General features: G+C 35.8%; 1 pseudogene; it reads right to left on the bottom strand.

The window, feature by feature from the left end:
* Positions 1-66,701: 66,701 nt before the first annotated feature.
* LOC138378946 (serine/arginine-rich splicing factor 10 pseudogene) lies at positions 66,702-116,298 on the bottom strand (annotated as a pseudogene).
* Positions 116,299-121,896: the final 5,598 nt, after the last annotated feature.

Here is a 121,896-nt window from a genome sequence, read left to right on the forward strand (position 1 = left end):
TCAGGATACAAAATCAATACACACAAATCAGAGGCATTCATATATGTCAATAACAGTCAAACGGAGAACCAAATTAAGGACTCTATACCTTTCACAACAGAAACAACGAAAATAAAGTACCTAGGAATACATTTAACTAAGAAGGTAAAAGACCTCTTCAGGGAGAACTATGAAACACTGAGGAAGGAAATTGCAGAGCCTGTAAAAAGGTGGAAAACAATACCATGTTCGTGGATCAGAAGAATAAACAATATTAAAATGTCTATTCTACCCAAAGTGATCTACAGATTCAATGCAATCTCTATGAAATTACCAATATCATTTTTCACAGATATGGAAAAAATAATTTTATGTTTTGTATGGAACCAGAGAAGACCCCATTTAGCAAAAGCAATTTTAGGCAATAAGCACAAAATGGGAGGTATTAATCTACTATACTTCAAACTATACTACCAGGCTATTGTTATTAAAACAGCTTGTTACTGGCACAAGAACAGGGACACAGACCAGTGGACCAGAACTCGGAATACAGATATAAAACCATCCTCATATCTCCATATAATATTTGACAAATCAGACAAAAACATACACTGGGGAAAAGAAACCTCATTCAATAAATGGTGCTGGGAAAACAGGATAGTCATATGTAGAAGACTGAAACAGGACCCACATCTTTCACCTCTCACAAAAAATCAAATTACAGTGAATTACAGACTTAAACCTAAGGTGTGAAACTATTAGAATTCTAGAAGAAAATGTGGGAAAAACTCTTATACACATTGGCCAAGCAAAGAATTTATGAAAAAGACCCCAAAGGCAATCACAGCAACAACAAATTGAGTAAATGGGACCTGATTAAATTAAAAAGCTTCTACATAGCCAAAGAAACAGTCACAAGAGCAAACAGACAACCTACAGAATGGGAAAAAATTTTCAAAAGCTACACATTCGATAAGGCACTGATAAATAGAATCTATTTCAAACTCAGTAGAATCAGCAAGAAAAAATCAAATAGCCCTCCCAATAAGTGAACAAAGGACATGAATAGAAATTTTTCAAAAGAAGACAGAAGAATGGCCAACAAACATACAAAAAAATGCTCAACATCTCTAATCATCAGGGAAATGCAAATCCAAACCACAATGAGATATCACTGAACTTTAGTGAGAATGGCCTTTATCAAAAAGTTCCAAAACAATACATGTTGGCATGGATGCAGAGAGACAGGAGCACTCATACACTGCTGGTGGGACTGAAAACTAGTGCAACCTCTGTGAAAAGCAATATGGAGGTACCTTAAACAGATACAAGTAGACCTACCATTTGATCGAGCAATCCCATTATTGGACATCTACCCAAAAGAACAAAAGACATTCTATAACAAAGACATCTTCACTTGAATCTTTATAGCAGCAGAGTTCACAATTGCAAAGATGCATAAAGAACCCAGGTGCCCATCAATACATGAGTGGATTAATAAAGTGTGGTATATATATACCATGGAGTTTTACTCAGGAATAAGAAACAGTGGTGATATAGCACCTCTTGTATTTTCCTGGATAGATCTGGAACCCATTCTACTAAGTGAAGTATCCTAAGAATGGAAAAATAAGCACTGCATGTACTGACCATCAAATTGGTTTCACTGATCATCACCTAAGAGCACATTTATGAATAGCATTAATCTCGTGTCTGGTAGATGTGGAGCTGGGGGCGGGTATGGGTGTATACATACATAATGAGGGCACTGTGCACTGTCTAGGTGATGGACATGCTTGAAGCTCTGATTCAGGGGAGCGGCAAGGGAAATATACGTAACCTAAATTTTTGTACCCCCATAATACGCTGAAAGAAAAAAAATTAATGCAATTATGTAATTTCAATATAAATGACCTGGGATTCTGACTGTGATAAATTAAATGTATAGCTCTTTCAGAAATTTTTTACTTTTTAATGTTTATTGAAATGTTTCAAAATTTCCCTTGCTATAGAAAATTATGGGTCTTGTATATATTTAGAAGTCTGAGGAATTTTGGATTATCAAATATAAATGTATAATCATGAATTGCAATAAATAATGCACAAGATTTACTGGGAAATGCTTGCACAAGGTTGTTTGAGAGGGGAATTCCCTCATAGCTTGAGACAATCTACAGGCTTATGGGAGGAGAATCATATCTAGAAGGAGAGGAAAGCAAGGGAGCTTCCAGGGGAGAAGGGGACACCAAAGAAGGAATTTAAAGGTCTAGGTCATGTCACTCAGCAACACAGTGAGGAGCTTGTGAGTCAGAGAATGGTGAAGGGCTATAGCAATTAGGAGTGTTATAACTATTAGACTCTCTCTTATTAATGGTCAGCAGATATGAAATGAAGTTGTGGAGAGTGTCCAAAGCAGGCAGGCACTGAATGGCTAAAAACATACTTGTCTGGGTTATTTCTCATTAAAAAAAAAAAACCTCAATACCAAGCTGATTTAATAACCACAGCCTTGTAGTATAGTTTGAAGTCTGGTAAGTTAATACCCCCATTTTCTTCTTATTGCCTAAGATTGCCTTTGCTAAACAGGGTCTTCTCTGCTTCAATACAAAGCATAAAATTATCTTTTCTATATCTGTGAAAAATGATGTTGGTAATTTAATAGGGATTGCATTGAATCTGTAGATCACTTTGGTAGTACAGACATTGAAACAATGTTGATTGTTCTGATTCACGAGCATGGTATGGTTTTCCACCTGTTTACGTGCTCTGCAATTTCCTTCCTCAGTGTTTCATAGTTCTCCCTGTAGAGGACTTTTACCTCCTTAGTTAAATATATTCCTAGGTACTTTATTTTCTTTGTTGCTATTGTGAAGGGTATTGAGTCTTTGATTTGGTTCTCAGTTTGACTGTTATTGGCATATATGAATGCCTCTGATTTGTGTGTATTGATTTTGTATCCTGAGGCTTTACTGAATTCATTTATCAACTCCAGGAGTCTCTTGGTTGAATCCTTGTGGTTTTCTAGATATAATCTCATAGCATCAGCAATGAGTGAGTGTTTTATCTCTTCTGTTCCCATTTGGACACCCTTAATTCTGCACTCTTGCCTGATTGCTCTCGCAAGGACTTCCAGCACTATGTTGAATAGCTGTGGGGACAGTGGGCAACCTTGTCTGGTTCCAGTTCTAAGTGGGAATGCTTTCACTTTTTCCCCATTCAGTATGATGTTGACTGTGGGTTGGTCATATATGGCTTGTATCATTTTTGGCCCTGTCTATGCCTATTTTGTGAAGGATTCTTATCATAAAAGGGTGTTGAATTGTGTCAAATGCTTTTTCTGCATCTATTGAGAAGATCATATGGTCTTTGTTTTTGCTTCTATTTATGTCTTGGATTACATTTATAGATTTGTGCATGTTGAACCATCCCTGCATCTCTGGGATGAAGCCCACTTGGTCATGATGGATTAACTTTTTGATATGTACCTGGATTTGATTTGCTACAAATTTATTGATAAATTTTGCAACTATATTCATAAGGGATATTGGTCTGTAGTTTTCTTTTTTTGTTGCATCCTTTTTTGGTTTTGGTATCACAGCAGAGACACAGACCAGTGGAAGAGAATCGAGAATCCAGATATAAAATCATCTCCACATAGCCATCTAATCTTTGACAAAGAAGTCAAAAACATACACTGGGGAAAAGATTCCTTATTCAGTAAATGGTGCTGGGAAAACTGGATAGCCACATGTAGAAGACTGAAACAAGACACACCCCTTTCACCTCTCACAAAAACCCAATCATGGTGGATAGCAGACTTAAACCTTAGGTGTGAAACTATTAGAATTCTAGAAGAAAATGTGGGAAACACTCTTATAGACATTGGCCTAGGCGAAGAATTTATGAAGAAGACCCCTAAGGCAATCACAGCAACAACAAAAATAAATAAATGGGACCTGATCAAATTAAAAAGCTTCTGCACAGCCAAAGAAACTGTCACAAGAGCAAACAGACAACCTACAGCAATGGGAAGGTTGGGAAAAAAATTTTTTTTTATTCTACTAATCCAATAAAGGGCTGATAACTAGACTCTATTTAGAAGTCAGGAGAATTAGCAAGAAAAAAATCAAACAACCCTATCAAAAAGTGGGCAAAGGACATGAATAGAAATTTTTCAAAAGAAGATAGAAGAATGCCAACAAACATGAAAAAATGCTCAACATCTCTAATCCTCAGGGAAATACAAATCAAAACCACAATGAGATATCACTTAACTCCAGTGAGAATGGGCTTTATCAAAAAGTACCAAAACAATAAATGTTGACATGGATGCGGAGAGACAGGAACACTCATACACTGCTGGTGGTACTGCAAACTAGTGCAACCTCTGTGGAAAGCAATATGGAGATAGTTTAAAGAGATACAAGTAGACCTACCATTTGATCCAGCAATCCCATTATTGGACATCTACCCAAAAGAACAAAAGACATCTATAAAAGACATTTGCACTCGAATGTTTACAGCAGCAGAATTCACAATTGCAAAGATGTGGAAATAACCAAATTGCCCATCAATACATGAGTGGATTAATAAAATGTGGTGTGTGTATGTATATAATATTGTGTATATATTATGTATATACACACACACACAATGGAGTACTACGCAGCTATAAGAAACAATGGTGATATAGCACCTCTTGTTTTTTCCTGAATGTAGCTGGAACCCATTGTACTAAGTGAAGTATCCCAATAATGAAAAAATAAGCACCACATGTACTCACCATCAAATTAGTTTGACTGATCATCACCTAAGAGTCCATTTAGGAATAACATTATTCACGTGTTGGGCAGATGGGGGGTGGAGGGGATAGGTATATACATACATAATGAGTGTGATGCGCACTGTCTAGGAGATGAACACACTTGAATCTCTGATTCAGGGGCAGGGGAGAGGAGGCAAGAGCAATATAAGTAACCTAAATTTTTTACCCCCATTATATGTGGAAATAAATTTAAAAAAGAAAAACTCAATGTGAAAAAAAATTGAGTTTGGCACCAGGAGAATTTAATAGGTCTGAAACTGCAGTGAAGAAGTAAACAACCTAGGGGCTAATACAAAGAGGATTTTTTGGCTTATTTATATAACATCTTTTGTTAAATATATTCAGAAGTATTTGTTTTAATGCCATTGTAAGTGGCATAATCATTCAAATGACATTTTCTAAATGTTTCTTCCTAGTGTAGAAAAAGATAACCTATTTGTTGTATTGAATTTTTACCCAGTAATCTTTCTAAATTTGCTTTTCAACTCTCATTATTCATATGTAGACAATTTAAATTTTCCTATGTACATAATTCTATCGTCAATGAAGTATACTTTTTGTGTCTTAATCCGTATGTATATTTTTCATTGTCTTGCCTCATTTCGCTGACATGGATCTCTGCTAAAATGGTGAATACAATTTTAAAGGGCACTAAAAGTTGCCTTATTCTCAATTCCATAGTGAAATCTAGGTATAATCATCAAAATTACATCGTAATTAGAAATACTTTATCTCTTTAGAGATCTTAAAGCCTTTGCTGGTACGTTCTTATGCATTTATTGTTTCATTTTTATGTTTAAATCTTAGACCCATTTGATATTTACTCTGATGCTTGATATAAACATTAATTCAAAATTTTCTTTTCCAGGTGGCTATACTGATTATCAAATAATATATATTTAAAATTACATAGTCACATCATTAATTGAGAAGCTACTTTTATCGTCTACTAAATTTCTAAGTGTATATAGGTCAATTTCTGGACTTTCTATTTTGTTCCATGTCTCTATAATGGCTTTGTATAATTTTGAGACTAATCAGGAGACACAAACCATTCAGTTACCTAAACTGTGCAAGCTTAATATAAACACTTATTAAACTATGACAAAATAGTTAGTATAAGATGTAAGAGAAAACTACTAAGTACTCTACAGCTAAGGAAGAATGACCAAAGAAGGACAAACTCGGAAGTTGGGCTTCTTTCCCAAGACTGAGGATCAGACCTTGCTGAGAAATTATAGTTACAGTCTACTGGATGACAAGGAAGTTCACCAGATTATCTAGATGAGAGATTTTCTGTGTTTCTGTGAAAGCAGGGAGCAACTCTCCAGGATGCAAGCAAGCTGCAATCAGTAGCCATCATGACAACACACAGAGGGAGTGGAGCTGTCCGAGTGGGAAAGAGGCCTTTATCATATGGTGTCTATATCAAGAGGACCATAGCATCAAGAAGGCCATGAAAGACAAATCTCCAGGGAAGAAGGTGATCAAAGAGATTTGAGACCCTGGTGTCTGAAACTTGAAGTATTATTATTGAGAGACCCACAGGAAGGATATCCTCAGACCAAGCCAGGGGATACAAGATTAACAAAGGACTGCCACCTTTTGAGTTAATGACAGGGAAAAAACACCACTAAATACCCTCATATCCACACTATTGACTGTTAGCCTTCAGAAGCAGGTGGAGGAACATTTTCAGTGTTCCTCAGCAGTGTTTACTGAGAAAGCTCAACATTAGGTTTACTGTAAAGGAGAAATACTTAAAGGAATCGTACCCATTATTACAGAGAAGATATTGAAAGGTAAATTGGAACTGAGATGCGATAAATTGAAAAGTGGCACATTCCACATATTTGTCTACTCAGTTTCCATATGCACCCTTTACATATATTGAACTTCATTAAAATAGCAAAACAATCTTACATTTCTATCTGACAAGACACAACTACCCTTCTTACAGTGAGGAAGTTCCCACTCTTGTCCCAAATAAGATGCAAAATCTTAAGAGTTATTGAATCCATCACTAGCTACATCAAATGTTCCACAAATTCTATATCATTCCCATTTAATATTCTGTTAGCTAAAGAATAGTTTTAAAATTTAATTTCAGGAACTTTTATATAAAATAAAAATGTGAAGGAGAGAGAAGAGAAATGTTAATATATTCAAATATACCGAAGAATATAATAAGCAGATAAAATATGGAAAACATTTTTGTGGCTGAATGGTGTTCCCTCAAAATTTATATGTTGAAGCCCTAACCCACAGTGCCATACAATGTGACTATATTTGGAGCTATGATTTTTAAAGCAGTAACTAAGATTAACTTTAGGGCACACCATAATCCAATCTGGCTGGTGCACTCATAAGTAGAAGTTTGTATTCACAGAGATGTCGGGGATGTGGTGCACAAAGGAAAGGGCATGTGAGGATATTGAGAAGGTGGCCATCTACAAGCCAAGAAGTGACACCTCAAGAGAAACCAAATCTTGATCTTGGACTTGTAGTCTCTGGAACTGTGAGAAAATACAGTTTTCTTGTTTAAGCCAATTTGTGGCATTTTGTTATGGCAGCCCTAGCAGACTAAGACAACATGGAAATCAAAGGACAGTGGAATGATAGCCTTAAAGAGCTGAAAGAAAATAATTGTCAGTCTATAAATACATATGTATTAAAATAGTATTGAAAACTGAAGGCACACTAAAGTTATTTTCACACAAATAAAACCAGATATTTTGTTGTCAGAAGACTCACACCAAAAGAAATATTAATTGGAATTCCTCAAACAAAATGAAAATTATTACAGACAGAAATAGAAATACACAAATGAATGAAAATCAAAGGAAATAATAAATATGAGTCCAAAACAAAATGATCATTTCAATGATAATAATGTCTTGCCTTGTGATGTTTAATATATTTTTAAAATTAAGACTCACTCATTAACACATTAACAAAAGGCAGGGTAGGCTAAGTGTTGTTAAATGTTCTAAATTATTATCATTGTCTGGGAAATGGCAAAAATACTAATTTATATCCCATTTTAACCAATCAAGGTTACACATTTTATCCCCAGATTAACTATTAAAATATAGTAAAAGAATGCGTATCCCCTAACCTAATTTAAGAAAGAAATACAATAGTACAAAATACTTGATTATACATAAAGAAAACAAGAAAAGGTAGAAAAAAACATGGGATAAAGGCAAAAAATGACAATATAGATTAAAAATAAAATATATAATTATATTAAATATTGAAGAACTAAATAATCTAACTGAAAGTCAAAAACTGGCTAAAATAAAATACAGTCAAATGATTCCGTTTGCAACAAGACACCTTAAATATAGGAACACAGAAAAGGTGACAGTAAAGTTATTGAAAACGTTATTATGCAAATATTAACCAAAAGAAAACTAGTATAGCTTTCCCAGTTTTGAAGAAAGAAGACAAAATTACCTATATGATTGGCCATGGACTAAGTTTCAACAATTTCAAACAACAGAAATTTTTCACATATTTAACATTTCTTTGTGTTATGAACAGTCCAATTCTACTCTTCTAGATATTTTAAAGTATATTCTACCTTATTGCTGATTATAATCACTTTGTTGTGCTATCAAATATTGTTCATCCTATCAAACTATCTAACTATATATTTGCAACTATTAACCATCCCCTCTTTATCCCTCCAACCCCAATACGCTTCCTAGCTTCTTGTAATCATCACTCTACTCTCTGTCTACATGACATTAATGATTTTAATATTTAGCTCTCACATACGAGTGAAAATATGGGAGATTTATCTTTCCATGTTTGGTTTATTTCACTTAACAAGATGTTCTCCAGTTCCATCCGTGTTGTTGCAAATGGCAGAACTTCATTCTTTTTTGAGGCTTTAAAATATTCCACTGTGTATGTGTACCACAATTTTTTATACATGAATTGATGGACACTTGGGTTGATTCTATGTTGGCTCTTGTAAATAGCTCTGCAATAAACATGGGAATGCAGATATCTTTTTGATATACTGAATACCCATGCTTTGGGTATATACCCAGCAGTAGTATTGCTGGGTCATATGGTAGTTCTATTTTTAGCTTTTTGAGAACCCTCCAAACTGTTTTCCATAGTGGTTGCCCTAATATACATTCCTACCAATGGTGTGTGGTGGTTTCCCTTTCTCCATACCCTTGCCAGCATTAGTTATTGCCTGTCTTTTTGATCAAAGCCATTTTGACTGGGGTGATATGATATCTCACTGTAGTTTTATTTGCATTTCTCTGATGACTAATGAGGGTGAACACTTTGTCATATGTCTCTTGGCCATTTGTTAGTTGTCTTTTGAGAAATACTGATTCAGATCTTTTGCCCATTTTTTAATCAGATTATTTTATTTTTTTTCCTGTTGAGTTTTTGGAGCTCCTTATGTGTTGAGGGTTAGGGTGGAGACATGAGAACCCCAGGAGTGGGACAGGACTTTGCCAAAGAGCAAACTGTGAACATGTCAGTTCACTGAGAAAAATCTGCTCAACCTTGAGCGGGACATTCCACCAATAAGGGATGTCTGCAAATGGATCCCACTTTGAAGCCTGAGGGCTACAGCCTGGATGTCTGCAAATGGCCCAGGCTTGTAATCCGAAGTTGGAGAGAATGATCAAAGGATGTCAGCCCAGCAGATAAGAGCAGTTTGCTATTCTAAGCCTGAGGTAATGTCCCTATCTCTCTCCTGAGTTCATATCTAGGTAAATGAGGAACTAAAGTAGAAAGAAGTACGTGGTCTCTTTGTTCACGTTCACATTATACATTTTACTGCTAACTCATGAGCTTTCCACGTGAAGTCATTGTATTCTATAACATAAAAAAGAGAATAAAAACTGGTGCTAGACTTCAGTTAGTACCACCTGGCTCATAGGAATGCTGGTGGTCCCCTGATGTCCCCACACCGTTTCACCTTACATCTGTGTCCGTGTCTTTGTCTCTCCTATCTCTTGCTATGAACACTGCCCAGGGACCCAGTTATATCGTGGGTGTCATGAACCCCCAATATTTATGTATTGTAGTTATTAATCCCTTGTCAGATGGGTACTTTGAAAATATTTTCTCCCACTCTGTTGATTGTCTCTTCACTTTGTTGATTATTTCCTTTGTTGTGTAGAAGCTTTCTAGCTTGATGTGATCCCATTTGTGCAATTTTGCTTTAGTTGTCTGTACTTTGGGGGCATTACTCAAGAAGTTCTTGCCCAGATTTATGTCCTGAAGTATTTCCCCAATGTTTTCTTTTAGATATGTCATATTTTCAGGTCTTAGATTTAAGTCTTTAATCCATTTTGATTAGATTTTTGTATATGATCAGAGATAAGGGTCTAGTTTCATTCTTCTGCACATGGATATTCAGTTTTCCCAGAACCGTTTATTGAAGAGACTGTCCTTTCTTCACTGTATGTCCTGGGCACCTTTTTTGAAGATAAGTTCACTATAGATGTGTGGATTTATTTCTGGGTCCACCATTCTGTTCTAATGATATATGTGTCTGTTTTTATGCCAGCGCCATGCTGTTTTGGTTACTACAGATTCATAGTATAATTTGAAGTCAGGTAATGTGATTCCTCCAGTTTTGTTCTTTTTTTCAGGATCACCTTGACTATTCTGGGTCTTTTGTGGTTCCATATAAATTTTATAATTATTTTTTTCCTATTTCTATGAGTAATGTCGTTGGCATTTTGATGGGGACTGCATTAAATATGTAGATTGCTCTGGGTTGTGTGGACATTTTAACAATATTGATTCTTCCAATCAATGATGAACATGGAATATCTTTCCATTTTTTGTGTCCTCTTCAACTTATTTCATCACTGTTTTATAGTTTTCATTATAGTGAACTTTCATGTGTTTGATTAGTCTATTCCTAGGTATTTTATATTATTTGTAGCTATTTTAAATTGGTTTATTTTCTTAGTTTCATTTTCAGATTGTTTGTTGTTGGCATATAGATTTGCTACTAATTTTTTATGTTTATTTTGTATCCTGCAACTTTACTGAATTTGTCTACCAGTTATAATAGTTTTGGGGTTTTTGTTTGTTTGTTTGTTTTTTTGTGGAGTCTTTATGTTTTTCTAAATATAAGGTCATATCATCTGCAAACAGGATAATTTGACTTATTTCTTTCCAATTTGGATGTCCTTTATTTCTTTCTCTTGCTTCATTGCTCTAGCTAGAGCTCCCAGTCCTATATTGAATAACAGTGGTGATAGTGGGCATCCTTGACATGTTCCAGATTGTAAATAATTTCTCTTTTTCCCCATTCAGTATGATATTAGTTATTAGTTCATCATATATGGCTTTTGTCATGTTGAATTAAGTTCCTCTATACCACTATTTTTTAGAGTTTTTATCATGATTGGATATTGAATTTTACTGAATGCTTTTTCAGCATCAATTGAAACAATTATATGTTTTTTCCCCTTCTTTCTTGTTTATATGATGTATCAAATTCATTGATTTATGTATGTTGAACCACTTTTTCTCCCTATGATGAATCCCACTTGATCATGATGAATACTCTTTTTAATGTGTTGTTGAATTCAATTTTTTGACATTTTGTTGAGAATGTTTTGTTGTCTGGTTTTGGTATCAGGGTGATACAGGCCCCATAGAATGAGTTTGGGAGTATCCTTTACCTGTTTCTTTTCTTTTCTTTTCTTTTCTTTTCTTTTTTTTCTTTCTTTCTTTCTTTTTTTTTTTTTTTTTTTTTTTTGACTAGTTTAAGTAGGATTGGTATTAGTTCTTCTCTGAATGCTTGTTAGAATTCAGCAGCAAAGCCATCAGGTCCTGGGCTTTTCTTTGATAGGAGAATTTTTGTAACTGGTTCTAGCTTATTGCTTGCTATTGTTTTATTCAGGTTTTGGATTTCTTCCTGGTTCAATTTTGGTAGGTTATAGGTGTCTAGGTATTTATCCATGTCTTCTAGTTTTTCCAATTTATTGGCATGTACTTGCTCATAGTAGTCTCGAATGATCCTTTGTATTTCTGCTGTATTAGCAGCAATGTCTCTTTTTTCATGTCTGATTTTATTTATTTGTGTCTTCTCTCTTCTTTTTTTAGTGAGTCTGGCTAAAAGTGTGTCTATTTTATTTATCTTTCTAAAAAACAACTTTTTCTTTCATTGATCATGTCTATTGTTTTTTTTTAGTTTAAATTCCATTTATTTCTGTTCTTATTTTTATAATTTCTTTTCTTCTACTGATTTTGGGTTTGGTTTGCTCTTGTTTTTCTAGTTCTTTGAGATGCATCATTAGGTTGTTTATCTGAAACTTTTCTACTTTTCTGTTGTAGACACTGTTGTAAATTTTCGTCTTATTACTGATTTGACTATATCTCATAGGTTTTGCTATGTTGTGTTTTCATTTTCATTGATTATAAGAAAATTTTTTGTTAAATTTCTTTCTTAACCTCTTTGTTGTTCCTTTGGTCATTCAGGAGCATATTGTTTAATGTCTATGTGTTTGTAAATTTTCCAATGTTTCTCTTGTTATTAATTTCTAGTTTTATTCCACTACGGTTAGAGAAAATACTTGATATGATTTTTTTATTTTTTTTGAAACTAGTTTTGTGTCCTAACATATGTTCTATCCTTGAGAATGATTCTTGACCAGAGGAGAAGTATATGAATTCTGTAGCTGTTGGATGAAATGTCCTGTACATATCTACTAGATCCATTTGGTCTACAGTGCAGATTTGGTCCAATGTGCCATTGTTGGTTTTCTGTCTGGATGATCTCTCCAGTGCCAAAAGTGGAGTGTTGAATTCTGCAACAATTATTGTATTAGGGTCTATCTCTATCTTAACCTCTGTTAATATTTGCTTTATATATCTGGGTTCTCCACTGTTGGGTGCATATATACTTAGAATTGTTATATCATGTTGCTGAATTGACCCCTTTTTCATTATATAATGACCTTCTTTGCTTCTTTTTACACTTTTTTCTTGAAATCTATTCTATTGATAGAAGTATAGTTACCCCTGCTCTTTTTTGGTTTCCATCTGCATAGAATATCTTTTTCCACCCCTTTATTTGCAGTCTATGTGTGTCTTTATAGCTGAAGTATGTTTCTTACAGACAACATATAGTTGGTTCTTGTTTTTTTAGCCATTCAGTCACTTTATGTCTTTTGATTGGAAAGTTTAGTCCATTGTCCATTCCCATTCAATGTTATTACTGATAAGTAAAGACTTACCACTGTCATGTTGTTATTTGATTTCTGGTTGTTTTGTGTCTCTCTATTTCTTCCTTCCTTCCTGTCTTTCTTTCTTAAAAGTGATTTTCTCTGGTAGTGTGTGTTAATTTCTTGTTGTTCATTTTTTGTGTATCTGTAGTAGGTTTTTTGATTTGAGATTACAGAAAGCTTTTTATAAGCAGTAATTTTAAATATATGACAACTCAACTTACAACCAAATAACCAAGCAAAGAAAATTCTAACAGAGATTCTACCTTTTAGCGCCATCCTCTACCCACTTTTTAACTTTCTGTTACTTCCATCCATATCTTTTTATACTACCTACTTCTCATAAAGTTGTTCTTATTTTTTATAGGTTTGTCTTTTAGTCGTCCTACTTAAGATATATGTGGTTTATGCACTGTGATTACAGCATTAGAGTATTCTGTATTTCAGTCCTTACTGTTACTAGTGAGTTGTATACCTTGAGAAGATTTCTTATTATTTGTTAATGGCATTTTCTTTCACAATGAGGAATTCTGTTTAGCATTTCTTGTAGGACATGTCAGGTATTGATGAAATCCCTCAGCTATTGTTTGTCTAGGAGACTATTTACCTTTCATGTTTTAGGAGATTTTGCAGGATATAATAATCTACAACTAAGGGTTTTCTTTGTTTGTTTGTTTTTGTTTGTTTGTTTTTTCCCCTTCAGCACTTTGAATATGTCTTATCACTCTCTACTGGTTTGTAAGGTTTCCCTGAGAAGTCTACTGCCAGACATATTGGAGCTCCTGAATATATATATACATATATTTTTTTTCTTTTTTCTTGCTTCCTTTAGTACCTTTTCGTTATCTGTGATGTATGGAGGCTTGATTATTAAATGCCTTGAGCTAACCTTGTTTAGGTTACATATGCTTGGTGTTCTATGACCTTCTTGTACCTGAATATTAGTATCTTTTTCTAGGATTGGAAAGTTCTCTTTTATTATTTCCTTGAATAAAATTTCTACCCAAACTCTCCATCTACTTCCTATTTAAGGCCAATGACTCTTAGATTTGCTCTTTTGAGTCTATTTTATAGATCTTGTAGGCATGCTTCATTCTTTATTTATTTTTTCTTTTTTGTCTTTTGAGTGTGTATTTTCAAATAGCTTGTCTTTAAGTTCACTAATTCTGTCTTCTGCTTGGTCAATTCTTCTGTTGAGAGACTGATAGATTTTTTAATTTGTCAGTTGAATTCTTAAGCTCTAGAATTACTGCTTGATTTTTTATTATTATTTCAATCTCTTTGTTAAGTTTCTCTGATAGGCTTCTGAATTCCTTCTCTCTGTTGACTTGAAGTTAATTGAGCTTCTTTAAGGACAGATATTTTGAATTCTTTGTCTGAAATGTCACCTATTTCCAAAACTTTGGGATTGGTCACTGAAATTTATTTAGTTCATTTGGTGAGGTCATGTCTTCCTGGATATTCTTGATACTTGTAGATGTTCATCAATTTTTGGGCTTTGAAAGTTAGGTGTTTATTTTAATCTTCACAATCTTGGCTTGTTTGAACCCATTTTTTTTGAGAATGCTTTCCAGATAATCAAATGTAATTGTGTGTTTTGGTGTAAGTCTCTATTCACTACAGCTATATGAGCAGTAGGGGTACCCCATGTCCAGTAATGCTGTGATTTTTATAGACTCCTGGTGGTACTGCCTTAGTGATCTTGGGTAAGACATAAGATAATTACCTGGATTACCAGGCAATGTCTCTCACTCTCTTCCCTCATTCTCTCCACTGGGCTGCTGGAGTTGGGGGAGGAATGTTGTGGGCAGTCTCTTGTGGCCATAAGCATCAGGTCTCACCTGAAGCTAACCCAATCTCACCCAAAGCCAGTGATGACTATTGCCTTGCTACCTCTGATGTTTATTCAATACCCAGAGGCTCTTTATTCAGCAGGTGATGAATTCATCCAGGGCTTGGTCTTTCCCTTCAAGGTAGATTTTTTTTTCTGGCCCAGGGTGGGTGCATAAATGCTATCCAGAAACCAAGGCCTGGACTCAGGGTCTTTGGGATTCTGCTTGTTACTTTATTTTACTGTGGCTGAGCTGGTACCAAAGCTGCAAAACAAATTCTTCTGGCCACTTCCCTTTCCTTTCCTCAAGTGGAAGAATATTCTGTCTGAGCCATATTGCCTGTAGTTAGGGGAGGGATGACACAGGCTCTGGCCTGGCCACAGCTGCTGATGTCTCGTTGGGTCGTGTTCACCCCACATCCATTGGCTGTAAGGTAGCATAGCCACAGAATTACCCAGACTGCAGGCAACTGCCTTGTGGTCTGACTGACTTATGAATTAATCCAGGCCCCAGGCTGCTCTTTTTCTGCCACTGGTGGGGCTAGCAGAAACTCAGGCTTTGAGGCAAAACATTTCCCTATGGCCAGGTTGGTGAAAATGCTCCCTCTGTGGGCAGTGGCAGAATTCTGCCCTGTGCTGTCATCTGTGCCAGAGTGTCCCTGCATTTCAATTCCCAGGGAGCACACAGATTCTCTCTCCACTTAGCTCACTGGTGGAGCACTGCTGGGCAATGGGGAAGGGGTGGCATAGGCAATGCAAGACTATCTTTTGTGCCCTCTTCAGTTCCTCTTTTCTTGTTATAATGTTAAAACCAGATAGTATGATTGCTCACCTGAGTTTTGGTTCTTCTGACTGTGCTTACTTGTGTTGATAGCTCTTGAATTAGGTGTTTTTGCAGAGAGATGATTGCGGGAGGTTTCTATTAGGCCATGTTACCCTTCCTCTTCCGTCATATTACTTTTATCAGCTTTATTTTCTTTCTTTTGCACTTTTTGTTATCTAATATACTATATCATTTACTGATTTAGTATGTTAATTTCCTGTATCCCCCATTAGAATATTAGATCTATTAAGACAAGTTTATTTGTTTATCTGTTATTCACTGATAAGCAAAGCACCTTCAATAATGCCTCATATACAACTATATGTCAATAACTATTTGTTTAATAAATTAATGAATTCATGTAAACATCAAGCCTCCTCAAGCATATGATGTTCTCATATTTCCCATTGATGTCCAGTGTCCCTCACTAAAGCAACAAGCTGGGGCCTATTCTCAAACTTCATCTGCATACCTTCACTTATTCTTCATCAACTATCTATCAAACCTATCTTAAAATCCATTTATTTTTCCCTAAAGAATCTTTTAAACTAATTCTTTTTCCTATTATTCATAGAAGAGATTTTCATGTTAACAGTGATCCCCTAAAGATACTGCCTTAATTACAAAAGAGTGATTAGCAGTGGCACTGTTGGGGGATTGCAACTTGAATTCATTATTGATTGCCCCACAAATAATATAATACCTTTGGTATTTCACCTATTTTTGTCTTCCTCATCTCCTTATGTAGATTGATCTCTAATTTCCCTTCATAGAACTTATCACAGTTGTCAATAGTGTGATTAATTATAAAAATATATGCTCCCCACTGGTCTATACCTTTCTGAAGAACAAGAAGTGTGTTCTTCAGAAAGTGTGTGATCAGGAGATCACTGCTATATTTATAATATCAGATAAATACATTTTTGAATTAATTAATTAATCCATGAACTCAATTCTGAGTCCCATAATAAAAGGAGAGAAGATATTACAGAGCTGCAACATCAAACTTTATAAATCATTGAGGAACAAGCACTGATTTGCTTTAAACACATTCAGAAAACATGACACTGAAAATGGTGGAGACAGAGAAATGAAAAATACTTTGAATGGAAAAAGATGGTATTTTAGCATACTAAGGACTCAAAAGAATACAATGTTGCTTTCAGCGCTTGGAATCTCTAGCCATCAATAATGGCAGTACCCAACAGAAGCATTGGTGTGATCTCATGGGAGCACCAGTACCAGGCAAGATGTAGCAATAATAATCAGAGAAGAGATGGAATAGAAAGCATTCTTTAAAATGAAAATAAATATTATAGTATTTGAACACATGAGATAAATATCCCCCCAAAAGCTGTGGTAATTATAAGGAAAACCCCCATCTATTACCTGGTGCATCAGCCACCTGAGACCCCCACCCCTCATAGAAGACCCTCATCAACATAATACTAAACGTATTACCTGGCACATCAACTAACCTATTACCTGGAGCATTAGCCACCTGAGACCCCACCACTTGGACCACCCCAACTTAATAAAAGTGTGAAAACTTGGATAGACGGCGCTCAGAATTTGGTGGTAAGACCCCTCTGAGCCTGCCGGCGAATAAACCTTGATTCTCCAACTCTCCATGTGCCGCTTGTTTTGTCCTCGGAACCACCCATTGTAACACTTAAATGGGCGAGTTTTTAGGGGAATAGTGAAGCCCTGCTATGTAATGAGAATAAAGCAATCTGTGAAAAATGTTAAGTACCATTTTGGAGCTCCTAATATGTTCCTAGTGCTTTAGAGTCAGTTATCTCATTTAATCCTCACAACAACCCTTCAAAATAGACACGTTTCCCATTTTATATATGGCAAAAGTTGCCAAAGATAACACAACTATCAAGTGTCACAGCTGAGATTTAAACCCAGACAGACTCACACAATTTTTTTTCTGCTTAACCAATATGCCCTGCTGTGTCATATACAGAGCCAGCCCTTCTTAATTATGTGTGCTGTGTCAGGGGTGGAGAAAATATATCATTATGCCCTGCCATGTCATATACAGACCCAGCCCTTCTTAATTATGTGTGTTGTGTCAAGGGTGGAGAAAATATATATTCTTTTTTTTTTTTTGATTAAGGAAGTTATTGAAGGATGATCAAATGGAGAGATATGTGAAGAAGGAAGTATAGCAAAATTATAAAGATTCAATCTAGGAGGTGGGCTTGTGGTTTTATTTATTTATTTATTTATTTCAGCTCATTATGGGGGTACAAAAGTTCAGGTTATATATATTGCCCATGCCTCCCCATCCCCCCGAGTCTGAGCTTCAATTGTGTCCATTCCCCAGGCAGTGCACATCACACTCATCATGTAGGTGTGCACCCATCCCCTCCCCCCACCCCCATCCCCCCCAGTCAGAACTTCAAGCGTGTCCATTCCCCAGGCAGTGCACATCGCACTCATCAAGTAGGTATACACCCATCCCTTCCACTCAGCCCCGACCTCTGTCCGATACCCAATTGGTGTTATTCTTTCTTTCTTTTTCTCTGGAATGGAATAAAAACAAAGGCAACGGTAGCTGGAACTTCAGAAATAGTGCCTAGAGATGTACAGAGCTTTTTCTTGCTTTGAAATTGTTGGAATGAGCATAGGTATATGACAAGAGGGCTGAAGGCAAATAAAACTTTTCCATTTGTTTTCTGACATCCCTTATTCATTCACACTATAAATATATTTTAGTGCACCTATCAGATGCCTGTTCAGTGCCTAAGGACAAATCAGTATCATGCATAACTAGATTATGTAAGCTCATATAAGGTTTGATTTGAAAATCTAGGAAGGCTCTACTCAGGTGTCAACTGATGCTTGTAATTCCAGCATAAGTACTAATTTTATCAGAAGACTTGATTACTATTAAAATGATACCATCCCTGTATGAGATAACATTATGCAACAGACATTACTATTGTTTACTGATATCTGCTTCTCCTATGCCTCCAGAAATAAGGGAAGATGGTGCTTACCTGACACTTTTAAGTTAGGTGTAGTAAGTATAAATCTTTAAGAGCCAAAGAGCAAGTCACCGTATGTCTTCTGCTGCCTCCTCAATCATCAAAGCACATGTTGATATGAAGCTTGAAAACTGAGTCATAATATAAAGATTAGTTGTTCTAGGGAGTTGCCCGACCCACAATGGACTTTGTATGAGCTAGAAGTAAACTTTTGATCTTTTAAGTTAGTGAAATTTTGTGCTTTCTTTCATTTCATTTTTTGTTTTTTGTTTTTTACTACAATATAACCAATCCTACCCAAATGAATGAACATTTGTACTCAATACCAGCTAAAATTGATATTCAATATATTCCCAGAACATTCTATGTATACAAACATCTGTGCCTTTGCTCATACTGTTATTTCTACTTGAAGTAGTTTTCCCCAACCCCTCCCCTCCTAAAGGTAATGAACTACCTAGCCATTCACCCCTAAAAGCTTTTCCAAGTAAAATTAATAACCCTGCTCCCTTGTCACTATTAATAATCTTTGTATGTTATCATAGTATTAACTACATTTTACAATTATGTATATGACTCTCCATCCCATCAGACTAAAACTTCTAAAAAGCAGAGATTATGTCAGATTTACTCCACAGAATTTATTTCAGTGACTGGTGCATAGTAAACACTAAATAAATGTTTATTAACTTTAAATTACTAGAATTTTACAAGAGAGAAAGAGATCCCCACTTGAGGGAAGAATATAAAACCACAGTTTGGGAGTCCAAATGTAATGTTTCATAGCATTGCAATTTCAATGCAGGGCTAGTGTTGCTTTCTGATTGTAACCAGGGATTGATCCCCAATGTTATTAAATCTCAGAGACTCTACTTTGCACATGAAATTAGCCTGAGTTTGTGAGATAGCCTCCTTCTGAGATTAAAATCACACTTTTCAATATTTTGTATATTGTCTTAGTCTTAGCATCTCCTTACAAATATTTTCACATACCACTGTCAAATAATAATTAATAAGATATTTCCAACCTCAAATATATGACTAAGAAAATATGCTTAGTTTAAAAAACTCATATTGTCTCCATGTGAGCAAAGTTTTGGCAACATTTTACGTACAGTTCTGTGGGCCTCAGATAAGCTGCATATACCTGGTCAAAAGAGCTATAACTGGGAGCTGAGGGACAGGTAAAATTCATTCACATTCTTCCCTTGTGGTGGGTGAGTCACACGATAAAGTATGGCAAAAGTCTGAGCTCACTGCCTTCACCATATCATCAGGGTACTAAATCAGGATTACTCAGTGCAAAAAGGAATCTGTAAAACTAGAGAACAAATATGCAACGGCTTCTTGCTACATTAATTTTTCTTAACAATACAGATATTTATATTTAGAATAAGTGCACACATATACTATGAAGTACAAGTACAAATTGAAATGATTATTTTTAAAAGGTGAAACAAGAGATTTCAAAGAACCATAACTCTTCCCGAAGAACACAGTCCCCTCTCCAGGCTTCCAAAGAATATGCATTTATTTTCCTCTGGTATTTGGCAAACTTCAATGGAAAAATTTAAGAACCAGTAAATATAATAGCTAAAAATAATAGCTCTCATTTATTAAGGGCTTACTATCCTTTATATCCTTTATGCATCATTTCATTTATTCTAGACAACAAAACTTTGATTATTAATATTCCTGTTTATAGGTGAAGACACGGATGCTTATAATATGACCTAATTTACACAAAAATTTACAATTAATAAAGGATGAAAACAGTTCCTAAACCCAGTTCAATAAGACTCTAGAACCCGTACTCCTAATTGTTACCCTTTGGAACTCTGACCTGTTTTACCTTGGAAATGTTCAGGTGCCATTAACTGAAATTTCATAGCAATATCTCCCCCTACAAACAGGTGAAAGATGTAATAACTATATAAAGCCATGGTGCTCAGCCCTAGCTTCACATTAAAATCACCTAGGAAATTAAAAAAAAACCATCAATACTCAGGCCTTCTGGCTTCTTAAAATATTTGTTATATCGATATCTATCAACCATTTTAGAAGTATTAATGTTCTAGATTCTTTCTACTCAAAGTGTGGTCCCTGGTCCAGCAGCATCAGCATCAGCTGGAAATTTGTTGGAAATGCAGAATCCTACCCCAAACCTTTTGTATGAGAATCTTCATTTTAAGAAGATTCCCTGGTAATTTACATGTTCATTAACATTCAAGGAACACGAATATAAAACAATGCTTCACAAACTCAAATGCATGTGACAATCACCTGAATACTTTAGGGGAAAACATGGATTCCTGGGATTCACTGAAGTCCTGCTAAGTCAGGATATTCAAATTAGTATACTAAGCTGGCCCTTATTTCAAAAGAACCCCCACAAATCTTACCCATCACTGACATCACCACCATGGGTCTGTCAACTGTTTAATGGTTCCACCATTAAGGACTATTTGTTTTGTTTAAAATAGTTATTGTATTCAACTAAGAGGAAAAATAATAAAACTCCAAGAAGTACTATATAATGCATTAGGGAGCAGGCATCCAATCTCAAAATTGTTTCTGTTCCCTAGCAGAGATCAAACATCTCTGGGAATAGGACATATAAGGAAAACACCTTGTGGGGAATGTGGAAGGGAAAGGAAATAGAAGGAAATAACATGTCCTGAGAACAGAATGTTGCTTTGGACTCAATAGCCAGAGTGAGAGAGTAAAGTTTCTGACAAAAAAGAGCAATTCAAAGGAGATATGAGAAAAGCACTAATACAATTTGTCTTATATAATGATTTTGCTAAAAACTGGTGTTTTCTTTAAAACAAGGTATATGCCAGGACCATCCAACAAAGCTTTATGAAGACATGGCCTTGTCAGCCTGCCTATGGCCCATCTTCAATTCCTTAATGACATCCTAGGACTTTGGGAAAGGGCCCTTGAAGTGGGGGTGTCCAATACAGAAATGGACACTAATTTTATTTGATAAAATTGTGTATCAAGTTTAGTTCATAGCATATTACTTTCAATAAAGCCCTCAAAGATGAATGCTGTGCACTGACCTGAAGAGAAAATTGATTATTGATAATACTGAATAATAATTTTTCCTTGCTTTACTAACTGGTGATATTAACTGTGAGACATGTCTATTTGATGTGACAGGCAGTATCTCTAGATTAATAAAACATGATCTTCTTATCTGAATCATTGCATGACGGAACCTATATCACTGAGAAATGGTGTCAATTCAGTGGCTCTTTTATACAATTTCATAGGTTTTTTTACTCTTTCCTTACATATAAGTATCTGCTTCAAAGTGATGGTTTACATCTCAATGTCAGCCAAAGCATACTTCCTATGCATGGTAGATTTGATTTGTGGACTGAAAGAAGGAATAACCAGTTTTCTCAGTAATACATATCATATTATAGAAGAGAATGAATTCATTTAAGTATGCAATATTTTCCCAGGATTCATATTATATTATTTGAATATTATTACAAATCATACCTAGCCTGAAGATTAAGATGAATTGTTGCATGAAAAAGTAGTCAGAGTAAAGCAAACAAGCCTTAGAGGCTTTTGGAAGCATGTAATGGAATGTCAGTGATCTTGTCCGACTAAGGAGAATCTCTAAGAGTTAATATACTCAATGAAAGCATGAGGAACTAGATATGCCATTTGTACTGTCCCTTTATGATATAATCAAAGAAAATTAGTTAACTTCATTTCAATTTGGAATACTTAATATCTTATATTTTAACTTTCTCTGCCAGTACAATGCTTAAATTACTGCTATAACATCTCCACCAGTTACTTGGCCAACCTATACACAAACTCACTCCTTCCTGAGACAACTCAATCCTATGTAAGCTGTGTCTTTCTTCATCAATATATAGCTACAAATCTTCCTCCCTTTACCTTCTACACACTGGTCCTGATTATACCCCTTGAAAAAATAGTCCTTTCTTCTCTTTAAACTTTTCACTATAATTACCATGATCATTCTTTGGTTTATCTTTTCCAGTCCACGAATACCTAATTTTTTCCAACAATTTTTTTTCTTAAAAAATCATAAAGTTTTAAATCCTTACTCCATTTTAATAATTTCCCTATAAATGTGCTCTTACTTGTCCCTCTTAATATCAAAATACAAAGACAGTTTGTCAATTCATACTCACCTATGTCATGACAATTATAAAGCAGAAAGTATAGCTTTATTAAAACATATGAGTTATATGAATTTCTATTATCACTCTTTGTTGCCCAGTGGTGGATATCATAGTGCTACAAAGAGCTTACTACTTTTAAGTAGCCACTATGCTCAATACAGATCCTAGCTGGTGTTAAATGACTAAATGACAATTGCTCTTGAAATTAACTATAGTTTTAGTTTTTGTTTTTTCAGGTGATGAAGTCACAAAGAAAAAAATGATAGAAGCTCATCCTCAAATGAAACAGAATTTTATTTGGATACTAGTGCTTTCAAACCTCCATGTGTTTATTGATCACTTGAATGCTCAACACTGTTGGATATATAAATAACCCTTGTCCTAGCTTAAAGGTAATTATGGGCTATATGTAGGATAGATATATGTCCTAGTTTCCCCAAGACAACAGTTGTTTATGCCAATTGTTTCAGCATTATTAATATCACTCCCTTTAACAAAAACATCCTAGTATAGAGAATAAATAATATGGTAACCTTACTTACATGCTTATATGAAAGACAGTGCAGAGAAAAAAAAACACATAAAATTCTATGTAACAAGGCATGGTAATCAATATTAAAAGAGTCCTAAGGGGAGAATTTACTTCCCCCAAGGAAGTGAATAAAGTAGAATTTGAGTAGTTAACAGATGCTTTCCTTATGTACCTGGACATACAGCTGGACTATATTTCCTAGCTTCCCTTGAAATCAAGTGCAATTATTTAATTCTTTACAATAAAATGTGTATGGAAGTAATGTATACCACTTTTAGACTTGACTAATAAAACCTCTCACACGAAACCTCATGCTCTTTCTCTATCCTTATTTACCAGATGAATGGAGAGTACTCTTGGATTCTAGAAGAAAGTGGAGTCACAAGTTGGAGGGACCGTGGGTACCTACATGACTGTTAGACAGAGAACAACTGATTCACATGAGCTTTTTACATAAACATTTAATATTTACTGTGTTAAATCACTGAAATTGGTAATTGTTTGTTAAAGTATTAGTAGTTAGCCTACCATGTTGAATAAAGGCAGCATAAATTTAGCCCTTGATGAAAATCACCCTATTGTTAAATATCTTCCTACTATAACACTTTAAAGTTGCTGAAAGCAGAAAGAACATGAATTAGGAAATGAACACATTCCCAAACTAATATGTCAATTCAAGAATGTTAGGAGGGAGGTAAAGTCAAGCCTTAGGGACTTATGAACTACTAATAGGTCCAAGTGTGACTATGATAACATAATAGGCCATTTGCTTGTTCTGTCAGCTATGAAAAATATATAAAGACTGCTGAGATGACACAGTTCACATTCTTAAATCATTGTCTCTTCCTTCCCAGAGAACTTATAGGTTTCCCATCTTTGTTTTTTCTTCAACTTATTGTTCTTTATTTGCATTGTGTGGCATGGGTTATTTTATAAATAGCTTAATATTTCTTTGAAAAAATGGTAGGGACAGAAGGAAAGGGGGAAGGAACTGCTCATTTGCATTTGTTGATGTATTCCAAAATAGCATTTCTAGGTTCATCATTTGTTTGAGTCCATCACCAGCATTGGATTATTATGACTGGTTCCTCATTATGTTTTGAGATCTTTCCTTCTAAAGCCACCCATGAAATAATTGTGTCGTTTTAGTTTATTTAGAAATTGATGTCTGTAAAATATAGATATAGCCTTGGCTGCTTCTGGTCTGTCTTTCCTACAAACCAGTCAAAATAAAATAATATATATCCTAAAAGTTGAAAAGACAAAATAGAAATCATGCATATGTATTAAATGAGAGACAAATGGAAATGTCTATGTTTCAACAATATTTTGTTCTAAACTCAATTCACTTTTCTTCCTCAGTAAGTTTGATCTAGAACATATTTTATTTCTATGGTAAAGGTATCATTCATAAGGAAGCAGGGTCATTGTTCTCAACATCGAGTTTATGTATGGAGATTGAGATTATTAGGTGATTATGTCTACTATGTTCCGAATCTAGATAGCTATATTCTTGACTCAGTCACTGCTGTTAGCTCTTGTTTATAAAATTATCTTATATGAAAAATAGGTACATCTTAAATCTATATTAATTGTGGGTTTGGTTCATCTAGACTCTGGTTAAACTTTCCACTACATTCCTAATCTACATTAAAATCCCTTGAAGTACAGCAATAGTCCTGACATAAATAAACCAATAACCCTCTTATTTTATAGCTATGTTCACCTAACGATTCTGCTACTGGGGAAAATTGGGTCTGAATAAAGAACAATTTATTCCACATTTCTTAATCTAGTGTACACTATGTGTCCCAAGAGAAATAAGCACACTATAAGATTCACATTGGCACCAAACTGATTTCAACTAGGAAATACTACATTTTACTGTATATTTTTATAGAAATCTATTTCAACTAATTAGTTTCCTAAAAAACAAGTTTTAAACTATTATCAGTACTAGATCAAGTGAAGCATGAGTAAATATCTAGTGATGGCTCTTCCCCATGGTATGAATGCCTGATTAAACAAAGCATTCCACAAATACTTTGATGATGCTAGATTAACTTTTTTTAAAGAGAAAAAATAAAGAAAATAAATCAAAATGTCATTGTCCAACAGAAAATTTACTTCCAACATCAGAATTTCAGACTCTAGTCACTAATCCTTTCAGATCTTAAGAAGTCTGATAGATTTTTGGCTGCTTTTTGTTGTTTCTGGAACCTGTTTTTCTTCTGAAACTACCATTTCTACATGCTCAAGTTGTTTTATGGGCAGAATTAGAAAGAAGTGACTGTAAATCTTAACCTTTTCTACTCCTACATTATATACTATTATTCTATTTGGTCATAAGTGCTCATCTCTACATAGAATAGATAATTGAATGGCAAAAATATTACCCAAAGAGACAATTTATGGGAAAGAATTACCACTTGAAGTACCAATGAAACATAAGTATAACCCTAAAAGATGTCATTAAAAAACACTTAAAACAGGACTGAAATAAAATCTTTAAACATAAATGTATTTCAAAATGTCACAGACCTGGCTTTCAATGATTTTGAGACAGGGATCTATTGTTATTTGTACAAGGTTAGTGGGCTCCACTGAGTACAATTGGTAAACCTAAAGTGCACTTTCTGTAAAAGGATAAATGAACAGCAGTACCTGTCATTTTAAAACCCATTACCAAGAATATAATTTTTTAAAAATGTGTGTTTCAGTCCAATAATCACTGAGTTGTCACTCCTAAAAATTCTCAATGCACAAATGATCTTCACTGAAAGAAAAGTAATTCGTATGTCCATATGTCCTAACTCTTCATTCTACGTATAGCTCCATTAATTAGAGTAGCCTAATTAACCTGCCACATCTTTCTTCCAGATTTACCTCATGTCTTTTCTTTACCCTACTGTACCAGTCCCTTTTAAAAACCCATAATTGAAAGACAAAAATTCAAAATGCTTTGAAATTCCAACATGTAGTACAGCAAAAGTATGGATATTAATTTTGCCAGAAAAAAAATAGCCAGGGATAGAATCTTCAAAGTTTATTCTGTGAACTATTATAACACCAGATATCCCTGTTAAATTTCTGAACATTAAATGTCCATCAGTGAAATGCCAATAAATACAAAATGTTTATTACTAACTCCATGTAACCCCAACCATCAATGCAGATTTCCTTGCCCCAGAAAACCACACTAACCTAAAAACAACAGCAAAGATGACCTTTGTCTATAATAGGCAGAACTAAGTGATCTAGAGCCAAAACAAAGTGAGTCACCTTATTGGCCCCTTTACTTTATGTTCATAACCAAAACCTAGCACTGGAGATCTTCAATCCAATGGTCAGAAGATACACACAAAACCAATTTAAGGAAAAGACCATCAAGAGAAAGAAAGAGTGCCTCTTCCTAAGCTGAGGAGCAGAATTTGCCTATTGGCCATTCTTAAACTGTCCAAAAATTAGTGAGTGAGAGGGATATGAGGCTGACTCATTCTAAGGAAGCTCAGAGCATCTCATTGCAAACACTCAGTTTAAAATAATGAGTTAGTTCACTTGGGGATTGGAAGAAATTTTCCCATCTGTTCTTGGAGCCTGTTATATCAAATGTTTAGGTATTGGATGGAGACATCTTGGGGCACAGAAAGTTATAAATATTCCTTTAACATAATAAGATATATAAAACATGCCATCAGGACTTTAATCTTCACTGTGACAAATGCCAGAGTTTTATATATTCTACTTAAATGGTAGACCGCTCTAATAACATATTTTCTTACTACCAAATCTTGGCATCTGAGCTTTCCCTTTTCCCTAACCAGCATTAACTTGGGTGGAATAAAATAATTATAAATTAATACTGGAACTTTTACATAAAATAAGGTAAGAATTTATAACAGAAATAATAGGAATTGAAACTACCACAGGGTATAGTTTCTGGGGCTGAGGAAATGATCATATCAGGCACTACAAAATCTGAGAAATGAAACTGTGCACTCATGGATAGTATCCCTCTCTATTTAACTACCCTATGAACATTGTTACAGGTTGAAATTTATTATTTGAATCTGAATAAACAAAATAATTAAAATATTCTTCTGGATTATGTGTGGGTATATGTGTGTATTCTTTTCTTTATTATACTATCAGCAAACACTGAAGTTCCTCCAGGATGAAAGATATGGAGGGAAAGAGAGACACCTGTGTGAGAAGGAAAGAAACATGATATAATTTAAAACTTTCTCATTTTCCTTCTCCATACCCTCAATATTAGAGGCATGGTGCCAGGGATTTATACTCACAAGGTAAGAGGGGATCAATATATTTAAGAGAGGATATGCCATGCACCATTATTTCTCAATTTTACTCCTTCTTCTCACTGTGTGCCTAAGTACAAACATAGAGCACCATCTACTTCTTCTGAGACTTAAAACAGTCCCCAAGTTATGGGAAGATCAAGTGAGAAAAGTCATTTGACATGCTCTTTCAGTATTTCCTGTGTGTATTTTGTAAATACACACATGGTAGAGAGAAAAACTATTGATAATTTGGGGTCATGCTTAAGTATTTCTACCTTAAAAACATGGCAAACTCCGAGTTCTCCTTGTATGTAGCTATCCCACTTATGGGAAGTGGCTTAGCTCAAGTCATGGGCATTCCCATTCTTCCTCCATACAATCAATACATTTCAAAAAGAGCCTGCTGAACCTCTGAGAAATTAAAAAAAAAATCTTCTCAAATTGTCACAAAGCAAGCTGAAATTTAGACCTGCTATTTATTCTAGGCATGTTTAGTTACAAAAAGTTTCATTCACATGTAAACCAACTGACATTCTAAACTTCAACAGATAATAGAATTAGAGTTTCCACTTCTGATAGCCATATGTGTCTCTGCAAGTCATATACCTGCAAGATACTTAATCTCTCAGGGCCTCAGTTTTCTCATACGTATTATCAAGGGGCCATAACCAGGTGATCTCCAAGAATTCTTCATTTCAAACATATTATATTTTTAATCTATTTCTGCCTTACATGTGAAGGAGATCGTATTGTACAACAAAGATACTAACAGATTAAAAAAAACAGTATTCACAATTTAATATGCATTTTGTTAGTAAAATTTTAAAGTCTACAAATCCAATGAAATAAACAAAAAGGTATCATTTGGTACAGATTATTGGATAATTCTAAAGTTAAGTCTATAAAATTTTGCATTGCACTAAACTATATTCATGTAAATTTGATGTAATAATGATTTAACAGGTACTAATAGCCACAGCATGGGAGGACAATTAGCAATTCCTGGAGCTTTTATTGTGTGAACTAAGTATAACTAGTATCAGAAAATATTGACTAAATCAGAGTCATTGCTAACATATCCAAGTCTTATGAAATTTAAAATATCAGTGATAAATTTTCATTTATCAATGGGGAATATTCTAGTAGTTCCCACTGTGGGGTTCACATACTGACCAGAGCCTATAAGAATCCTCAAATGACCTATAAGACAGCTTTGACCTTATTAATGATTTCAAGATGAAAGCCTATATTTTATTTTAGATTCTTGTACAAATTAATAATTAACCAAGAAGATTTTTGCCCTCACCAAATTCTCATTAAATTATCCCCAGGATTTTGTAAATGTGATATTTAAATGTGATATTTAAATGTAATTCTGGTGAATTTTTAAAAATGATATTTAGAAATGGTTAAATAATAGGTATGTATGGTGATTAAATATTTAGATTAGACAATACAACAGGATCCAATTAATGAATATATTAGCCATTCTTCCTCATTACTAATATTTAACATGGTTACTCTTCAGAAAAAATGAATAAGCCAATTCACAGATATAAATGCAAACCTTCCCATCTTCCAGGACAGAACTAATCTTCTCTGGATGCATATTGTCCCCTTGCTAAGACAGGACTTTTTCAATTTAAAACTTTGAGCTTCAGTTGCATTTATTCAAATAGAGCATTCTAACTTTTTAACATTTTTATAAATCTCTTGGTAAAGTACAGATGTCTTTGTGCTGGAAGGATATACAAACTAAGTTATGAAAATATAAAATATTTTGCCTTTCAGATGTAACTGTTTTCTATTCATCCCATTAAAATGTGCATGTTTTAGCTCAATGCTCACTTTTTAAAGTCCCTTTGCTGAGAGAAATGAGGCAAAAAAAAAAATCTGTATGTCTCCTGGCACATCACAGAGCTTTAAATTGAAAACTCATAATTGCTGGCTTGATATGAATTTAGGTTTTTAAGTATGAAATGTCTGATCCCCCTCCCCACTTTTTTTTTTTTAATTTCAGCACATTATCTGAGTACAAAAGTTTAGGTTACGCATATTGCCCTTGCTTCCCTCCCTCCCCCAAATCAGGACTTCAAGCATATCCATCCGCTAGATGGTGCACATCATACTCATTATGTATGTATACACCCATCCCCCCACACATCTGCCTAACACCCAATTAATGTTATTCCTAAATGTGCTCTTAGGTGATGATCAGTGAAACCAATTTGATGGTGAGTACATGTGGTGCTTATTTTTCCATTCTTGGGATACTTCACTTAGTAGAATTGGTTCCAGCTCTATCAGGGGAACATAAGAGATTCTATAACACCATTATTTCTTATACGTGAGTAGTACTCCATGGTATACATACACCACATTTTATTAATCCACTCATATATTTATGGAATATGGGTTGTTTCCACATCTTTGCAATTGTGAATTGTGCTGCTACAACCATTCGAGTACAGAAGTCTTTGTTATAGAATGTCTTTTGGGTAGATGCTCAATAATGGGATTTCTGGATCAAATGGTAGATCTACTGGTATATGTTTAAGGTATCTCTATATTGCTTTCCACAGAGGTTGCACTAGTTTGCAGTCCCACCAGCAGTGTATGAGTGCTCCTGTCTCTCCACATCCACACCAACAATTGTTGTTTTGGTACTTTTTGATAAAGGCCATTCTCACTGGAGTTAATTGATACCTCATAGTGGCTTTGATTTGTATTTCCCTGATGATTAGAGATGTTGAGCATTTTTTCATATGTTTGTTGGCCATTTTTCTGTCTTCTTTTGAAAAATTTCTATTCATGTCCTTTGCCCACTTTTTGAAAGGGTTGTTTGATTTTTTGTTGCTGATTCTCCTGAGTTCTAAATAGATTCTAGTTATAAGTCCTTTATAGGATGTGTAGCATGTGAAAATTTTTTCCACTCTGTAGGTTGTCTGTTTGCTCTTGTGACTGTTTCTTTGGCTGTGCAGAAGCTTTATATTTTATTTTATTTTATTTTATTTTATTTTATTTTATTTTTGTAGATGACACGATCTTATATTTAAGATCTTTTTATAATTTTTTATTTCAGCTTATTATGGGGGTACAGAAGTTTAGGTTATGTATATTGCCCATGTCCCCCACCCCCCAAGTCAGAGCTTCAAGCATGTCCATCCCCCAGACAGTGCACATCACACTCATTATGTAGGTATACACCCATCACCTCCACCCGACAAGTCTGCCCGACATCCAATTGTTGTTATTCCCAAATGTGCACTTAGGTGATGATCAGGGAAACCAATTTGATGGTGAGTACATGTGGTGCTTATTTTTCCATTCTTGGGATACTTCACTTAGTAGAATCGGTTCCAGCTCTATCCAGGAGAACATAAGAGATTCTATATCACCATTATTTCTTATAGCTGAGTAATACTCCATGGTATAAATATACCACATTTTACTAATCCACTCATGTATTGATGGGCATTTGGGTTGTTTCCACATCTTTGCAATTGTGAATTGTGCTGCTATAAACATTTGGGTGCAGGTGTCTTTTTTATAGAATGACTTTTGTTCTTCTGAGTAGATGCCCAATAATGGGATTGCTGGATCGAATGGTAGGTCTACTTGAATCTGTTTAAGGTATCTCCATATTGCTTTCCACAGGGGTTGCACTAGTTTACAGTCCCACCAGCAGTGTATGAGTGTTCCTATCTCTCCACATCCAGGCCAACATGTGTTGTTTTGGGACTTTTTGATAAAGGCCATTCTCACTGGAGTTAAGTGATATCTCATTGTGGGTTTGATTTGCATTTCCCTGATGATTAGAGATGTTGAGCACTTTTTCATATGTTTATTGGCCATTCTTTTGTCTTCTTTTGAAAAATTTCTGTTCATGTTCTTTGCCCACTTTTTGATAGGGTTGTTTGATTTTTTGTTGCTGATTTTCCTGAGTTCTAAATAGATTCTATTTATCAGCCCTTTATCGGATGTGTAGCATGTGAAAATTTTTTCCCATTCTGTAGGTTGTCTGTTTGCTCTTGTAACTATACTTTTGGCTGTGCAGAAGCTTTTTAATTCAATCAGGTCCCATTTATTTATTCTTGTTGTTGCTATGATTGCCTTTGGGGTCTTCCTCATAAATTCTTTGCCTAGGCCAATGCCTATAAGAGTCTTTCCCACATTTTCTTCTAGAATTCTAATAGTTTCATACCTCAGGTTTAAGTCTGCTATCCACCATGATTTGGCTTTTGTGAGAGGTGAAGTTTGTTGGTCCTGTTTCATTCTTCTACATGTGGCTATCCAGCTTTCCAAGCACCATTTATTGAATAAGGAATCTTTTCTCCAGAGTATGTTTTTGTCTGCTTTGTCAAAGATTAGATGGCTATATGAGGATGGTTTTATATCTGGATTTTCTGTTCTGTTCCACTGGTCTGTGTCCCTGCACTTGTGCCTATACCAAGCAGTTTTTATAATCACAGCCTTGTAGTATAGTTTGAAGTCTGATAAATTAATACCTCCCATTTTGTTCTTATTGCCTAAAATTTCTTTTGCTAAACAGGGTCTTCTCTGGTTCCATACAAAGCATAAAATTATTTTTTCTATATCTGTGAAAAATGATGTTGGTAATTTAATAGGGATTGCATTGAATCTGTAGATCACTTTGGGTAGTATAGACATTTTAACAGTGTTGATTCTTCCTATCCATAAGTATGGTATGGTTTTCCACCTGTTTACGTGCTCTGCGATTTCCTTCCTCAGTGTTTTGTAGTTCTCCCTGTAGAGGTCTTTTACCTCCTTAGTTAAATTTATTCCTAGGTACATTATTTTCGTTGTTGCTACTGTGAAGTGTACTGACTCCTTAATTTTGTTCTCCATTTCACTGTTATTTTCATATATGAATGCCTGTGATTTGTGTGTATTGATTCTGCATCCTGAGACTTTACTGAATTCATTTATCAGTTCCAGGAATGTCTTGGTTGAATCCTTGAGGTTTTCTGGATATAATATCGCATCATAAGGGAAGAGTGAAAGTTTGATCTCTTTTTTCCCTATTTGGACACCCTTGATTCTGCTCTCTTGCCTGATTGCTCTCGCAAGGACTTCCAGTACTATGTTGAATAGCAGTGGGGACAGTGGGCAGCCTTATCTGGTTCCAGTTCTAAGTGGAAATGCTTTCAATTTCTCCCCATTCAGTATGATGTTGGCTGTGGCTTTTTCATATATGGCTAGTATCATTTTTAGAAAGGCCCCGTGTATGCCTATTTTTTTAAGTGTTCTTATCATAAAAGGGTGCTGAAATTTGTCAAATTCTTTTTCTGCATCTATTGAGAGGATCACATGGTCTTTGTTTTTGCTTCTATTTAGATGGTGAAATACCTTTATAGATTTGCATATGTTGAACCATCCCTGCATCTCTGGGATGAAGCCCACTTGGTCGTGATGGACTGTCTTCTTGATAAGCACCTGGATTTTACTTGCTAGGATTTTATTGAGAATTTTTGCATCTATATTCATAAGGGATGTTGGTCTGTAGTTTTCTTTTTTCTTGTTGTTGCATCCTTTCCTGGTTTGCTGTCAGAGTTAAGTTGGGTTCATAAAATGTGTTGGGAAGGATTCCGTCCTTCTCGATGTTGTGTAATAACTTTTGTAGGGTAGGCACCAGTTCTTCTTTGTTTAGGTGTGGTAAAATTTGGTTGTGAAACCATCTAGTCCGGGGCTTTTCTTTTTGGGAAGGATTTTTATTGCTGTTTCAATTTCAGTTTTGGATATTGGTCTGCTCAGGAATTCTATTTCTTCCTGGTTGAGCCTAGGGCAGCTGTGTGTTTCTAAAAATTTGTCCATTTCCTCCACATTTTGCAGTTTATGTGCTGAATAAAGGTTTTTGTAGAATTCATAGATGATATCTTGTATTACTGTGGCATCAGGTGTAATTTCTCCTTTGATGTTCCTGATTAAGATTATTAGATATTTTTCTTTTCTGCTATTAGTTAGTCTAGCCAAAGGCATGTAAATTTTGTTTATATTTTCAAAGAACTAACTTTTTGTTTTATTAATCTCCTATATAGTTATCCTGTAGTACATTTCATTTAGTTCCGATTTGATCTTATTAATTTCACTCCTTCTGCTGGGTTTGGGGTCAGTCTGTTCTTTCTCCAGCTCTTTGAGTCTATTCATTGGGTTGTCTATTTGTAAATTTTCTGTCTTTGGATATAGGCATTTATGGAAATAAACTTTCCTCTAAGGTCTGCTTTAGCTGTGTCCCACAGATTTTGATAACATGTGTCTGATTTGTCATTTATTTGAAAGAATCTTTTGATTTCCACCATGATTTCCTTGTTTATATAATAACCATTGAGGAGAAGGTTGTTTAGCTTCCATGAATTTTTGTAGAAATGAGAGTTTCTGTTAGGGTTGATTTCTACTTTTGTTCCACTGTGATCTGAGAAGATGCGTGGTATAATGTTTATTTTAAAAATTTTTTTAAGACATGCTTTGTGTCCTAGGATATGATCAATCTTAGAGAATGCCCCATGAGATGATGAGAAGAAGGTATATTTAGTGGATTTTGGATAGAATATCCTGTAAATGTCAATCAGGCCCATTTTTTCTAGTGTTCTGTTTAAGTCCATTAGTTCTTTGTTTATTTTTTGTTTGGAGAATGTGTCCTGTGCTGTCAGCGGAGTGTTGAAGCATATGGCTATTATAGTGTTGCTGTTTATCATTTGTTTTAGATCAAGTAGGGTTTGCTTTATGAATCTGGATACACGTTAGTCGGGTGCATACATATTAAGTGTAGTTAAGTCTTCTTGTTTAACTGTACACTTCACCATTAAATAGTGACCATATTTGTGTTTCATTATTTTTGTTGATTTAAGAACTAAGTTATCTTAAATTAAAACCACCACACCAGCCTTCTTTTGGCTTCCATTTGCTTGAAATATTGATTTCCACCCCTTTATTTTCAGTCTAAATGCATCCTTGCAGAATAGATAAGTTACCTGGAGACAGCAGATAGTTGGCTTGTATTGTTTTATCCACTGGACCAGCCTATGTCTCTTGAGTGGTGAGTTCAAGCCAGTCACATTTATTGAGAGAACTGATAGGTGGGGCAGATTTCTGTTCATCCTGCTGGGTAGAACTTCATTGCTATGTTTTCTCCCTTGAGCCACTGTGGTATCTGATCTTTGATCTTTAGCTTTTGATTAGTTTTACATTCATGATTGTTTCTTGTGCTGGTCCATGTGCAACTCTGTTTTGCTTATTTCTTTTAGGGCTGGTCTTGTCTTGGTGAATTCCCTCAGTCTTTGTTTATCTGAGAATGCCTTAATTTCTCCTTCGTATACAAAACTTAACTTTGGTGGGTACAAGATTCTAGGCTGGGCATTGTCCTGTTTCAGAAGAATGAGGATGAGGCCCTAGTCTCTTCTTGCTTGTAAGGTTTCAGGTGAGAAATCTGGTGTTATTTGTATAGGCTTTCCTTTGTATGTTACTTGTTTCTTTTGCCTTACTGCTTGAAGAAGGGCCTTTTTAGTGGATATTTTGGTCAGTCTGATGACTGCATGATATGGTGTCTTCCTATTTGCACTGAATCTCCCAGGGATCCTTTGGGCTTCTTGTACCAATATATCCAGACTTTTAGCAAGACCTGGGAAATTTTCCTCAATTATACCTTCAAATAGCTTATCCAACCCTTGTGTATTATCTTCTTGACCCTCAGGAATGCCCATAATTCTCATGTTAAGCTTCTTCACATAATCCCACATTTCCTAAAGACTCTAGTCTTTTCTCTTATTTCTTTGCTCTATCTCTGTGACTGACTTATTCAATTGGAAGGTGTTATCTTCGATGTCTGACAATCTCTCTTCTGTTTGATCTAGCCTGCTCTTGAGACATTCCACTGTGCTTTGCAGTTCCCTGAATAAATTTTTCATTTCCAGGATTTCGGTTTGATTTTTCTTCAATATTACAATTTCTTTAATTTATTGTTCTTTCAAGTCCTGGATTTTTTTTGTGTGTGGTTTCTTTGTGTTTGTTATTTATTTTTTCTTGCATAACATTGAGTTTTCTTACAATCCATGTTTGAAATTCTTCTGTCATTTTATTGTTCTAAATTTGGTTAATGTCCATTGTTGGAGAACTGGTGTTCCTCTTTGGTGGTGTGCTTTCCATTTGATTCTTCATACTTCCAGAGCTCTTTCTCGGATTCCTTCTTATCTGAATCAGCTTCTTGCTTCTTACCTTTAGATTTTGGTTTGTATAGTGACATTCCCTGTTTAGTCTCTGATCCAGTAGGTGGTGTTTCAGTGAGATTCTACCACACCCTTTATGATGAGTCAGTAGATGCAGTTAAAGGTTTGCAGAATGACCTCCCTGTCAGTAGGTGGCGCTTGGTGGGAGGAGCATGCTGCAGTGTTTTTTTTTTTTTTTTGGTCCTGTAACCAAGTCTTGTTCCCCTGGAGAGGCACTGTGGTGCCTCACGTGGTGGGTGGGGCCCTGGGACTTCCAGGTGTGTCCTTATTCTGCACCTCAGTGGGGGCAGGTCAGGGAGTGAGTCTGGGCAGAGCTGGGTTGTGTGAGCCTGCCCTCAAGCTCCACAAATGCTGTTAGCAGGGGTCAAATTTCTGTTCTTTGCCTCTAGGCAAAGCTGCCAGTGAGGGGCTGGAATGGCCCCACTAAGCAGGAATGTCTGTGTGGGGGATTGGGCTGTCTGAGACCTATAGAGCAGGCCTTGCTTCTTTCCACCCTCCCCTATTCTATAGTTTCTCCTGGGCCTCTGTGCACAGGCAGGACCTCAAGCCAGTGGTTCTACCCTGGCTATGATACAGGCCAGGATGTTCCCTGCCCAGGATAGCAGCCTGGGCTGGGTGCATGGCCTTCCTGTGAGAGGAAGCTTGCCCCTCAAGCATGCTCATCTTCCCTTGAGACACACACACTCAGTAGGGTCATTCACAAATATTCCTTCTGTGCCCCAGGGCAATGTGATTGAGACCTGGGTGTATGGGATCTGGTCTGCAGGCTTGTCCTCTGGGCCCTGGGGATAAATCCCTGACCCTTTCAGGAAGAGGAGTGCTGGTCTCAAGTCACCCATGGGGTGCCAGAGCTGGATTGATGTCTCTTGGCTTCGGGATTTGCACCACTCTCCTGGAGTCGTCAGGCAAGCAGCACCTGGGAGGGCTGGCGGGTAGGAAGCTCACAATCTGAGTACCCCTCAGTCTGCTTTAGGTCCCCAAAAGGAAAGGTCCAGTTCCCTGCAGATGCTTCTGGGTGGTGGCTTAATTTTCTCTTGGCAGATGCCGGTAGGGAAAGGGGAGGGGAGAATGAAACAATACGGTGCCTGCTGATTGGCTTGGGTATGCTGACTGTGAGGTGCCCCCAGGGAGCTGGGAGCCTGGTGCCCTGTCCACAAGAGGCTCATGGTTCACTGACGGCAGAGTCTCTGGGCCAGTGTGGGCAGGTCTCTCTATTCAGGAGCCCACCTGCAGTACAAAAACTAATGAATATATGTTTTTCTCATCAGCTCATAAGACATTCTATAATATTGAGCATATCCCAGGCCACAAAGCATGTCTCAAAAATTTAAAAGAATAGAAATTATACCATGCATCTTCTCAGACCACAGTGCATTAAAATTAGAAATCAACTCCTGCAGAAACTCTCATCTCTAAACAAAGTCATGGAAACTAAACAACCTTCTCCCGAATGATTATTACATTAACAAGGAAGTCAAGATAGAAATCAAAAGATTTTTTGAAATAAATGACAAAGGAGACAGAGGTAACCAATATCTGTGGGGCAGAGCTAAAGGAGTCCTGAGAGGAAAGTTTATATTCATAAATGCCTACATCTAAATGACAGAAATATCATAAGTAAATGATCTAATGAATCAACTCAAAGAACTAGAAAAGAACAAGCAAACTGACCTCAAACACAGCAGAAGAAAGAAAATAACAAAGATCAGAGCAGAACTACATGAAATTGATAATAAAAAACTATATGGAAGACTAATAAAACAAAAAGTTGATTCTTTGAAAAATTAACAAAATTGACATGCCTTTGGCTAGATTAACTTGAAGCAGAAAACAAAGAACTCTAATAAGCTCCGTCAGGAATGAAAAACTAGAAATTACAACTGATTTCATGGAAATACAAAATATCATCTATGAATACTATAAAAATCTCTATGCACATAAACTGGAAAATATGGAGGAAATGGACACATTCTTAGAAACACACAGCCTCCCTAGGCTCAACCAGGAAAAAATAGAATTCTAAAACAGACCAATATCAAGTACCAAAATTGAAACAGCAACAAAAAAACTTCCTAAAAAGAAAAGTCAAGGACCATACGGTTTCACACCTGAATTTTACCACATCTACTAAAGAGAAGTGGTGCCAATCTTGTAGAAATTATTCCAAAACAATGAGAAAGAAGGAATTCTCCCAACACATTTTATGAAGCCAACATCACCCTGATACCAAAACCAGGACAGGTCACAACAAGAAATGAAAACTACAGACCAATATCCCTTATGAATATAGATGCAAAATTCTCAACAAAATCCTGCCAAACCAAATTCAGGTGCTTATCAAAAAAATAATCCATCATGACCAAGTGGGCTTCATCCCAGAGATACAGGGATGGTTCAAAATACGCAAATTTATAACTGTATTTCACCACATAAATAGATACAAAAACAAAGACCATATGATCCTCTCAGTAGATGCAAAATAAGCATTCAACAAAATTGAACACCATTTTATGATAAGAACGCTTAACAAAATAGACATAGACGGGACTTACCTAAAAATGATACAAGCCATATATGACAAACCCACAGCCAACATCATACTGAATAGGGAAAAACTGAAAGCATTCCCACTTAAAACTGGAACCAGACAAGGTTGCCCTCTATCACTGCTTCTACTCAACATAGTGCTGAAAGTCCTAGCCAGAGCTATCAAACAAGAGAAGAAAATCAATGGCATCCAATGGTGGCAGAAGAGGTCAAACTATCTCTTTGCTGACCATATGATCTTATATCTAGAAAACCCCAAAGATTCTGCCATGAGACTACTAAAATTGATAAACAAATTCAGAAAAGTCTCAGGTTACAAAATCAGTTTACAGAAATCAGTAGCATTCCTATACGCCAACAACTGTCAAACTGGGAACCAAAACAAAGACTCAATAACCTTCACAATAGTAAAAAAGAAAATAAAGTATCTAGGAATATATTAAACTAAGGAGGTAAACGACCTCTACAGGGAGAACTATGAAACACTAAAGAAGGAAATAGCAGAGGACGTAAACAGGTGGGAAACCATACCCTGCTGATGGGTAGGCAGAATCAATATTGTTAAAATGTCTATACTACCCAAAGTGATCTACAGATGCAATGTAATCCCTATTAAAATACCAACATCATTTCTCACAGATCTAGAAAAAAAAATTCTACACTTCGTATGGAACCAGAGAAGACTCCATATAGGAAAAGCAATCTTAAGCAAAAAGAACAAATTGGGAGGCATCAATTTACCAGACGTCAAGGTATACTGCAAGGCTATAGTAACTAAAACAGTATGGTACTGGCATAAGAACAGAGACACAGACTAATGAAGCAGAACTGAGAACTCAGATATAAAACTGTCCTCATATAACCATGTAATTTTTGACAAAGCAGACAAAAACATACACTGGGGAAAAGAATCCTTATTCAATAAACGGTGCTGGGAACATTGGATAGCCATATGTATAAGACTGAAACAGGATCCACACTTTTCACCTCTCACAAAAATCAACTCATTGTGGATAACAGACTTAAAGCTATGGCGTAAAACTGTAAGAATTCAAGAAGAAAATGTTGGCAAAACTCTTATAGACATTGGCCTTGGCAAAGAATTTGTGAGGAAGGTCCCAAAGGCAATCACAGCAACAACAAAAATAAATAAATGGGACCTGATTGAATTAAAAAGCTTCTGCACAGCCAAGGGCACTATCACGAGAGCAGACAGACAACCTACAGAATGGGAAAAAAATTTTGCATACTACACATCGAATAAAGGGCTAATAACTAGAATCTATATAGAACTCAGGAAAATCAGAAAGAAAAAATCAATCTACTCTATCAGAAAGTGGGAAAAGGACATGAACGGAAATTTTTCAAAAGAAGATAGACTCATGGCTAATAAACATACAAAAAAATGCTCAACATCTCTAATCATCAGGGAAATGCAAATCAAAACCACAATGAGATATCACTTAACTCCAGTGAGAATGTCCTTTATCAAAAAGTCCCAAAACAATAAATGTTGGCATGGATGTGGAGAGACAGGAAGACTCATACACTGATGGTGGGACTGCAGACTAGTGAAACCACTGTGGAAAGCAATATGGAGATACCTTAAACAGATACAAGTATCCCTACCATTTGATCCAGAAATCCCATTACTGGGCATCTACCCAAAAGAACAAAAGACATTCCACAAGTTTTTATATATTTGTAATTTACTGTTTACACCCCTCTACCCTTAAGAGGATTAGATTATGACCTGGTGAAAGAATAAGCAAATGTGCAAAGGAAAGAGTGAGAAGAGAGAAAAAATAAGAAAGAGAGAGAATAAAAGAGAGAAAAGATGGAAAGAAACAAGGAGTGAAAGAAAAGGGAGAGTCTCCTTAGGGTAATCTTTTTGAACTGCTTACCAGAATAACACTATTAAAATATATACCTATGAAACTGTGCAATGTATAATGATAGCATGAACCTACATTTTAAACATTTTTAAAGACTAAAACTCTTCAAAAAATTTATTATCCACACTAATGCCCAAGTATTTAACAGTTTTCCACTCAGCTATAAAGTTTCAAGACCACCAACAATGGGTTCTAACAAAAACAAATGAGGAAATTGAGTTGAAATTGTTATTTGGAATTGTATTAGAGCCATAATGCAACTAGAAAATATTTCGTGAAGTTTTCAGCCTGGCTACAATACTTTGAAAAAAGAAATTGTTTCTTTTTTTATTAACCATAACTTTTAGAAGGCTAAGTTTAGCAGAAAATGAAACATTGGAAAAGTATATCCTGAAAAAAATCTGTTTTACAGATTCAACACCAGTACCTTTAAGATATTCTGAGGACACATTCAGTAAGAGTGTGTATGTCTGTGTGAGTGTGTGTGTGTGTGTGTGTGTTTGTGCATAAGTGTACAGGTAACAGTTTGTGAAAAACTATGCAATAGTTTAAAAGAAGAATGTGTAGAAAAATTTAATCAGTCCATTAATATATTCAAAATCTAAAAACTGGTATATTATACAGCATTGTGACTATAGCTAATAGCAATGTAGTGTATATTTCAAAATGCATAAAATAATTCATTTTAAATGTTCTCCCCACAAAGAAATGGTAAGCATTGAAGACGATGGATATTTTAGTCTGATTCAATCATTCCACAATGTATACATTTATTAAACTCTCACATTGCACGTCACAAATACATACAGTTCTTATTTTTCAATTAAAAATAAAATAAAACTTTAAGAAAAACCTAAAATATTGACAAAATAGTACCAAAGACCAATTTAATGCCCCACTTATTTTAGCTCATATTCAATAAAATTCTGAGAAAATCAAATAATTTGAGACATTTCTTGGAGGTCATTTTATTTAGATGTGACTTAGAATTTAAATACTGGAAGAGTTCTCATAAGTTCTACAATATACATTTTATATTAATATTATACAAATATATATATATTGTTTTGAACTTTACAATGTATTTTCATTTATTATCTGATTTTCTCTTCAAATCTTTAAGAAATAAGTAGAGGAGATTGGGAAGATGGCAGAATGGTGGTGACCTCCTGGATTCGTGCTCCCGGAGTGGAAGGCATGGGTCTCGGACTGCCACAATGCTAGCGGTTCACTCCCCCACAAGAACGGCGGTGTGAACCCACGGAGAATCAGTGTGAGACAGAGAGAGAGCGAGAAAGGACTGAGGTGATCGGGAAATATATCACGAAAATCTGGAGAGTGCGGATGGTCATTAGAGAAGGGAGCACTGGATGGCTGTACCCACCTCACCAGAGAGTGGGGTGGGTTCAGCCCCACAGGAAAGCATCTTGTTCCCCCTCTGACCTCCAGACCCACTCAATTGGGGATCTGCCCGAAGTAGGCGCAGAATCGCCATGGGAGACGTGGGCTCTGCAGAGGAGACATTGGTGGGAGGCATTTTGGACCCTGGAGTGCTGTGCACGGCTGAGGCGCCTAGCAACTGTCTCCTATAAGAGGGCGGCGGGGTTGCCTCTGTCCCGGCTCGAGCAGACGCCGATCTGTCTCGTTTAGGCGGGCGGCTGGATTCTCCCGGTCCTGGCTCCTCTGGCCTCTGCCAGTCACTGAGCGTTCAACCTCAGTGACAGTGCTGCAGACGGGCGGCTGCCATTGTCGGGTTTTGCAGCCTAAACCCTGCGGAGCGATTGGTTACCGGGCGGCTCCCTTCCCTAGTCCAGGGACCCGACTAGGAGCTAAGCCTTTGTGTGAACACTGAGTGGTTCCCCAGTCACGAGAGAGTGGAGCGTGGACCTTGCAGACATTGGGGCAGGGAGGACCATCGCCCACGGGAACTGCAGCGGCTGGGGCGCTGGGCGAACGAGGGTGCCGCTCCCCTACCCCTATCCACTGTCTTTCTCGCAGAGAGAGACGGAAACCACCTCGGGAGAGGAAGAGGAGCAGCCCCCCCCAGCGGAGGGAGCAAAATCCTGAACAACACGCGAAGGGCTCCCCCTAGCGACAGAGGAGGCAGCTTACCTGGCGCTCACGGCCTGCCCCTTTCCAGACTAAAGCTGAAAGAAGGGATCTTAAGCATTCATCCAGATGGGAAGGGCTCAGCGAAAGAACTCTGGAAGTATAAAGAATCAAGATGAAACCTCGCCCTCAAAGAGGATTACTAGTTCGCCACCAATTAACACAAACCAGATTCCAAATAGCAACATGTCACAGGAAGAATTTCAAACATGGATCATAAACACGCTGAACAGCATGCAAGTAAAAATGGATAATCAACATAAAGAAACCACAAAAAAGATCCAGGACTTGGAAGAAAAATTCACCAAAGAAATCGAAATACTGAAGAAAAATCAAACTGAACTCCTGGAAATGAAGAATTTATTCAAGGAGCAACAAAAAACAGTGGAAAGTCTCAAGAGCAGGGTAGATCAAACAGAAGAAAGAATCTCAGAGATTGAAGATAACACTTTCCAATTAAATAAGGCAGTCAAAGAGTTAGAACAAAGAAACATGAGAAATAACTATAGTCTACAAGAAATGTGGGATTATGTGAAGAAGCCTAACGTCAGAGTTATCAGCATTCCTGAGGGTGAAGACTATAAGCAAGGGTTGAATAAACTATTTGAAGATATAATTGAGGAAAATTTCCCAGGCCTAGCCAAATCTCTAGATATACAGGTTCAAGAAGCTCAAAGAACCCCTGGGAGATTCATACCAAATAGGAAGACACCATATCATGCAGTCATCAGACTGACCAAAATATCCACTAAAGAGGCCCTTCTTCGAGCTGTAAGGAGAAAGAATCAAGTAACATACAAAGGAAAGTCCATCCGAATCACGCCAGATTTCTCAACTGAAACCTTACAAGCAAGAAGAGATTGGGGCCCCATTCTCACTCTTCTGAAACAGAATAATGCCCAGCCTAGAATCCTGTACCCAGCTAAGCTCAGTTTTATATATGAAGGTGAAATTAAGACATTCTCAGATAAACAAAAACTCAGGGAATTCACCAAGACAAGACCAGCTCTCCAAGAAGTACTCAAAACAGAGTTACACATGGTCCAGCACAAGAAGGACCCTTGAATGTAACACTAATCAAGAGATAAATATAAAAACCCAGTTATCATAATGGCTCAAGAGAGAAAACAGATCAATGAAATTCAACCCAACTTGAGGAAAAGCAATCTGTCTCACTGATCAGTTCTCTCATTAAATGTGAATGGATTGAATTCCCCACTCAAGAGACATAGACTGGCCCAATGGATAAAAAAATATAAGCCAAGTATCTGCTGTCTTCAGGAAACTCATCTAACCTGCAAGGATGCATTTAGACTGAAAATAAAAGAGTGGAAATCAATATTCCAAGCAAATGGAACCCAAAAGAAAGCTGGCGTGGCGGTTCTAATCTCCGATAACGTAGTTTTTAAATCAACAAAAGTAAAGAAAGACAAAGATGGTTACTATATACTGGTGAAGGGTACAATTCAACAAGAAGACATAACTATACTTAATATATATGCACCCAACCTAGGTGCACCCAGATTCATAAAGTAAGCCCTACTTGATCTGAACCAAATGATAGATAACAACACTTTAGTAGCCGGAGATTTTAACATGCCACTGACAGTTCAGGACAGATCCTCCAAACAAAAAATAAACAAAGAAATAGTGGACTTAAATACAACACTCGATCAAATGGGCCTGACTGACATCTACAGGACATTCTACCCAAAAACTACTGAATATACTTTCTTCTCATCAGCTCATGGGACATTCTCCAAGATTGACCATATCTTAGGACATAAAGCATGTCTTAAAAAATTTAAAAATATAGAAATTATACCATGCATCTTCTCCCATGACAGTGGAATAAAAGTAACAATGAACCCTAACAGAAATCCTCACTTCTACTCAAAGTCATGGAAGCTAAATAACCTCCTCCTGAACAATCATTTTATAAATGAAGAAATCAAGTCGGAAATCAAAAGATTCTTTGAATTAAACGTCAAAGGAGATACAACGTATCAAAATCTGTGGGACACAGCTAAAGCAGTCCTGAGAGGAAAATTTATTTCCGTAAATGCTTATACCAAAAAGACAGAAAACTTACAAATAGACAATCTAATGAATAGACTCAAAGTGCTGGAGAAGGAAGAACAGACCGACCCCAAACCCAGCAGAAGGAGAGAAATGATTAAGATTAAATCAGAACTAAATGAAAAGGACAACAATCAAACCATAAGGGAGATTAATAAAACCAAAAGTTGGTTCTTTGAAAAAATAAACAAAATTGACACACCTCTGGCTAGACTAACCAAGAACAGAAAAGAAAAATGTCTTATAATCTCCATCAGGAACACGAAAGGAGTAATCACGACTGATGCCACAGAGATACATGATACCATATATGAATTCTACAAAAATCTTTATGCACACAAATTAGAAAACCTGGAGGAAATGGACAAATTCTTAGAAACACACAGCCTTCCCAGGCTCAACCAGGAAGAAATAGAATTCCTAAATAGACTGATATCTAGATCTGAAATCGAAACAGCAATAAAAAACCTTCCCAAAAAGAAAAGTCCTGGACCAGATGGGTTCACACCTGAATTCTACCATACCTACAAAGAAGAACTGGTGCCCATCCTACATAATCTATTCTCCAATATAGAGAAGTATGGGATTCTCCCCAACACTTTTTACCAAGCCAACATAATCCTGATACCAAAACCAGGAAAGGATGCAAATAAAACAGAGAACTATAGACCAATTTCTCTTATGAATATAGATGCAAAAATTCTCAATAAAATTCTAGCAAATCGAATCCAAGTGCTTATCAAAAAAATAATCCATCATGACTAAGTGGGCTTCATCCCAGAGATGCCGGGATGGTTTAACATATGCAAATCTATAAATGTAATTCATCACATAAATAGAAGCAAAAATAAAGGTCATATGATCCTCAAAATAGATTCAGAAAAATCATTCGACAAAATTCAACACCCTTTTATGATAAGAACACTCAACAAAATAGGCATAGATGGGGCCTATCTAAAAATGATACAAGCCATATATGACAAATCCATAGTCAACATCATACTGAATGGGGAAAAACTGAAAGCATTCCCACTTCGAACTGGAACCAGACAAGGCTGCCAACTGTCCCCATTACTTTTCAACATAGTATTGGAAATCCTTGCAAGAGCTATCAGGCAAGAGAGCAGAATCAAGGGAGTCCAAATAGGGACAGAAGAGATAAAACTCTCACTCTTTGCTGATGATATGAGATTATATCTAGAAAACCCCAAGATTTCAACCAAGAGACTCCTGAAATTGATCAATGAATTCAGCAAAGTCTCAGGATACAAAATCAATACACACAAATCAGAGGCATTCATATACGCCAATAACAGTCAAATGGAGAACCAAATTAAAGACTCAATACCCTTCAAAATAGCAACAAAGAAAATAAAATACCTAGGAATATATTTAACTAAGGAGGTAAAGGACCTCTATAGGGAGAACTATGAAACTCTGAGGAAGGAAATCGCAGAACATGTAAATAGGTGGAAAACCATACCATGCTCATGGATCGGTAGAATCAACATTGTTAAAATGTCTATACTGACCAAAGTTATCTACAGATTCAAAGCAATCCCTATTAAATTACCAACATCTTTTTTCACAGACATAGAAAAAATAATTTTACGCTTTGTATGGAACCAGAGAAGACCCCGTTTAGCAAAAGCAATCTTAAACAACAGAAACAAAATGGGAGGTATTAATTTGCCAGACTTCAAACTTTACTACAAGGCTGTGGTTTGAAAAAAAGCCTGGTACTGGCACAAATGCAGAGACACAGACCAGTGGAACAGAACAGAAAATCCAAATATAAAACCATCCTCATATAGCCATCTAATCTTTGACAAAGCAGACAAAAACATACTCTGGGGAAAAGATTCCTTATTTAATAAATGGTGCTGGGAAAACTGGATATCCACATGTAGAAGACTAAAACAGGACACACAGCTCTCACCCCTCACAAAAATCAAATCACGGTGGTTAACAGACTTAAACCTTAGGTCAGAAACTATTAGAATTCTATAAGAAAACGTAGGAAAGACTCTTACAGACATTGGCCTAGGCAAAGAATTTATGAGGAAGACCCCTAAGGCAATCACAGCAGCAACAAAAATAAATAAATGGGACCTGATCAAATTAAAAAGCTTCTGCACAGCCAAAGAAACAGTCACAAGAGTAAACAGACAACCTACAGAATGGGAAAAAATTTTTGCATACTACACATCAGATAAAGGACTGATAACAAGAATCTATTTAGAACTCAGGAAAATCAGTAAGAAAAAATGAAACAACCCTATCAAAAAGTGGGAAAAGGACATGAATAGAAATTTTTCAAAAGAAGATATAAGAATGGCTACCAAGCATATGAAAAAAATGTTCAACATCTCTAATCATCAGGGAAATGCAAATCAAAACCACAATGAGATATCACTTAACTCCAGTGAGAATGGCCTTTATCAAAAAGTCCCAAAACTATACATGTTGGCGTGGGTGTGGAGAGATAGGTACACTCATACACTGCTGGTGGGACTGTAAACTAGTGCAGCCCCTGTGGAAAGCAATGTGGACATACCTTAAACAGATTCAAGTAGACCTACCATTCGATCCAGCAATCCCATTCTTGGGCATCTACCCAGAAGAACAAAAGTCATTCTATAAAAAAGACACCTGCACCCGAATGTTTATAGCAGCACAATTCACAATTGCAAAGATGTGGAAACAACCCAAATGCCCATCGATTCATGAATGGATTAGCAAAATGTGGTATATGTATACCATGGAATATTACTCAGCTATTAGAAATGATGGCGATATGGCATCTCTTTGGTTCTCCTGGAGTGAGCTGGAACCCATTCTATTAAGTGAAGTATCCCAAGAATGGAAAAATAAGCACCACATGTACTCACCAGCAAACTGGTTTCCCTGAGTGCACATTTGGGATTAACACCAATTGGGTATCGGACAGAGGTCGGGGCTGGGTGGAAGGGATGGGTGTATACCTACTTGATGAGTGCAATGCGCACTGCCTGGGGAATGGACACGATTGAAGTTCTGACTTGGGGGGATGGGGTGGGGGGAGAGGAGGAGTGCACACCTACATGATGAGAGTGATGTGCACTGTCTAGGGAATGGACACAACTAAAGCTCAGACTCGGGGGGATGGGGAGGCATGGGCCATGTATATAGCCTGATCTTTTGTACCCCCTTAATGAGCTGAAAAACAAACAAAAAATAAAAAAAAAAAGAAATAAGTAGACAAAAACTGTGGCTTCAGAAGATAAAGCAACCTAGCCAATGGTAGAGAAAAGTAATTTGAAAAGCTTTAATTACATTCTATTTCTCTTGATTTCCAGTCCAATGTTCTTTTTATTATTTCTTTAATAAATGTGAGGAAACAGAACACTGATGACTCCCACCTAAAATAATTTGTTATGCAATACCTGACGTTTAAGCCAATATTATCCACTCACATGAAAACTATACACCAAATGCCATGACCAATGGTTTAAGTTGGCAGCTACCGATTTGGATATTGCAAACAGAATTAAGCAATGCACCAAAGAAACACACACACACACACACACACACACACACCCCATTTATTCCAAGCTTGCTTCCTTGCATCCCTTGAAGTTGGATCTGTTCCCGTTTCCCACCCTTGAGCCTTTGTTCAACCCCACCCCACACCTGACCCTTGTGCCAAAATATCAAATGACCTGGTATCTGCCACACTACATCCTGTCCTGTAAGGTAAAACTAGAAGTTTTTATTTCTGGAGAGATTTTTCCCTCCCAAATATGCACCAGGCTTTTCTCAGATCTCTGGTACTTTGCCCATATCACTTTTATGGCATTCATATTTTGCACTGGATTAACTATTTGCATATATTCATATATCCCAATGTGCTGTAAGTAACATGATAGTTTATTAATCATTCAGATAACTCTAAGTGATCAGTACAACCTTTGCATACACTATGTGTTCAATAAGTATTCGCTTTTTTAAAAATTCTCAGACTTATTCACTCAGAGATCACTTTAAAATAATTTTTTAACTTTTTTATCATTAGATGCATACCCTTCTTCTTGGTCTTTGAAGTCTTTTGGGAATAGAAGACATTTACCATATAGCCCCATAACATATGTATGTCATCTGTAAGAACTTGAAAAATAGTCTTGACAAGCAGAATGGCTTGCTCTGTTATTTGGGCCATGAGATGCACTGCATGAAGATGAAATTCTTGATTTTGCAATTATTTTTCATGATTTACCTGTAAATGGTATTTAAATTTACATGGCTACAGGTGTATTTTCATGTCTGTTAATTGATCTCTTTCTACTCAGTCAACCAGATCTTCTTTTTCTTCAAAACATAGCTTCAAAAGTGGAAACATTTCCAAGTGGAACTGTTAGTGTATGCGATGGGAAACAATTTATTCTAATGGGGGGGGGGAAGAATGCCTTAAAATCTGGAAAACTCAGTAAGTACCTTAAGAGAAGTGTCCTACAGATACAGAATATTTTAATTCTCAATGATCAGTATTATAAGCCAAGCACATAGAAAGAAAGAAAAAACATACTTGCCATAATAGTTCCTATTTTATCTATATTCTTAAGCTTCACAAAGCCTCCCTACTTTTGAATTCTTTCTATTACGTTAAACTTATGTGTGAATTTACTAAAACTCTGTATCTCAATTTTGCCATTCAACCTTTGACATAACAAAGGTGATATTTTTTCACTTCAAAATCTGAGGTTTAGACATCAACTAAAGAAGAAATGAGAAGAAACATACAACTTTAAACATCAGTACAAGTATTTATTTATGCTGGAGAATTACAGTAGCATTAAATGCAATCAGCTAATTTTATGTTGGAAACTGTTCACATAAAGCAGCAAGATGTGGTATCTAACATGGAAATTGACTTTAATTGGTATTATTGTAGAACTTCAGTTTACATAAAGAATAACAATTCAGAGAGTATATTAGTAATGTAGTCTGTGATCTGTTTTCCATTATATACAGTGAAACATTACATTTAAATAAAATTGAAAATGTTTACATTAGTAAGGCAGACTCCATTAAAAGGAAAACTCTTCATCATCTTTAGTGGCAAAAATGCAGTATGTATGAACTGGAATGTGGGGATCTTTTGGATTAGAAGAATATAAATATAAAGCACTGGGGGATGAATGACAGGAATTCTGACTATAATGGATAAATATAGAATCAGGATGATTACAATGCTTTGACTATTAATCAGAAGTTTCATGTCTTCCCTTGTATAAATAAGAAGGTAAATATCCTTTTTGTTATTGTCAATATAGAAGGAGATTAATTTATATAATTCCCTCTATGTAATTTTCAATTGTCATAATTAGCAAATTGAAAGTATATCTTATCTACCCATCCTTTAGAGATAGGCATAGCTTTAGGAATACTGAGGTTTGGATACATATCTTGGTCATGCTTCTATAGAGAAAGTGACAGTAATCTACCTAGTGAAGGCAAAATGGAGCTGGGAGAAATATGAAGTATTCCATGAAAACAGATTAAAGAAATGGAGAAAAGAGATAAATTTTCTGATCATGCAATTTTGTCTTCGTTTTGATGATTTTGATACTGATGTTGGACCTATTTGATATTTAAACAGAGATGGTTAAAATTTATATTAAAATACATGCAGAAGAAGAAAATGGCCAATATTCAGAAAGAAAACTTGCCATGAAGAATTCCAAGATAATATTCACCATTTTTAGAGAAAACTTTATTTTTTTGAGATATACATTTTAGGTGATTTTATTGCTGTGTTAACGTCACAGAGTGTACTTACACAAACCTGAATAGTATAACCTACTACATAGGCTATATGGTATAGCCTATTGCTCCTAGGTTATAAATCCATACAGCACATTACTGTACAGAATAATGTAAGGAAATAGTAACACAATGGTAAGTATTTTCACAATAGGAATTTTCAGGTGCATTATAATTTTATGGAAACACCATTATACATGCAGTTCATCATTGACCAAAACATCATTAGGTGGCACGCCAATGTATATACATTTTATAGGTGAAAGCCTGAGGTTACATTAGTTTACTCCCCTGGCGTCAGAGAGCACTATTCACAGGTCCACCTGAATCCAGAGCCCACACTTTCAAACAATAGAATTTTTAAATTAGATACATAAAAGGTAGAGCAAAAACAACTACAGTTGACCCTTGAATACCAAGAGTTTGAACTGTGTGGGTCCACTTACATGTGGATTTTCTTCCACCTCTGCCACCCCTAAAAAAGCAAGACCAATCTCTACTCTTCTTCCTTTTCCTCAGCCTAATCAACGTGAATACAAGGGTGGAGACCTTTATGATGATCCACTTTCTCTTATTGTAAGAATCCAATATATAATCCATATAACGTACAAAATATGTGTTAATCAACTGTTTATGTTATCATTGAGCCTTCCAGTCAACAATAGGCTGTTAGGAACAGTTAACTTGACTATCTTAAGCTATGTACAGATTCTCTGGGAAATGGTTTTCGCTACTCTGATTGTTTTAAGAGTTCTAAAATTTCTCTGAGTTTATAACTTACATTTTATTCAGTGTTTCCTTTGCTTTTATAGACAATTGAGATTAATTTGTCTCTACCTTACTGTAATATTATTTGCACAAATGAAATGATTTTTTCCTTTAAAATGTGTTCAATCCTGTTAACATATTCTCATTGGCTTCATTTTACAAACTTTTGATTAACTCTTCTGAGTTGCCACTATTGGGTCATGTTTTAACTATGAAGATTAAAAAATAGATTTGCAAGTCTAATCAAGTGTCAAACAATAGTAAACAGAATAAAAAGTCTTACCTTGGTTACTAGGCAAGATGTCTTTATATAATACTTGGTACCTTCCCAAGTTTTGTGAAAATTGTATTCAGTCTAACTTTTAAAATAATATAAAACCCATATGTAAAATATAACTTGCAGATTGTCATATTTAGTTCATCTTACAAACCCATATTCACTAATTATTATAAGTACATTACTGTTATACGCCCAACACCTAACAATGTCCTGTAATATAACAGACTAGGCAAATACTTATTGAGTGAATTATTAATCCAATAACTGGTATTTCCATGAGATAGCAACAAATCACCAGGTGTAGCTTTTATAATCTTGGATCTTGGTCTGTTTCATCTTCATTTATCCATTGTACACTGCTGTCCTTCAGAGAAGTAATATAACATTCTGACTTGGAGCGACTGTATTTCACACCAGAAGCAGCTATGGAATCACCTGCTGGAAAGTGGAGAAAAGTAAAGAATAATCAAGATAATCAAATTACTTACACTAATACTATAACTGAAAGGACATAATAGAAGAAAAGTTTTGAGTTATATTTGGTTATCCAAAAACATATTGTCCTCTAGTTTTTTCCATGTACACATAAATTGGAGTAGGGAGGTAAAGAATAGGAAAATAAATCTAGGTAAAAATTCAAATTACAAATTCAAACAAAATCCCACACCAACCCAGTATTTCACTAGAAGAAGATTTCTTCCCTTCCTCTAGAATGGTACTGATAGAGATAATGAGGAAATGTTTAGAATGTAAGTTGAGTTCCAAAGAGAATAATCACATTTTACTTGAAATTCCAAATACTTTCCAATGAATCTATTTAAATAGGCAGTAAAAATCCATAAAATTAAAAGAAAAACAATTTGGTGTATCTGGGCTTTTTAATGTGAGTGCTTTTTATAAAAACTGAAATACATTATTCTTCAGGAATTGCTGATTGCCTTTGCTGATATTCCCTGGCAACCAAGGAAAGCTGCATATAGAAAACCATCATCTACTGTACTGTAGATATTCATTGATTCTTTCTTTGACAACATAATGTGATGTGGAGAATAAGCTATTGTAGAGAGAAGGTCTTGACTGCCTGAATGAGATTATAACCCGTCCCCTTTGTAAAGACATAAAAGAGACAAAGAATACACCCTTGATCTGCCACTCATTAAATCCCCATTTATTTCTCTAGGGATTGTAAATAATTTACAGCCCAGAAATTTAAGTGGAAATCTTGTCATTCTATACATAAAACTTCCAAAAATTATCTTTCAAATGTTGGAAATGGAAGAGCTCCTGCAAAGCATTAGAACATATTACTCTGCATTTTTGGCACTGTGGGAGTCCTTTTCAATCTTAAGATAATCACAAGGAGAGACTCTCCATCAGATAATTTGTCAAGAGTCAGAAATGAAAAAATCAGCTAACAAAGAGGTAAAACTTCCTGTGTCTCATTACACAGAGGGTGAGGCGGACAAGATGATGGGTCATAATTTGCTTTTTGTTCTTTCTTATTTATTGAATGATTTGAAAAGAAAAATAATAGTGAACATCATAAAGTATTTATTTTCAAATGCTCCCATGTGTCTGAGATTTATATAGCTGTTTAAGTGACCACATGCCAAGAAAGAATACTTTAAAGACAAAAGCAATCCACAGAAACAACCATCTGACCGACCAAGCTAAAACATCTACTGACCTATGCACTTTGTCATATTTTTTCACCTTGGGAAAAAACAATATAGGTATAAACACAATCAAGAGAGGAAAGAAAGGCCCTCTAGAATGGTACACAATCTGTCACAGTATCAGAGAACACAAATCCGTCCTGTGTCTCAGATTTCCCTAAAAAAAAAAAAAAGGCAATCTCTCCACACTTTTGAATAAGTTACTAATGTCATAGGTAACAAGGAAGAATTTTAAACTTATTCCCAAATCCTTCATAATAATAAGTTTACATAATACCTAAGCCACTATTTTAACTGTATTGCCTACGTTTTGAAAAATAAACAAATTTAAAGCAAAGACCATTGATAGAAAATATAATGCTTAAAATATAACTCTTGAATGAGGCAAAATAATATATCTTGTCAGCACATTTACTATTAGGATACAAATACTAGGTAATGTAGTTTGTTCCCATTGACCCATATTAATAAAGGATGTAGATATTGTCTCCTTTATATGCAAAAGCACTCTAATGAGGCATCCTCAATAGTGTTGTTTTTGTACTGATATATTCACAGTTTCTTACCCAATTTCCCTTGTGATTAATGGCTTACAATATTCATAGGATTGAAAACTTACCAGTTCAATGTAGGCACATTTTATTAACACCTTTTCTTTTGAAGTCACTATGGGGTGAAACAGCTGAGCATACTTCAGGATGTAGTTTTCAACAACGAATGGGAATACAATTAACAGGTCCACGTGATACCAAGCCTATGATACACTGATTGAGCTAACCCAATAAGTAGACTAATCAGTTAAACATATGTATGTTTCTTGGCCAAATTAGAAAGGCTTACATACATAGGACAAAACAAATTAAGTTAAGCATAAAATAAACAGGAATAAAACCACTAATGGCAGAACAAATGCTCATTTATCACCACCAAGGCCATAGAAAGTTATTGAATTTAATTGCCTTAGTCAAATCATTTTTGGGGGAAGGCACCTTGCAGTTAACAACTTTCATTACATAAATATGATTAAGTCCTGCTAAGTATTGGTAGAATTACTGAAACAAACAAAAAACAAAAAGAACAAAAATGACTGCTTCCAACTTGCCTATAGTACTGATATGTGCATATATAAATTTACACAAGTGGCAAGGGAGAATATTGAAAATTGACTTACAGTTTTTAAATAAAGCACCTTGAAACAGTCAATTCTAAAGTAAAACTGGATGAGACTTTCACTAATTAATTTGGTAGAGTACTTGTGAGGATTGCATTGTTAACAAAATATTCAATTATTAAAGGAACTGCTAGGAAGCATAAACATGCACCTGAACATACCACACATAGTATGTGATGGAAATATACAGTCATTGTTGTCATGGTGAAAACACTGAGAGGAAACAATATCTGTAGTTATAGTATTACAAACTTACTAGTTAATGACTGGCACTGCTTAGCCTTTATTTCAGAACTATCATCTGATGAGAAATAGCATTCTAGAAAGGAAAGAGACAATGGATTATTGTACCCCAAAACCTTCTAACACAATTATTAATACTGTTTATAATTTACCAATCAAATTTATTCTTCACTGATATTTTTTATGTTTTATTTATGAATTACAAAGATGCAAAACAAAAATATTATTTCTTAAAATAAACAGAATATTACAAAGATATCCAAAAACAAGTTTGTAAAACTTTATTTCTTATTCTTTAAAAGAATCTCTGAATTCCATTGAAGTAAATTAATATATATGATCTGTGAAAAGCTCAGAATCTGGAGTGAAAAGCAATCCAACCAATGGAATAGTAATTTGGCTAAGATCCACGTATTTAGTCCTTTTAACGCCAAACAAAACAAGAAATGACAATGCACACATTAATGAATTTTTGCTTGGGAGGGTTCACTGAGTTTCACACTTCGCAATCTTTTTTTTTTTTTTTTATCACACATTTGTTTTTAGGAGTAAACTGGTTGTTGGCAACATTTGTAGCTCTAAAGGTCCAGATGCCAAAAACATTAACACAAAATGAACCACCTTGAAACACAAGCCCAGTTCCTTTACTTCATAGATATAAATAAATGCAAAAGCTTTAGATTCACTAAAGACTTTAGACCAGAATTTTGATGGCTTGGGCAATCACATCTACAAAGTATTAAGAAAGAGGAGCTCACTGCATTATATATACCATTTTAATATAAATGTTAAATGCCATTCTCCAGAGTATTTCCATAAGCAAATGTCAGTAGGTTATTGGCCCTGGCATTCTAATTACTTTTCTACAAATTATTTTAAACTGTCAAATATCAGATGCATCATCCTTTTTTTCTCATTGAAGACTATATATTAAGAAAATTGATCAGATTTACATTTCTATGTCTTGCTTTCCCTTTTCTGATAGCATATAATCCCAAAATAAAATAATAGAGTTATTGAAGAATAAAAAATGAGAAGAAATCATCTACTTTTGAACTCTTCATGAATCAAAATTTGTCCTTATTTTGTTGGAGTTAACTCTTCTCAGAAAGAGTGTTAGCAATTCTAGAAAGAATTCTAAGACTCCCTTATTTTGTCCCACAAAATGCAGAAAGAACTCAATGTAAGCATACAGCTAAACTCACCTAAAATATATTAAGAATACACAGTTTTATTTTTAAATACTATGTTTGACTAACACAACCATATTTATATGCTCTTAATTTGAAAGAGTCATGGTATTTTATATTTACATAAGGTTTACTATACCCACGTTCTCAGTAGAATAATAGATTTATTCCATTATTTCAAAGTTTGAAAGGTTCTTCTTAATCAGACCACATGTATAATAAAATACTTATATTACTTCAGGCAACTAATACATATTAAATCTATCAAGTCATAATTCCTCAGAACAATTTACCCTGGGCCATGTTAACTTGATATTGCTAGAAGTAGCCTGGGTTCCAAGTCTTTGGTGCAATTTTTCTTGGATAATGCTTTCCTAGAGAAATCAACTATACGAATTGGGCAAATGGAAAAATATTGATATAGTAGAAAAATTCTCCAAACTTTTCAAATTGAATGAATCTCAGCAACCTCTATTGTGCCTCTCTCTACCGTCTGTGTGCTAATTCATAATTACTATTTTAAAAATTATGGTAAAATACACATAAAATAAAATTTTCTATCTTAATCATTAATTGTACAGTTCAGTACTATTAACTATATTTATATCACTGTGCAACCAATCTCCAGAACTTTTTCATCTTCCAGAATTGAAACTTTCTGCTCATTTAACAAAAACTCCCCATTTCCTCCTCACCCTTGGAAACTAACATTCTACTTTCTGTTTCTATGAATTTGATCATATAGATATCTCATATAATTTGATTCATACAGTATTTGTCTTTCTGTGACTGGCTTATTTCACTTAGCATAATGTTCTCAAGGTTCATCCATGTTGTAGCATGTGTCAGAATTGCTTTCCTTTTTAAGGCAGAATTTTATCCATTATTTGTATATGCATTACATTTTCTTTATCCATTCATCCATCAATGGGCACCTAGGTTGCTTTTACTTTTGGCTATTGTGAATAATGCTGGTATAAAACATGAGAGTGCAAACATCTCTTCGAAGGTCTGATTATAATTCTTTTGGATATATATTCAGAAGTGGGATTGCTCTATTAAATGGTAATTCTATCTTTTTAATTTTTTGAGAAACCACCATACTGTTTTCCACAGTGGATGCACTATTCTACATTGTCAACAATAATGTTCAAGGGTCCAAATTTCTCCACATCCTCCCACCAATACTTTTGATATGCTTGTTGGCCATTTGTATATCTTCTTTGAAGAAATGTCTATTCAAGTCTTTATCCATTTTTAAAATTGGGTTATTTGGGTTTCTTTTGTTGCTGAGTTGTAGGAGTTCTTTATATATTCTGGATATTAACCCCCTATAAGCTATATGATTTGCAGGTATTTTCTCCCTTTTGTTAGGTCACCTTTTTACTCTGTTGGGTGTGTCCTTGGATGTAGTTCAACTTGTTTGTTTATGTTTTATTGCCTGTGCTTTTTTAGTATCATGCTGAAAAAAATCAGTGTCAAATCTAATGTTATGAAGTTTTTCCCTGATGTTTTCTTCTAAGAGTATAGCTCAGCCCTTATATATAGGTCTTTGATCTTATTTGAGTTAATTTTCTATATGGTGTAAGTTAAAGGTCCAACTTTATTCTTTCACATGTGGATATGCAGTGTACATGTCACCATTTGTTGAAGACACTGTACTTTCCTCACTGAATAGTTTAGGTTCCCTTGCAAAAAATCATTTGACCATATATATGAGGGTTGATTTCTGGGCTTGCCCTTCTATTCTTACTTTTCCTTTTTTTTCCCCCTTTTTTTTTGATTTGACAAAAAATTATATATATTTAGTTGTATAACATGATGTTTTGATATGTGTATACATTGTGGAATGGATAAATCAAGCTAATTATCATATACATTACATGACATAGTTATTTTTTGTGGTGAGAACAGTCAAAATCTAGTCTTGCAGCAATCTTCAAGTGTACAGTATATTGCTATTAACTGTTGTCATCATGATGTAAAATAGATCTCTTGAAATTATTCTTTATAACTGAAATTATATATTCTTTGACCAACATCTCCCCAATTCCCCTACCCACAGGCTCTGGTAACTGCCATTCTACTCTCCACTTTAATGAGTTTGACTTTGTTAGATTGCACACATTAGTGAGATCTTGCAGTATTTGTGTTTCTGTGCCTGGTATATTTCACTTAGCATGATGTCCTCTAGCTTCATTCATGTCATAGTAAATTACAGGATTCCCTTCTTTTTAAAGGCTGTATAGTATTCCATTGTGTATAAAAACCACATGTTCTTTTATCATTTATTGATGGACACTTAGCTTGATTATCAATGTTGGCTAATGTGAAAGTGCTGAAATGAAGATGGGAGTACAGATATTTCTTTGATATACTGATTTTATTTATTTTATTTATTTTTTTTGAGACAGAGTCTCACTCTGTTGCCCAGGCTAGAGTGAGTGCCGTGGCGTCAGCCTAGCTCACAGCAACCTCAAACTCCTGAGCTCAAGCGATCCTCCTGTCTCAGCCTCCCGAGTAGCTGGGACTACAGGCATGCACCACCATGCCCGGCTAATTTTTTCTATATATATTTTTAGCTGTCCATATAATTTCTTTCTATTTTTAGTAGAGATGGGGTCTCGCTCTTGCTCAGGCTGGTCTCGAACTCCTGAGCTCAAACGATCCGCCCACCTCGGCCTCCCAGAGTGCTAGGATTACAGGCGTGAGCCACCGCGCCCGGCCGATATACTGATTTTATTTTTAATATATATCCAATAGTGGGATTTCTGGATCATATAATAGTTCTATTTTCAATATTTTGAGGAACTTACACACTGTTTTTCATAATAATTCTACTAATTTACATCCCACTCACACTTTAAAAGTGTTTCCTTTTCTCCATATCCTCAACAATATATATCTGTTGTCTATTCTTTTTAGAGAGGGGATCTCACTACTTTTCCCTGACTGGTCTCAAATTTCTGGCCTCAACTGATCCTCCCACATTAGCCTCCCAAATAGCTGGGATTACAGGCATGATCCACCGTGCCAGATTTGTCTTTTTGATATTAGCTATTCCAATGGGTATAAGGTGATAACTCATTGTGGTTTTACTTTGAATTTCCCTGATCGTTAGTAATGTTGATCATTTTTTATACACTTGTTAGCCATTTGTATGACTTCTTTTGAAAAATATACATTTAGGTCCTTTGCCCATTTATTTTATTTTTTTTAATTTTTATTTTTTGTTTTTCAGCTCATTATGGGGGTACAAAAGTTCAGGCTATATATATTGCCCATGCCTCCCCATCCTCCCCAGTCAGAACTTCAAGCGTGTCCATTCCCCAGGCAGTGCGCATCGCACTCATCAAGTAGGTATACACCCATCCCTTCCACCCAGCCCCGACCTCTGTCTGATACCCAACTGGTGTTATTCCCAAATGTGCACTCAGGGAAACCAGTTTGCTGGTGAGTACATGTGGTGCTTATTTTTCCATTCTTGGGATACTTCACTTAATAGAATGGGTTCCAGCTCTCTCCAGGAGAACCAAAGAGATGCCATATCGCCATTATTTCTAATAGCTGAGTAATACTCCATGGTATACATATACCACATTTTGCTAATCCATTCATGAATTGATGGGCATTTGGGTTGTTTCCACATCTTTGCAATTGTGAATTGTGCTGCTATAAACATTCGGGTGCAGGTGACTTTTTTATAGAATGACTTTTGTTCTTCTGGGTAGATGCCCAAGAATGGGATTGCTGGATCGAATGGTAGGTCTACTTGTATCTGTTTAAGGTATCTCCATATTGCTTTCCACAGGGGTTGCAGTAGTTTACAGTTCCATCAGCAGTGTATGAGTGTTCCTGTCTCTCCGCATCCACACCAACATGCATCGTTTTGGGACTTTTTGATAAAGGCTATTCTCACTGGAGTTAAGTGATATCTCATTGTGGTTTTGATTTGCATTTCCCTGATGATTAGAGATGTTGAACATTTTTTTCATATGCTTGGTAGCCATTCTTATATCTTCTTTTGAAAAATTTCTATTCATGTCCTTTGCCCACTTTTTGATAGGGTTGTTTGATTTTTTTCTTACTGATTTTCCTGAGTTCTAAATAGATTCTTGCTATCAGTCCTTTATCTGATGTGTAGCATGTGAAAATTTTTTCCCATTATGTAGGTTGTCTATTTACTCTTGTGACTGTTTCTTTGGCTGTGCAGAAGCTTTTTAATTGAATTAGGTCCCATTTATTTATTTTTGTTGTTGCTGTGATTGCCTTAGGGGTCTTCCTCATAAATTCTTTGCCTAGGCCAATGTCTGTAAGAGTCTTTCCTACGTTTTCTTCTAGAATTCTAATAGTTTCACACCTAAGGTTTAAGTCTGTTATCCACCGTGATTTGATTTTTGTGAGAGGTGAGGGCTGTGGGTCCTGTTTCAGTCTTCTACATATGGCTATCTAGTTTTCCCAGCACCATTTATTGAATAAGGAATTTAAATCTACAAATTCCTACATGATCTTACCTAGGACTACATCTCCTACCTCATTTCACACCACTCTCCATATTACTATTTGAGGTGAGCTACACTGGACTTTATTTAAGTTCTTCAAGAGAATCTCTTTTTCAACTCAGGGTTTTGAATATGTTCTTTCCTGTACTGGATGCCTGTTCCCCCAAATCTTGCGTAGCTATCTCCTTCTCATCCTTCAGGTTCCAGTGTATTGCTAACTACTCAGAGAAGCCATCCCTGACCACCAGATTTAAAGTTAATCCTCAAAACCTACAGTATTATCTGTTGTTCACTATTTTCTTTCCTTCATATGGTTACCACAATTTCTAATATTGTGCTTACTTTTACTTATTTGTTTATTTTCTGCCTCTTCCACTACTCTAGTGCAGTAAATTTCAGAAATGTATGAAGCTCATCTGTACTGTTCACCAATGGGTACACAGAACCTAGAACTGACCTAATACATAATTAATACCTAATAATCATCCTGTCCAGGACAACTGCTGATCAGTTTTGTTTCACTATAAATTAATTTGCATTTTCTAGAATTTTGTGTTAATAGGTTCATAGACTAATCTTAAGTGAATTCTTCCAATAACTATAAACATTTTAATATTTATCCATATTATGCACATCAACATTTCATATCTTTTTATACCTGCATGATATTTCATTATGGATATACCACAATTTGTTTATGCATTCACCTGCTGATAGACATATGGGCTGCTTCCAGTTTTGCACTATTACAGATCAAGTTGCTATTAACATGTACATGCAAGTATGGAAATGTGTTTTCATTTTTCTTAGGTAAATAACCAGCAGTGGCATTGTTAGATCATAGGGTAAGAAGTATTTTTAACTTTTTGAGGACAAGCCAAACTGTTTTCCAAGGTGACTGTACAATTTTACATTTCCACCAACAGTGTATCAGTGTTCCAGTTGTTTTGCATCCTTTTCAGAATTTGGCATGTTTTATTTTTTTTTAATTTTAGACAATATAATGGATATATATTGGTATCTTATTGTGATTTTTTAAATTTTTTATTGATACATAATAATTGTACATATTCATGGGTTACATGTTACATCTTGATACATTTGCATTTCCCTAATGACTAATGATGTTAAGCACCTTTTCATGTGTTTATTGGCCATTTATATATTTTCTTTCATGTACAGTCATGAGTCACTTAACAATGGGATACATTCTGAGAAATGCATCATTAGGCAATTTTTTCATTGTGCAAACATCATAGAGTGTACTTGCACAAAACTAGATGGAATATCCTACTACCCATCTAGGCTATATGGTATATATAGCCTATTGCTCTTAGACTACAAACCTCTACAGCATGTTTCTGTACTGAGTAGTGTAGTCAACTGTAACACAATGGTAAGTATTCATGTCTCTAAACAAATCTAAACATTGAAAAGGTACAGTAATAATATGATTTAAAAGATAAAAAAAAAAGTACACCTGTATAGAGCACTTATCATGAATGGAACATGTAGGACTGGAAGTTACTCTGGGTGAGTCAGTGAGTGGGAGTGGTGAGTGAATGTGAAGGCGTAGGACATTACTGTATACTATCGTCAACTTTATAAACGCCAAACACTTAAGCTACACTAAATTTATAAGAAAAAAAAATCTTCATCAATAATGAATTAACTTTAGCTTACTGTTAGTTTTTTACTTTATAAAGATTTTATTTTTTTTTAACTTTTTGACTTTTTTTTTTAATTTCAGCTTATCATCATGGGGGTACAAAAGTTCAGGCCACATACATTGCCCATGTCCCACCCATCCCTCCGAGTCAGAACTTCAAGTGTGTCCATTCCCCAGACAGTGTGCATTGCACTCATCATGTAGTTATACCCCATCCCCTCCCCCCACCCCCAATCCCCCCCAATCCCCCCCCCGAGTCAGAACATTCAAGCATGACCATTCCTCAGATGGTGCACAACGCACTCATCATGTAGGTGAGTACATGTGGTACATGTGGTGCTTATTTTTCCATTCTTTATTTTTGCTTCTATTTATGTGATAGACCAATTTCTCTTATGAATATAGATGCAAAAATTGTCGATAAAATTCATATGTGATGAATTACATTTATAGATTTGCGTATGTTAAACCATCCCGGCATCTCTGGGATGAAGCCCACTTAGTCGTGATGGATTATTTTTTTGATAAGCACTTGGATTCGATTTGCTAGAATTTTATTGTATACTTCACTTAGTAGAATGGGTTCTTTCTGATTTTCCTGAGTTCTATATAGATTCTAGTTATTAGCCCTTTATTGGATGTGTAGTATGCAAAAATTTTTTCCCATTCTGTAGGTTGTCTGTCTGCTCTCGTGATAGTGCCCTTGGCTGTGCAGAAGCTTTTTAATTCAATCAGGTCCCATTTATTTATTTTTGTTGTTGCTGTGATTGCCTCTGGGACCTTCCTCACAAATTCTTTGCCAAGGCCAATGTCTATAAGAGTTTTGTTTTAGTTGCATCCTTTCCTGGTTCGAACTCTATCCACAAGACCAAAAGAGATGCCATATCACCGTTATTTCTTATAGCTGACGTCATGTAGGTGTACACCCATCCCCTCTCCCCACCCCCCACCTCAGTCCTATACCCAATTGGTGTTATTCCCAAATGTGCTCTTAGGGGATGATCAGTGGGTAATACTCCATGGTATACATATACCACAATTTACTAATCCACTCATGAATTGATGGGCATTTGGGTTAGCTTAAAACACATATTGTACAGCTGCACAAAAAATATTTTCTTTCTTTATATCTTTATTCTATAAGCTTTTTTATATAAGCTTTTTTCTATTTTTCAATTTTTATTTATTTTTTTTACTTTTTTTTTTACTTTTTAATCTTTGTTGTTAAAAACTAAGATAAAAACATACACATTAGCCTATGCCTATGCAGGGTCAGTATCATCAATATCACTATCTACCACCTCCACACTGTGTCGCACTGGAAGATCTTCAGAGGCAATAACATGCATGGAGTTGCCAGCTCCTATGATAACAATGCCTTTTTCTCGAATACCTCCTGAAGGACCTACCTGAGACTGCTTTAGAGTTAATGGGTTTTTTTTTAATAAGTAGAATGAGTACACTCTAAAATACAATACAAATATAATATAGTAAATACATAACCCTACAGCATAATTATTAGCATTATCAAGTATTATTAATATATACTGTACATAATTGTATGCACTATACTTTTATACAAATGACAGGGCAGTAGGCTTGTTTATGACAGCATCAACACAAACACGTGTTGCACTACAATGTTACAACAGCAACAGTGTCATTAGGTGATAGGAATTTTTCAGCTTCATTATAGTCTGATGGGACTGCTGTCCTTTTGTATGTGGTCCATCATTTACTGAAATGTTATTCAGTGAGTGACTGTATTGCCTATTCACATATTTTGCTTATTTTCTTGTTTGGTTGTTTGTCTTCTTATTGGGTAGGATGATTTATATATATATATTCATTCCAGATGCAAGTCTTGTGTCTAATATATGGGATGCAAATATTTCGCTCAGTCTGCTGTGTTTTAAGCACATATAAATTTATAATTGTATGTCTTCCTGATACATAATCACATTTTTCAGAAAGTTAGAGAAACATGTATATGAGTGATTGCATAAAAAAACACAAACACTAACTGCAAAGAGTAAGGAAAGTTAGTAGTATCAAATATGTAAAGGTTATAGAATCAATCCTCCAAACACATTTCACAAACGATATTTTTTCCCAATCTATTTATTTATTTTCTTTTTTTAAATTCCAGAATATTATGGGGATACAAACATTTTGGTTACATATAATCCCTTTTCATTGCCCATGTCAGAGCTCCAAGTGTGCCGACCCCCCACACAGTGCACTCCACAACCTTTAGTTATGAGTTTACCCATCCCCTCTACCCTCCTGCCACCTGCCCAGCACCCAGTGAATATTAGCTTCCATGTGAGCATCTAAGTGTTGATCCGTTAATACCAATTTGATGGCAAATACATGTGGTGATTATTTTTCCATTCTTGTGATACTTCACTTTGAATGATGGGCTCTAGCTTCCCCCAGGATAATATAAGAGGTGCTAGTTCACCATTGTATTTTGTGATTGACTAGTATTCCACGGTACCTATATACCACATTTTATTAATCCACTAATGTATTGATGGGCACTTGGGTTGTTTCCACGTCTTTGCAATTGTGAATTGTGCTGCCTTAAACATTTGAGTGCAGATGGCTTTATTGTACAACGTCTTTTTTCTTTTGGGTAGATGCCTAGTAGTGGGATTGTTGGATTAAATAGTATTTATATTTTTAGTTCTTTATGATATCTCCAAATTACTTTAAACAGAGGTACTAATTTGAAGTCCCAAGAGCAGTGTAAGAGTGTTCATATCTCTCTGCATCCATGCCAGCATTTGTTGTTTTGGGACTTTTTGATAAAAGCCATTCTCACTGGAGTTAAATGATATTTCATTGTGGTTTTGATTTGCATGTCCCTGATGATTAGAGATGTGGAACACTTTTTTATATGTTTGCTGGCCATTATCCTATCATCTTTTGCAAAGTTCCTGTTCATGTCCTTTGCCCCCTTTCTAATGGTATTGTTTAATTTTTTTCTTGTTAATTTTCTTAAATTATACATTGATTCTTGTTATCAGCCCTTTATCTGATGTGGAGCATGCAAAGATTTTCTCCCATTCTGTAGGTTGTCTATTCTCTCTAGTGATAGTTTCCTTGGCTGTGCAGAGGCTTTTTAATTTGGTCAGGTCCCACTTATTTGTTTTTGTTGCTGCTGTGATTGCTTTGGGGGTCTTCTTCATAAATTCTTTACCTAGGCCGATGTCTTTGAGAGTTTTCCCAACATTTTCTTCTAGAATTCTTAAGGTTTCACCCCTTACTTTGAAGTCTGTTATCCATCATGAGTTGTTTTTTTGTGAGAGGTGAGAGGTGCGGGTCCAGTTTGAATCTTCTGCACGTGGTTATCCAATTTTCCCAGCACCATTTATTGAATAGAGATATTTTTCCCCAGTATATATTTTTGTCTGCTTTGTCAAAGATTAGATGACAATATGAGGATGGTTTTATACCTGGGTTCTCAGTCTCAGTCCTGTTCAAAAGGTGTATATCTATGTTCTTGTGCTAGTACCATGCTGTTTTGATTACTATAGCCTTGTAATAAAGCTTCAAGTGTGGTAGACTGATGCCTCTCAATTTGTTCTTTTTGATTAACATTGCTTTAGCTATACTAGGTCTTCTCTAGTTCCATATGAAGTATAGAATTATTTTTTCTAGATTTGTGAAAAATGATGATTGCATTGATTCTGTAAATCACTTTAAGTAGTATGGACATTTCAACAATATTGATTCTGCCAATCCATGAGTATGGTAGAGTTCTCCTTCTGTTTATATCCTCTACAGTTTCTTTTCTCAGTGTTTAATAGTTCTCCCTACATAGGTCTCTCATCTCCTTAGCTAAATATATTCCTAAATATTTAATTTTCTTTGATGCTATTATGAAAGGTGTTACATCTTTGATTTGATTTTTGGCTTGACTGTTATTGGCATATATGAATGCCACTGATTTGTATGCATTGATTTTGTATCTGGAGACTTTACTGAATTCATTTATCAATTCCAGGAGTCTCTTTGTTGATTCCTTGGTGTTTTCTACATATAATAGCATATCCTCTTCAAAGAGGGAGAGTTTGACCTCTTCTGCCCCCATTTGAGCACCCTTAATTCCCTTATCTAGTCTGATTGCTCAGGGAAGGACTTCTAGCACTATGTTGAAATGAAGTGGAGATAGTGGGCAACCTTGTCTGGTTCCAGTTCTAAGCAGGAATGCTTTCAATGTTTCTTTGTTGGGTATGGTATTGGTTGTGAATTTATCATATATGGCTTTAATAATTTTGAGACGACCCATCTGTGCCTATCTTATTAAGAGTTTTTATCATAAAAGTGTGCTGAATTTTGTCAAATGCTTTTTCTGAATCTATTGAAAGAATCATAGGATCTTTGTTCTTGCTTTTATTTATATGGTGTATTACCTTTATAGATTGGCATGTTAAACTGTCCTTGCATCTGTGGGATAAAGCCCACTTGGTCATGATAAATTATTTTTTTTGAACTGCTGTTGAATTTGGTTTGCTAATATTTTGTTGAGAATTTTTGCATCTATAAGGGATATTGTCCTGTAGTTTTCTTTGTTTGTTGTGTCCTTTCCTGGCTTTGGTATCAAGGTGATATTGGCTTTGTAGAATGAGTTGGGGAGAATTATATCCTTCTCAATGTTGTGGAATAATTTCTGCAGTATAGGTATCAGTTCTTCTTCGCAGGTTAGGTCAAATTCAGGTGTGAACCCATCTGGTCCAGGACTTTGTTTATTGGAAGATAATCACTGTTTTGTTCTTTATAAGCAAAGCCTAGATTACTAAAACATTCTACCAAATATGAATATGTACTTTCAATCTGTTCTAGAGGTGCCTCTAGTTTTGGTGTGAGATGCAGACCTAAGATATGATTTATTCTTTATTTTTATGTTGGGCTACTATTTAGTGATCTTGAATTGAATTTAGATCTTGAAAATGATTGATTTTTGTGTTTGAATCTATCATTGTCAGAATGGCTTCTGCTACACTATGGTCTTCCAGCCAGTCTACTGTTTCTAGGACTATAAGATTTTCTATAGTTGTAATCAAACAACTGACTTCTTTTATAACCTCAGTTTCTAGAACATCTATATCTACCAAAATCATCATAATATGAAGAACTGTACACATTCCTCCCTTCCTTGGCTTTCATCTGATTTGGTGTCTTCCAATCTCCCTGTGAAAACTGTACTTCAATTTGATGTCCACAAATCCATTTTCTGTCCAAATTATGTAAACCATGTTCAGCATCACAAACATCCTCAAATTGAGCATAAGGAAATCCTTTTTGATAGCTAGTGTAGAAATAAAGTGGAGCAGACACATCAACTGTAGGACTACATGACCAAATTCACACCATAAATCTTCAGAACTGTGTCATCGTCTACATTCCTGACTGACAGAGATGTTTTGGGGGGAGGGCTGCAGGTAGTGGGATATGATGGATGACATGAGTCTTGGCCTGGGGCACTAATAGGCTTAGCAAACCATCCATGGCTCCAGCATCACATCACCAGACACTGTCTTGAAATGTATTTTATCTTATATTAAAATGCCACTCTAGCCTTCTTATGTTTAATATTTGCAAGACATATCATTTTCCTCTATTGACTTTTAATCTATCTGTATGCTTATGTTTAAATTGTGTTTCTTAGAATCAGAATATAATAGAGTTCTGTTTTTCTCTACTCTGTCAATTGCAGCCTTTTAATTTGAGTGTTTAGACCATTAACATTAAATGTAAATATTTATATTGTTCAATTTAGTCTATTGTATTATTTGTTTTCTGTTTGTCCCCTGTGTTTTTTTCTTCTTCTGTTTCTTATTTATTTCTTCTTTATAAAATATTGGAATATTTGCCTACTTTTATTGTTCTATTTTAATTTATAAATTATCTTTCTTGCTATATCTATTTATGATGTGTTTCAGTGGTTGCTCTATGAATTACAATAAACATACCTAAGAATTTGCAGTCTATTTAATGTTAATATTGTGCCACTTCAAGCAAAATATAGAAGTCTTGCAACCAAACAGTTGCCTTTACTTTCCATCTACTGACCTTCACGTTATAATTGTCTTATAAATTACATCATGCACAGAAAACTCCATCAAGCGATGTTAATGATTTTGTTTTCCAAAGATGTACATATTTTAATAACTTACAAATAGATAATACTTTGCAGTTAGCTAAATGTTTACCATTTCAGTTATCCTTCCTTCATTCCTGAAGATCCAAGTTTCTCTTTGATATCATTGTCACAAATACCTTTAGTATTTCCTGTAGAGCAGGTACATTAGTAATGGAATCTCTTAGTTTTCCTTCATCTGAGAATGTCATTAATTATCCTTCTTGTACTGGGAATAAAATGCTGGGTTGACAGTTCTTTTCCTTTAGAACTTCAAATATTTTGTTCCATTGTTTTCTGGTCTACATAGTTTCTGATGTGAAATCTACAATACTTGAACAGTTGTTTCACTATATGCAATGGATTATTTTTCTTAGATGCTTTAATTTTTCTTTAGTTTTGGTTTTCAGCAGTTTAATTGTGATGTGTATAGACATAGCCTCCTATGAATTTATTATTTGAGATCAGCTGTATTTCTTAAATCTGTAAATGTATGCATTTCTCCAAATTTGGGAGGCTTTTGGTCATTATTTCTTCAGATAATTTTTCTACTCCAATATCTTTCTTCCTTCCTTCTAGGATTCTAAGGACTTTTGGATATTGTCCCACAAGTCCCAATGCTCATTTTTTTTCAATCTTTTCCCTCATCTCCCTTCCTCAATTTGGATAATTTCTAGTGATCTTGTTTAGTTTCTCTGATTTTACATTTATTTCAGGTATTGTATTTTCATTTCTAAATTTCTATTTGGTTCTTTTTATTATATTTTTGTGTTTTCTCTGAGAATTTCTGTCATTCAATTTCTTTCAATCGTTATTTATCTTTACCTCATGTAACATAGTTAGAATAGCTGCTTTAGTCAAAGGGCTCAAAGTTTGGGTTATATAAGGTAAATAAGTCCTAAAGATTAACTGTACAGCATAGTGCCTATAGTTAACAATACTATATTGTAGATTTAAAAATTTGCTACAAGGGTAGATCTTATGTTAAGTGTTCTTATATTACTACTACTACCACTAAGTAAATAGGGCAGGAGGAAATTTTTCAAGGTCATGGAAAGGTATAATGTATAGATTGTACTGATAGTTTCACAAGTGAATCCTTATCTCCAAAGGATACATCAAGTTGTATACTTTAAATATGTACAGCTTTTTGTATGTCAATCATATCTCAATAAAGTTGTTTACAAAACCATCTAAGTCTAAAAATTCCAAAATGTGTTTAACTATCTGGAATCTGGAAAACTAGTTGTGTTTTTCTGTTTTATCAGGCAATCAACCTGGTTCAGACTATATGTTATACTTCAAGTTTCCATGAGACTATCTAAGTAGATAATTAAGTAGTAGATAAATTAATTTGAAATGACAGCAAGAAACTCAGGAGAAGGATTGTGTATAGATATGAAGTCATATACTTAGAAATAATGCTTGAAACAAATGAGTAAATTAATAAGAAAATATGCATAAAATGACAGGTTAAAAAAGAATTCTATAACAAAATACTAATCTAGGTATCAGATAGGAAAAACAAGAAAATGGACAGAGATAACAAATTTACTCCCTATCACAATGCCTAGATCATAGTTGATAACCACAAAATGGCTGTTGAATCTGTAAATAGAAAGACAATATAAGGATGAAGTGAAATAATTCTGAGGATAGAATACAGTTAAGCATATTTTGAGCTATAGGAAAGAGATACAGCAGATAAAGAGTTGAAAAGATAGAATAAGTTGAGACTAGAGCAATAAGTAGGAAAAAAAAGTCTGTATTAGAAGCAATGCATGATGTTAGCCTTATGAGGAATTGCCACTTTTAGTGGTACTTTGTAATTAATTAAATACATGGAGGTAAGGGGAAAAAAGTGTAAAGTTAGGTCTTCATAAGTGAGTGGCTACATAATAATGGTACATTCTTTAAGATAAGGTAAGTAGAAGAGTTTGTCTTTGACAGTTCTATTTTCCATCCTCTACATTCCAAATAAGTCACTATGAAAAGTGGCAAAGAATCATATCAAATGGTATAAACATCAAAATAAGAGATGCTTCTACAAAAAAGGGAAAGAATAATCATTGACAAATGTGAGTAGAATGCCATCTCCACAACACAGTCCTATGCTATGTGGGTCATGAAATAAAATATAGCCTCAAGTTGATAATTTTGTAATTTATCCTGTGAAAGAACCATGTTTAAGTTGGAGCAAAACAGAAAGACCAATGGTAATGATGAGAAGAGGTGGGGCAGGGATGTACAGTGTGTTAGAAAGTTAAGAGTATAGAGGACATAGACATAAATGGTGTTAAATTTAGCTGGTAACTATGGTTAATAATAAAAAAAGGAAGCATGGGTAGAACTGACTGATCTCAAGTTCTATAACTGATGCACAGAGAACTAATGAAGGATTACAGAGTTAACCTGGCCTGGTTGTGTTATGGGTTTCCTTTACTGCCTGTGTCAGCCCTTATTTTAGTGGGAACTGTCTTTAGGTTATATGAAAGCAGCAAGGAGGACATTTGTATGGATGGGACCTACTTCACTGTGAGCAGCCTCTGGTTTTAATTAGGTCTGCCACACTATCTATGAAATCAATTTAAAAAGATAAAATTATAGACAATTTAATACAAAGTACATAAAAAAGAAGAAAAGCAAATTCACAACTAATGATCTTTTGTTGTTGTTCAGAGATGTAGTAAAATATAGTAGTAAAATGTAGTAAAATAATTGTAGTAAAATATATATTACGTGATGTTTTCCATTTTAACCATTTTAAGTGCACCATTCAGTGGCATTAATTAACTTCACTACATTGTACAACCATCACCACTATCTTTTTTCATAAGTTTTTCATCACCCCAAACAGAAACTCATAACTATTAAGCAATAACTCCTCACTACCATCACCACCCCAGCCCCTGGTAATCACAAATGTTCTTTCTGTCTCTATTAATTTGCCTAATCTAGATATCTCATCTTCATTTTTTCAGTAAGATATTGGTCATTTGTTAAGAGTACTGTGTTAGTAGCTTGAGAGAACTGGCCACTGATGGTATGCTGAGACAACAAATAAACTAGAGGATGGCAAACAGCCTACAATGGCCAGAATAGTCATTAAAATGAGTTCAGTGATTCAGATTTCATTCAATAGATATTTCTGGGAACTGACAAATTAGAGATAAAATGTTCTAACTAAAGGGTACAGTGACTTCTCAACTCTTCCAACTGTTGCCATTAAGAAATTAAAAAATCTAATGCTACCAGATGTTTTATTTTTGAGAGAACTGAAACGTTTGGACTCTCAGGTAAATTTTCCAAAATTTATAAACTCTGCAGGTCAAATCTGGCCCTCGTGTCATCAGCTTATGGATTTTATTATAAACACAAGTCTTAGTTTATAGCAGAAAAATACCATAATATGCTAAATGGCATGCATTTTTAATGGAACAAAGATGGAAGCTTTGTGACTTTTTCCAGCACTTTGAGAAACCCAGGTATATAAGTGAAAAGTGAGTAGTACCCAAAAATGAGGAATGGCAAAGCACAACTAGCAGAAGTTTAGGAGCCAAGGGATTCTAGTGTGGTAGGTTATTTCTCTGTTCATTTTATATTTTTAATTTTTGATATATAAAATTATATGCATTTTTCATGTACAATATGATGTTTTGAAGTATATATACATTGTGGAATGAATAAATGTGGCTACTTAACAAATGTATTACCTCACATTATCATTTTTGTGTTGAGAACACTTAACATCCATTCTCTTAGAATTTTTCAAGAGTACAATATATTATCATTAACTATAGTCACCATGCTGTACAATAGATCTCTTGATTGTATTCCTGCTATCTAGCTGTAAATATGTACCCTTTGATCAACATCTCCCCAAACTTCTCTTTTCTCTAACCACTCCAGCCTTTGTAAAGAACATACTACTCTTTACTTCTATGATATCAACTTTTTAAAAATTGCCCTTATGAATGAGGTTATGTGGAATTTGTTTTTCTGTGCCTGTCTTTGTACCTTTTTAAAATAGTACCTTGCGCTTTTTACTTAAGATTGCTTTGGCTACATGAGGTCTTCTCTGGTTCTATACAAAGTGTAGAACTTTTTTTCTAGATCTGTAAAGAATTATGACGGTACTTTGATAGGGATTGCATTAATTCTGTAGATCACTTTAGGTAGTATGGACATTTTAACGATATTGATTCTACCAATCCACCAGCAAGGTAGATTTTTCCATCTGTTTACATCTTCTACAATTTCTTTTCTTAGTGTTTTCTAGCTCTCCCTGTATATGTCTCTCACATTTTTCATTAAATATATTCCTAGATATTTAATTTCCTTTGAGACTATTGTAAAATGTATTGTGTTTTTGATTTGAATTTTGGCTTGACTATTGTTGGCGTATATGAATGCCTCTGATTTGTGTGTATTGATTTTGTATCCTGAGACTTTACTGAATTCATTTATCAATTCTAGGAGTAAAAAAGAACAAATTGGGAGGTATCAGTCTACCAGACTTCAAGCTGTACTACAAGGCTATAGTAACTAAAACAGCATGGTACTGGCACAAGAACAGAGACATAGACCTTTGGAACAGGACTGAGAATCCAGAGATGAAACCATCCACATATGGTAATCTAATCTTTGACAAAGCAGACAAAAATATATACTAGGGAAATGAATCTCTTTTCAATAAATGGTGCTGGGAAAACTGGATAGCTACATGCAGAAGATTGAAACTGGAACCCCACCTCTCACATCTCACAAAGTTCAATTCAAGATGGATAACCGACTTAAACCTAAGGGATGAAACCTTAAGGATTCTAGAAGCAGATGTTGGGAAGACCCTTTCAGACATCAGCCAAGACAAATAATTTTTGAATAAGACCCCAAAGTAATCACCACAGCAACAAAAATAAATAAATGGGATCTGATCAAACTTAAAAGCTTTTGCACAGCCAAGGAAACTATCATTAGAGCGAATGAATAGACAGCCTATATAATGGAAGAAAATATTTGCTCTCTACACATCCGATAAAGGGCAGATAACAAGAATCTATCTAGAACTCAAAAAAATCAACAAGAAAGAAATCAAACAACCCCATCAATATAAATAGGCAGAGGACACGAACAGAAACTTTTCAAAAGAAGACAGAGTATTGGCCAGCAAACATAGAAAAAAAATGCTCAACATCTCTAATCATTAGAGACATGCAAATCAAAATCACAATGAGATATCACCTAATCCCAGTGAGATTGGCCTCTATCAAAAAATCCCAAAACAACAAATGCTGGTGAGGATGTGAAGAGACAGGAACACTCTTACACTGCTGGTGGGACTGCAAATAAGTGCAACTTCAGTGAAAAAAAAATTTGGAGATACCTCAAAGAGCTAAAAATAGAAATACCATTAGATCCAGCAATAGCACTATTAGGCATCTACCCAAAAGAGAAAAAGACATTCTATAATAAAGACATCTGCACCAGAATGTTTATAGCAGCACAATTCACTATTGTAAGGATTTGAAAACAAACCAAGTGCCTGTCAATTCATGAGTGGATTATTAAAATTTGGTATATGTATACAATGAAATATTACTCAATTATAAGAAACAACAGTGATCTAGCACCTCTTATATTTTCCTGGATAGAGTTTGAGCCCATTATCCAAAGTGAGGTATCACAATATCGGAAGAATAGGCTCCACATGTACTCACTATCAAATTGGCACTAACTGATCAACACTATGGTGTTCACACAGTAGTAATATTCTCCAGGGATTAGGGGGTTGGGGGGGTAAACTCACAAGTAATGGATGTGGTGAGCATTGTAGAGTGGAAGGTCATGCCTCTAATCCTCTCTTGGGTAAGGCAAAGGCATAAAATGTAACCAAAATGTTTGTACCTTCATAATATCCTGAAATAAAAAAAGAAAACAAAGAAAAAAATAGCATCTTGCAATGTATAGATACTCAATGACTATTTCTTCAGTGGTAAAATAAGAAAAGGAGAAAACATCAGTTGATATGATCTTATTGGACTACTCAATTTAGTACTGCCTTCATCAAAATCATCAAAGGGCACTTTACTTTCCAAACATTTGGAAGAGGCAGCATTTTAGCTTTCCTAGATTTTCCTAAACTAACAAAATTTATTATGACTCATAGGGTCCCATTTTGTGAGCAAATTTTAAGGCTTTACTGTTTTAGATGTCAAGATAATAATAAAATAAAATAAAATAAACACTACAAAGTCCTTCTTGTTATATTGACAATAATTGTGTTCCACTCTTTGAAACACAGTGAATATTTGCTTATCCATTTTATATAAAATCATATGAATCTTTCCTAAAATAAATTCCCTGTAAAACATTTATGTTCTCATTTTAAAATAGGGAGCATAGGCCTGGAACACAGAAAGTGCAAGTCCCTTTTTCTGTTCCAAGCAATGCATTAGGAATTCTTATTCAATATTTGTTTAATTGAGTAAGATGGAAAATTGTAACAATTCTCACAGCCTGGGCTTCCAGTCTGTTTTTTTCCCCTTCTTTATGATCCAAATTCTGATGGTTCCACCTTGTGGTAAAAGTCAAAATAGGTTCTTTGTATTTTGCTTTGTTTTGTTGTTTGTCTATTTTAAAAAGTCTAAAGTAAAACCTATTATGAAAAAAAGAATTAGAAAATTATTTCTTAAGTGTTTAAATTTATTTTCCTTACCCTCAAGGAATTCATAGCTAACAGGGAATAAAGGCACCTGGGGAGATATTTCAATATGATGTGATTGATGCAAAAAAGAGAGATTTGCATAGGGGGAGGCCAAATGTCAGAATTCTTTTGGGGGCAGAACCACAAGGGGTCAAAACTGAGATCAGAGAGAAGGACTGAGGAAAATATTAGGAGTGAAACCTGAGAGCTAAGCAGGATCAAAAACCCAGGGGTGATACTAGGAACAAGCAATAATTAGAGGACAGGCAAAATGAAAATGTTGAAAATTTGTAAAGGTAATAAAGAGCTAGTGGAATGGGAATTGGAAGGCAAAGCAGAGGGCTTAGACTTCTAATCAAGATGGCATTTAACTTGATCTTTGAGGTACTGCTCTGGACCAAACCCATAATAATGTCAGGTAAAATATAAATAGTGAAAATAAAGGACAAATTACAGCCAAAAAAATTATCTGTGAATCATTAATATCATTGCTAAAAGATAAAGACAGACCAATGAGTAGCAGGGCATGGTGGCTCACTCATACAATCCCAGCATTCTGAGACAGCCTGGGCAACATAGAGAGACTATGTCTCTCAAAAAAAACAAAACAAAAAACAAACAAACAAACAAAAAACAGGTGTTGTGGCATGCGCCTGTAGTCTCAGGTACTTGGAGGCTAAGGCAGGCGGATCTCTTGAATCCAGGAGTTTAAGATTGAAATGAGATATGATGATGCCATTTATGGTATTTGTCTTCTTAAAAAAAATCCATCAGTGAGTAAAGCTGAAGCAATTGCATGCTGCTCTCTGAGCTCAAAACCAGGCAGTAGATCATCTAGGAAGTTAGTCTCCCACAGAGACCTAGAAGTTAAAAGTGCTCCATGTATGTTTGGAGACTAGGGCCAAACTTACTGATTAAAACCAAGATCTGGCAATATATGTAAACTAAACATTTGTACCCCCATAATAGGCTGAAATAAAAAAAATAATTAAAAACAAGATCCTGGGGCACAGAAGGGTTATTTGTGAATGACCCTACTGAGTGTGTGTGCCTCAGGGGCAGACCAGCATGTCTGAGGGGCAGCAGCCCTCTCACAGGAAGGCCGTGCACCCAGCCCAGGCTGCGAGCCTGGGCAAGGAACCTCCTGGCCAGCATGACAGCCAGGGGTAGATACACTGGCTTGAGGTCCTGCCTGTGGGCAGAAGCCCCGGAGAAACTGCGGAATAGGGGAAGGTGGAAAGGAGCAAGGCCTGCTCTATACTGTAGGTCTCAGACAGCCCCAACCTCCACACGCAGATTTTCTGCTGAGAGGGGCCATTCCAGCCCCTCCCTAGCAGCTTGGCTCAGAGACAAAGAATAGAACGTTGACCCCCGCTAACAGCATTTGTGGAGCTTGAGGGCAGGCTCAGCCAACCCAACTCTGCCCAGACTCACTCCCTGACCTGCCCCCACTGAGGTGCAGAATAAGGACACACCTGGAAGTCCCAGGGCGCCATCCACCACGTTAGCCACTAGGGTCCTTCTCCAGAGGAATGAGAGCTGGTTACAGGACCCAAAAACAACACTGCAGCCTGCCCCTTCCAGCAAGTGCCATCTACTGACAGGGAGGTCATTCTGCACACACTTTTACTGCATCTACTGACTCATCATATAGGGTGTGGTCAAATCTCACCCACAAACACCACCTAGAGGCTCAGAGACTAAACAGGGTGTGTCATCATCCAAACGAAAATCTAAAGGCAAGAAGCAGCAGCTGATCCAAATGAGAAGGAATCAGCGGAACAACTCCGGAAGTATGAAAAATCAAATGGAAAGCACAGTTCCTAAAAGAAACACCATCTCTCTAGCAATGGACATTAAACAAACTCAGAACATCAAAATGACAGAAGAAGAATTTCAAACATGGATCATCAGAAAACTGAATGCTATGCAAGAAAAAACAGATAACCAACACAAAGAAACCACACATACAAAAGAAAATCCAGGACTTGGAAGAAAAATTCACTAAAGAAATTGAAATATTAAAGAAAAATCAAATCAAACTCCAGGAAATGAAGAATTTATTCAGGGAACTACAAAACACAGTGCAAAGCCTCAAGAGCAGGGTAGATCAAACAGAGGAAAGAATCTCAGAGATCGAAGATAACACCTTCCAATTAAATAAGTCAGTCACAGAGATAGAGCAAAGAAATAAGAGAAAATACCAGAGTCTGCAAGAAATGTGGGATTGTGTGAAGAAGCCTAACGTGAGAGTTATGGGCATTCCTGAGGGCGAAGAAGATAATATGCAAGGGTTGGATAAGTTATTTGAAGATATAATTGAGGAAAATTTCCCAGGCCTTGCTAAAATCTAGATATAGAGGTACAAGAAGCCCAAAGGACCCCTGGGAGTTTCATTGCAAATAGGAAGACACCACATCATGCAGTCATCAGACTGACCAAAATATCCACTAAAAAGGCCCTTCTTCAAGCTGTAAGGTGAAAGAAACAAGTAACATACAAAGTAAACCCCAACCGAATAATGCCAGATTTCTCAACTGAAACCTTACAAGCAAGAAGAGACTGGGGACACATCCTCACTCTTCTGAAACTGAATAATGCCCAGCCTAGAATCCTGTACCCGGCAAAGCTCAGTTTTATATATGAAGGAGAAATTAAGATATTCTCAGATAAACAAAGACTGAGGGAATTCACCAAGACAAGACCAGCCCTTCAAGAAGTACTCAAAACAGAGTTTTGCATGGACCAGCACAAGAAACACCCACGAATGTAAAAATACTCAAAAGCTAAAGATCAAAAGCCAGATACCACAATGGCTCAAGAGAGAAAACATAGCAATGAAGTTCTACCCAACAGGATGAACATAAATCTGTCCCACCTATCAGTTCTCTCAATAAATGTGAATCGCTTGAACTTCCCACTAAGAGCCATAGGCTGGCCCAATGGGGGGGAAAAAAAAAAAAAAGCACCAAGTATCTGCTATCTCCATGAAACATATCTAACTTGCAAAGATGCATCTAGACTGACAATAACGGGATGGAAATCGATATTTCATGGAAACAGAAGCCAAAAGAAGGCTGGCATGGTGGTTTTAATTTCAGATAACTTAGTTTTTAAATCGACAAAAGTAATAAGAGACAAAGATGGGCACTATACAATGGTGAAGGGTACAGTTCAACAAGAAGACTTAACTACACTTAATATGTATGCACCCAACTTAGGTGCACTCAGATTGATAAAACAAACACTATTTGAACTGAACCAAATGATAAACAGCAACACTGTAATAGCCAAAGACTTCAACACCCCGTTGACAGACCAGGAGAGATCCTCAAAACAGAAAATAAACAAAGAAATAATGGGCTTAAACAGAACTCTAGAACAAATGGGCCTGACTGACATTTACAGGACATTGTATCCAAAATCCACTGAATATACTTTCTTCTCATCAGCTCATGGGACATTCTCAAAGATTGACCATATCCTAGGACACAAAGCATGTCTGAAAAAAATTTAAAAAATAGAAATTATGCCATGCATCTTCTCAGATCTTCTCACATTTTCTCAGTGGAATAAAAGTAGAAATCAACCCTAACAGAAATTCTCATTTATACTCAAAGTCATGGAAGCTAAACAACCTTCTCCTGAATGATCATTTCATAAATGAGAAAATCAAGATGGAAATCAAAAGATTCTTTGAATTAAATGACAAAGGAGACGCAAGTTATCAAAATCTGTGGGACACAGCTAAAGCAGTCCTGAGAGGAAAGTTTATTTCCATAAATGCCTATATCCAAAAGAAAGAAAATTTACAAATAGACAACATAATGAATAGACTCAAAGACGTGGATAAAGAAGAACAGACCGACCCCAAACACAGCAGGACTGAAGTTAATAAGATCAAATCATAACTAAATGAAATGGACAATAGGAAAACAATATGGGACATTAATAAAACAAAAAGTTGCTTCTTTGAAAAGATAAACAAAATCGACACACCTTTGGCTAGACTAAGACCAGAAAAGAAAAATCTCTAATAACCTCCATCAGGAACATGAAAGGAGAAATTACAAATGATGCCACAGAGATACAAGGTATCATCTATGAATTCTACAAAAAACTTTATGCACACAAATTGGAAAATGTGGAGGAAATGGACAAAATTTTAGAAACACACAAGTTACCCAGACTCAACCAGTAAGAAATAGAATTCCTGGACAGACCAATATCAAGAACTGAAATCAAAACAGCAATAAAAAACCTCCCCAGAAAGAAAAGCTCAGGACCAGATGGTTTCACACCCGAATTTTACCACACCTACAAAGAAGAACTGGTGCCTATCCTACAAAAGTTATTCCATAACATCGAGAAATACAGAATCCTCCCCAACACATTTTATGAAACCCACATAACCCTGATGCCAAAACGAGGAAAGGACGCAACAAAAATAGAAAATTACAGACCAATATCCCTCATGAATATAGATGCAAAAATTCTCAATAAAATCCTAGCAAATCGAATCCAGGTGCTTAGCAAGAAAATAATCCATCACAACCAAGTGGGCTTCATCCGAGAGATGCAGGGATGATTCGACATATGCAAATCTATAAAAGTAATCCACCACAAAAATAGAAGTAAAAACAAAGACCATGTGATCCTCTCAATAGATGCAGAAAAAGCATTTGAAAAAATTCAACACACTTTTTAATGTAAGAACGTTTAACAAAATAGGCATAGACAGGGCGTACCTAAAAATGATACAAGCCATATATGACAAACCCACAGCTGACATCATACTGAATGGGGAAAAATTGAAAGCATTCCCACTTAGAACTGGAACCAGACAAGGTTGCCCACTGTCCCCACAGCTATTCAACATAGTGCTGGAAGTCCTTGCGAGAGCCACCGGGCAAGAGAGCAGAATCAAGGGTGTCCAAATGAGGACAAAAGAGATGAAACTCTCACCCTTTGCTGATGATATGATATTATATCTAGAAAACCCCAAAGATTCAACCAAGAGACTCCTGGAACTGATAAATGAATTCAGTAGTGTCTCAGGATACAAAATCAATACACACAAATCAGAGGCAATCATATATGAAAATAACAGTTAAACGGAGAGCCAAGTTAAGGAGTCAATACCCTTCACAACAGCAACAAAGAAAATAATGTACCTACGAATATAATTAACTAAGGAGGTAAAAGATCTCTACAGGGAGAACTAAGAAACACTTAGGAAGGAAATTGCAGAGCATGTAAACATGTGGAAAATGATACCATGCTCTTGGATCAGAAGAATCAACATTGCTAAAATGTCTATACTACCCAAAGTGATCTACAGATTCAATGCAATCCCCATTAAATTACCAACATCATGTTTCACAGATATAGGACAAATAAATTTATGCTTTTTATTGAACCACAAAAGACCCTGTTTAGCAAAAGCAATTTTAAGCAATAAGAAAAAAATGGCAGGTATTAATTTATCAGACTTCAAACTACATTACAAGGCTATGGTTATTAAAACTGCATGGTACTTGCACAAGTGCAGGGACACAGACCAGTGGAACAGAACAGAAAAATCCAAATATAAAACCATCGTCATGTAGTCATCTAATCTTTGACAAAGCAGACAAAAACATACTCTGGGGAAAAGAATCCTTATTCAATAAATGGTGCTGGGAAAACTAGATAGCTACATGTAGAAGACTGAAACAGGACCCACAGCTTTCATCTCTCACAAAAATCAAATCACGGTGGATAACAGACTTAAACCTTAGGTGTGAAACTATTAGAATTCTAGAAGAAAATGTGGGAAAGACTCTGATGGACATTTCCCTAGGCAAAGAATTTATGAAGAAGACCCCAAAGGCAATCACAGCAACAACAAAAATAAATAAATGGGACCTGATCAAATTAAAAAGCTTCTGCACAGCCAAAGAAAGAGTCACAAGAGTAAACAGACAACCTACAGAATGGGAAAAATTTTTCGCATAGTACACATCAGATAAAGGACTGATAACAAGAATCTATTTAGAACTCAGGAAAATCAGTAAGAAAAAATCGAACAACCCTATCAAAAAGTGGGCAAAGGACATGAATAGAAATTTTTCAAAAGAAGATGGAATAATGGCCAACAAACATATGAAAAAATGCTCAACATCTCTAATCATCAGGGACATGCAAATCAAAATCACAATGAGATATCACTTAACTCCAGTGAGAATGGCCTTTATGAAAATGTCCCATAACAATAAATGTTGTCATGGATGTGGAGAGACAGGAACACTCATACACTGCTGGTGGGACTGCAAACTATTGCAACCCCTGTGGAAAGCAATATGGAGATACCTTAAACAAATACAAGTAGACCTACCATTTGATCCAGCAATCCCCTTCTTGGGCATGTACCCAAAAGAACAAAAGCCATTCTATAAAAAAGACATCTGCACCCGAATGTTTATAGCAGCACAATTCACAATCACAAAGATGTGGAAACAATTCAAATGCCCATCAATACATGAGTGGATTCGTAAAATGTGGTATATGTATACCATGGAGTATTACTCAGCTATAAGAAATAATGGTTATATAGAATCTCTTATGTTCTCCTGGGTAGAGTTGGAACCCATTCTACTAAGTGAAGTATCCCAAGAATGGAAAAATAAGCACCACATGTACTCACCAGCAAATTGGTTTCCCTGATCATCACCTAAGTGCACATTTGGTAATAACACCAATTGGGTGTCTGGCAGATGTGTGGGGGGAGGTTATGCATGTATACCTACATAGTGAGTGCGATGCTCACTGTCTGGGGAAGGGACATGCTTGAAGCTCTGACTCCGGGTGGTCGGGGGGCATGGGCAATATACTTAAACTAAACTTTTGTACCCCCATAATATGCTGAAATAAAAAAAATCAAATGAAAAAAAAAAAAGAAAGAAAGAAAGAAAAAATCTGCTAACAATCTCAGCCTGAGGCAGACTATGTCAAGTGACATATCTTGGAAGGCTCAAGGACAGAAACCATAGAACCATGAGAAGAACCTGAATAAAGTCCCTTTAGTGACTGAATCTGCAAAATGTACAACATGAGTGTGAGACAGCAAATCTGAACCAATAATACACCCTATATAGTAGACATTATCAGTGCACCACACTTATCTGACTTCCGAAAGCCAATATATGTGTATATATATATATATTTGCCTGCAGGCTTTCTCTCACATATGAAGCCCTATATGTCACCCATGCAACAAGCCAGAAGTGCCAACAAATTAACATTTCCCAGAGTAGCCCTCAATCAGTGACTGACAGAAACCGGTGCATAGATATCTCAGCCCCCTCAGTCCTTCTTTGAGATAAGTATGATGTGGGTATTTTAGATTAGATTTCAGAGTTTCCCAGAAAAAAATAAGCTTAATTTACCTACAGTGATAATTTGCTTGATGACAAACTCTTTTGGCTACTTTCCCTTTTTTGCTTCACTTTCTCATTCCCTTTACAGTGTTTCCTTCCATTACATCCAAAATAAACTATTTAAACTGGAATCTTTGCTTCAGAGTCTTATTATAGGGTATCCCAAACTAAAACATACTGGTTTGGAACTGAGCATACCAGGGGGCCAGGTAATGGTAAGAGCATAACTGCTAGTAAAGGAGAGGTAGAGAAAAGAAGAGGGAGAAAAAAAGTGTCTCTGATTCAAGAAGCAAAACAAAATAATGGAATAATTTTTAAAATACTTTAACATGTGTTTAGGATATTCATAGAGATAAATGAATGAATAAAATGTATAATAAGAATAACAAAGGCAAAGCAGGCAGAAACAAAGTAATGTGTTTATCAACAGTAATCTATTATAAACTTTAGAAAAGAAAATTTTAGTAATTAGAATAAAAGTATTAATGGACAGGATAAACTTTTGACTGGACCTAGAAGAGAGAAAGAGAAAATTGAGAGATAATCCTGAGGAATTCATCCATAAAGCAGCACAGAGAAAAAAATATTATAAGATGTATGAGAAGGTGGATAAGTAAAAAGATGGTAGACTGAAGAATGCCAGTATATATTTAATAGTAGTTCTAAAAGAATACAATAAGGGAATAATGAAAAAGTGCTAGTTGAAGAGGTAAGAACTCATTTTTTTGAAAATTGAAAAATGCACTAATTCTCAGATTTAAAATATACTCTATATACTAAGCAAGATAAAAATCAATCTATATCCAGATGTATCAGATAGATAGTAAGTGAGAAAATTGTAAAAGCTAACAATAAACAAAGTAGAACTTAAGGCAAAAGTAGAAATAATAATAAGACAGATAGTACTTTAAAATTATAGGAAAATCTAAAGATGATAATAACCAAAAATTTTTATATAACTGATAATAGAAAGTCAAAATATATAAAACTCAAACTGACAGAATTAAACCTAGAAAAATGGACCTATGAATAAACATGATAGAAGATTTTAAAATACCACTACCAAAAATCAATAGATCAAGCACGTCAACAATTAATTAGGATGTAAAATATTTGAATGGAAAAATAATAAGCCATATCCACTGGAAGGATCAAGTTGGAAAAGCCTCAGGCTACAGAATATTTCCAGAAATTTTCAGCCAGGCCAAGGTAAAGTCTTTGACTTAAATTTGCTTTTAGGGTGAATCTTGCATTGATCAAGATTGGGCCGTCATTAGTACCTAATCCTTCTCCATCATTGGCTAGGAGTAGCCCAAAGTAAGCATAGCCTAAACATTCACAAGGATGGCATGAATATTTTGTGTATCTTCTAAAAGAATATATGTTCTCTGTTTGTTAGAAACAGATATTTTCATATACAGAAAAACTAAGAGAATTTATCACCAGTCATCAGAGAACACTAACTAAATGAAATAAATGTCACCTGGTCATCTACTTTATATGGAAGGAAAAATGGCCTGAGGTGAGAACATATACATATATCTAAACAGTGGTCAATGTCCTACCTACCTGATCAGATATATGAAAGGAAAAGGACTGAAAGATGGGAGACAAGGAGGTGTTGAGTAGTGGCATGTTGTACATATGGGAGTGAGCACTAATTAGAAAGACTTTTGCATCATATGTTAATTCCCTGAAGAAAATATCCACTCAGAAGAGACATTGAATAAATATATAGACAAATTAACTTTGCCAGTTGGCATTAGTTAAACATTGTATTTTGATCACCCCATCACTGGCACTATGGGCACATGAACAGAATGAGCCAGGTGACAGAGGTGGAGGCTATGCATGGGCCCAACAGCATACACTCCATCTTATCAAGATCCACCTAGCTACTGCTGCTTCCCAATGTCCATCCTGCTTGCAACAAAATCAATGCTGAACTCCAATGATATATTATTCTTCAAAGAGACCAGTCAGCTACTTGGTGGTAAGATTACTGCATTGGGCTTCTCTCCTGGAAGCGTCAGGGGTTTATCCTTTTAAAGAGAGATGCCTATTCTGGTATGGGTTTACTTTTCTTGTTCATAGAACCTCAATCAGCATCATTATGTAGGAGCTTACAGAACATCTGATATGAGGTGTGGTAGTGGGTCAAGATCACATACCACAAAATCTAGAATCAGCCAGTACCACAGAATGTTGGAATGACCAGTTTAAGGTATAGCTGAAGTGGCAGCTTTCAGGCAATACTCTGCAAGGGTAGAATTCTACCCTTTAGGATGCAGCATATGAATGAAATATGATTCTGGGAATTAAGGAGTGGAAGCAGAAGTGGCCTCGCTTCCCATTACTCCAAATGACCCAGTAGAGTACTTTGTGTTCCTGTCCCCACAATTCTGGGCTCTGCAAGATTAGATGTCTGGGTCCCTAATATATATACTTTTGCCTGGGATTAGACAAAAGTCCTGCTGAAGTAGAAGCTACAGCTGCCACTTGGATTATCTGGTCTCCTTGTGTCCACCAACAAGCAGATGAAGACTCAACACGTTAGCAAGGATTACTAACGCTAATCAGCAGGAGAAGATTGGACTCCTTTTACACAATAGTGTCATAGAGAAAATGTGTGGAACTTAGGTGATATATTTGATCACCTTTTGGTACTTCCATCACTATTTGGACATCTGCAACAACTCCAGTCTGAGGAAGAAATGATTATCAAAGACTCAGTCATTTTAAGAATTGCTGGATCAAATGACCAAGTAAGCCATCAAGATCTACTGAGGGTATAGTCAAGGTAGGAGATGAGTAGCAGGTGTAGCCTGAGACCAAATACAGTGATGAAAGCAGTAGTTTACCCCATTAATTTCCCTTTTCTGAGTTTTTCCCCAGTAATAAAGTCCTACAAGAACTATGGAGGAGATGCTCCATGAACATATAGGAAGAATAGAAATGTGAAGCACAGAGGTGGTATATAGCAGGGTGGAGATCCCCCACTTAGATGTCTTTCAAAGAAGTATAAAACAAAGATAATTGTTTCATCTACTACCCCCATGAATTTTGAGACTACACTTACTCAGTGCTGCTCCAAGTCAGTGAATAAATATAATGAGGGTATCAGTGCTGGCCCATTCCTGCCCTCGAGGATTCCATATAGGCCTGCTGAAACTTTATCAAAATTTTTCTGTGGCCAGAGGATCTTCTTACCCATTCCTTTCTTCTCTCTCTTCTTTTGCAGGTAGCATACCTGAATCACAATCTAAAAACTCTCTTTTAATAATGGTGATATAGAATCTTTTTTGTTCTCCTGGAGAGAGTTGGAACCCATTCTACTAAGTGAAGTATCCTGAGAAAGGAAAAATAAGCACCACATGTACTCACCAGAAAATTGGTTTCCCTGATCATAACCTAAGTGCACATTTGGGAATAACACCAATTGGGGGTCAGACAGATGTGGGGGGTGGGAGGAGGGGATGGGTGTATACCTACATAATGAGTGTGATGCGTACTGTCTGGGTCATGGACACTCTTGAAGCTCTGACTCAGGGGATGAGGGGGCATGGGCAATATACATAACCTAAACTTTTTACCCCCATAATAAGCTTAAATAAAAAAAATAAAAAAATAAAAACTCTCTTTGCCTGCTGATTCTTTCTGCTTCATTAAACATCCCACAAATATTTTACCAACTAATTTCTTTCACATCTAGTCCTATCTCTACAAGTGTTCCCCAGAGAATGAGAAATGCCATACAAGCCATGAAAATTAGCCTCTAGATATGGATATTAAATGTCTATCAGACTTAGCCCTCCTACTAAGAAATAGAAGATATCGATAATTATTTAAATTTTTATGAAGAAATTAGAGAACAATCAGGGATATGATTCTGGACATAAGGGAAACATGGATATCTAAACCTCACATTCACACTGCTTTACATCCCAAGGCATTTTTCAATTCATAAGTGATAGCCAAATGTTGGGAAGCCAAAGAGAGACTTCAGATATCTTGTGTAACTGGTGAAGCAAAAATTATAGCTCAGGGCACATCAAGGTGGAAGATAACACACCAGGTTTGAGTTTGGATCCCTAAGTGGATAGACTCAGGACAAAGAGCAAAAACCAGAAATAATCCCTCAAAAATATTAAAAACCAGCCTTCATTCAGCTCAATCATTGATTGTATTAAGATAGTCTGCCTCTACCATAACTACCTCCAATAATCAAAAGTTAATCCTCTCCAGAAGAAGATATCATAATTAAGAGCCTTAAATTGTCTTTATAATTTTTTATACAATGTACAGGATTCAATAAAAATTATAAGATATACTAGATTTTTAAAATGAACAAAACCCGAGAGAAAAATACTCAAAATGAACATACTCACACAAGTTCCAGATATTGAAGTTATCAGAAAGAAACTTTAAAATAACTATAATTAATATGTTCAAGAAAATTGTGGGAAAAATAAGGAATTTCAGCAGAGAACTAGAATCAATAAAAAAGAATTAAATGCAAATTCCAGAGCAGAAAAATTAAAATTAATAATTTAAAAATGTGTTTAACAGTAGAGAATAAAAAAATGATTAGTGAAGTGGAAGCTAAGGCATAGAAAATATCCAGACTGAAGCAAGGGAAGAAGAAAAAGATGAAAAACATAAACAAAGAGAGACAGAAAGAGAGAGAGAGAGAGAGAAATAAAAGATATAAAGGATATATCAGAAAGTTAGACTATATATTTAATTGGTGTCCCAAAGGGAAAAGAGAGAGTGAGGCATAAGTAGTATTTTAAGATATAACATAAGAGATAATGGCCAAGAATTTTCCTAAACTCATGAAAGATATAAAACCATAGATTCAAGAAATACTAAAAATCTCAAGCATATGCATTCAAATAAGACCACAGCTAGGCATGTCCATAGCAAAAGTGCTAAAACTATAATTCAAAGAGAAAATCTTAAAAATCACCAGGGAGTAAAACACATTAACTTTGAATAGAATCAAGAGAAGACAGAAAACAATGATATAACCTTTGCAAGACACTGAAAAAATAATTTCCAGCAAAAATTTCAATAGCCATAGAACATTCTTTTTAAGTGGAAGCAAAATAAGATATTTCAGGAGAAGAAAATCTGAGGGACTGCACCACCAGCCAACATAAAAGCCTTACTAATAAAAATAACACAAATTTTTCAGACAAAAGGAGAGTGATCCCAGGTGATAAGAAAAGCTAATACTTTTCCAGTTCTTTGACATTATTCATTAAATTGTTGATTTGTGATCTTTTTGTCTTTTGGATGCAGGCATTTATGGATATACATTTTCCTCTCAGGACTGCTTAAGCTGTATCCCACAGACTTTAATAACTTGTGTCTCTTTCTCATTTATTTCAAAGGATATTTTGATTTCCATCTTAATTTCCTCCTTAACCCAGTAATCATTCAGCAGAAGGTTGTTTAGTTTGCATGACTTTGTGTACAGATAAGAGTTTCTGTTGGAGTTGAATTCCAATTTTATTCCACTGTGGTCTGAGAAGATCCATGGCATAATTTCTATTTTTTTTTTTTTTTGAAATTTGTTGAGACATGTTTTGTGTCCTAGGATATGGCCAATCTTAGAGAATTTCCCATGAGCTGATGAGAAAAATGTATATTCAGTGTTTTTTTGGCATAGAATATTCTGTAAATGTCAGTCACTCCCTTTTGTTCTACAGTTCTGTTTAAATCCATTGTTTCTTTGTTTATTTTCTGTTTGGAGGATCTCTCATGGTCTGTCAGATGGGTGTTGAAGTCTCTGGCTATTACGGTGTTGCTGTTTATCATTTTATTTAGATCAAGTAGGATTGATTTGCTTTATGAATCTGAGTGCATCTGTGTTAAGTGCATAAATAATTAGAATTGTTATATCTTCCTGTTGAATTGTACCCTTCACCATTATATATTGACCATCTTTGACTTTCATTACTTTTGTTGATTTGAAGACTAAGTTATCTGAAATCAGAACTGCCATGTGAACTTTCTTTTGGCTTCCGTTTGCATGAAATATTGTTTTCTAACCTTTCACCTTGAGTCTAAATACATCCTTGTTGGTTAATGTGTTTCCTGAAGACAGCAGATACTTGGCTTGTGTATATTTGTCCATTCAGCCAGCCTTGTCTCTTTAGTGGGCAGTTTAAGCCATTCACACTATTGAAAGAATTGATAAGTGGGGCAAATTTCCATTCATCCTGGTGAATTGAGCTTTGTTGCTTTGTTTTCTCTCTTGAGCCTTTGTGGTATCTGGCCTTAGACCTTTAGCTTTGGGATAATTGTACACTGGTGGGTGTCTATAGTGCTGATCTGTATGTAACTCTATTATGAGTACTTCCTGGAGGGCAGTTCTTGTCTTGATGAATTCCCTCAGTCTTTGCTTGTCTGACAAGTTCTTCATTTCTCCTTCATATAAAAAACATACTTTTGTAGCATACAAAAATTTAGGCTTGGCATTATTCTGTTTGAGAAGACTGACACTGAGATGGGTCTCCAGTCTTTTCTGGCTTGTAAGGTTTCAATTGAGAAGCATGCAGTTAGCCTGATGGGTTTTTCTTTGTAGGTTACCTGGTGCTTTTGCCTTAAGCCTTGTAGGAGCACCTGTTTCATTTTTATTTTGGCCAGTCTGATGACTACATGTTGTGGTATATTCCTGTTTGCAGTGTGTTTCCCAGGAGTCCTTTGAGCTCCTTGTACCTGGATATTTAGATTTCTAGCAATGCCAGGGACATTTTCCTCTACTATATCCTCAAATAGTTTATCAAACCCTTGTATATTTTCTTCTTCTCCCTCAGGGATGCCTTGATTCTTATGTTAGGCCTCTTCACATAATCCCACATTTTTTATAGGCTTTTCTCTTTTCTCTTATTTCTCTGATCTATCTCTGCAACTGACTTGTTTAATTAAAAGGTGCTATCTTCAATCTCTGAGATTCTTTCTTCTGCTTGATCCACCGTATTCTTTTTTTTTTTATTTCATCTTGTTATGGGGGATACAGAATTGCAGATTACATACGTTGCTCCTGTACCGCCTTTCCCCCCAAGTCAGAGCTCCAGGTGTGTCTGTTCCCCAGGTCGTGCGCATTGCACCCATCATGTAGGTATATATCCCTCCCTTCCCCACCCCTCCCTTCCCGAGTCAGCACCTTCAAGTGTTACCACTCCCCAAACGGTGTGCAATGCACTCATTGTGTAGGCATACCCCCATCCCCTCCCTCACCCCCCACCTCAGTCTGATATCCAATTGGTGTCATTCCCAGATTTGTATTTACGTGATGATCAGGGAAACCAATTTTCTGGTGAGTACATGTGATGCTTGTTTTTCCATTCTTGGGATACTTCACTTAATATAATGGGTTCCAATTCTCTCCAGGAGAACCATAGAGATGTCATATCTTCATCATTCCTTATAGCTGAGTAATATTCCATGGTATACATATACCACAGCTTACTAATCCAATCATGTATTGATGGGCATTTGGGTTGTTTCCACATCTTTGCTATTGTGAATTGTGCTGCTATAAACATTCGGGTACACGTGTCTTTGTTAAAGAATGACCTTTTTTCCTTTGGGTATATGCCCAGTAATGGGATTGCTGGGTCAAATGGCAGGTCTACTTGAATCTGTTTAAGATACCTCCATAATGCTTTCCACAGGGGTTGCACTAGTTTGCAGTCCCACCAGCAGTGTATGAGTGTTCCTGTCTCTCCACACCCACGCCAACATGTGTTGTTTTGGGTTTTTTTGATAACCGTATTCTTGAGGCTTTCCACTGTGCTTTGCAATTCCTTGAACAAATTCTTCATTTCTAGAAGTTCTGTTTGATTTTTCTTTAATGTTTCAATTTCTTTAGTGAGTTTTTCTTCCGTATCCTGGATTTTGTGTGTATGTGGTTTCTTTTTGTTGGATATCGATTTTCTCTTGCCTTTCATTGCATTTTCTTACATGTTTGAAATTCTTCTGTCACTTCAGTGTTCCAATTTTGGTAGGTATCCATTGCTAGAGAGCTGGTGTTCTTTGTGGGGATGTCCTTTCAGTTTGATTCTTCATACTTCCAGAGTTCTATTGCTGATTCCTTCCCATCTGGAGCAGCAGTTACTTCTTACCTTTGGATTTTTATTTAGATAATGGCAAGCCCAGTTTAGTCTCTGAGCCAGTAGGTGGTGCTTGTGGGTGAGAGTCAACCACACCATGTATGATCAGTTAGCAAATGCAGTAAAAGGGTAAAAAAATTGACCTCCCTGTCAGCAGGTGACACTTGCTGGGAGGAGCAAGCTGCAATGTTATTTTTGGGTCCAGTAATCAGGTGTTGTTCCTCTGGAGAGACAATCTACTGCCTCAGGTGGTGGGTGGAGCCCTGGGACTTTCAGGTGTGTCCTAATTTTCCATCTCAGCAAGGACAGGTGGGGGAATGAGGCTGGGCATGGCTTGGTTGGATGAGCCTGCCCTCTAGCTCCACAAATGCCTTTATCAGAGGTCAAAGGTCTGTTCCCCACCTCTGGGCAAAGCTGCCAGGGAGGGGCTGAAGTGGCCCCACTCAAACAGAAAGTAGGTGTGCAAAGGTGGGGCAGTCTGATATCTATAGTCTGGCAGTCTGGAGTAGGCCTCACTCCTTTCCACCCTCCGCTATTCTGTGGTTTCTCCCAGGCCCTCTGCCTACAGGCAGGACCTCAAGCCAGCTGAGCTCCTACTAGATTGTGATGTGAACCAGAAGGTTCCCTGCCCAGGATCACAACCTGAGCTCGGAGTGTGGCCCTCCCATGGAAGGAGGGGTGCCCTTCAAGCACAATGAAGCTAGGACCCACTCTGATCTTCCCCTGAAGGAACCACATACACCTCAGTAGACTAGTTCACAAATATCCCTTCTGTGCCCTTGGCAATGCAATAAAGACATAGGTGCATGGTACCTGGCCTGTAGGCCTGTCACCCAGGTCCCAGAGATCAATCCCAGACCATGCCAGGGAGAAGAATGCTGTTTCCAAGTCACCCACAGGGCGCCCATGCTGGATCAATGTCTCTCTGCCTCAGGGGTTGCCCTGCGTTCCTGGAGTCATGAAGCAAGCAGCACCAGGATAGGCTAGCAGGTAGGGAGCTCAGTCCAAGCACCCCTCAGTCCAGTTCAGGGCCCAAAAAGGAAAGGTCCCCATCCCTGTTGATGCCTCTGGATGTTGGCTAAATTGTCTCTCTCAGCAGTTGCAGGAGAGGTAGGGAAGGGGAGAATAAAATAATATGACACCTGCTGATCACCTTGAGTCTGTGGGGCAGGAAGTGTTCTGAGGGGGCTGGGAGCCTGATGCCCTGTGCACAAGGGCATCTCCACTCAATGGTGGCAGCAGTCTCTGGGCTGCTGTTGGCAGGTCTCTCCAGCAGCTCAGTAGCCCACCATAGCAATCCAACCCCAAACCCAGCAAAAGAAAAGATATAACTTAGAGCCTAACTAAATGAAATTGATAACAAAAAAGAAAACTATTGTCAGATTCATAAAATAAAATGTTAGTTCTGTGAAAAAATAAATAAAATTGACTTTTGTCTTGCTAGATTAATAAGAAACATAAAGGAAAATACTCCAAAAAACTCAGGAATGAAAAAGGAGAAATTACAACTGATTCCATGGAAATACAAAATATCATCTATGAATATCATAAAAATCTTTATGCACATAAACTTGAAAAAAGGGAGGAAATGGACAAATTCTTAGAAACACACAGCCTCCCTAGGCTCAAACAGGAAGAAATAGAATTCCTAAACAGACCAATATCAAGTACCGAAATTGAAGCAGCATTAAAAAAACAATTTCCTAAAGAAAATAGCAGGACCATATGGTTTCACACCTGAATTTTAAAAGACCCACAAAGAAGAACTCGTGCCTATCCTGCAGAAATTATTCCACAACATCGAAAAGAAAGGAACCTTCCCCAACATGTTTTATGAAGCCAACATCACCCTGATACCAAAACCAGGAAAGGATGAAACAAAAAAATAAAACTACAGACTAATATCTTTTATAAATATAGATGCAAAAATTCTCAACAAAATCCTAGCAAATTGAATTCAGGTGCTTATCGAAAAAATAATCCATCACAACCAAATGGGCTTCATCCCAGAGATGCAGGGAAGGTTCAACATATGCAAATCTATAAATATGCTTCACCACATAAACTTAAGTAAAAACAAACACAATATGATCCTCTCAATAGGTGCAGAATAAGCATTAGACAAGATTCAGCACCCTTTGATGATAACAATGCATTACAAACTATGCATAGATGGGATGCACCTTAAAATGATAAAAGCCATATATGAGATACCCACAGCCAACATCATACTGAATGGGGAAAATGCAACAACATTCACACATAGAACTGGAAACAGACAAGGTTTCCCTCTATCACTACTTCTATTCAACATAGTACATGAAGTCCTAGCCACATTTATCAGCCAAAAAAACCAATGCTAATCTAACACCCCTTGTATTATCCTGGATAGAGCTGGATCCCATTCTAGCAAGTGAAACATCACAAGAATGGAAAAGCAAGCACCACATATACTCACCATCAAATTGATATTAACTGATCTATACTTATGTGCACATATAGTAGTAACATTCAGGTGGAAGGGGGAAGGATGGGATGGGTATATTCACACCTAATGGGTGCAGTGCACACCATCTCAAGGATGGACATGCTTCAAGCTCTAACTCAGGTGGGGCAAAGGCAACATATGTAACCTAAATATTTGTACCCCTGTATTATGCTGAAATAAAAAATAAAAGAAAAACTAATGTAGAAATAAAGGAAGAGAAACAAAGAAAGGAATCATGTGAGTAAATTTAAGTGAATATTGATTTTATAAACAATAATTATAATGCTTTTAGAGGTTTAAGAGATAAGAAGAATTAAAGAACAGAATGAAATGGAACAACAGCCTAGAGGGAGTAATTAAAGATAGTGTTCTGAGAATTCTGAATTATCTGTATATTAGAAACATGTTAGTTTATATAATATTTTAATAATTTGAGGATTCACATTGTAATCTCTAGGATGAAAAATAAATATAGAAAAATAATTTAGTTAGCAAGCTCATAGAAGAAGGATATTGTAAAACAAAAACAAACAAAATAATTGTGATCCATCCAAAAGAGTTTGAGACAAAATAAAAAATTACACTACAACAGTTGTGACAAATAGAAAGCATATAGCAATATGGCTAACTTAAACACAGAAAGATGATTAATTATATTAAAATATAATAGATTGAAAGATTCAGTTAGAAGATAAAGAGTGCCATATTAGAAAAAAGTACATGTAGCTTAAAAGAGAGATAATTTAAAAATGGTAATTTAGAAAGTTTGAAAGAGATTCTACCTAACTATATTTTTAAACCACCAACCACCTTCTCTTGATAGCACAGTAGGGTGACTGTACTTGTCAATAACTTACATATATATCAAAATAGCTAGACAAGAAATGTTCTCAACACAAAGAATTCATAAATGTTTGTGGTGTTGGATATTCCAATTGCCCTGATTTGATCATTACCCATTATATGCATGTATCAAAATATTACATGCACCCCATGACTATGTACAATTATATATCAATTAAAAATAAATAAATATTTTTAAAAGAAAGCTTGAAATTAAAATTATGGAAAAGATAAGCCATGAAAATATGAACCAAAGGGAACCTATATTGCCATACTAATGTCAGACAAGATTGAATTCAAAATAGCTAACATTACTATGAGTAAAATAGAATGCTCCAAAATAAAACTTTATCAATTCATAAGATATATATAATTCTAACTTTGTATGTATCTAATCATATAATTTCATGATATATAAAATTGATAGATATAAAAAGATATGTAGATATTAACAATTAGAAAGGGAGACTATAACAAGTGACTCTCAGTAATTGATTAAACAATACAAAAAAACTTTCAAGATATAGATGATTCACTTAAAAAAGTAGACCTAGTGACATATATAGAAAACTTAATTTAAAAATAAAAACTATATTTTCAAATATGAGATAATTCAACACACATTCTAACAACCATTGGGTAAAAAAATTCAAAAGAGAAATTAGAAAATATCTGAAGACAAACAAAAATAAAAACATAAATACCAAAACATAAAGGATGCAGTAAAAGCAGTACTAAGAAGGAAGTCTATAGTAATAAATGCCCATATTGAAAAAATAAGATCTCAAATAAATACCCTAAATTTACATTTTAAGGAAATAGATAAAAAAGACTAAAATAAGCCCAAAGGTAGCAAATAGAAGGAAATAATTAAAAATAGAGAAAAAAATAAATGGTGAATAGAACAGTAGAAAACTCAAAAAAGTGAGGAATAGTTTTTTTAGTAGATAGGCAAAATTTAAAGGCCTTAGCTAGACTTAAAAAAAAGAAAAAAGACTCAAATAAGCAAAATCAGAAATAAAATTAGTATCACTGGAATTGAGGACACAAAAATAAAAAATACTTTCAAACTAATTTTACAAGGCCAGCATTACCCCAATATCAAAGCTAGAAAAGGACACTGTGGGAGAAATGAACATTATGAGCCAATATCCCTGATGAACATAGCTGCAAAAATCCTCAAAAAAAATGTAGTAAATTGAATTTATCAACACATTAAAAGAATTATTCACCATGATCAAGTGGGATTTATCCCTGGGATGTAAGAATGATTTCACATACACAAATCAAAAAATGTAATACACCACATTAACAAAATGAAGAATACAAACCATATGATCATCTTAATAGAGATTTCATGATAAAAACTCTTAGCAGATTAAGTCTAGAGGAAGTATACCTCAACACAATAAAGGCCATATATAGCTAACATCACTCTCAATGGTGAAAAGTCAAAAGTTTTTCTTCTAAGATGAGGGACATAACAAGAATGCCCACTCTCACTACTTCTTTTCAACATAGTATTGGAATTCCTACCCAAAGCAATTAGATAATATAAAGAGATAAAAGGCAACTTAATAAGAACAGAAATGAAACTGTCCCTATTTGTTGATGACATGATATTTTATATAGAAAGCCTTAAAGACTTCACAAAAAAATGTTATACCTTAAAAATAAATTCACTAAAGTTGTAGGATACAAAATCCACACACAAAATCTGTAGCATTTTTATTAATATACACAGATAATTAACTATCTGAGAAAGAACTTAAGAAAACAATCCTTTTAACAAGGGCAATAAAATATTAATCACTATGTGTCAATTTAATCAAGGAGGCAAAAGACTTGTATACTAAAACTATAAAACATTGAAAAAAATTGAAAAAATACAAATGAAAAGATATGCAATATACAGGGATTGGAAAATTAATATTGTGGAAATGCCCATACTACCCAAAGCAGTCTACACATTCAATGTATTCCCTAGCAAAATTCCAATGTAATTTTTTACAGAATTAGAAAGTCATTAAATTTGTATGAAACCATAGAAGATCCTGAATAGCCAAAACAATCTTTAGCAAAAAGATCAAAGCTGAAGACATCATACTCCTTTATTTCACAACATATTATAAAGTAATGGTAATCAAAACAGCATGGTACTGTCATTTTAAAAAGACACATCAGAAAGTCCAGAAATAAACCCATGAAGGGCATTTATGCATTTTTGACAAACTGATTTTTGACAAATATGCCAAGAACACACAATGGGTTTTGGTTTTTTTACCCCAAGATTGCTGATTAGAGATGTTGGACACTAATTCTCCTCAGATAGAAGAACCAAAATTACAGGTGAATAATCACAGCTCAAGTGAGGTGTTAAGGGGAGAGTGCTGGAGCTTACCAGAGAGCTCACAAGAAGCAGCTATTATACATTAAAAGAAAGAAGCAAGAAGGACTTAGTATTCCATGGAAAAGGGGAGGTGGGGTTTTTTTCAGTTCCCCTCATCCTTATGGCAGACAACTCATTTTTGAAATTAAGTAGAGTTTATCTTTCCTCATGAGCCCAACTACCATATTGGGCTGCAATTTTGGGATTTTTCAAGGGCATTACACCAGGCTACCAGCTGGGGCAGGGTTACTCTCTTTCTCCCTAATGCTGAGCTGTGGTGGTGGACACCATACTAATGAGCACCTACTGTGGGACTCTGTACTGACCAGGTACCTTCAACCCTTGTGTCTTCACATCATCAGATCCCCCATAGATATTCTCCAACACCCACTTGGATTGCAGCAGCCAAACAAGGCTGTTAGATCCAGAGGAGCAACATGATTCTCAGTGGTTTAGCCCTTGGGGATTGCTGCTCCTAAGCAAAGAGGCAGTGTACTGCACCAAAGGGACGCTCATCAGGAAAAAGGAAACTAGAGTGTATGTTTTTCTGTGTCTCAGAGCTTCCTACTTGTGGGCAGAGCGTGACTGTGCCCCTTTCAGCAGAGACACAGGCATTGTGTTGGGATCTATGTCAGGGGGCTTTGTTTTTGCCCCAGCACTTAGCAGCACCAGTGGTCATAAAGGGGAATAGAGAAGGGGATTTCACCTCTTCATCTCCCCCTCTCCCACTACAGTGGACACAGCCAGGGCTTCACACATAGAAACTTGGCATGAGTGTATCTGTGGACAGCCTTTCTAGGGCATTTAGGGGAAAATGCAACCCCATGGGGGCTGTGCCCTATGGGCTTAGGCTTACATGAGTGGTGGAGCCCCTTCCCCTCTTTACATGGAATGGAAGCATGGACAGTGGTGTCTTTCTGACATGACTATCCGGAGTGCCAGGAGAGGAACATGATGAGGAGGTGGATCATATTCCAGCCAGCCTGGTAGTGGAGATGAAATGGCTCCCTCCTCGGCTCCCTGCAAAGATCTTAGTGCCATTGACTGGGAGCTCTATCTACCACCCTTGTCAGGGCTGGGGCTTGTGCCTACCATTGAGGTATTCCATATACCCATCTGTTTCTGCCACAGACAGTTCTTATCTGTGAACACCATCTACTGGCGTGCAGGCTGAATTAATTTCTCAATGCAATGAAAAAAAACCATACTTACAAAAGTGCACAGAACTGGGAAATAATATAAGCTTTATGAGACCTCTTCTCACCCCCAAGAGGCAGTGAACTTGCTCACCCACCCAGTTCATTGCTACTACCACCAGCATCTGAGAAAGCTACCACACAAAAATTATCTATAACCAAGGAACTCATACACACTCTAGAACTGAAGTCAGGTGATCAAAAACAACATACATTACAGTCATGTCCTCAAGGGAAAAAAATGTCCTGTTAAAAATAAATTCAAAAATAATAAGAAGAGGCCGGGTGCAGTGGCTCACGCCTGTAATCCTAGCACTCTAGGAGGCTGAGGCGGGAGGGCCACTCGAGGTCAGGAGTTCGAGACGAGCCTGAGCAAGAGCAAGATCCCATCTCTACTAAAAATAGAAAGAAATGATCTGGACAGCTAAAAATATATAGAAAAACTTAGCCGTGCATGGTCATGCATGCCTGTAGTCCCAGCTAGTTGGGAGGCTGAGGCAGAAGGATTGCTTGAGCCCAGGAGTTTGAGGTTGCTGTGAGCTAGACTGAAGCCATGGATGGCACTCTTGTCCAGGCAACAGAGCAAGACTCTGTCTCAAAAAAAAAAAAAATAAAAAAAAAAAAAAGAAGGTGCCATCAACTTTCAGGACCCTTGGGTGTCATGTAGTGCACTGCACTAGCAGTTAAATAGAAATTTTTTTAAATACATTCCTATGAGTAACAAGTCTGAATGAGACTTAAACATTGACTTAACATTTTGTATATCCTGCCAATATTACTGTGACATATGTAGGGGCCAAGTTTCATTTGGAACTATAAAAAGAATATTAACTAGGTTTATTCCATTTGTGTGATTAATAAAGTGATATATACTGAAAAAAATCTTACCACTCTCCTGATTTTATAAAGGTTTGTGGTCAATATTTCTTGAATATTATCCATAAGATCTTGATTCAGAGATGCTGGAGGTGGTATTAACATAGCTGTTTCATGGCTGAGGCTGCAAAGAAAATATTTGACTTCCTGTAAGGAATGTTCAATACATAAATATACAAATTCAATAAATACATTCATGAAAGGTAAAGTACAAATAAAGTGATACATTCCAAAGATGCTTTTAAAAGCTAACTGAGGGTGCGGTGGAGGGTGAGGAGTGAAGAAAGACACATTGAAAAGCAGAAAGCTGAGATTTAAGGGTAATAAATCTATATATTCATGGAATATTTACTTTAAAACCCATTCACCTGAATATTTTAGAAATATACTTGTATATATAGATCAGTAGGTATGTAAGCAAAAATATTTCTGAGGACAATTCTATTTGTGAGTGCTAAAAATTTTATAATCCATACCACTGCGTATCAAATAAGTGTATTTATAGTGCTGATTGTAGATTCTCCAAAATATCATTAATAAAGTTATAGATTGAATATATGCTCAAATTTAACTTAAATCACTTATGTATTGTGGTGAAAAATAGCAAATAAGTTAACTATGATGACTGAAGCCTGGCATTGGAATTATACTGTTTCATTCTGGGATTTCAAGTGGCCTTTGGGATTTTTTCTTAAGTATGCTACCATGCATTCGTAACCGAATTTACTCTACATACTATCTTACAATATTTTAATGATAATTATGCAATTATGCTTAATTCTTCATTCAAATTCTGAAGATATTATTGTTAAAGGCATATAAATCCTAAAGATTTAATGTATTTATTATACTAATATTAATGCCAGATTTATATTATTAAATAAATGGGAAATTTAAGTAATTATGTGGTCATTTCAGACAATGATGAGAGCCAATCTGTGTAATTCACAAAAAAGGAAATTTACATTTAAGGTCCTGAATTAATCAGATTTGCTATATATACTTCTCAAATATATCAAATTTATATTGAGCCTTCTATTGTGTTTTAACTGATAGATCTGATGGATAAATAAAAAAATCAATAAATATATTCTTCCTAAATACATCCAAAGTCTAGTCTACTCAAGGATTTAGAGCAGACAGCATACAATCATTACTCACATATCTTTCCTTCTCTATAGCTAGTCCCTCCCACCACCCAGCCCATTGCAGAAGATCCAGCTGAGACAATTTATAACAGAAAATATTCAGTAGTTCTGGTGCAGTTTGTTTTCAAAGGGCAAGTGAAAAACCCAACAATAAAAAATTTTCTATCCTAATTAAACATCTCTTAAAAGAAAAAAATATTTTGTAATATATTTAGATATCCTGTTCCAGAGCCTATTTGCTAACTTATTCTTGAAAAGGCATCTTTTCAATTAATTGTTGAAATTTTCAAAAGATTTCCCATCTTTTATGTAAGATTCTTTTTTCATTTTTAACTTAAAATCTGTTTTACTTTTAATCTTTACAATTTCCTTTCATAAATGCCTTTATAACTTTTTCTAGTTATGAAATTAATATACACATGCTACCAAAAATACAAAAAGTATAAAGAAATGATACAAAAATCAAATAACCCCACCACCCACAGCAAACTGCAATTAACTTTTGATATAGGCATCTCCAAAATTTTCTATACACAGATACAGATACAGGAGTATAAATTATACTTTCTATAAAAAATGGTTATGCTATACTTTCTACTTTTCAAACTTCTTATTCAACAATGTGTCCCCATATAATTTTAAATCAATATATACTTATACTGCATATATCTGCATCACTTTAAGTGCTGTATAGTGTTCTAACCAATCGCTATCAACTAAGAGCTAGATTTTTAGGCCTCAACTCCTGTATGTTGAATAGAGAAATGAGCTACCCATTGGTGAAGTGTATTCCTGTCCAATCAAACACTGACTGATTGGAAAAGATGTATCCAGTGATAAGTTACTGTAGCTTTTTCTTTTGACCTGGGCTAAATATGCAACTAAAATTACTTTATATCAGTTAAAATAAATTATACTTGGAGAATTTTTTTTAAATTCCATAACATTTAATTGAAAGAAACCCCTCCAAAAATCTCATGATGAGATAAAACACCAAATTCCTACTCAAACACCATACACATTAAATAATTATTCGTAATAATATTCTTTTCTTCCTTCATTACTTTTCCCTTTTTATGTTTTCCCTTTTCAAGATCTCTGTACTCTCTCTTAACAATTACCTATAGGTCTACAGCCAGGAAACCCTCAACTTATATTTTTTCCTCTCCTGATTTTCTGCCTCAAAAACAAACTAAAGAACTTTTAAAATTCAATTTATTTCTTAATCAACAAAAACCAGTGATAAATTATTTTACTTAACATGAGTTTTTAAATTAAATAAAAATACAAACATACACTTCCTGGGAAACAGACTGCCTTTTTTAATACTTTTGATTTGATCTTTATACATTATATGCTTGTATCAAAATATAACATGTACTCCATGGATATGTACAATTATTATGTATCAATAAAAAATAAATAAATAAAATAATTGAACAGAATACTCAAAAATTTTTTTTCAGAAACTTAAAAGTTTTATAGAACTTATTTCATTAAGCTCTATTAGCTGCTCCACACTAAATGATGCAGGCTGTAGTACTCAAACATTAACGATCTCAATTTTATCTTAGTTTTTAATATTTCCGCAAAAGGTAATGCAAGGAAAGGAAAACTGTGCTTTTAAAGCTGTGGTTCCCCAACTCCCTGGCCACAGCCCAATACCGATCCATGGCCTGTTGGCCTGTTAGGAACCAGGCTGCGCATTACCACCTGAAGTCTGCCTCCCCCACCCACCCCGCCCTGCACAGCCACCCCGCCCCGCACAGCCACCCCACCTCCGCCCTGACCATGGAAAAATTGCCTTCCATTAAACTTAGGAACCTGGTCCCACAGCATCAGGTGAGCAGCAGGCAAGGGAGGGAAGCTTCATCTGTATTTATAGCCACTCCCCATTGCTTACATCACTGAGTGAGCTTCCATTCCCTTCCCCATCCCATCTCCCTGTGGAAAAATTGTCTTCCATGAAACCGGTCCCTGGTGCCAAAAAGGTTGGGGACAGCTTCTTTAAAGTGAAGGCACTTTTAAAGAATTCTGTAACTTTTCTGTGATATTTTGTTAGACAAATTAAAACACACACACACACACACACACACTTACAGCAAAGATGTACCAGATGGTCTGTGTATTAACTGGCCTGCTTCTGCAAGCTCAATGGAATGTTTTCCCTCAAGATTTTCATAAACAAGCACAATGCTTGATTTGGGATGGTCATATTCTCTGATCAAAATCTTCTGCAGATACCTATTGTTGAAATATTCTAATCTGTCCAAGAAACAAATAAAATAAAACTTCCAGGAATGTACTGCCATTTTTTTTTCAAGACATTTACGATCTAGTCAGAAGGTCTCAGACTTGGTTTATCCACTGTCTATTCCAAATTTACTTCATTTAAATGGAAAATGTAATCTATGGTGGAGAGAGAAAAACTCACAATAAATTCTAAATTAATTTCAAATATGTGCTTATAAAGAGATTAAATCTTTAGGTTTATCCCACTAGAGTCAACCAGGCCAAGAAAAAGCAGACCATGAAGAAAAAACCCGTGCACCAAAGACAGAAATAAATGGCCAAGCAGGGTCAACATTTCAGAGAAAGTCATGAAAGAAGAGGGCACTTAATACAGTGTTTGTCAAAGGATGGAAAAAAGTACGTTTTTGTTAAAGGTTTGCTTAAGGAATCTGAATGTAAACTTATACAATAAGCTCACAAAATAAAAGAAAAATCATGTTACTTCACAGCTTCACAAGATCTGATTGAAAATGTTAAACTAAATATAGATGTATGGCCCAATATTCATAATTCTTTTTTTAAAAAATGCACTATAATTTGAAAGACTTTATTGAGGTTTACTTTTTTGGTAACTTTTTACATATTAAAAGGCATATTCTGATGCTCTAAAGAACTGAGGCTCTCTTCACTCTAGGCTTAAGCTGTCAATCTGAAATGTGCTTAGAAAGACAATAGATGGCATCATCAGGCTCAGAAAAAAAAAAACAAAAGCAAAACACAAAAAATCGTGTAAAATATTATAATAGCAATTTTACCTATAAAAAAATTTTTAACCTAGAAATTTATGGGGCTTAGTAGAGTTGATATCTTAGGGAGGGAGTGTATTCATATAGAAAAGATGAAAGCAAGGGGAAGAAGAAGGAAAGGAGATGACCCAAATTTGTACAATGATGAAGTTTTCAGAGGTTGTTTAGCTCTTCCACAGACAAAAGTCTTACTGTATAAAACAACATGGAATATACTCAAACAGAAAGCTATATCGTTAGCTCAAACTTTTTATTATAAAAAAATTTGTTTTGCTGTTTGACTTAACAGGAAAGGAAAAGCAATTAGTATAGATACTCCCATTCATGGTTTATATACTACCTTTTAATAAAAAAGTCATTCAAATCAAACGTGTAAAAGATTTATTTTTGTTAGTTTTCATTTATAATTAGGGTAAAGGAATCTATTCTTTATTTATCAGAGTTTAAAATAAAGTTGCTTTTGGGGAGACCACTATCCTAATTCCTCTTGGTTTTCTTATCTTAACTTCACTTTACAAGACACTCCTCCTGGAAGGTAACATTAAAGAATGTCTACAAATTATCAAGCCTAACATTTGTGCCAGGTGTTTGTCACTAAAACCAGATCTGGTATTTTATGAAGTTTCTGTCAGGAATCGAGGCTGAAGCAGTAGATTTTAATATATATTGCTATCAGGGCACTTCAGCAATAGATTATAATTTAAAATAATTAAAACATTTGGATTGACATCTAGGACTAGATTTAGTATCACCATAAAAATGGCCCGGTTATAATTTAGTATCACTCATTTAATCATCAAAAATATTTATTGGATACCTATTATGCAGAAGGAACTCTTCTATGTGCTGCAGTTACATAACTTAACAAGACAGACAGGGTCTCCACCCTCATGCAGTCTATATTTTAGTGGGAAAGAAATATATAATACAAATAATGATATATTTTATACAAATTTTATTTAAAAAATAAAAATTTAAAATATTATTTAATAAAAATGTATACATTAAAATATCAGAGTGTTATGTGTTATTCAGAGAATTACAGCACACTGATATGATAGAGAATGACTGAGTGGTGAAGGGAGAACTCTCTGAGGAGATGAAATTTAAGCTAAGTCTTAAATGACAAGAAAATACTGGGCATGAAAGGATCAACTAGACAAGCATTCCAGGCATAGGGAGCATTATGAAAAATAAAAATATGCTGAATTTAACTTGCTGAAGAAACAGACAGGAGGACAATACGGCTGTAGTATATTAAATGACAGGGAGACTAGTATGAGATGATGTAATAAAGCTTAGCAGGAGCCAGTTCATGCAGGGCTTTGCAAACCAAGGTAAAAAGTTCAGATATTTTTAAGTGTCAAAATATTACTAGGTTTACTTAGGATAGTAATGTAATCTGATGTAAAATCCCTTTCTCTGGAACTGTGCATAATATTCCCAAGAGAAAGGGATGGTCCAAGAATTTTATGGCACACTGTTTCAGTTTCAGAGTCTTGATTTGATGTCAGTTATGTCTCTAATGGTAAGAAAAAGAAAAGGAATAATCTTTGCTTTTGTTTTTATCTGTCATCTTTTTAATGGTATACTGATGAATAAAGCTCAACTACTCCCAACAGAAACATACAGAAAGAGAAACAGAATCATTTTGTTTCTTTCCTCTACACTTGTACACAGGTATATTTTTGGCAAATATTTTCTTGTCTTTCCAGTAACCCCAGTGTCCTGATATATCTTCTATCCCAGCCAGCAAATGATCAAAGAACTGAAACAGAACAAAACATGTATCTAAATATATAGCATATATGAGGAACTTGGTCAGTTACTACCAAATAAAAGGATCCATCAAAAGCATCTTCAAAATTGTTGATTTCATCTGACTTGCTTATTTCATAATCCTAAACTCTTTTCAGGTTAAACACAAAAAGAAGCGTCTATACTAGTATGCAAAAATGTTTACAGTATCTTTGGTATAAGCATTATAAATGCTCTATTTGAAATTGAAAACGTACACATCAATCAGTATCATATGACAGATTCATTCATCTACCAAAGATCTGGGCTTGGTGCCATGGAGGAAACAAAACAAGTAAATGGCATTGTCTCTGTCGGTTGAAGGACTTGGAACCAAATTGGAGAGGCAAGACTTAAATAAGTGGATAGAGACCAAGTTCAAACTTGGTATGTGTATATGTATAAATGCAACAAGAAAAGGAAAATTTAGGAAAGAAGTAGAAAAAGATAAAGTTAGAGAAGATTTATATTGAAATGTGCATTGTGAGGATGGTCCTGATGAAATGCAAGTATGTATGGCAAAAAGAAGTCATTTTATGTAATGTGAACAGCATGAGTAAAATGTGAGGGAGAAAATAAGCCACTTTTGTAAGAGATTTATAAAAAGGAATTTTGGATAGTTATATGCTTGGGGAGGGAGAAATTGACAAAGGACTTTGAATATTAATATTAAAATTTAATTTGATAAAACATCAAAATATGCATGATCTGAATCTATTTATGAGGAAAAAAATCAATAAATCCAATTTGAGTGATATTCTCCAAAACAACTTGCATGTACTCTTCCAAAACTCCAGTATCATAAAAGCCAATGAAAAGCTGAAAAACAGGTTTACATTTAAGGCGATAGAAAATACAACAACTAGGCCGGGCGCGGTGGCTCACGCCTGTAATCCTAGCACTCTGGGAGGCCGAGGCGGGTGGATCGCTCAAGGTCAGGAGTTCGAGACCAGCCTGAGCAAGAGCGAGACCCCGTCTCTACTAAAAATAGAAAGAAATTATCTGGCCAACTGAAATATATATAGAAAAAATTAGCCGGGCATGGTGGCGCATGCCTGTAGTCCCAGCTACTCAGGAGGCTGAGGCGGTAGGATCGCTTAAGCCCAGGAGTTTGAGGTTGCTGTGAGCTAGGCTGATGCCACGGCACTCACTCTAGCCTGGGCAATAGAGTAAGACTCTGTCTCAAAAAAAAAAAAAAAAAAGAAAAGAAAATACAACAACTAGATGCAATGCATCATTCTGTATCAGGAGAAAAATACTATAAGAAACATTGTTGGGACATTTGAAAAAATTTTAAATATGGAATTATATTAGATAAAACTATTGTATCATTTTAACCTTTCTGAATATGATAAATAGATTGTGAGTATTACTAGAATATCTTTTTTTCCTTAGGAAATATTAGAACATGCTGAAGCAAATGGGTAAATGATCGGGATAGCTACAATTTAGTCTAAAATTTTAAATTTCTATGACTCTCTCTCTACTTCTAACATAGAAATGAGATATTTTCTGTTCAACTCTGTGTACTTTTTAAATCCTATTTCAAAGAGTACTTTGAAATTTACCTGCTAAAATATTTTACTTTCTCAACCCTCAGCAGTATAAAAAACTCCAGCAAAGACTAACATATCCCAAGAAAAATTTTCCAATTACGAATGGCTTACACAGATCAGCTTATAAGCAATTGCCTTATAATAGCAAATAGAAAATAAACTTAGTTACTGGAATAATTTAGCCTAGTATTAAGAATTAGTATTATAAAAAACAGAAACATTAATAATAATAATTTAAAGTAAAACAAATTCATAAGTCATTATTATCTAACCTGGATAGGCCCTTGGAGACCATGTAAACAACCATTTTAATTTACTGATTAGGAAACCCAAGCCACAAAGAAGTTAAAAGACTTTCCCAAGATAACATGGGAAGCTGGGTGCTAATAGAGCAAAGGCTAGAATACAGATTCTCAATGTTCTTACTCCATTACCAGTAGAACTGGTTTCTTGACTTTTCAATTTACAGATGGGCACAAAATAATAAATACCTATTCAGAAGTCAGAAAATTACGTATTTTATTAGAAGAACAATACAAGTATAAAAAGACCTAACAAAAAGGGTTAGTCCCAGTCAACAAGATCATCTAGATGATATATATACAGCTTGCCCTAATGAGAACTTGTTCACTCACAGTTGGAGAGGTCTCTCTTCTTTTTGTCACATCTAGTAAGTCAACAAGAGGACGGATGGTTATCCCCTACAAAATGACAAAACAAAAATCCACATTCTTTTCACACAAAATAAGTGCTTGAATATGTCCCTGTGGTGAGGGGTGTGTGTGTGTGTGTGTGTGTGTGTGTTATTCTGGCCATTATCTGAATGGAATTTAGAACATTATCTTAAAAATCAGAGGTATCATTGGGCATAAAATAATACCAGAGAGAAGTGCTATGATTTTTCTCTCACAGAGGTCAATGGGGAATATATATTGTATAAAAAGTTGGGTCACCTAATAAAATTTTTTGAAAAGTCCACCACTTTGTTTCAAAAATAGAAGGAAGTAATTAAACCACAGAGCCAAAGTGACACGAGAGATTTTCATTTCAGTGTCTGCCAACTACCTCAGGCATATCATTTTTGTCTTTATTATTCAGTATACATCAAAACAGAATTATACTCCTATTGGTATATTACTTTAAATTTTTCTACAGGGGGAAAATAAAAGAAGCAAACATTCATTATATATTAATAACCATTCATTAAATTGTGCCACAATATTCATTGAGCATGAATTATGTGCCATAGTCTCTATTAGGCACTTGGATTACAATATGGACCTGAAGATGAATGGGTCCGTAGCCTTATGGAGCTTACAATGTAGTGGAATGTCTCAGGGAGGGAGCCATTAGTCAAATAATTGCATTAATAAACAAATATAAACTGAGATAAGTGTTCAGAAGGAAATGAAGCAATTTTTATGACAAAGTAATACATTTAAATTGAAGGTTAAGGAAAGTTTTCTCTAAGGAAGTGATGCCTGAGCTACTACCTCAGAATGAGTGATATTAACTATATGAAGAGGAATGAAGCATTCTATACTAAGGGAATAGCATCGGTAATACCCTATGGTAGGAGAAGACATAGCACATTAGAGAAATTGAAACCCCCATGTGGCTGGCTTGTACAGTGCGAGGGGATCATATTATTAATAGGAGTGGAGAGATAGGCTGGTTAGACCACGCAAAGCTTTTCAGGCCATCTTAATTTTTTTTCTACATTTTTACTAAGACTAATGGGTAATCATTGAAATAGTTTGACCAGATTTTTTTTAAAAAATCACTCTAGCTACAGTGTGAATAAAAGTGTTGAAAATAAGGCATAATGAACAGGAGGAGAATATTTAGGAGTATTCCAGGTAAGAGATGGTAGTATCTCAGACTACGGTAATAGCAGAGGAGTTACAGAAAAATGGACTTAGTGACCAAATTGACATGGCAATGTGATAGAGATGGAGGTATAAAGGATGATGCTAAGATTTCATACTTGAGCAAAAGGGTAGAAACTAGTAAAACTAACCCAGATGAAGAATACTAAGAGTAGGAACCAGGTTGACAGGGAAAATCAAAAGTTCAATTTTAAACATAAAAAACTTTAAGATACCTGTGGGATATACAAGGGAGAATGTCAAATAAATAATTAACCATATATGCCAGGAATCAGAGGAGCTATTTGGACTGGAGATATACATATCTATGTCATACATGTATAGTCAGTAAATGAAGCCATTTATAGGCATGGCTGAAATTATCAGGGAAAGAGGAAAGAGTGAGAAGAAGAAAGGGCTTAGAGTCAAACCTTGAGGAACTCCGGTGATGTAGGAACTCCAGTGAGGAACTTTAGTGACCTAACAATGAGAAAAATCCTGCAAAAGAGACAACAAAAGAGGAACCAGAGAGGTAAGAGGAAAATAATAAAGTGAGTTGTCACAGGCCACAAAAAGGAGAGAATGTTTCAAGAAGGTAGAAGATTACTCATGTGAAAAGCTGCTGAAAGCTCAAGTGAAATGAGGATGGAAAACACCCATTGGTAACCTTAATAAAATAAGTGGCAGAAACAAAGGTCAATAGAGAATATATTTTGGTTTAGTTGTGTTATGTTTTAAATAGGAGTGATGTGAGCCTGTTTAAATCTGATGGCAAGGATTCAGTTGAGAAGAAGAATGTGAATACACGTGGTCAAAAAAGAAATGATTGATAATACAATGTGAGAAAGTTATAGTATAGTTTGACATAGAAGATCCCACCCCTGTTGAAAGAAGGAAAAAGAGGATGTGAGCAGATGCAGATAGGTTGGGAAGTTAAAGGAAGTACCATGGATGACTACTCTAACCCAAGTTGTTCTTTGGAGATTTCCTTTTTCTTAGATTATAGGAGTTTTAGAGCTGAATGAAATATGACATGATAAGGTAGTTCTCAACTATTCTGAACCCTCCAAAAGGATGTTTAAAACTATTAGAGGGAGGCATTTTTGAGTTATCACAATGGCACTTACTACTGGCATTTGGTGGGTAGGGGGTCAGGGATGCTAAACAATAACAAATTCTCCTGCCCAAAAATCCAATAGTTACCCCCCATAAGAAACCCTTTGTTATGGTTTGACTGCCCTCTCCAAAACATATGTTAAAATTTAATTGCCATTGCAATGGTATTAGGAGGTGGGACAATTAAGAGGTGATGGTCTGCCTCATTACTGGGTTGATGTCATTATTGTGAAAGTGAGTTCATTATCACAACTGTGAGTTGTTATAAAAGTGAGTTCAAAGCTCTCTATCTCTCACTCTCACCCTCACCTGCCCTTCTACCTTCCCCCAAGAGATGTCCAGTCCTAAGGCCCTCACCAGATGCTAGTGCCATGATTTTAGACTTCCCTGCCTCCAGAACTATCGCCAATTAAACTCCTATTGTTCATAAATTATGTGGTTTTAAGTATTCTGTGATAGCTACACAAAACACAATAAGACACCCCTCAATTTGATAATAAGAAAAGCAAAAACAAGATATTTTCTAATGTTAGTAGAGAAAGTTTTACAGATGTATGACTCAAGTTCATATTGTCTAATTCTAAATCCATGCACTTCTACTATAACATCAATTCAAGAATGAAAGATGATATTTGAAGTTCAAAAAAGTATTCCTAAAGTAGTCAGAGGTCAAAATAATTAAAATAAAAAAATCGTAACATATGCAGAATTCTTAAGGTTTTGATTATTGTCTGGGGATGGAAGAGGCTAACACTTTAAATTGTCTTTTCAGATTTTTATCCTGAGAGGCCCCATTAGTATATATAGGGGTGAAAGGAAAGCTTCCCCTTTCCCCTGAGAAGTTTTGCTGAAAACTCAACATAAAAGGCAGATTAATTAGACAAAAGCCATAAAAATTTATTTGATCATAGTTTTACATGATATGGGAGCCTTTAGAATGAAGACCCACCCCACAATGGGGTGCAGAAGCTTATTTATGGTCTTGAGGTTACAGAAAGAATGAGGGCCTGGATCGTAGTAAAACAGGTTGTGGGAGTAGGGAAAACAGGAATTCTGTTGAAGAATTCATTGATTACTACAGATAAGTCAATGGGCTTGAGGAACATATCATGGTCTAGCACAAAGTCTGTTGGTCCACAGAGAAGACAATGGTTTGTGACAAAATTCTGTCCAGGTTTGTTGACAGACTTTAGTCTTCCTTTCTACAATATGAGTTTAGTTAATGAAAGCTAAGAGAAGGGACCAGAGATAATTGTTTCTCTTCTTTGGTAATTCTGGACTTTAGGCAGATAAGGGCACTTCAGTGAACAAGTTCATCTTATACTTTGGGCAAGATGGTTGGAGAGGGGAAAGTCAGAGAGATCTTGTGGCTTCTTTTTCAGTTCAGCATAGACAAAAGGCCATATTTTGGAGTATCAGTTTCTGAGCCCCAACATATATTTTTAAATGTGGTTATCACATTGCGTGATCTTCTATAAAAATGAACATATTGCCAAAGCTACTAATAATAATGATAAGAGAGAAAGTCAAAAGTGTCATCAGTCTTATATTTAACATTTTATAATAATTACACTGACTAGTTCATAAGCTTATAAAAAACAAAATCAGTGTTTACTATGCCTATTACTACATTTCAATCACTCTGCATGTGACCAAGCTATTAGTAGTTGCTCAATAAAGTCATTTAATACATCAACATTAAGTAACATTAATGATAAAATGAAATAACAGATGTGAAAGCACTATGCACAGCGTCACAAAATTGTATAGTCTAGGTAAAATTGAAACTTCTACTATGGAAAGCACTGATTGGCCACTAATTCTAAAAAATATTGATTATTAACCTTCTAATTTGGCTTCTATATCACAATTGCAAAGGCTAATTTGAAGCACACTTATAAGAGCAAAAGAAAGGGAAAAAGTTCTCATGAACATCTCCTATCTACTAAATGACTGCTATTTCTACCTGACCTGATCCACAGACTCTTTCCTTGGGCAGAGACTCTCAATTCAAAGCAAGGAGAAGGATAGGGGTTATGAATTCTACATATCACATAATTCGCTGTTAAAAAATTTTATTACCATTGTATTTCATTTTGAGAGTCCCAATCTAAATAGTTTATATTGATTGTTAAATCCTTAATTAAACATATGAACTGACTAGTCTAAATTCACTTAATACCTGGTTTTAGGGATATATCAGTGCTTTAAGGTAGAAATATAATAAGTAGAACACCAGTTTTGTTGACTTGGAATGCATACTTAACAATATCATTTAAATGAACTAACAGCAAGGGTGAATGATGTTTGCTCCTTCATCTTCTGTAGACAGAGAGAGGAGGAAGCAAGAATGCAATTAAAAGAGAAAAGAAAGTGAGAAAATGGAGAGTTATAAATTTCCCAAAATATTGCTTTGTTTTGAGTTTTTAAATCAAAGTATATTTGAATTAAAAATAAGAGAAGGAGTTGAGATTTGCCTTAAAATTTGCATGTGGGAACAAGGACTTTAAGGAAGAAATATATTAACTTAGGTCAAAAACCTAAGCTGGAATTGGGAAAATGGCTGCAAATAGACAACAAAGCCTATTGCTTTCAAATGAGCTTCCGGATTACTAAGCCATTTTAAAACATTTTGAAAATGTTTCCTTATAAAGTTGTTATTTTCTCTTTATTTCGGAAAGGAGTAAAGAAGCATGTAATAATTTCCATTAATGTGAAGGTTGAAACTTAAAAGAAACTAAAGGTGTCCTAGTGATTCATCGGCTCTTTAGGTCTTTTAAATGACAGAAATATCTTACTGTGCTTCTGGTTACTTTAACACAGCAAAAGAACATGTCACCCCAAGAACTTCCTTTCCAATTTGAAACTATGCAATTTTTTGTAAATGCATTTGAATTGCCCAGTCAGGGGATCATCCTATTCACATGGTTTCCATAAGTAATTTTGTGTAATTCTTGCTTTTTAGGTGACATTTGAGTTGGGAGATTTCACTAAATTCATTCTGACATTTGAAAAATTATTATACAGTGCTTTAATGGGATAGAATCACATCCTTATAATCATGCTTATCATGGGCAAAATGCTTTCCAGTGTAGGCAGCTCTGCCTAATGACCTGGTCTTTTAAAATTCTGACTCCATATTTATATTTTCTAACTCGTCCACACTACTTTCCATTTTCACTTACCTTAATTCATTCCCCTCAGTATACTGGAGATAGATCAAAGTTAATGCTTCTAAACACAAATATGTCAAACAAATACAACTGAGTGACATCTCCTCATACATCCCACTTTATGTATTTGGTACTATTATATTCTGTCCATTTGAAGATATAAAGTGGAGTCCAGAGACAAAATTTTATTTCATATGGTCAACTCTCTGTAGTAACTAGCATATCTGGTTAAATGGAAGTATTCATGAGAGCAAGGCCATGGTTTAAATATAGATATACACACATATATTAATATACATATATCACACAAATACACATACACACATATATATTTCTAGCTCTACTATATGTTCATAATTTCTATTCCCATTCTATATTAACCATATAAACTATTTAAACATTTATTTCTTTATTTCACAGAGTTCATTGCACATTTCATTGAAACCACGTATTGTGTGAGACACTGAGGATATAGTGGTGAATAAGCCATATATATGGCCCGCATTAATAGAAATTATAGCCTAGTAGCGAAGACAGACATCACACAAGTAGAGAAGAAAGTAAGTAAATAATAGATGATAGATAGATAAAGTGATACATTCTATGAAGAAAAACAACCCATGGCAAAGCAATACAGAAGAACAAGTGGGTAGAAATTCACTCACATAGAGTGGCTTCTGAAGGTTTCTCTGAAAAGGTTATATATTAACTGAGACTTAAAGGATAATAGGAAGCCACACATGCAAGAAACTAAGAGAATATGTTCTAGGAGGAGAACTAACACGTTTAAAATCCTCAAGATAGGAAAAAGTTTGTCATGTTTGAGAAAATGAACAAAGGCTATAAATTACAATGGATGCGAGAAGGAGAGTGGTCCAAAACCACGAGGATTCAAAGGTAGACATAAGCTATATTGGTTCCAGCTTGTAGCCATGCTAAGGTTTTTGAATTTATTACAAATTTAAAAAGAAGATATAGAAATATTTTTGTAAAGTAACTAATAAAATTTGTGTTTTAAAAAGATGGCTTTTGTTTTTATGGGAATTGAAGTATGAAATGAAACAGTGGAAATTTTAAGGCAGTTCAGAAAAGAGATCATAGTAGCTCAGACTAAAATAATGACAATGGGAATGGAAGATAGCATATAGATTCAACAAGGAGTCACATACAAGAATGTTCAAGGCAGCACTATTTGTAAAAGCAAAAAAGAAAAATGAAAGAAAGAAATCCCATATACCAACTGAAAGGAGAATGGATAAATAAAATGTTATATAATCATAAAATACAAAATTATAGAGCAGTGAAAATGAATGAACTACTCTAAACAATATGAATAAATATTAAAAACACAATGTTAGACCAAAAAATTATAGAAAGCTACATGTAACACACACGCATACATACACACACTTTTATAAAGGTAAAAATTAATATGTTATTTATGTGTGTCTATGTATGTAATGTGTGATTTCAAAAATTATTTTTTCAAAGATAAGAGAATGGTTAATGATACATTCAGAATATTGGCTATATGTGAGGGGGAGAAGCAGGGAAACAGGATAGCAGAATATAACATAGGGTATTGTTAATTCTCTGTTTCAAAGGTTGAGTGGTTGGTTTTCAGTTGTTAAAATTACAAGTGATGTCAGCAAGATGGAGGAATAGAAAGGCTAAGCTTTTGCTCTCCCACAGAAACATCAATTTAACAATGTCACAAGGACCAAAATCTTTTATGAGAAGTCCACAACCCAGCTAAGAAGTTACAGTACTCCAAACAGGCACAAAACCAAGAATAGCCACATTGAAAAGGGTAAGAAAAGCAATTTTATTTTACCTGTGTCAGCCCCTCTCCCAAGTTGGCATAGCTCAGCAACAAGAAAGGTCATGTTGGCCTGTGACTTCTTCTTTGTGGGGAAAGAGAAAATTGAGTGTGCTTTCAATGTCCCCAGCCTTTCAATGCACTGCCCAAAGAGCCAGTTTCCATCTCATATTACACAGAGTGCTAATGAAACCAGCATAACTTGGACACCTGGGGGCAGCTAAGAACAAAGGAAAAGGGGCACATGGCTTACTGTGGCCAGCATGGTTCTCTGTAATTAAGACAAGGTGATAGTTTGGCCGGGCGCGGTGGCTCATGCCTGTAATCCTAGCACTCTGGGAGGCCGAGGTGGGCGGATCGTTTGAGCTCAGGAGTTCGAGACCAGCCTGAGCAAGAGCGAGACCCCACCTCTACTAAAAATAGAAAGAAATTATATGGACAGCTAAAAATATATATAGAAAAAATTAGCCGGGCATGGTGGCGCATGCCTGTAGTCCCAGCTACTCGGGAGGCTGAGACAGGAGGATCACTTGAGCTCAGGAGTTTGAGGTTGCTGTGAGCTAGGCTGACGCCACGGCACTCACTCTAGCCTGGGCAACAGGGTGAGACTCTGTCTCAAAAAAAAAAAAAAAAAAAAAAAGACAAGGTGATAAACTTGAGATTTTTCCCTAAGGAGGGAGGAAGATGAATGAAGTGTGCCAACAATGTCCCCAGACATTCAGTGTACTGCCTGAGGGGCCAGATTCTGTTTCACCTCAGTCAGAGTGTTAACAGAACCTGATAACTTTGTGAGGTCAGTTAAGATCACCGGAGAATATGCAGGTGATATGAAGTACCCAGCAAAATTCACCAAAATTGGGAGAAGTTGCAGCACTTAAAGCTTCTCTCTACAGGGAAGGAGCAAGAGAAGTGGAGTGTCTCCAGCATCTCAGCCTGCGGTACAGAAGTCAGACACAAGAGGGAGCAAGGGATTATAGGCTCCTGGGAAAAAAACAAAGAAAGAAAGAAGGAAAGAAACCAGTAACTCTCATTTGATTAGGAATCTCCATACATAAGTCCTGAGAAGATATATCAGTAGAAAAGGTTTGAGAGGCTCTTACAAACTGCATCCAGGCAGATTGGCAAAAGTCTTTTCCTCTTAAAGCCAGTCTGTAGAGACTGGGAGAGATTTTTGTGTCTTCAAATGCACAGACATGAACAAAAATCTACAAGAAACATGAAAAATGGCTTTTATCAAAAAATCCCAAAACAACAGATGCTAGCACATATGTAGAGAGAAAGGAACACTTATATACTGTCGGTGGGACTGCAACCTATTACAACCTCTATGGAAAATGGTATGAAGATACTTCAAAGAACTAAAAGTAGACCTACCATTTGATCCAGCAATCCCACTACTGGGTATTTACCCAAAGGGAAAAAAAAAGACATTTTATTAAAAAGACACTTGCACTTGAATGTTTAGAGCAGCACAATCCTCAGTCACAAAGATGTGGAAACAACCCAAGTGTCCATCAATATGAGTGGATCAATAAAATGTAGTATATGTACACCATGGAATATTACACAGCCATAAAAAGTAGTGAACTAATACCTTTTGTAGGAACTGGAGACTATTCTTTTAAGTGAAGTTTCACAAGAATGGAAGAACAAAAACCATATGTACTCACTACTACATTGAAACTTACAGAGCAAGACTCATATGCACCTATGGTAATAAAAGTTAACAGAAATCAAGTAGGTGGGGGGGAGGGGATGAATAAATTCACACCTAATGGATACAATGCACACTGTATGGGTGATGGGCACATTTATAACTTTGACTCAAAGTGTACAAAAGTAATTCATGGAACCAAAATGTTTGTACCCCCATAACATTCTGAAATAAAGAAAAGAATCATGGAAACATAAAACAATGAAAGGACAAAAATAAATCTCCCATTATGATTTTGAAGAAATGGAGATTTATGAATTGCCTGATAAAGAATTCAAAATAACCATCTTAAAGAAGTTCAGTGAATTATAAGAAAACACAGAAGATAGACAACTAAATAAAATCATAAAAGTGCTGCATGAAAAAAATGAGATTATTAATAAAAAAGGAGAAACCATAAAATAGAGCCAAACAGAACAGAAATTCTGGACCCAAAAAGTATATTAATAATAACTGAACTGAAAAATTCACTAGAAGTCTTCACCAGCAGACTTAACCAAGAAAAAAAAAAAAAGAAAAAAAAAGGTATCAGCAAACTTAGAAATAAGTCATTTAAAATAATCCAGTCAGAGGAACAAAAAGAGAAAAGAAGGGAAAAGAGATAAGAAATCCAGAGAGAGTTCAAGATGGACAACTAGAGCCAAGGCTTATCAGACCTTCCCAGTAGAGGAGTTGAGGATTGGACAAAGGGGAGCAGAGGGTTAGGTGATAGCTGATGAGAAGTGGACCACAGGGACTGACACCAGTGGAGTCCAGGAAACCACCAACAGGAATTGAACAGCTGAGAGATAGTAGGATAGAAGGGAGAAATCCGCAGGAACCAAATTGAGGGAGTTCCAGAGCCCAGTGAAAGGGTAAGAAATTTCCTCCTCCCCCACCCAAGTGCCTCAGGCCTGCAACAGGACACAGGGGGAGCGCCATGAGGAACCAGAGAGCCGGCATCCCTGCGTCTGGACTCCACCCTCCTCTGCATCTCCTTCACTCCTTTCATCTCAGGAAGTAATTTTGGCTCAAGCCACATGTAGGCATGTGGCAGCACCCACCCCATAGCAACTATCAAAGTGCCTTGCACTGAGTGACTGAGCCTGCCTTGGCCAACGGGGAGAGTGTCCAAGCCTTTCTCAGACAGAGTAGCCACCACTGTGGCTCAGAGAGAAGGGTGGTCATGGTGCCATGGTCATGGTGCTGCAGCTGCAAAGAGGAGGAGGTTGGATCAGTGCTCTCCCCCAGGTCAACAGCAGTACCGGAAGACAGTGGCTCCTTCCCCCAACCATAGCAGCTGTTGGAGTTCTCTGTGCTGAGTGGCTCCCTTTCAGAACCAAGGGATACACTTCTGCCCCAAGCCAGCAGGGCAGCCACAGTTTGTGACTTTCCCACCCACAGGCATTTGGTATGTCCACCTGCTTATGGTGCAGATGACAGGGCATGGAGGCTGGGGGAGAGGTCCCAGTTTCAGGGTCGGGCAGCAAGTGAGAGCCCTGGCCCATTGGGAGGATATGGAGAAGCAGAGGAAAACAGGGGTATGTAAGTGCACCCCTTCACTCCTCCCACAGAGAGCTGCCATATCAGAGTTTACTGAACATGGGAGAATCAATTTGGATAAATACTGGTTCTCATGGCAACCAAAGGCCTCTGGTGCCTCAGGCTGGATCAGAGTAGCTGCCCCCACCACCATTCACTTTACTAGGGACTTCAGCTTGATCCAAGAGTTCCATGAGCTGTTACTATTCCGCTGGTGGGAGCACTCCCCTGGCAGAGTTTTCTGGGGATAGAGAGCAGACCTTCTGGTTGAGTGAGGCCACTTCACTATCTCCTGGGAAGCTTATCCCAGAAGTGGGGAATAGACTTTTAACCCCTGTATACCCCTTACCAGCATTTGTGGACCTGTAGGGCAGGCTCACCCATTCTAACCCACCCACCCTCATCCCCCGACCCACTTCTGCTGTAGTGGTGAATAAAGGACCCACATGAAAATTCCAGGGACCCACCCACTACCAGGGACATTAGAGAGCTTCTCCAGAGGAACTAGAGCTGGTCATATGGTCCAAAACCAACAGTGAAGCTTGCTTCCTCCAGCAAACATCACCTACTGACAGGGAGGATAATTTGCACATCCATAAACAGCATTTATTGACTAAATCATAGAGGGTATGGTTCATTCTCACCCTCAAGCACCCACCTACTGACTCACAAATTATACTTGGCATGTCATTATCTAAACAAAAGAAAATGCAAAAGTAAGAAGCAACATCTGTTCCAGATGAGAGGGAACCAGAGAAAGAACTCTGGAAGAATGAAGAATCATCAGAGCGAAAGATCAAACCCAAAAGGGAACACCAGCTCCCTAGTAATGAATACCAACCAAAAGCAGAATATCGAAATGACAGATGAAGAATTTTGAACATGTAAGGAAGTTTAATAAAATACAAAATAAAATAGAAACCCCACATAAAGACACCACAAAAAACAATGCAGAAAATGAATGAAAAATTCACTAAAGAAATTGAATTATTAAAGAAAAATCAAACAGAACTTCTTCAAGTGAAAAATTCATATAAGCAGTTACAAAATACAGTGGAAAGCCTCAAGAACAGGATATATAAGGGAGAAGAAATAATCTCAGAGCTTAAGGACAGACAACTTTCATTAAGCAAGTCAGTCACAGACATAGAGCAGAGAAATGAGAGGAACCAGCAAAGCCTACAAAAAATATCAAATTATGTAAAGAGTTCTAACATAAGGATCATAGCCATCTCTGAGGATGAAGAAGAAAATACACAACGGTTGGATGATTTATTTGAGGGAATAATTGAGGAAAATGTCCCTGGCCTTGCTAGAAATCTAGATATCCTGGTACAAGAAGCTCAAAGGACTCCTGGGAGATCTATCACAAAGAGGCAAACACCATGACACACAGTCATCATACCAGCCAAAATAAAAATGAAACAGGTGCTCCTACAAAGTGTAAGGCAAAAGCAGCAGGTAGCCTACAAAGCAAAACCCATCAGACTAACTGCAGATTTTTCAACTGAGACCTTACAAGCCAGAAGGGATTGGGGTCCCATTCTCAGACTTCTCAAACATAATAATGCCCAGCCTAGAATTCTGTATCCTTAAAAACTAAGCTTCCTATATGAGGGGGTATTAAAGTCTTTCACAGACAACCAAACACTGAGGGAATTCATCTAGGCAAGACCTGCCCTGCACGAAGGACTCAGAACTGCATTACTTATGGATCAGCACAATGAACACTCACCAGTGTAAAATCACCCAAAAGCTAAAGGTTGAAGGCCAGATACCACAATGGCTCAAGAAATAAAACAAAGCAGCAAAGTTCAACTCAACAGGATGAACAGATATCCACTCCACTTATCACTTCTTTCAATAAGTGTGCATGGAATGGATTGAACTGCCCACTGAAGAAGCATAGGCTGGCCGAATGGATAAATATACAATAGCCAAGTATCTACTCTCTCCAGGAAACACATCGAACCCACAAGGACTCATCCAGACTAAAGGTTAAGGCATGGAAAACTATATTCCATGCTAAACCAAAATCAACCTGGCATAGCAGTTATCACAGCAGATAAGTTAGTCTTCAAAGCAATAAATATAATGAAGACAAAGATGGTCATTATACAATGGTAAAGGGAACAATTGAACAAGAAGACATAACAATCTTAAATATTTATGCGCCTAACACAGGAGTGCCTAAATTCATAAAGCAAATCCTACTTGATCTAAAAAAAAAAAAAAAAGATGGATAACAGCACCGTAATAGCCAGGGACTTTAACACCCTGCTGAAAGAAGTTTACAGATCTTCCAAACAGAAAATTAACAAAGAAACAATGGACTTAAACAGAACTCTAGAACAAATGGGCCTAACATACGTTAACAGAACATTCTACCCCAAAATGATTGAATATATATTCTTCTCATCAGCTCATGGGAAATTATCTAAGAACAAGCACATCCTATGCCACAAAAAATGTCTCAACAAATTAAAAAAATAGAAATGATACCATGCATCTTCTCAGACCACACAGTAGAATAAAATTAGAAATCAACTCCAACAGAAACACTCATCTCTACACAAAATCATGGAAACTAAATAATCTACTGGTGAATTACAGTCAGCTCAAGAAGGAAATTAGGACAGAAATCAAAAGATTCTTTGAACTAAATGATAATAGGAACCCAATGTATAAAAATCTGTGGAATAGAGTTAAAGAAGTACTGAGAAAAAAATTAATAGCCATAAATACCTATATCCAAAGACAGAAAGATCACAAATAATCAATCTAATAAATCACCTCAAAGAACTGGAAAATGATGAGCAATCCAACCCCAAACCGAGCAAAAGAAAAGACATAACGAAGATCAGAGCAGAACTAAATGAAGTTGATAATAAAACAACTATATGGAAGATAAATGAAACAAATATTGTTTCTTTGAAAAGATAAACAAAATTGACACACCTCTCATTAGGTTAACCAGAGGCAGAAAAGGAAGGACTCTAATAAGCTCAATTAGGAGTGAAAAAGGAGAAATTATAACTGATAGCACAGAAATACAAAATATAATCTCTGAATACTAAAAAATCTCTATGAACATAAACTTGAAAATGTGGAGGAAATAGAAAAATTCTTAGAAACACACAGCCCCCCTAGGCTCAATAAAGAAGATATAGAATCCCAGAACAAACCAATATCAAGTACCAAAATTGAAGCAGTAATAACAAAAAAAAAAACCTTCCTAAAAATAAAGTCCCAGAGCAGAGGGTTTCACACCCAAAGTCTCCCAGACCCCCAAAGAAGAACTGATGTGTACCCTGCAGAAATTATTCCACAACATCAAGAAGGAAAGAATCCTCCCCACTACTTCATATGAAGCCAAAATCACCCTGATACCAAAGCCAGGAAAGGACTCAAGAAAAAAAGAATACTACAGACCAATATCCCTTATAAATAAAATGCAAAAATTATCAATAATATCCTAGCAAATCAAATAAGCTGATTATCAAAAAAATAATCCATCATGACCAAGTGGGCAGCATCCCAGAGATTCAGGGATGGTTCAACATATGCAAGTCTCTAAACTTAATACACCACATAAAAAGAAGTGAAAACAAAAACCATATGATCCTCTCAATAGGTGAAAAAGAAAGCATACAACAAAATTCAGCACCTGTTTATGATAAGAATACTTAACAAAATATTCATAGACAGGAATTACCTCAAAATCATAAAAGCCATATATGACAAACCCACAGACAACATCATACTGAATGGGGAAAAATAGAAAGCATTCCTACTTAGAACTTGTACTAGAAATGTTGTCCTTTATCACCACTTCTATTCAACATAGTGCTGGAAGTCCTAGGCACAGCAATCAGACAAGAGATGGAAATCAAGGGCATCCAAATGGGGGAAGAAGAGGTCAACTATCACTCTTTGTTGAAGATAGGATCTTATGTCTAGAAAACCCCAACAATTCTGCCAAGAGAATACTAGAATTGATATATAGGTCTAGCAAAGTCTCAGGTTACAAAATCAATGTATACAAACCAGTAGCATCGATATAGGCCAACAAGAGTGAAGTTGAGAAGCAAATCAAAGACTCAATAACTTTCACAATAGCAACCAAGAAAATAAAACACCAAGGAATATGTTTAACTAAGGAGGGGAAGAACCTCCACAGGGAGAACTATGAAAGAGTGAAGAAGGAAATAGCAGAAGATGCGAACAGATGGAAAACCATACCATACTCATGGATCAGCAGAATCAACATTGTTAAAATGTCTGTACTACCTAAAGTTATCTATAGAATCAATGCTATCCCTACTAAAATACCAACATTATTCTTCACAGATCTAGAAAAAAATAATTCTATGCTTCATACAGAACCAGAGAAGACCCTGTATAACCAAAGCAACCTTAAGCAAGAAGAACAAATTGGGAGGCATCAATTTACTAGACTTCATGCTATACTATTAGGTAATTTAATATGAAATGTCTGATTTCAAATCAAAAGTTTAGTTTATTATATCTCAAACAAAAGCACTATAATTAATCCAAATGTGCACCTAAACTATCAACACAGTTTTGGAATCTTAAGGGTAGCTTGTTTATTGCACCAGTGAAGAAGGCTGGAGAGCAAGTGGCAATGAAATTGCAAAAGGCATTTTCCACAACTTGCTGATAATGGAATATTTTTCCTTGCAAGAAGTGTTCCAAAGCCTGGAGGAAGTGGTGTTGAGCTGGAGCAAGGTCTGGTAAATATGGAGTATGACAGAGAGTTTCCAAGTCCAGCTTCTGTGGTTTGAGCATCATTGTTTTTTGCAGCATGTGGTCTTGCAAGAAGATTAGACTGTCTGTTTGACGAATCTCAGCTGTTTAATCAGAAGAATCCTCATCATTTTATCCAACTGGTTGCAGTAGACATCTGCTGTGATCAATTGACCAGGTTTCATTAAGCTGTACCGGAAAATACCAGCACTGGACCACCAAACAGACACCATTAGCTTTTTTTTATGAATATTTGGTTTTGGACTGTATTTTGGCACTTCATCTTTATCCAGCCATTGTGCTGAATGCTTGCAATTGTCAAAAAGAATCT

The sequence above is a fragment of the Eulemur rufifrons genome, chromosome 30, assembly GCF_041146395.1.
Source record: "Eulemur rufifrons isolate Redbay chromosome 30, OSU_ERuf_1, whole genome shotgun sequence".
NCBI classification, from domain to species: domain Eukaryota; kingdom Metazoa; phylum Chordata; class Mammalia; order Primates; family Lemuridae; genus Eulemur; species Eulemur rufifrons.